The following is a 144,179-nucleotide window of genomic DNA, read 5'->3' on the forward strand; positions in this document are numbered from 1 at the left end:
GTCCAATTCACATTTCCCACCCTGACATGCCAATGATGTACAGTATATAAACTCTGGATTGCTGATGCTATGTATTGGCCATTGAGAGGTTTTGAAGCTACTGGTCTGCCATATTGGCACTCTTCAGAAAAGCAGTCCTCCGTAGGAATAAATGTAATTCTACAGTATTTCATTTAAATGTTTAAAGAACCAAATTCCAAGTATTTTTTTGTAGCGGGGAAAGTAGCAGAAGGTGGAAAGTTTTAAGTTCCTCGGCGTACACATCACAGGCAACAACGCCTCTAACCTCAGGAGGCTTAAGAAATTTGGCTTGTCACCTAAAACCCTGACAAACTTTTACAGATGCACAATCGAGAGCATCCTGTCGGGCTGTATCACCGCCTGGTAGGGCAACTGCACTGCCCACAATCGCAAGGCTCTCCAGAGGGTAGTGTGGTCTGCATTACGCATCACCGGGGGCAAACTACATGCCCTCCAGGACACCTACAGCACCCGATGTCACAGGAAGGCTAAAAATATCATCAAGGACAACAACCACCAGAGCCACTGCCTGTTCACCCCGCTATCATCCAGAAGGCAAAGTCAGTACAGGTGCATCAAAGCTGGGACCGAGAGACTGAAAAACAAGGCCATCAGACTGTTAAACAGCCATCACTAACATAGAGTGGCTGCTGCCAACATACAGTCTCTCTGGCCACTTTAATACATTGAATAAATTGATTTACTTAAAGGTATCACTAGTCACTTTAAATAACGCCACTTTAATAATGTCTACATATCCTACATTACTCATCTCATATGTATAAACTGTATTCTATACCATATACCACATCTTGCCTATGCCGCACGGCCATCGCTCATCCATATATTTATACGTACATATCCTTATTCATCCCTTTGTGTGTATAAGGTAGTCTTTGTGAATTTGTTAGATTACTTGTTAGATATTACTGCACTGTCGGAACTAGAAGCACAAGCATTTCGCTACACTTGCATTAACATATGCTAACAATGTGTATGTAACCAATAGAATTGGATTTGATTTGATATTGCCTGTCTCCAGTTATGTTGGTTTAAATTAATGCTGTGCCAGACGGATTACCAGGACGTGTACTCAAAGCATGCGTGGACCAACTGGCAAGTGTCTTCACTGACATTTTCAACCTCTCCCTGACTGAGTCTGTAATATCTACATGTTTCAGCAGACCACCATACTCCCATGTGCAGAAGAATGCCAAGGTAACCTGCCTAAATGACTACCGCCCCGTAGGACTCTCATCTGTAGCCATGTAGTGCTTTGAAAGGCTGGTCATGGCTCATATAACACCATCATCCCAGGAAACCCTAGAACCACTCCAATTTGCATACCGCCCCAACAGATCCACAGATGACACAATCTCAATTGCACTCCACACTGCCCTTTCCCACCTGGACAAAAGGAACAACTATGCGAGAATACTGACTACAGCTCAGCGTTCAACACCATAGTGCCCACAAAGCTCATCACTAAGCTAAGTACTCTGGGACTAAACAACTCGCTCTGCAACTGAATCCTGGACTTCCTGACAAACCCCCCCAGGTGGTAAGGGCAGGCAACAACCCATCCGCCACGCTGATCCTCAACACGGGGGCCCCTCAGGGAGGTGTGCTTAGTCCCCTCCTGTACTCCCTTTTCACTCACGACTGCGTGGCCAAGAACGACTCTAACACCATCATTAAGTTTGCTGACGACACAATAGTGGAAGGACTGATCACCAACAACGATGAGCCAGCCTATAGGGAGGAGGTCAGAGACCTGACAGTGTGGTGCCAGGACAACAACCTCTTCCTCAATGTGAGCAAGACAAAGGAGCTGATCGTGAACTACAGGAAAAGGAGGGCCAAACACGCCCCCATTCACATTGATGGGGCTGTAGTGGAGTGGGTCAAGAGCTTCAAGTTCCTTGGTGTCCACATCAACAAACTATCATGGTCCAAACACACCAAGATGGTTGTGAAGAGGGCACGACAACGCCAATTCCCCCTCAGGAGACTGAAAGGATTTAGCATGGGTCCCCAAATCCTCAAAGTTCTACAGATGCACCATCGAGGGCATCCTAACCAGTTTATCATCGGCTGGTATTGTCACACCCTGATCTGTTTCACCTGTCTTTGTGCAGTGTATTTATACCTGCGATCTCTGTTTGTCGGTTGCCAGTTCGTTTTGTTTGGCAAGCCTACCAACATTTTTCCGCTTGCTCCTGTCTGTTTCTAGTTCCTGTTTTCCCGGTTTTGACCATTCTTCCTGCCCTGACCCTGAGCCTTCCTGCCATTCTGTACCTTGTCACACCACACTGGATTATTGACCTCTGCCTGCCCTGACCCTGAAACTGCCTGCAGTTCTGTACCTTTTGGACTCTGATCTGGATTACTTACCTCTGCCTGCCCCTGACCTCTCGGTTTGCCTGCCCCCAGTTCTAGTAATAAACTTTTGTTACTTCGACACTGTCTGCATCTGGGTCTTCCCTGAAACGTGAAAAGTATGGCAACTGCTCGGCATCTGACCGCAAGGCACTACAGAGGGTAGTGCGTATGGCCCAGCAGTACATCACTGGGACCAAGCTTCCTGCCATCCAAGACCTCTATACTAGGCGGTGTCAGAAGAAGGCCCAAAAAATTGTCAGACTCCAGCCACCCAAGTCATAGACTGTTCTCTCTGCTACTGGGACCGGAGTGCCAAGTCTAGGTCCAAAATACTCCTTAACAGCTTCTATCCCCAAGGCATAAGACTGCTGAACAATTAATCAAATGGCTACCACGACTATTTGCATTGACACCCCCCCCTATTTTTCTATTGCTGCTACTTGCTGTTTATTATCTAAACATAGTCACTTTTCCCCTACCTACATGTACAGTGCCTTTGGAAGGTATTCAGACCTATTGACTTTTTCCACATTTTGTTACGTTACAGTCTTATTCTAAAATTGTTTTTAAAAATCCTCTACAATCTACACACAATACCCCATAATGTCAAAGCAAAAACAGGTTTTTATTCATTTTTGCTAATTTATACCAATAAAAAAACAGAAATACCTTATTTACATAAGTATTCAGACCCTTTGCTATGAGACTCAAAATTGAGGTAAGCTGCATCCTGTTTCCATTGATCATTCTTGAGATGTTTCTACAATTTGATTGGAGTCCACCTGCGGTGAATTCAATTGATTGGACATGATTTAGAAAGGCACACACATGTCTATATAAGGTTCCACAGTTGGAAGTGCATGTCAGTGCCAAAACCAAGCCATGAGGTCAAAGGAATTGTCTGTAGAGCTCTGAGACAGGATTGAGTCGAGGCACAGATCTGGGGAAGGGTACCAAAAAAGTATGCAGCGTTGAAGGTCCCCAAGGACACAGTGGCCTCTATCATTCTTAGATGGAAGAAGTTTGGAACCACCAAGACTCTTCCTAGAGCTGGCCGCCCGGCTAAACTGAGCAATTGTGGGAGAAGGGCCTTAGTCAGGGAGGTGACCAAGAACCCGATGGTTACTTTGAGAAAGCTCTAGTGTTCCTCTGTGGAGATGGGAGAACCTTCCAGAAGGACAACTATCTCTGCAGTACTTCACCAATCAGGCCTTTATGGTAGAGTGGCCAGACGGAAGCCAGTCCTCAGTAAAAGGCACATGACAGCCCACTTGGAGTTTGCCAAAAGGCACCTATAGTCTCTCAGACGATGAGAAACAAGATTCTCTGGTCTGACAAAACCAAGATTGAACTCTTTGTCCTGAATGCCAAGCGTCACATCTGGAGAAAATCTGGCACCATCCCTACGGTGAAGCATGGTGGTGGCAGCATCATGCTGTGGGGATTTATTTCAGCTTCATCCTTGATGAAAACCTGCTCAAGACCTCAGACTGGGGCGAAGGTTCGCCTTCCAACAGGACAACGACCCTAAACACACAGCCAAGACAAAGCAGGAGTGGCTTCGGGACAAGTCTCTGAATGTCCTTGAGTGGCCCAGCCAGAGCCTGGACTTGAACCCGATCGAACATCTCTGGAGAGACCTGAAATTGCTGTCCAGCAATTCTACCCATCCAACCTGACAGAGCTTGAGGGGATTTGCAGAGAAGAATGGGAGAAACTCTCCAAATACAGGTGTGCCAAGCTTTAAGCGTCATACCCAAGACGTCCGAGACTGTAATCGCTGCCAAAGGTGCTTCAACAAAGTACTGAGTAAAGGGTCTGAGTACTTATGTAAATATGATATTTCCATTATTTTTTTAAAAATAAATCAGCCCAAATTTCTAAACCTGTTTCTGGTTTGTCATTATGGGGTATTGTGTGTAGATTGATGAGGGGAAAAAACGATTTATTAAATGTTAGATTAAGGTTGTAACCTAACAAAAACAATTAAATAGTCAAGAATGATCAATGGAAACAGGATGCACCGGAGCTCAGTTTCAAGTCTCATAGCAAAGGGTCTGAATACTGTAAAGAAGTAAAAAAATAAATAAATCTAAAAACCTGTTTTCGCTTTGGGATATTATGGGGTATTATGTGTAGATTGCTGAGTTTTTAAATGTTTTTTTAATCAATTTTAGAATAAGACTGTAACGTAACCAAATGTGGATAAAGTCAAATGTATACACTAGATGACTGACTGACTGGGGGAGCTGTTTTGAAGCCATCACGACTGTCTTGGAACTCCCCCATCAGTGTAAAAAATATTTAGGAAACTATAGCTATATTTATGAAATATATGTTTGTTTTTATTCTATTAGACACCTAAGTGCATGCTTTTAAATCATGAGCTAAAACTAAATATTAGAAAATACATAAACATTTTCCTTAAAGTATAATTTAGTACTTCTGTTACTATCCCCACTACAACAAAGAAATACTTAAATACATGTAATTTTGTCCTTGAAATACTGTAGAATCCAATTCATTCCTACTGGCTTCTTGGCCTGAGCAACAGGCAGTTTACTCTGGGCACGTCATTCAGGCGTGACCAGACGTAAATAAGAGCAAATTCTTATTTACAATGACGCTGGGCCAATTGTGTGCTTCCCTACGGGACTGCCAATCACGGCCAGTTGTGATACAGCCTCAGTCAGGGTGTCTGTAGTGACGCCACTAGACCGTGCGCCACTCCTCCTTTTTCGGTGAGCTGACTGAGTTGGGTGTAAGGTGTAATCACATTTTTACTTGTAATTATTTTGGCCACAAATGACAGGCAGAGTGAAATAGCAAGTTGTGGTTTCTTTAGTCCACTTGCCTGCACCTACGGGTGTGAAGCTATTTAGATAAGTGTATATTTCACTCTCCAGCCTGAGAAAGGCAGCAATACGCATTACAGCGTCTAGTGTGCCGGAAGCGGACAAGAAGAAGAAGAAGACACCCACACAGATAGAACAATGAGATTTAGTCATAAAAATATTTGACAACCATGTGCGTTACTTCCGGTTTCCGCATGGCTCCCGCCCCACTCACAGCCATCTTGGTTTTTTTTTCTGAACAAAAAAAAGGTGTGAGACAGAAAAACACTGACGGGGAGAAGCATATTAGACATTTTTGGAACTTGACGGAAAGACGGATGTAGTGATACAATACGATATGAAAGGAAGGGGAGCAGGCGAGGTGGAAGAAGACCAGCCGCACCCCGTATACAGCTAACGTTAGCTAGTAGCTAGCCAGCTAAGCTAACTGGCTAGTGGCTCACCAGTTCGGGACGGATTAAGTAGCTAGTCAGACAGCTAGCTAAGCTAGCTAGCTTCTGCTCAGCCCTACCGATAGCTAGCCTAGGAAATTGAGAACAAATCAAATTCGTCGTCGGATGTATGTGAGAAGGAAATCGATGACAATGCATCGTACGTCGATTTGAGACCACCCCCCCATTGAAGAGACCACCGCTAAGGTTACTAGCTACGGATATTGGAGATTTTTTTTTCTGTAGGTAGAGCGGGATCATAACAAGCCGTGGTAAGTGTTGCAATTTATTATCAACAATGATGGCTAGCTAACTAGCCGTCCATCTTGGCGCTAGTTAGCCAGTTTCCGATTCTGGCCTTAGCGCGTATTTAGCATCAGAATAGTTTTCATATCAATTGACTGGCCAGCTAGTTAGCTAACTGACATTGCTGGCAAGGCATAGCTAACTAGCTTACTAAACTAACGACGGTATGGTGTTTGCAGACATCCATTGATAGTTAATTAGCCAACATGCTAAACTCAGCTGACATTGACATGCCTGAGCCCCAAAAAATTATCCATCTATAATTATGACATAGTCCAATGTGGATAACTAGCTAGCTATCTCAATGACAACCACTATTTGAGCATAGACATACTTGTAAACGTGTAGTTAACAAAGTTAAAAGTGAGTGAGACCCATGCATGGCGAGGCAAGACCTAACTTTAGCCTAGGTCCTAGTTGAAAATATATCCCATCTTCAACCTAGGGCGAGACCAGGGTTCGAAACCCGTCTGTCACACAAGACTCATTACATGGCATGACGACATAGAAATAGAATGAATGACACACACTGGTTTTATTGTAGCCAAGCATTCCATGATCCAAGTCCTTTCTTCCAGAATTAGTTAGTCTTGCTACAAGGCTAGATCAGTCAGATCATGTTGGGGCGGCAGGTAGCCTAGTGGTTAGAGCATTGGGCCAGAAAGGTTGCTAGATCGAATCCCCAAGCTGACAAGGTAAACGTGTCATTCTGCCCCTTAATAAGGCAGTTAACCCACTGTTCGAATGCCGTCGTTGTAAATAAGAATTTGTTCTTTGGAACAAAGATTCCCTTAGTTGAATGCACAGGCCCCCACGTTAATTTACCCACAGTTCAGCTACTAGCTACCTACTTTACTATGATTCACATCACACTGTAAAAAGGGTGAATGCATACTGGAACAAAACGAGGAAAAATAGGGAATGGAAATTAGTGTAACGTTGGAGAATTGGATCAATTTCAAACCAACAATATAGGCCATCAATTCACATCAGCTGCAATAACTCCCTGGTGTTTATTGCTTGACAACACCTATCGGTGATATGCTGTCTAGCCACTGATGATATCGCAGTTAACTAGATCAAGATGAAGGTCTTCTGTGCTAACATGAGTCTCGATTTGAGTACCGATAGACTGTTATTGTGTAACAGCATATTGAATATTTGACCCTAAAGTCATGGGTTTGGTTCACTGGATTTCTATAAAGACCATGAAGTCCATATAATGTACAGACATGTTATGTCCTTTCCACCCCCCACCCCCTACACACACTCTTGCATGCTAACACAAACACTTGTCTTGCGCACACATTATTTTAAAGGGTTGATTTAAAGAGAGCATCTAAAGCCCAGTGGGGGCCCTAAGGCAATGTCTTGATGCATTCACTCCAGACTGAATCACTGGAGCTGGTTACGTTAGCTCTGCTAGTTCCTCTCCAGCGGTCACACTCAAAACCGACCTAGACTTAGGCATCCTTCCTTTCTTTATTCCTTGAAATAGGCTAATCACTGATCTTGCATGACATGACTGGAGAAATCATCACGATGGAAGGCCATGCTCGCACCTGTACAACCATGTGAGATCAGTGACTATTTCAAGGGAAGAAGGAGGATGCATTTGAAGAGTGTTTGAATAGGGACTTGGCTGTTTTTATCAGGATAGTTCACCACCAAAATCTACATTCGTCAGGTGGTTAGGCTGCATGTCATGATATTCCACACCATATGATGTAGCCTATTTGCAAACTATTAGATATCTGCAGGCCAGACATCAATCTTGAATTAATGGGAAATATAGGTGCCGGGTAAATCCACTTGAATTCAGTCACTTTTTGACAGCATCCCTTTGGTTTTAAACCAAACTTTCTATACATGTTTGCCTGTGGAAGACTTCAGAAAGTGTCTTTTTGGACCTGAATGCCAAAACATTCAGGAGATAAAGGTGCTCAAAGTTGACCCATTTTGCATACCCCACCATACCATGAGACATCCATGTCTTCATCACTGGAAAAGCTTACAAACATGGTTGTCAAACTATTTTATTTGTTTTAAAAATACACAGTACCAGTCAAAAGTATGGACACACATACTCAATGGTTTTTCTTTATTTTTTACTATTTTCTACATTGTAGAATAATAGTGAAGACATCAACACTATGAAATAACACACATGGAATCATGTAGTAACCAAAAAAGTGTTAAACAAATCAAAATATATTTTACATTCATCAAAGTAGCCACTCTTTGCCTTGATGAGAGCTTCCCACACTCTTGGCATTCTCTCAACCAGCTTCACCTGGAATGCTTTTCCAACAGTCTTGAATGAGTACCCACATATGCTGAGCACTTGTTGGCTGCTTTTCCTTCTCTCTGCGGTCCAACTCATCCCAAACCATCTCAATTGGGTTGAGGTCGGGTGATTGTGGAGGCCAGGTCATCTGATGCAGCACTCCATCACTCTCCTTCTTGGTCAAATAGCCCTTACACAGTCTGGAGCTGTGTTTCGGATCATTATCCTGTTAAAAAATCTAATTAAAGTCCCACTAAGCGCAAACCAGATAGGAATTCTACAGAATTCTAAAAAAATCACTGACAGTGTCACCAGCAAAGCACCATCACACCACCTCCATGCTTCACGGTGGGTTCACGGTGGGTAGAGGCTTAAATCAGCATGTTTGTGCAACAGTATCTTCTAAATCAAAGAGGAATAGGCGAAGCATGAATATGTTGGCTATATGAATAAAGATTTAATGTAGCCAATAGGGTCCCCTAGGAAACACAGAACATCACTTTGTTTCCTACCCTGTCACAATAACTCGTCCGTGGCATTTTCATTCGTTGTCATGTCAAACAACACAGTATTCAAATTGCCCACTATTATTTATATTCTAACTTTAGAATTATAATAAACGTTACATTTCCATGATTCCAAAAGTTCACCCAAGTGTTTTGATCTAAATCGCAATTGCAACATTTGGTTAAAAATAAGGCCTAGTATTTTTTGCCCGTATCGTGGCAGTGTTGAAATGATCTCAAATGATTGCAGGAAATGCAGAAATTGATGGAAATGCAGGCAATTATTTTAGGGTGAAGTTGAGTTGAACAGTATAAAACAATCAGAATGGAGAAAGACCCATTTGAAATAATTTTCAATATAAACTCAGCAAAAAAAAGAAACGTCCCATTTTCAGGATCCTGTCTTTCAAAGATAATTCGTAAAGATCTAAACTTCACAGATCTTCATTGTAAAGTGTTTAAACGCTGTTTCTCATGCTTGTTCAATGAACCATTAACAATTAATGAACATGCACCTGTGGAACCGTCGTTAAGACACGAACAGCTTACAGACGGTAGGCAATTAAGGTCATAGTTATGGAAACTTAAGACACCAAAGAGGCATTTCTACTGACTCTGAAAAACACAAAAAGAAAGATGCCCCGGGTCCCTACTCATCTGTGTGAATGTGCCTTAGGCATGCTGCAAGGTGCTGCAGATGTGGCCAGGGCAATAAATGCAATGTCCGAACTGTGAGACACCTAAGACAGCGCTACAGGGAGACAGGACGGGCAGCTTATCGTCCTTGCGGTGGCAGACCACATGTAACAACACCTGCACAGGATCGGTACATCCGAACATCACACCTGCGGGACAGGTACAGGATGGCAATAACATCTGCCCAAGTTACACCAGAAATGCACAAATCCCTCCATCATTGCTCAGACTGTCCGCGATAGGCTGAGAGAGGCTGGACTGAGAGCTTGTAGGCCTGTTGTAAGGCAGGTCCTCACCAGACATTACCGGCAACAGCGTCGCCTATGGGCACAAACCCACCGTCGCTGGACCAGACAGGACTGGCAAAAGTCTCACCAGGGGTGATGGTCAGATTCGCGTTTATCGTCGAAGGAATGAGCGTTACACCGAGGCCTGTACTCTGGAGCAGGATCGATTTTGGAAGTGGATGGTCCATCATGGTCTGGGGCAGTGTGTCACAGCATCATCGGACTGAGCTTGTTGTCATTGCAGGCAATCTCAACGCTGTGCGTTACAGGGAAGACATCCTCCTCCCTCATGTGGTACCCTTCCTGCAGGCTCATCCTGACATGACCCTCTAGCATGACAATGCCACCAGCCATACTGCTCGTTCTGTGTGTGATTTCCTGCAAGACAGGAATGTCAGTGTTCTGCCAAGGCCAGCAAAGAGCCTGGATCTCAGTCCCATTGAGCACGTCTGGGATCGGAGGGTGAGGGCTAGGGCCATTCCCCCCATGAAATGTCCGGGAACTTGCAGGTGCCTTGGTGGAAGAGTGGGGCAACATCTCACAGCAAGAACTGGCAAATCTGGTGCAGTCCATGAGGAGGAGATGCACTGCAGTACTTAATGCAGCTGGTGGCCACACCAGATACTGACTGTTACTTTTGATCTTGACCCCCCCCTTCAGGGACACATTATTTAATTTCTGTTAGTCACATGTTTGTGGAACCTGTTCAGTTTGTCGGTTGTTGAATCTTGTTATGTTCATACAAATATTTACACCTGTTACGTTTGCTGAAAATAAACGCATTTGACAGTGAGAGGACGTTTCTTTTTTTGCTGAGTTTGTGTTGTCACCCTAGGGTCACGCACTACTCATAAAGCAAATGTAGAACTTTTCTTAATCAAAAACATAAAATACCGTGAAAAATACCATGTGATATTTTGGCCTTATCACCCAGCCCTACTCGCTTCTCTATTCCCCTGCACTCTCTACCTCTTTTCTCCTACACTCTCTCTCTACCTCTTCCTCTGTTCACCTAGACTCTCTTCCTCTTTTCTCCTACACTCTCTCTCTACCTCTTCCTCTATTCACCTAGACTCTCTTCCTCTTTTCTCCTACACTCTCTCTACCTCTTCCTCTATTCACCTAGACTCTCTAACTCTTTTCTCCTAGACTCTCTCGCTCTACCTCTTCCTCTATTCCCCTACTCTCTCTCTACCTGTTCCTCTATTCCCCTACCCTTCTAATCTCTGTTCTGTCCCGCTCACTTTCTTTTCCCACCATTTCCACCTTTCTCTTCTTCTCCACACCCTTTCTCTCTCTGGATCCTCTACCTCTATCGCCCTTGTCCCGTCTCTCATTCCCACTGAATTATCTCCCTCTGTCCACCAGGCCCTGGCTATGCCCTCGAGTGTGCGGGCGGGCAATCTAAAGGACCCGGATGTGGCTGAGCTCTTCTACAGAGATGACCCCGAGAAGCTTTTCGCTGACCTCCGAGAGATCGGCCATGGCAGCTTCGGGGCCGTCTACTTTGTAAGGGAACCTTTTATTGGGGGGAGGGGAGAGTTTTGATTAAGAAAGTGTGTGTGTGTTTGCTCTCCTTGTCAACGTGTGTGACAAGGTGTTTTGAGAGTTTGTATGAGCCAGAACCTCTTGTTATTGTTTCCAGTATTTGAAGGTTTGAATGGAGTGTGTGTGTGTGCGTCACTGTCTTTCTCGATGCTGTGTCCGACAGGCCCGAGATGTGCGCAACAACGAGGTGGTGGCCATCAAGAAGATGTCCTACACTGGCAAGCAGTCCAACGAGGTGAGGGAACGCGCGTGCACACTTAAGTTGATGAATAGAAACAGATGTGTTAGTGCTTGGCTGGAACAAATGCCTGCACACTCAGGACCAGAGTCAGAACCCTTACATAGGCTATTCAAGAATGGCTTAGACTTGTCTCTAAACCATCGACTTTTAGTCTATTTTCCATGATTCCCTGTGGCCTGATGTTTGGTATTAACCCCTGCTCTCGCTTGTTCTCCTCAGAAATGGCAGGATATCATCAAGGAGGTGAAGTTCCTCCAGAAGCTCCGTCATCCCAACACCATCGAGTACAGAGGATGCTACCTCAGAGAACACACAGCATGGGTCAGTATTAGCAGTGTATGTGCCCCCAGTTACACTATTTGAGTGTCTACTAATAATCTGCCCCCCCCCCCTCCCTCCCTCAGCTGGTGATGGAGTACTGTTTAGGCTCCGCCTCCGATCTTCTCGAAGGTTAGTGCACCACGGAAACAACTGCAGGGATTGTTTTGAGTCATGTTTTTAAGGGCATTTAGCATGTTTTTGAAGCTCTGTGTATAACTGGACTCTCTGTACCTATCTTGCTCTTTCTTTTTCTCTCTCTCTCTTTCTCTCTCTCTCTCTGTAGTTCACAAGAAGCCACTACAGGAGGTGGAAATAGCTGCTATTACCCATGGTGCACTGCTGGGCTTGGCCTATCTTCACTCCCACAACATGATCCACAGGTAATATAATAAAAATATATGCCATTTAGCGGACTCTTTTATCCAAAGGGACTACTACTACAAACTACTACTACAGTCTCTCGGTCCATGCTACTGTGTTGTCCGTGTGCTGTCACTGTGCAGTGTCTTAGAGCAATTCTGTCCGTTCAATTCCAGTACTGTTTTCAATGCTGCGTCTTTCAGTCTAGTCTGTCGTCAACCCCCACCTGTGGACGTCGGGCCCTCATACCACCCTCATGGAGTTTGTTTCTGACCGTTTGAGCAGACACATGCACATTTGTGGCCTGCTGGAGGTCATTTTGCAGGGCTCTGGCAGTGCTCCTCCTTGCACAAAGGCGGAGGTAGCGATCCTGCTGCTGGGTTGTTGGCCTCCTCCACGTCTCCTGATGTACTGGCCTGTCTCCTGGTAGCGCCTCCATGCTCTGGACGCTACGCTGACAGACACAGCAAATCTTCTTGCCACAGCTCGCATTGATGTGCCATCCTGGATGAGCTGCACTACCTGAGTCACTTGTGTGGGTTGTAGACTCCGTCTCATGCTACCACTAGAGTGAAAGCACCGCCAGCATTCAAAAGTGACCAAAACATCAGCCAGGAAGCATAGGAACTGAGAAGTGGTCTGTGGTCACCACCTGCAGAACCACTCCTTTATTGGGGGTGTCTTGCTAATTGCCTATAATTTCCACCTTTTGTCTATTCCATTTGCACAACAGCATGTGAAATTTATTGTCAATCAGTGTTGCTTCCTAAGTGGACAGTTTGATTTCACAGAAGTGTGATTGACTTGGAGTTACATTGTGCTGTTTAAGTGTTCCCTTTATTTTTTTGAGCAGTGTATTTTAATATGATTGAAATGGGCCTATAGCTTACTGTTTTATATCTTTGTGCAGATGTCTCGGTTTTTATTTTAAAGCGTCTTTTTATACGTCGCTTGTTTGTGTCAATTGCAAAGACATGGGCAACTTTGTATTTGTGGGCAACTTTGTATTTGTGGTCAACTTTGTTCTGAAGTTTTCGCGGTCACATAGACCGTTAAGCCATGTGATTCTGTTTTAGCGGAGATCTGCTGTATAAAAAGGGATTCGGGAGGGCAAAAAAAGCATGTAATGACACAATTAGTGTTCTAGTGGTCCGGGGTAGGCGTTAGATTCCGAGCGTGTTTTCAAGTACGACGTTAATAACGATGGCTTGGCGATTTGAACGATTCTCCTACGAAGGTTCTAACGATGAACTTAGCCTTAAGATACTTTTGGGAAACCGGGCCCTATTCTCTTCTATACCATATATGCTATATAGGGTATGTCATGATCGCAAAGAGGTGTCTAGCCTTAAGGGTCTTTCATGGTTAATGGTCAAATCAGGGTTATATATGAATATTTTTTCGGGGGTGGAAATGATCATGGGTTAAGAAAACACTCCAGGCCACTCTTGAACGTCTACAATTGTATGGAAAGTATGCAGAACTTAAAATATATATATATATATCCATGGTAACTGCCCTTTTTCTGGCCCGCTAATTGATTTTGGCATACAAATCAGCTCCCCCAAAAATCTGTGCGGCCCTCCGTTGATTTTTGAAATTCTGCTGTGGCCCTCGAGCCAAAACGTTTGCCCACCCCTGGGTTAAATTAATACGTTCAACGTCGTTATCTCTGCGCTGTCAACGTTAACATTGTGTTACCGTTGTGTCAACATTGTTTTTGTCACATTGTCTCAACATTGTTTTTGTCATGTTGTGTTAACATTGTTTTTGTCACATTGTGTTAACATTGTTTTTGTCACATTGTGTTAACATTGTTTTTGTCACATTGTGTCAACATTGTTTTTGTCACATTGTGTCAACATTGTTTTGGTCATGTTGTGTTAACATTGCTCCTCTCCTCTCAGGGATGTGAAGGCAGGGAACATCCTCCTGACAGAGCCTGGCCAGGTGAAGCTGGGAGACTTTGGCTCTGCCTCCATTGTTGCCCCCGCCAACTCCTTTGTAGGAACCCCCTACTGGTGAGGAGCTAGAAATGCAAACTGGACTATTCAATTCCTTGAAGGCCAAAGTACTGCTGGTCCTCTCCCGTGAATCTACAAATCCTCCCCCACCCCCTGCCCTACACACCAGTGGCTGATTATAAAGGGATGGTTCACTCTTTTTCCAGGATGGCTCCGGAAGTGATCCTAGCGATGGACGAGGGTCAGTACGACGGCAAGGTGGACGTCTGGTCTCTGGGCATCACCTGTATAGAGCTGGGTAGGCATCGCACACCACATCAAGAGAGAGATTTCAGAAGTTAAAACTAACAATGTAGCATAATACAGGAAATATGTCGCCGTCTTAACCCCGCAGGCCCTCACTGTCTGAGTGGTCTGACCAAACCCCTAACCCCTGGGAGTTGGTAATAGTCTGTTGTCTGTTTGTTCCAGCATTGTTACTGGGATTTAAGAGACTCAGCGCTAAGCTGCTTTGGCTGCTAGCGAACACGTCCTCTCTCTCCCTTCTCTCTATCACTTGGTCACCTTCTCTCGATTGATCTCTCGCTCCTCTTCTTTTTGTACCCTTCTCTCTTTCTCTCTTCCTTGTCTCCCTTTAGCGGAGAGGAAGCCGCCTCTGTTCAATATGAATGCTATGAGTGCCTTATACCACATCGCGCAGAACGAGAGCCCCGTCCTAGCGTCCAATCACTGGTGAGCATCTTTCTCCCTCATGCAACACTCTCCACTCACTTATCCGTCTGTCATTCACCTAACCTCCCCCCCTCTCTCTTGCTTAACTCTTGAACTCCTTTTTTCATGATCTCGCCTGTACATCACTGTCTCTCAACGCTCTCTTTCGCTCACTCACCAGCTCTCTCTCTTTCTCTGTCTCCTCTCTGACTGAACTCTTCTCTCTCGCGCCGCAGGTCTGATTATTTCCGTAACTTTGTGGACTCCTGTCTACAGAAGATTCCACAGGACAGGCCTATCTCTGATGTGTTGCTCAATGTAAGAGTGCAACACACACACACACACCTCTTCCTCGTTCCTCCTCTCTTCCTCAATTTCTCTCTAACTCTTTTCACTCCCCCCCTCCTTTCTTCCCCCGTCTGTAGCACCGGTTTCTGTGTCGTGAGCGTCCCCTGACGGCGGTGATGGACCTGATAGCGAGGACCAAGGACGCAGTGCGGGAGCTGGACAACCTTCAGTACAGGAAGATGAAGAAGATCCTCTTCCACGAAGCGCACAACGGACCCACCCCAGAGGGAGGCGAGGAGGAGGAGGTAGGAGCTCCGCCCCATGTTAATAAGGCCCATAATGGACCTCCTCTGGTTGTAGGGTGGGGAGGTGGTGGTACGGGGCACACTTGTTAGGGCAGATCTGTGTCGTTCACTTACAGCGCCTTCAGAAAGTATTCATACCACTTGACTTATTCCACATTTTGTCGTTACAACCTGAATTCAAAATGGATTAAATATTTTTTTTTCTCCCCCCCCCATCTACCAACAATGCCCCATAATGACAAAGTGAAAACATGTTTTTAGAAATATATTCACACCTCTGAGTCGGTACATGTTAGAATCACCTTTGGCAGCGATTACAACTATGAGTCTTTCTGGGTAAGTCTCGAAGAGCTTTGCATACCTGGATTGTATACTTACTTGCACATTTATTATTTTAAAAAATTCTTCAAGCTCTGTGAAGTTGGTTGTTGAACATTGCTAGACAGCCATGTTCAAGTCTTGCCATAGAATTTCACGCCTATTTACGTCTACTAACTAGGCCACTCAGGAACATTCAATGTGGTCTTGGTACGCAACTCAAGTGTATGTTGGGCCTTGTGTTTTAGGTTATTGTCCTACTGGAAGGTGAATTTGTCTCCCAGTGTCTGTTGGAAAGCAGACTGAACAAGGTGTTCCTCTAGGATTTTGCCCGTGCTTAGCTCTATTCCGTTTCTTTGCATCCTAAAAAACTCCATCTTTGCCGATGACAAGCATACCCATAACACGATGCAGCCACCACCATGCTTGAAAATATGAAGTGGTACTCCGTGATGTGTTGTTTGATTTACCCCAAACATAACACTGTATGCAGGACATAAAGTTGGAATTTTTTTGCAATTTTACTTTAGTGCCTTATTGCAAACAGGATGTATGTCTTTGAATATTGTATTCTGTACAGGCTTCCTTCTTCTCACTCTGTCAATTAGGTTAGTATTGTGGAGTAACTACAATGTTGTTGATCCATCCTCAGTTTTCTCCTATCACAGCCATTAAACTCTGTAACTATTTTAAAGTCACCATTGGCCCCATGGTGAAATCCCTGAATGTTTTTTTCCCTCTCCGGCAACTGATCTAGGAAAGACGCTTGTATCTTTGTACTGGCTGGGTGTATTGATACACCATCCAAAGTGTAATTAATAGCTTCACCGTGCTCAGAGATATTCAATGTCTGCTTTTTTATTTTTACCCATCTACCAATAGGTTCCCTTCTTTGCAAAGTATTGGAAAACCTCCTTGGTATTGGTGGTTGAATCTGTGTTTGAAATTCACAGCTCGACTGAGGGACCTCAGTAATTGTATGTGTGTACAGAGATGAGGTAGTTATTCAAAAATAATGTTAATAATTATTATTGCACACAGTGTGAGTCCATGCAACTTATGACTTGTTAAGCACATTTGTTCTCCTGAATGTATTTAGGCTTGCCATGACAAAGGGGTTGAATACTTATTGACTCAAGATATTTCAGCTTTTCATTTTTAATTCATTTGTAAAAATGTCTGAACAATTCCACTTTGACATTACGGGGTATTGTGTGTAGGCCAGTGACACAATCTCAATGTAATCCATTTTTAAATGCAGGCTGTAACACAACAACATTTGGGAAAAGTCTAGGGGTGTGAATACTTTCTGAAGGCATTGTATCTCATGTTAACTTTCTGTCTCTGCCTGCCTGTCTGTCTGTGTAATAATGTCTCTCTCTTTTTCCCCCTCTCTCCTTCCCCCTCCCTCTCACCCAGGAGGTGGAGCAGTACCTGTTGCGCACGGGCACTGTGGGCAGCATGGAGAGTTCCCAGTCTGTGCCCAGTATGTCCATCTCCGCCAGCTCCCAGAGCTCCTCGGTCAACAGCCTGGCGGACGGCTCCGACGACAGCAACGAGATGGCCATGATGACCGAGGGAGAGCACACGGTCACCTCCAACTCCTCCATTATACACCGCCCTACTGTAAGTCTGAGAGAGTAGTGTGTGTGTGTGTGTGTAAATGCGGTGAGGAAAGTGGGGGTGGCAATGATGACTGAGGGAGAGAACACAGTCTCCATCATACATCGCCCTACTGTAAGTCTGAGAGGTGTGTGTGTGTCGTGCGTGTGTGCTAGAGAGAAAGAAGATGGTGGTGTGTGTATGTGGTAAGTATATCAGGTGTGTGCAATTTGTTTTTTTTGTGGACATTAATTAAACTTCCCTCTCCTCCTGAATTCTCTCTCCTTGTCCCCCTCCCCCAGGGTCAGGATAATATATATGATGACCCATACCAGCCAGAGATAGACCAGCAGCAGCCCTCGTCAACCGCCCGCCGCAGGGCCTACTACCGCAACCGGGACCACTTCGCCACCATCCGCACGGCCTCCCTGGTAAACACATCCCCAAACCCCTCTCTCTGACCCAACCACTAGCACAACCCCTAACCCCTCTCTCATACTACTATGAACGCTTTTATTGTTTTCTTACAATTACTTTGCCTGAGCCTGATTGAGTTTGCCTGCGATCCAATGGAACTGTCCCACAACTGAAAACCCCGCCCACCTGTCTCTCCAGGCAGGCTCAATCGAAAACTCACATGTCAGATACTATTGAGACACATTCCCTCTCTCTCTCCTCCCCTTTCTATCTCCCCACTCTCTCTTCCCTCTCTCTCTCCAGGTTACTCGTCAGATCCAGGAGCACGAGCAGGGCTCAGCGCTGAGGGAGCAGATGTCCGGCTATAAGAGGATGAGGAGGCAGCACCAGAAACAGTTGATGGGCCTGGAGAACAAGCTGAAGGCTGAGATGGATGAGCACCAGCTGAGACTAGACAAAGAGCTTGAGAACCAGAGGAACACCTTTGGAGGAGAGGGGGACAAACTGGGCAAGAAACACCAGGCCATACTGGAGAAGGAGGTGAGGGATGGCGGGACTGGAGGAAAGAAGGAGGGGTGGAGAACCAGAGTTTGAGGAGAGGGGGGTCAAACCGGGCAAGAAGTAGGGAAGTGGTACTGTGGAAAGATGAACAGAATTTATTATTTTTCTCCCTTCATCCCAATATTGTGTCTATCCAGGAAGGCCAAAGTTCCAAAAGCTGGGCCTAAAATAGTGTATAAGAGATCATACAAAATATTTTGCATGATGATAAACATTTTTGTTGGTCTAATGTGATTAATAAGGAGCATCCAGATGCTGCACTTGATGAATTTAGGAAATTGCTTCTTCCAATTATTGAAGAACATGGACCTGTTACGAAACTGCCTGCTAGAACTGTTAAGGCTCCATGGATTAATGAGGAATTGAACAACTGTAATGGTGAAGGAGATGGAGCAAAAGGAGTGGCTAATAAGTCTGGCTGTACATCTGACTTACTGCAAATTAAGAAACGATGACTAAACTCAACAAAGAAGAAGAAACTGTATTATGAAGCCAAGATCAATTATGGAAAGAATGATGGAAAAAAACTTGGAGTACTTTAAATGAAATTATGGGCCGAAAGACAAATTCAACTCCATCTTTTATCGAATTAGATGGCTTTTTCATCTCAAAACCTTTTGATGTTGCCAATTATTTTGCTTATAGAGAAGGGGACTCAACATGTACTGCACTGACACAAATGACTGATAATTGGTTGAAAGAAATTGATAATAAGATTGTGTGAGCTGTACTGTTACATTTCAGTGCAGCCTTTGAAATGATTGACCATAATATGTTTAAAAAACAGGGCAGCTCTCTAGGCCCTCTTTTCTTTTCTATTTTTACCAATTACCTGCCACTGGCATTAAACAAAGCATGTGTGTCCATGTATGCTGATGATTCAACCATATACGCATCAGCAACCACAGCTAATGAAGTCACTGAAACCCTTAACAGTTGCAGTCTGTTTTGGAATGGGTGGCCAGTAATAAACTGGTCCTGAACATCTCTAAAACTAAGAGCATTGTATTTTGTACAAATAATTTCTTAAGTGCTAGACCTCAGCTGAATCTGTTAATGAATGGTGTGGCTGTTGAATTACTTGGTGTTACCTTAGATTGTAAACTGTCATGGTCAAAACATATAGATTCAATGGTTGTAAAGACGGGGAGTGGTCTGTCCGTAATAAAGAGATGCTTTGCTTTTTTGATGACCACATTTCAAAAACAAGTCCAGCAGGCTCTAGTTTAGTCTAATCTTAATTATTATCCAGTCGTGTGGTCAAGTGCTGCAAGGAAAGAGCTAGTGCTGGCCCAGAACAGAGTGGAACATCTTGCTCTTCACTGTAATCAGAGGGCTGATATAAATTCTATGCATGCCAGTCTCTTGGCTAAGAGTTGAGGAGAGACTTACTGCATCACTTCTTCTTTTTATTAGAAATGTGTTGAAAATCCCAAATTGTTTGCATCGTCAACTTACACACACAGCTCTGGCCCCACCAGGGGTCTTTTCGCAGTCCCCAAATCCAGAACAAATTCAAGAAAGCGTACAGTATTATATAGAGAGCTATTATTGCATGGAACTACTTTCCATCTCATATTGCTCAAATGAACAGTAAACCTGGTTTAAAAAAACATCTCACGACACAACGCCTCTCCCCTATTTGACCTAGATAGTTTGTATATGTATTGAAATGTAAGCTACGCGTGTCTTTAAAAAAAAAAACATGCATTGTTGTAGCTATGTTTTTGTCTATTAATGTTCTGTATTATTTCATGTTTTGTGTGGACCCCAGGAAGAGTAGCTGCTGCTTTTGCAACAGCTAATGGGGATCCTAATCAAATACCTCTCTCTCCAGACCAAGGCAGCCCTAGCTGAGGAGAAGAAGTTCCAGCAGCATATCCTGAGCCAGCAGAAGAAAGAGCTGACCAGTCTACTGGAGTCTCAGAAACGCCAGTACCGCCAGCGCAAGGACCAGCTCAAAGAGGTACAACCTTATTCCAACCACACGACAACCTTGTTCCAACCACACGACAACCTTGTTCCAACCACACGACAACCTTGTTCCAACCACACGACAACCTTGTTCCAACCACACGACAACCTTATTCCCTTCCCCCTGTGTTGTTTTGATTGGCTTGTGTCACCCCCTAACCCAGGGTTCCTCAACTGGCAGCTCGCAGGCCAAATGCCCCCCAATTTTTCTAAGCAAAATATATAACAAATAATAAACGTTTTCTTGTTGCACATAAGACTGTAAAAACACCAGGAAATCAGCTCCACAAATCAGCTAAACATTTTTAGAAATCTATTCCCAAGTATTCCCATGCATAATAGAGAACCAAGTCATCTTATACAAATGTAAACAAGGTTTAAAATTATTATGTTTTCATCAAACAATGTATCTGTACTTGCGGTTTATTTGCAGTTTTCAAATTATTTGTAATTTTTGAAATTTTTATCACAGTGCAGCTGGCTCGTCTGCTCTTTCTCTTCACTAACGATGCAGGTGTGTGTTCAGTCTTCTGTCTGTTCCCCTAGCCTATTCATTGATGATAGGCCCTGCTTTACTGAAGTTTTTTTTTACTGCTATAAATTGCGAGATGCAGCTTTTGATTGCCGATAGATAGACCTAGTGCACGGTTCTGACTCCGTCTGTCTGGTGGCCGACCTGCCTATACTGTGCACCTCCCCTCTCTCTCCATCCCTTGCTAGCTTACTATGGGAGATGCAGGCAGCTCGAGATAATTTGATTGACAGTTAGTTCCTCTTCAGAAGCGGCATTCCTTTACAGACAAGTAAAATGCCCGTTCAGTGGCACTAAGAAACCTTCTCTGGAGAAAGTTTTGTCGGCATTTAAAAAGCCTGAGTGTACCCTTAGACACAAAAACATGCCCTAGCCGAGGCGTTTTCAATGGTAAATGACTGCGGTACATTTAACTTAATTGCCCGGCCCTAGTGTTCATACATACGTAATAGGACCATTACTCTGCATTGTGAAATTACGTGGAATTTTATGAGCAATTTGTCACATCCCTGCCTTCAACCCTTCCCCCTAATAAGTGGCTGGTGTCACTCTCTAACCCTTCCCCCTGTTGTTTTATACTGGGAACTGAAAGAGAACCAGTCGACCCCTAAGCGGGAGAAGCAGGAATGGCTGGTATCACCCTCTAACCCTTCCCCCTGTGTTTCTACTAGGAACTGAATGAGAACCAGTCGACCCCTAAGCGGGAGAAGCAGGAATGGCTGGTGCGTCAGAAGGAGTGTCTGCAGCAGCTGCAGGCGGAGGAGGAGGCGGGGCTGCTGAGGAGACAGAGGCAGTACTACGAGCTGCAGTGTCGCCAGTACAAGAGGAAGATGCTGCTGGCCCGACACAACCTGGAACAAGACCTGCTCAGAGAGGTATTGCAGACCTATTGTAGTACCTAATAGTATAGGTATATTACTGGGGGAGATTGACCTGCTCAGAGAGGTCTCGTCCACCAGCCGGCTCTCTGTCAAACCATCTGGTTTCACAGCGCCTCAGAACTGAACTTAAATCGAGTTGAATGGAAGCTTATGACCGGAGCGGTGAAAACAGCCACCGGTTTTAATTGGCAGATCTGTCCATCACCATCTAGCATAACCCTTAGAACCCCCTCCCCCCCTCCCGCTCCCCTCCCACACACACACACACCATTATCGACTTCAAGCAGAAGTTATTTAACATAGAAATTGTTTTTACATGTAAACTTTATATGCCTCAAATCAGAATCAATTCCCCAAAATATGGCTAATGTGATAGAACAATTATTTTGATTGGCAATTTTGCAATTTTTCAAAGTCACATCTAATACAACTGTTGCCTCGATTTAGAGCCACACGTCATAGTCGTGTGATTCGCAGAACATTTGAATTGATTAGCAATAGGTTTGGGCGTTATCCATATTTTCATATCGTTATACCATCCGGTATTACCGGCTTAGTACACAAGGATGCGCCAAAAAACACAAAGCCCATTTGGTGTGTATTACTAGAATGCTAACAAAATCAGTACGAGTAATAACACATTTCCATGGAATCTGCTTGCTAAATGTACTAATAAGCGCAAATGAAAATAAATGAATTGCAAAGACAGGCAATCCAGGTCGTAAATAAACTCAGCAAAAAAAAGAAACGTCCCTTTTTCAGGACCCTGTCTTTGAAAGATAATTCGTAAAAATCTAAACTTCACAGATCTTCATTGTAAAGGGTTTAAATATTGTTTCCCATGCTTGTTCAATGAACCATAAACAATTAATGAACATGCACCTGTGGAATGGTCGTTAAGACACTAACAGCTTACAGACGGTAGGCAATTAAGCTCACAGTTATGAAAACTTAGGACACTAAAGAGGCTGTTCTACTGACTCTGGAAAAACACAAAAAGAAAGATGCCCCGGGTCCCTACTCATCTGCGTGAAAGTGCCTTAGCCATGCTGGCATGAGGACTGCAGATGTGGCCAGGGCAATAAATTGCAATGTCCGTACTGTGAGACGCCTAAGACTGCGCTACAGGACGGACAGCTGATCGTCCTCGCAGTGGCAGACCACGTGTAACAACATCTGCACAGGATCGGTACATCCAAACATCACACCTGCGGGACAGGTACAGGATGGCAACAACAACTGCCAGAGTTACACCAGGAACACACAATCCCTCCATCAGTGCTCAGACTGTCTGCAATAGGCTGAGAGAGGCTGGACTGAGGGCTTGTAGGCCTGTTGTAAGGCAGGTCCTCACCAGACATCACCGGCAACAGCGTCGCTTATGGGCACAAACCCACCGTCGCTGGACCAGACAGGACTGGCAAAAAGGGCTCTTCACTGACGAGTTGCGCTTTTGTCTCACCAGAGGTAATGGTCGGATTCGTGTTTATTGTCGAAGGAATGAGCGTTACACCGAGACCTGTACTCCGGAGCGGGATCGATTTGGAGGTGGAGGGTCCGTCATGGTCTGGGGCGGTGTGTCACAGCATCATCGGACTGAGCTTGTTGTCATTGCAGGCAATCTCAACGCTGTGCGTTACAGGGAAGACATCCTCCTCCCTCATGTGGTACCCTTCCTGCAGGCTCATCCTGACAATGCCACCAGCCATACTGCTCGTTCTGTGCAGGATTTCCTGCAAGACAGGAATGTAAGTGTTCTGCCAAGGCCAGCAAAGAGCCCGGATCTCAATCCCATTGAGCACCTCTGGGACCTGTTGGATCAGAGGGTGAGGGCTAGAGCCATTCCCCCCCCCCAGAAATGTCCGGGAACTTGCAGGTGCCTTAGTGGAAGAGCAGGTGCCTTAGTGGAAGAGTGGGTTAACATCTCACAGCAAGAACTGGCAAATCTGGTGCAGTCCATGAGTAGGAGATGCACTGCAGTACTTAATGCAGCTGGTGGCCACACCAGATACTGACCCCCCCTTTGTTCAGGGACACATTATTCAATTTCTGTTAGTCACATGTCTGTTGTTGAATTTTATGTTCAAACACATATTTAGTTTGCTGAAAATAAATGCAGTTGACATTGATAGGACGTTTCTTTTTTTGATGAGCTACCGAATGTCATTTTTGGTGGGTTTGGACATTTACAAGCGAATGTGAAAAATAGGTTGGCCATGCATCGTTTTTGCAAAAAATACCTCGTTTTCATTGTTAGCTCATTTACTTGTATGGCTACCACTGACTATTAAGCTATTTTCTGCTGAATGTGTTGCACTAATGTATTTTCTTTGATGGAAAACTGTAGTTGAGTCTTCCTGATCACACATCACTGGCTGAACTGTTCTGGGGAACTACGGTATGCTTCATAATGTGACAGGTGGAATGAGAAAAGCAATCACTTAAGAAAAATATAAAGGCAACAACAAATGACTTTACTGAGTTATAGTTCATTTAAGGAAATCAGTCAATAGATTTATTAGGCCAGACTCTATGGCGGGCATATGCCCAGCCAATCGTATTGTGTTTTTCCCAGAAAGGGCTTTATTACAGACAAATACCCCTCAGTTTCATCAGCTGTCCGGGTGGCTGGTCTCAGACGAGCCCGGATGTAGAGGTCCTGGGCTGGCATGGTTACATATGGTCTGCTAAATTCTCTAAAACTTTATGGTAGAGAAATGAACATTAAATGCTCTGGTGGACATTCCTGCCAATTGCATGCTCCCTCAACTTGAGACATCTGTCGTGTTGTGACAACTTTTAGTGGCCTTTTATTGTCCCCAGTACAAGGTGTATCTGTGTAATGATCATGGCAGAGGAGTAATACTCACTAGCAGGGATGTAAACACGTTTCTGCCCAAAATTGTAGAGAAATAAGCATGTTGTGTTTATGGGACCAACACGTTGCGTTCATGTTTTCTTTAGTATAGCTATAAACCATCCTGTGGCTATTTCCAAATAGCCCATATACCGCCCAAGGCTAATTAGCATGTAAATTCAGGGCCAGCAATTCAAGGAAATTGACCCTAACTTGTAGGGGTGGATAGGAATTGGGCGAGGGTTAACCTCATCTCTGGGCCCCGTGCCCAATCCTGACACAATAGTTTGTTTTCCTCAATCTACACACACTACCTTGTAGTGACAAAGTAAGAAATGTTTGCTAGAAACAAGTATTCTGACCCTTTACTCAGTACTTGAAACCACTTTTGGCAGTGATTACAAGCTTGGCACACCTGTATTGGGGAGTTTCTCCCATTCTCTGAAGATCCTCAAGCTCTGTCATGTTGGATGGGGAGCTTCGCAGCACAGCTTTACCATTATAGTAGTTTTATTTTAGAATAAGGCTAGAAAATAAAATGTGGAAGAAGTCTGAATACTTTCTGAAGGCAACATTTTCAATAACAGTATTTTCACCTGTTGGAAACTAGTGCAAAACAAAGTACCACACAGAACAGATCTACTGCTTTCAATGAGCATGACATTTAACATTGCATTTCTATGTGAAATTGATCAGGCACCCACGAAGTTACATAAACATTTATAAACTGAAGTAAACTATATACAGTTAACAATGGTGTGAGTGGTTGTGTGCATAGCTGTGGTGTTGAAAGGTGCAAAAGCACAAATCGGCCACAAGAAAAATCTAAGTGTGTCGCTACGGCTCATGGAACGCGTCACTGCACACGTAGAAAACACCTCTGGGAAGCTCTGCGCTCTCATCTGGAATCCCTACAATTGATGGCCTATTGGAAACCACTAGAGATGGACATGCCACACATGCTCACCAGCCAAGTTATTCCCAAAGATAACGTTGATAACCTCAATAGGTAACGAAGGACGCACCCCTACAACAACCTCACCTTTCACCAGTTAAGAATCCAACAAATTCTTGCACTGGAACTGACAGTTCAAACCTATACCCCCTAATTAAAAGACTATTCCCCCGAACAGTCTCAGCAGAGAAGGGTAACACAAACAACTCAGAGGCACCTGTCTCAAGATCTTCACTGGCACTAGGTCGTTACTTCCTGACATTGACACAAAACCCTACGTAATGAAAGGCAAATAATCTGGGTCAATATGGACTTTCACATGCCCCTGGGCATGAGAGAGGGACAAGAGTGAACTGATGTGGGACAGGCGCTGCTAACACCGTAGGGTAGGTTTAACAAGCACTGAATTTGCCCTGAGCACAATCACATTTATTTATAAAGCCCTTCTTACAATCAGCTGATGTCACAAAGTGCTGTACAGAAACCTAGCCTAAAACCCCAAACAGCAAGTAATGTAGGTGTAGAAGCACGGTGGCTAGGAAAAACTCCCTAGAAAGGCCGGAACCTAGGAAGAACCAGGCTATGCGGGGTGGCCAGTCCTCTGACTGTGCTGGGTGGAGATTATAACAGAACATGGCCAAGATGTTCTAATGTTCATAGATGACTAGCAAGGTCAAATAATAAGAATGTGGTTGTAGAGGGTGCAACAGGTCAGCACCTCAGGAGTAAATGTCAGTTGGCTTTTCATAGCCGCTCTCGCTGTCTCCAGAGAGTCGAAAACAGCAGGTCTGGGACAAGGTAGCACGTCCGGTGAAGAGGTCAGGGTTCCATAGCCGCAGGCAGAACAGTTGAAACTGGAGCAGCAGTATGTCCAGGTGGACAGCAAGGAGTCATCAGGCCAGGTAGTCCTGAGGCATGGTCCTAGGGCTCAGGTCCTCTGAGAGACAGAAAGAGAATTAGAGAACATACTTAAATTCACACAGGACACTGGAAAAGACAGGAGAAATACTCCAGACTGACCCTAGACCCCCGACAAACTATTGCAGCATAAATACTGGAGGCTGAACAGGACATTCGTTTTTCCAATGACCAGAACCCTGACAGTAGTGACACTCTTGACAGAAGTCAGCTTTACCACAGGAGCCAGGCTCAACCCTAGTTGAATGAAACTCTGCCCGTGAACCAGAGTTTCTCGGTGGGCGAGGCCCAAATCTCTCCGAACACCCCCACTCACTCCGAATACGGGGCTCTGCAAAGACACATGAGTCAAAATGTACTCGTCCACCAAAACTGCAGCTTCAGAGACAGTCTTCACTTTTCACGGTCAGCCACACCAAGAGCTGCATATGCTTCCTGCGCTTTACCGGTCAACACACACTGCAACATTGAAGTGGGGTCAGAATCAGGCCAACTCCTAGCATCAGCAACATGCTCAAACAATGTCTCAGGGTCCTTCTCATTCAATTTTGGCAACTAAGTTTCCAACAATATCAAATGAGTCCGGGGCACAACCGAGGGAGGAGCGACCCCTAGGTAAATCTGGGTTTCCTTCCCTAACCAACTCTAGCCGCTCTTGTTGCAGCTTGATTTTAGCACGCTCCAAATCCTGTTTAAATTCCAATTCCATTTCATGCTTAACACAAGCATTGTCACGATCATGCTCCAGTTGTAACAGAAGCAGTTCTTTCTGTTGTTCAAAAGACCTACTAGGGCTCAGACGGAGCGGCCATTGTAGCAAAACGGGGAAACGGCGAGTCCTCGGCAGAGGCTGCCCAGTGGTAACTTCTAGTATATATCAACCTAACAGAATTTTAGACGTTTATCACAAATTTCAACCTGGTAGTGATAAGCGATCTTCAACAGTTCTTCAGTACATAATTCTAACAGTTAATCTGATGCACAGCGAATGAACTCATCTACATAAGACGCCATAGTCACAATACAAAAAATAATCTAGCTCTTCCCCTCTGCTGAGCACACCAGACCACAAGAGAAACGCCAATCACACTGGGCACCACAGGAGAGAGATGAGACAGTTGAAGTCAGAAGTTTACATACACTTAGGTTGGAGTCAATAAAACTCGTTTTTCAAACACTCCATAAATTTATTGTTAACAAACTATAGTTTTGGCAAGTCAGTTAGGACATCTACTTCGTGCATGACAAGTAATTTTTCCAACAATTGTTTAGAGATTATTTCACTATCACAATTCCAGTGGGTCAGAAGTTTACATACCCTAAGTTGACTGCCTTTAAACAGCTTTGAAAATTCCAGAAAATGTCATGGCTTGATAAGCTTCTGATAGGTTGATTGACATTTGAGTCAATTGGGGTGTACCTGTGGATGTATTGCAAAGCCTACCTTCAAACTCAGTGCCTCTGCTTGACATCATGGGAAAATCAAAAGAAATCAGCCAAGACTTCAGAAAAAACATTGTAGACCTTCACAAGTCTGGTTCATCCTTGGGAGCAATTTCCAAACACCTGAAGGTACCACGTTCATCTGTACAAACAATAGTACGCAAGTATAAATAGGGGACCACGCAGCCGTCATACTGCTCAGGAACGAGACGCGTTCTGTCTCCTAGAGATGAACGTACTTTGGTGCGAAAAGTGCAAATCAATCCCAGAACAGCAAAGGATCTTGTGAAGATGCTGGAGGAAACAGGTACAAAAGTATCTATATCCACAGTAAAACGAGTCCTATATCGACGTAACCTGAAAGGCCGCTCGGCAAGGAAGAAGCCACTTCTCCAAAACCGCCATAAAAAAGCCAGACTATGGTTTGCAACTGCACATGGGGACAAAGATTGTACTTTTTGGAGAAATGTCCTCTGGTCTGATGAAACAAAAATAGAACTGTCTGGCCATAATGACCATTGTTATGTTTGGAGGAAAGGGGGGGAGGGGACTTGCAAGCCAAAGAACACCATCCCAACCGTGAAGCACGGGGGTGGAAGCATGTTGTGGGGGTGCTTTGCTGCAGGAGGGACTGGTGCACTTCACAAAATAGATGGCTTCTTGAGGGAGGAAAATTGTAGATATTACAGCAACATCAAGAAAATCAGTCAGGAAGTTAAACTTCTCACGAGTCACAAACCCGGATCCGGGATCCCCCCCCATCAAAAAAGCTGACTAGCATAGCCTAGCGCCACAAGGATATCATATAATATAATTTTCATGAAATCACAAGTCCAATACAGCAAATGAAAGATAAACATCTTGTGAATCCAGCCACCATTTCTGATTTTTTTAAATGTTTTACAGCGAAAACACTATGTATTTCTATTAGCTAACCACAATAGCAAAAGACTCAACCGCATATTTTCACAATTTTTCTACCGCATAGGTAGCTATCACAAAACCGACCAAATAGAGATATAATTAGTCACTAACCAAGAAACAACTTCATCAGATGACAGTCTTATAACATGTTATACAATAAATCTATGTTTTGTTCGAAAAATGTGCATATTTCAGGTATAAATCATAGTTTTACATTGCAGCTACAATCACAAATAGCACCGAAGCAGCAAGAATTACAGAGAGCAACGTGAAATACCTAAATACTCATCATAAAACATTTATGAAAAATACATGGTGTACAGCAAATGAAAGATAAACATCTTGTGAATCCAGCCAATATTTCCGATTTTTTAAGTGTTTTACAGTGAAAACACAATATAGCATTATATTAGCTTACCACAATACCAAAACACACAACCGCATTTATCAGCAGCAAAAGGTAGCGATCGCAAAAAAACAGCAAAAGATATAAAATTATTCACTAACCTTGACAAACTTCATCAGATGACAGTCCTATAACATCAGGTTATACAATACACTTATGTTTTGTTCGAAAATGTGCATATTTAGAGCTGAAATCCGTGGTTATACATTGTGAAAACGTAGCAACTTTTTCCCAGAATCTCCGGATATATTTCTGACACTCACCTAATCTGACCAAATAACTCATCATAAACTTTACTAAAAAAGACGTTGTACAGCAAATGAAAGATACACTAGTTCTTAATGCAACCGCTGTGTTAGATTTCTAAAAATAACTTTAGTACGACATACAGCTTACGTTATAGCGAGACAGCGCCCGCAATGAGGGAGGAAAATAGGAATAAACATTTTCCACAGAAATACGAAATATCATAAATGGTTCCTACTTTTGCTGAGCTTCCATCAGAATCTTGTACAAGGAGTCCTTTGTCCAGAATAAATCGTTGTTTGGTTTTAGAATGTCCTCTTCGCCTGTCGAATTAGCAACCTTAGCTAGCCAAGTGGCGCAAAGATGTTAATCTTCACCAAACGCAGAGAACGGAAAACGCCAAAACTCCCGATAAACGTTCAATAATCTGATAAAACTATATTGAAAAAACATACTTTACGATGATATTATCACATGTATCAAATAAAATCAAAGCCGGAGATATTAGCCGTCTATACCGAAAGCTTTTCAGAAGCCAATGCAGATGTCCTTCCCGCGCCTTGCTAGACAAAAGGAAATTGTCATTCCAAGAGCTCTTGTTCGACCTCAGATCAAGCTAGACACCCCATTCCACCTCCCACTGCCTGTTGACATCTAGTGGAAGGCGTATGAAGTGCATGTATATCCATAGATTTCAAGCAAATGAATAGGAAGGCCCTGGAACAGAGCCTCGATTTCAGATTTTTCACTTCCTGTCAGGAAGTTTGCTGCAAAATGAGTTCTGTTTTACTCACAGATATAATTCAAACGGTTTTAGAAACTTGAGTGTTTTCTATCCAATAGTAATAATAATATGCATATTGTACGAGCAAGAATAGAGTACGAGGCAGTTTAATTTGGGCACGATTTTCTACAAAGTGAAAATAGCGCCCCCCTATTGACAAAAGGTTAAAGCTTGGTCGAAAATGAGTCTTCCAAATGGACAATGACCCCAAGCATACTTCCAAAGTTGTGGCAAATTAGCTTAAGGCCAACATTGTCAAGGTATTGGAGTGGCCATCACAAAGCCCTGACCTCAACTCTATAGGGGGGGAGGCAAATGACACTACCCTACCCAGATCTCCCACTGAGGTACACAGCAGATTGTACTCACCTCAGACTGATGTCCCAACAGCGAGTAGAGCAAGGGTTTCCAGCCTGGGCAGGGGCCTGGAAACTAACCAATGATACTATCCACTGCAGTGGCAAGTTAAAACAAAAGCAACCAGCACCAAACATTACAACTCAAAAGCTGTAACAAAAGATGCAAAAAAGAGTTCCAAGTTCTCGCAAACACAATACACATACCAATAAGCCCCAACGACACTAGTATTAAGCCCACTGGCATACTCTACCAGGCAACGCACTTGTTTGATGACGTCACCGGACAACCAAAATCACTGATGCGTATCTAAGGCACTATACTAAACACTTAAGAGTATGCCATGAATACCAACCAAAGCGCATTCCAATAAGCATTAACCCATCATAATGCAACAAAATACTATCTACCAAGATGTCTAGGAACCAACCTTATAATCCCGGACGAGCCCCCACGTGTCACAAACCGGCCCGAAGCCTGTAACAAAAAAGGAGATCAAAATATATATTTATTAACTGAAGTAACCTACATACAATTAACAATGGTGTGAGTGGTTGCGTGCATAGATGTGATAATGAGGGGTGTTGAAAGGTATCAAAACAGCCACAAAAATACCACTACCAAAATCCAACAGTGTGTCTGCATGGAGAGTCTCCTCCATGTATGGGGGAAAGGTGAATTTATCCCGGTACACACCCGGGCCCAGGTGTGTCCCATTCCGCTGACGACCCTCCCAGCTCCGCCCACCGACGACATCCTATTAAGGAAAACAAGAGCAAAGAGCGAATCCGGCAGACAGACTGGGAGGGTCGTTACACCATCTACTAATAGGTGCCCTTTGCGAGGCATTAGAAAACCTCTCTGGTCTTTGTGGTTGAATCTGTGTTTGAAATTCACTGCTCGACTGACGGACCTTACAGATATCTGTATGTGGGGGGTACAGAGATGAGGTAGTCATTTCAAAAATCATGTTAAACACTTATTGCGCACAGAGTGAGTCCATGTGACTTGTTAAGCACATTTTTTACCCCTGAGCTTGTTTAGGCTTGCCGTAACAAAGGGGTTAAATACTTATTGACTGAAGACATTCCACCCCCCCAATTCACCCTCTGAATGGCACACATACACAATCCATGTCTCAACTATCTCAAGGCAATTATCTACATACATACATACATACATACATACATACATACATACATACATACATACATACATCACACACAGTACCAGTCAAAAGTTTGGACACACCTACTCATTCCAGGGTTTTTCTTTATTTTTACTATTTTCTACATTGTAGAATAATGGTGAAGACATCAAAACTATGAAATAACACATCTGAAATCATGTAGTAGCAAAGTGTTAAACAAAATATAGTTTCTATTTGAGATTCTTCAAATAGCCACCCTTTACCTCGATGACAGCTTTGCACACTCTTGGCATTCTCTCAACCAGCTTCATGAGCTAGTCACCTGGATTGCATTTCAGTTAAAAGGTGTCCCTTGTTAAAAGTTTATTTGTGGAATTTCTTTCCTTAATACATTTGAGCCAATCCATTGTGTTGTGACAAGGTAGCGGTGGTATACAGGAGATAGCCCTATGAAGGTAAAAGACCAAGTCCATATTATGGCAAGAACAGCTCAAATAAGCAACGAGAAACGACAGTCCATTATTGCTTTAAGATATGAAGGTCAGTCAATACATAACATTTCAAGAACCTTGAAAGTTTCTTCAAGTGCATTCGCAAAAACCAACAAGCGCTATGATGAAACTGCCTCTCTTGAAGACCGCCACAGGAAGGGAAGACCCAGAGTTACCTCTGCTGCAGAAGACAAGTTCATTAGAGTTAACTGCACCTCAGATTGCAGCCCAAATAAATGCTTCACAGAGTTCAAGTAACGGACACATCTCAACATCAACTGTTCAGAGGAGACTGCAGCGATACACTATCCCATCTGGTTTGAGCTTAGTGGGACTATCATTTGTTTCTCAACAGGACAATGACCCAACACACCTCCAGGCTGTGTAAGGGCTATTTGACCAAGAAGGTGAGTGATGGAATGCTGCATCAGATGACCTCAACCCAATTGAGATGGTTTGGGATGAGTTGGACCGCAGAGTGAAGGAAAAGCAGCCAACAATTGCTCAACATATGTGTGAACTCTTTCAAGACTGTTGGAAAAGCATTCCAGGTGAAGCTGGTTGAGTGAATGCCAAGAGTGTGCAAAGCTGTCATCAAGGCGAAGGGTGGCTACTTTTGAAGAATCTCAAATATAAAATATAAAACACTTTTTTGGGGGGGGCACTACATGATTCCACATGTGTTCATAGTTTTGATGTCTTCACTATTATGCTACAATGTAAAAAATAAATAAAAAACCATTGGACACACCAACTCATTCAAACTTTTGATATATATACACACACAAGCTACTTAATTGTATTGTGATCACTTGGTTGACACGTTTCCTACCCTCTCTCACTCCCCCTCCATCTTTTTTCCTATACCTGTTTCTTTCCCTTTCCCCAACTCTCTCTGTGGCTCTCTCCCTTCTCCCCTCCCTCCAGGACCTAAACAAGAAGCAGACCCAGAGGGACCTGGAGTGTGCCATGCTGCTGAGGCACCACGAGTCCACCCAGGAGCTGGAGTTCCGTCAGCTGGGCGCGGTGCAGCGTACGCGGGCCGACCTGATCCGCACGCAGCACCAGACAGAGCTCACCAACCAGATGGAGTACAACAAGAGGAGGGAGCAGGAACTCCGGCAGAAACACACAGTGGAGGTCCGCCAGCAGCCCAAGAGCCTCAAGGTAAGGCTCCCTCTCTCCTTCCTTGCCCCTCTCTCGCCTTCCTTTCCTCCTTCCCTCACTCTCCTTTCTTCCCTCTCCCAGTCCAAGGAGCTCCAGATCAAGCGTCAGTTCCAGGACACGTGTAAGATCCAGACGCGTCAGTACAAGGCCCTGAGGAACCATCTGTTGGAGAGCACTCCCAAGGCCGACCACAAGGCGGTGCTCAAGAGGCTGAAGGAGGAGCAGACCAGGAAACTGGCCATCCTGGCCGAGCAGTACGACCACTCCATCAACGACATGCTGTCCACACAGGCTGTGAGTAAGGCAAGGACCCTACCGTGCACCTCTCATACACCTGACAACTACAACGACGTAATACTTCAAAACAACTACACACACGCAGAGAGACATAACCCACACAAAGACACGCACATACTGCAGATCACACCCACTACACATCAACTATACACCTACATAGAAGCCAGAAGAGGACTGGCCACCCCTCATAGCCTGGTTCTTCTCTAGGTTTCTTCCTAGGTTTTGGCCTTTCTAGGGAGTTTTTCCTAGCCACCGTGCTTCTACACCTGCATTGCTTGCTGTTTGGGGTTTTAGGCTGGGTTTCTGTACAGCACTAAATACATTTGATTTGATTTGACATATTAAACCAGCTACAACAAAAATGTATACCAACAAATTTCAGTTCAACAAACACCTACTACGTCCATGCTAAGCTCTAGAACTACTAAAATTACAAATTAGGACTACAAATCCCACATTTTAAGTGGTAGACATCCCCAAACCGTCCATTAGACCAGGGTGTGCTCTACTGACGTCCAGCCCCCCCCATTCCCCCTCTAGCTGCGATTGGACGAGACCCAGGAAGCAGAATACCAGGTGCTGCGGATGCAGCTGCAGCAGGAGTTGGAGCTGCTGAACGCTTACCAGAGCAAGATCAAGATCCACACAGACTCCCAGCACGAGAGAGAAGCCAAGGACCTGGAGCAAAGGGTGTCCATCCGCAGGGCCCTGCTGGAACAGAGGGTGAGAGCGACGCGGAGAGATGGAGCGGAGGGGTGTCTGAAGGGAGTGTGTGTGTGCAAGAGAATATGTACAGTATAGATGACACCAAAAAGGATAGGCCACTTAAAATATAATTTTTCTCTCCCCTCCTCCCTCTCTCTTAGATTGAGGAAGAGATGCTGTCTCTGCAGAACGAGCGTTCAGAGCGTATCCGTACTCTACTGGAGCGCCAGGCACGGGAAATCGAGGCATTTGACTCGGAGAGCATGCGTCTTGGCTTCAGCAACATGGCTCTGACGGGCATCCCCGCCGAGGCCTTCAACCAGGGCTACCCTAATCCCAGCCCCTCCTCTGGCCCCGGGGGCTGGCCCTCCCGCCCTGTTCCTCGCTCCGGGAGCCACTGGAGCCACGGCGTGCAGAACTCTGTGGCGCCCCCTTCGTGGCGTAGCCAGAACAGCTGCAGCGGTGGAGGAGGGTTCAGCCGTGCCGAGTCGATCACTTTGTCTCACGGCCTGGGGAGGGATAGTGAGATGAACATGAGTGGTAGAGGCCACTCCTCCAACTCCTCATCTTCCTCCTCTTCCTCGTCCTCCCACCATCATCACCATCACCAGCAGCAGCAGCAGCAGCAACACTACCTCCCCCAGCACTACCACCACCACCACCAGAGCACGCCGCACCTGTACCGAGAGAGCCGCGAGCGCGAGGACCGCGAGAGGGAGAGGGAGAGAGAGTGGGGGGGTGGGGGAGGAGGCCACCAACACCACCACCACGGGGGAGGAGTTCATCACCACCACCTCTCCCAACACGCCTCAGCCCAGTCCCTCGCTCTCCTGCCACCTCCGCCTCCCCCACCACCTATCTCCCTCTACTCCTCCTCGCCTTCCTCCTCCTCGTCTTCCCAGGGAGGGGGATACGGGGGTCTGGTTGCCAGGGGCCCCAGCCTGATGGCCCTGAGGAACAGCCCACAGCCCCTGAGGAGGACGGCCTCAGGGGGGCCCGGCGGGGCAGGGGGGGGCGAGGGGGTTCTGAGCCGGAGCACCTCGGTCACCTCACACATCTCCAACGGCTCCCACCTCTCCTACTCTTAAAGGGGAAGGGCAACGATAGGCTCCACCCCTCAGTCTTAATGGGGCGGGGTGAGAGAACAAACCAAGCCTGCCCTTCCTCTGAGGTTGCCTCTGAAACGATACCCTAACCCTCTCGTATGGGGAATAGGGTGTCGTTTGAGATATGCCATGCAGTGAGTAAGGGGGGGGGGGGTTTGAATGTCCCTGATTTCACTTCTACAAGAGTGTTTGTTCATGGAGGGGTGGTGCTAAAACAGGTTTACCACCACAAAGGGCGGAGCCAAAGCAGGTCCACCATTCCTATTGTTCAAGGTGATTTTTATTGTTGGATGAGGTCATCTCTCTCACAAATTCAGGAGAAGGGTTTAGATGAGGGAGGGGGCGGGGCTATTAACAGTAAGGTCAGACAGGGCTGGCCACCAGTAGGGGTCAGTTGAGCAGACTAGCTGCTTAGATTAGACAGACACCTTAGAGTACAACAATGTCTACACAGACGGGAGGGATACAAGTGGGAGGAAAGCGGTGTTTTTAAAGGGGAGTTTTAACAGCAATGGGTTTCTCTGCTGACATCAAACTGAGAGAAATTAATGGATGTGGAGATAAAATGGTTCGAAAGAGGGTGCTTTAAACTACAATGTAAACTATGTAAATAACGCAGAAACTAACACGCGAAGCATACTAGGTAATGATGGGTCGTATACTGTCCATTTGTGGTGGAGCAAGGAGCTGAACCACGAGAGGCAACTACAGAAACAGTTTTTTTTTTTTTTGGTAATAGGATTTTCAAATATATGACAGATGTAACACTGCCATCCGGTGGCTCGGCTGACCCAACACAACTCTGCCACTGCCGAGCAATAATTTCCCTGTGAACATGATGAAAGCGGGTGTGTGTACAGAGCTCAATGCTCGCTTAGTTTTTTCACGCTTGACCCATTCCTGGACACACAGCCTGGTAGGTGTGTGTAGAAGTACATGTGCATAAAGCAGTTATTACAATTCAATGCATGAAAGTGCTGTACAGAAAGCATTGTATTCATATATGTTTATAGAAATGCATATAAGTATATAATACCTGTCAGAAGTTTTGACAGTAAAATTGAAGATTGTTCACTGTCCAACACCTTTGTCCTACATTGTACTTAGTGTACATAAAAGCACTCAAACGCTGGTAGAGTAATAATAATGATCATTTTGCCATGTGAATAGAAATTGGAAAATAGTTTTGAGGGAAAATAGATATGGTTGCTATTATTATTATTACTACTAGAGCAGTTGTAATGTTTGTTGTACACACTAATTTTGTTTAAAAAAAGTTTTTTTTTTAAGTTTTAATTGCCAATTTTGACCACTAGGTGGGGAGTAAGAGCAATGTTACTGTTATGGAGCGCTATGGAAAGAATGCTATTGTTTTTATTATTTTTTAAAGAGGAGAAAAACTACTACCTTTTCCCCAAGCATTCCCTCTATGGTCTCAGGGTCGGAGTCTACTGGGCAGTGCATTACCACGAAAGGTCGTGGTGTTATAGAGCCAGTATTAAATGTGGACGGGCCGTTCATGTTTTTAGCTGTATGTGTGAATATATTGAATTCTAGACTAAAGTCAGCCTCTACTCCAGCACGTTTTGTGCCATATTGTACCTCTCTTCTTGTGGTTCATGTTGACACGGACTAGCCAAGCTTGTTGATTGTACACTACAGTACTCATCCTATACACTACTACACCCCACCAAAAATAATCAGAATTTGTTGGTTAAATTTTTTTGGTCTTTAAAAATATATACGTATATAACAGCCAAGAACAAGCAAGTGCATACATTTTAAATAGCTTGGTGTGAATATTTCATTGTGTCCTTCCGCCTTCCTTTCTGGAAGATATTTCTGGATAGAACAGGATTGGATTGAAGCGAAGTGTCGCCACTTTTATGCTTTCACCTTACCACTCATCAGTAGTCAAGTACGAGAAAGGAATGAGCTATTTTAAAGTATTCTAACCGAGCCCAGGATCTCATGTGTAGAGAATCATCTACCATTGGCTCCTAAACTCACACTGCCAAATCTGAACAGAACCAACATTACGACAAAATGGTGGGGTGGGAAACATTGGGTCTCCAGTGGTGCATTTCAATACTCTAACCTCTAAGTTACCTCAAGACACGTCTGGGGTGGTTTACTTCAGCTTACACGTTCACGACGGAACATGCTGGATTCATTTTCAGAGGCTGTGATTTTTAGACTAGGGCATGGAGACAGAGCTGACGGGACAGAGAATGTGTGATGTCGCTGCCCACATGTAGTGCTGATGTATGCTTAGAGGGGTGGGTCTCAATAGTCAAAAGTAGTTCCTTTTCCTTGTTTCATCCCCTTTACCGGCATATAGAAAACAGCACAGGTGAAAGGACTTTGGTGGATGTGTGTTGGAAATTGACTTGAACTTGTCCTTTCACATCATTCAAACGAAGGAGAGATGAGGGGACTCCTAAGACTATTGAGATACACCTCAGTTGGTGGGGCAGGGCAACGGTGATGATGGATGAGCGAGAATCTGATAGAAAGAGGAGGAATGGATTTGTGTGCTGGGATATAGAACTGTTGTACAGAGAGAGAGGCCAAGTTACGTTCAGGTTCAGTACAAAGTGGAACGGAGGTCTGCTACAGAATTTGTTGTACAGAAACACAAAAATAATTTTGAAAAATAAAAAAAGGAAAAAAGGACTTTTGATGCTGTCTTCATTTGTACGGACTTGGTTGGAATGTGTATCAGTTCAAAGGAACGCCCACAGACTATATTAGTTGGTGTAACTAACCATGAAAGATGTAAGGTAAAGATTACATGTTGTGTATCCTTTAAAAGGACATTGACTTGGGGAAAACCACTCCAGGGCCCATAGGGGTGCTGATCTAGAATCATGTCCTCCTTGTCCATGTAATTGTATTCATCATGATCTAAATGGCGTAACTGATCCTAGATCAGCACTCCTATGAGATATTTGAGAGTTGATAGTGGAGTTTGCAGGGATTGATGTTTGTACTCATTTATGTGCCTCTGCGTGCTAGGCTAATTACACTGAACAAAAATATAAATGCAAATGTAAAGTGTTGGTCCCATGTTTCATGAGCTGAAATAAAAGATCCCAGAAATGTTCCAGATGCACAAAAAATCTTATTTCTCTCATTTTATGCACAAATTTGTTTATATCCTTATTAGTGAGCATTTCTCCTTTGCCAAGATAATCCATCCACCCAGTGACGCTTCTAGCTGGTATGGCTCCCTGGGCAAACCCCCCCCTTCAGCCCTGCCCACCCGCCACAACAAAATAAAAAGCATTCTGCACTAACTGTCATTTTTATTCAAACGTTTGGAACACAAATAAATAATCATAGCATTTAAAACTATATAAATATAAAAATATATACAAAAAGAAGACTCATAAATATCAAAAAGAAGCAACAAAGACAAATAGCATCACTCGAGCATCAATACATTATCCACCCCCCAACACTGTCAATCAAGAGTCAAAACCAAACCAATTCACCTTAGTGGTGTGCAGACTGATTTTATATTATTCTTAATGATTTCGCACAAACCAGAAAAAAATTAAACAATATGTCTGAAACTAGATATTCACAGTATTATGAATGAATTGTGGTTTATTTAGTAGCATTTCGTAGTGTGACTGATTTGACTAATTGCATTAGTACTGTACAAAGTTAGAGGTGCGCTATTTGATAGATTCCCGCGCTCCCCCTACCCCTGGCTTTCAGTGGTGGGACGTGAAGTCATCCTACCCACGCCCCCTCCCTATCTCGTACTTCTGAGTGGGAGACCTGCCTGCCTAGCTCACAAACTAGAATCAGGGCGCCCTCTCCGACAAGGTTAATTGACCCACAGTCCCACACGATGACATATCATTGACGTGACGTGCAAATGAGCGATAGAAAACTGAGCGCGCAAATGTCATCATTCCAATTCTTTGGGTGCGGGCACTCCGTGCCACTGCCGGCAAGATGCCACATGGTAGTCATTTCCAGGTCCAGTGCTTCATCCTAGCCTTCTAGCATACCTGGCATGGCTAATGCCTGGGCCTGCCGGAAAGTGTACCGGCAGGAGTAGACGTGACAGAACCCCCCCCCCCCCCCCCCACGGATGATCCAGAATGTCCCCCTTGCCCGTCCTGGCCAGAATGTCCCCCTTGCCCGTCCTGGGCAGCTGCCCATGTCGCCTATACCTAAATCCGCCACTGCATCCACCTGACAAGTGTGGTATATGAAGAGTCTGATTAAACAGATTACACAAGTTCACCTTGTGCGGTGGACAATAAAAGGTCACTTTAAAACGTGCAGTTTTGCCACAACACAATGCCACAGATATCTCAAGTTTTGAGGGAGCATGCAATTGGCATGCTGACTGCAGGAATGTCCGCCAGAGCTGTTCATGTTAATTTCTCTACCATAAGCTGCCTCGAACGTCTTAAGGAATTTGGCAGGACGTCCAACAGGCCTCACAACCACGCCAGCCCAGGACCTCCACATCTGGCTACTTCACCTGCGGGATCATCTGAGGGTGGGCTATAATAAAGCACTTTTGTTGGGAAAAACAAATTCTGATTGGCTGGGCTTATGCCCATCCATGGCTGCACCCCTGCCCAGTCGTGAAATCCATAGATTAAGGCCTAATTTATTTAATTCAATTCACTGATTTCCTTATATGAACTGTAACTCAGTAAAATCTTTGAAATGTATGCATTTATATTTTTGTTCAGTGTATTTGTTAGCATTTCCTGCTAAATGTTTGTAGCTCACCGATAATGCTATGGCTACACAGGGGCTGTTCAGTCTGATGCCATTGTCTCACATTACAGTCCTTATTGTGCAGATAGTTACTCTTTTACTGGTATAATTAATTGTATGGTACGGTGACAGTTTCTTTCTCACATGGTAGTCATTTCCAGGTCCAGTGCTTTATCCTAGCCTTCTAGCATACCTGGCATGGCTAACGCTAGCTTCAGGTTCTACCTGGGCCTGCCGGATAGTGCACCGGCAGGAGTAGACACCCCCCCCCCGGATGATCCAGAATGTCCTCCACCGGAACCCAACACCGCTCCTCTGGGCCATACCCCTCCCAGTCCACCAGATACTGTAGCCGACCCCACCACATCGGGAGTCCAGCATAGGCCGGGTCGGGAGTCCGGCATAGGCCGAGCAATTTGAGCAATGGAGCGGAGGTGAAACGTCCCTTGAGTTGAAGGAAGGCCCCGTCGGCTGCTGGGCTCCACACCAACCTGCGGGGACCACCCTTGAGGAGAGATGTGAGAGGGGTGGCGACTGAGCTGAAGTTCCTGATGAAATGGCGGTAGAAGTTGGCAAATCGCAAAAACCTTTGGAACCCCTTTATGGTGGTTGGGACTGGCCATGACCTGACCGCATCTACCTTCTTGTCTTCCATCCTCACTCGCTGCGGGCTGATTTGGTAGCCTAAGGTGACAGCCTTCTGATGAAATTGGCACTTCTCAGGCTTGACGAACAGTTGCTTAGCCAGGAGGCGTTCCAGGACTGCTCGAACGTAAGTGATGTGATCCTCCAGGGTAGCCTAGCAGACCAGGATGTCACCACCTGGCGTCCGAGCATGTCCCTGAACACCTCGTTAACGAATGCCTGGAACACTGACTGAGCATTGACTAAACCAAAAGGCATCACCAAGTACTCGTAGTGACCAGACATCGTGCTGAACACAGTCTTCCATTCATCCCCCTCCCGGATGCGGATGATATTGTATGCACTCCGCAGGTCCAGTTTGGTAAAGAACCGGAGCTGTTCTTTGGCTGCCAGCACGAACGGGAGAGGGTAACGGTACATTGTGGTGATTTCATTGAGTCCTCTGTAATCTGTACATGGATGTAACCCTCCATCCTTCTTGGTCACGAAGAAGAAACCAGCCGAAGCAGGAGAAGTGGACGTGCGGGTGGAACCTTGTTGGAGAGCCTTTTGGATGTAATCCTCCATGGCCTGGGTCTTAGCCACCGACAGAGAGTAGATGCATCTGCGCGGAGGAGCAGACTTGGAGAATACCTCCCGCAGGCCCTGGTATACCTTCGGGATGTTGAGCTGAAGGGCAACCATAGGACTCTCAACTGACGTGGAACCACAGGGAACGGGGAAGCAGGTCCTCCGGCATTCAGGTGACCAGTCTGTGATTCTCATCCTTGACCATGAGATGGTGGGGTTATGGCGTTGAAGCCAAGGGAGGCCGAGGAACTGGTGCACAGGTGATGAAGGGGATGTTCTCCTGATGAATGGACTCCATGGTGAGGGTGAGTGGTTGGCTGATGTGTGATGGTTCCGGATCCTAATGGCCGACGATCGAGGGCTTGAACCGGGAAAGGAGAGGAGAGCGGATATGAGATGATGTTAAGAAAGGAGGCAAGTGTCTGGTCAAAAAAGTTCCCTGCGGCACCAGAATCCACTAACTCTGTAGACACAGTACATGAGGGACAGTCAACTAGTGTGATAGACACCAAAAAGAGCTTAGCAAAAAGTGAGGAAGATGGAATACTCACTCCTGCCCCAGGAGGAGGAAGATCACGTGACCGTCCCTCTGCTCTTGTGGATCCCGGATTGGGAAGTGCCGGACACCGCTGAAGCTGGTGCCCTCCTTGACCACAATACAGACAGAACCCCAACTGTCTCTGTCTGTGTCGCGGGGAGGCGTGTGACCTCTGGCTCTGATCCAGAGTGTTCACTGAGGGAGGGAGAGAAGCGATGATAGTACCGACGCTCCTGAAATAGGTTATCCAGACGGATGGCCGTCGCAATGAGTGCGTCCAAGGAGAGGTTGTCGCCTCGACAGGCCAGTTCCGTCTGGACCTCCTCACGCAGACCTCTTCTGAATAGCGTTCGAAGCGCTGGCTCATTCCATCCACTGGATGCTGCTACTGTCCGGAAGGTGAGTGCGTACTCGGCAACCGTCTGGTCTCCCTGCCGTAATTGAAGTAAGCACTCACACCCCACTCTGCCCTCTGGGGGATGATCGAAGATGCACTTGAACAGAGCCATGAAACCCTCATATGAATCTAGCTCCTCTCTCCTCTCTTCCAGATAGCCCAGGCCCATTCCAACGCCTGCCCAGTCAGCAGAGAAATAACCGTGGGAACCTTGGACCTCTCGTGGTGGGGGCTCCCATTTAGTGTGTAAAGTAGAGGGAGCACTGAAATAGGAAGCCACGGAATTTCAATGGGGTACTATCATATATATCCGGGAGGGACAAATGGACATGGCTGACCTGAACGGGTTGCTGAATGGGCTGTTGTGCTGTTGGGTCGACTGGTTGTAGAGTATTATCCGCTAGTTGACGACAACGCCTCCCGGGCATGTTCGAGACGTTGCACACTGTGAAGAGCCTCCTCCATAGCCGTCCTCAGTTGTGCCAGCTGGTTATGGTGTTGACGTAGAAGATATCCCTGCTCGCCGACCGTCTGGGAGATATTCTGTTCCCTGCTGCTTCCATTGTTGGAGTCAGTATTATGTAACGTATACGCTGGGAGTCGGAAAGCAAGTGCAGGTGGTGAGTTTAATAATAAACGGAACATCGAACAATATAACAAACACAAGTAGCGTATAGACATAAAACACAAACAATACTAACTGGGGAAAGAACCTAAGGGAGTGCCAGATATAGGGGAGGTAATAAGTGAAGCAATGGCGTCCAGGTGTGTCTGATGATGATGTGCAGGGCCACGTAATGATTGATCCCAGAACCAGTGGTTAGTAGAGCAGCGACATCGAACACTGGAGGGGAGGAGCGGGAGTAGACGTGACACATGGCTCACATCAACAGCATCATCCCGGATACCCTAGACCAACTCCAATTCGCATACCACCCCAACAGATCCACAGACGACGCCATTTCAATCGCACTCCACACTGCCCTTTCCCGCCTGAACAAAAGGAACACCTATGTGAGAATGCTGTTCATTGATTACAGCTCAGTGTTCAACACCATAGTGCCCACAAAGCTCATGACTAAGCTAAGGACCCTTCTACTAAACACCTCCCTCTGCAATTGGATCCTGGACTTCCTGACGGGCCAACCCGAGGTAGTAAGGCTAGGCAACAACGCGTCTGCGATGCTGATCCTCAACACTGGGGCCCCTCAGGGGTGCGTGCTTAGTCCCCTCCTGTACTCCCTGTTCACCCACGACTGCGTGGCCAAACACGACTCTAACACCATCATTAGGTTTGCTGACAACACAACAGTGGTAGGTCTGATTACCGCCTATAGGGACTAGGTCAGAGACCTGGCAGTGTTGTGCCAGGGCAACAACCTCTCCCTCAATGTGATCAAGACAAAGGAGCTGATCGTGGACCACAGGAAAAGGCGGGCCAGACAGGCCCCCATTAACATCGACGGGGCTGTAGTGGAGCGGGTCGAGAGTTTCACGTTCCTTGGTGTCCACATCACCAACGAACCATCACGGTCCAAACACACCAAGACAGTCGTGGAGAGGGAACGACAACACCTTTAACCCCTCAGGAGACTGAAAAGATTTGGCATGGGTACCCAAATCCTCAAAAAGTTATACAGATGCACCATCGAGAGCATCCTGACCGGTTGCATTACCACCTGTTATGGCAACTGCTCGGCATCTGACCGTAAGGCGCTACCGAGGGTAGTGCATACGGCCCAGTATACCACTGGGGCCAAGCTTCCTGCCATCCACAACCTATATCCTAAGCGGTGTCAGAGGAAAGCCCAAAAAATTGTCAAAGACTCCAGTCACTCAAGTCATAGACTGTTCTCTCTGCTACCGCATGGCAAGCGGTACTGGAGCGCCAAGTCTAGGACCAAAAACCTAGACTATTTTACACTGACAGTCCCCCGCCCAAGTTGTTTTTACACTGCTCATACTCGCTGTTTATCTATGCATAGTCACTTTACCTCGACTAACCTGTACCCCGACACGGTCCCGACATTTGTTATTTTATTGTTACTTAAAAAAAAAAAAAACGTTTAAATAAGAATTTGTTCTTAACTGACTTTACCCTTTAATTCAAGGGTGCAGGCACCTAGCACTATTGTTTGATTAGAGGTGTTTCTGTAGCACATGAGATGGAGTTTGCAAAAGAATTGGCCACTGGATTGGCGCAAATAATCATAATATCACTACTTTGTAGCTAGTTAACATTTAATAGAAAAGTGTTTTTTTCTTTCCATCTACCATAAGACTGTTAGGCCTATCATTATCATCGCAATATTTTTCCTGTTCCTTAACTGTTTGAAAGCTGGACGTTTTACTTCATATGATAAGGTATGTCTTACCTTGCTTCAAAGTAGCCTATAGCCAAAATTTTACAAAGACTTATTCATGCGTTCTCCTGTTCTATTTGTTTTCTTTAAACTTTCTTTCATTATCTAGCAGCCAAAGGCATTATCCTAATCATATTAGCAACCCATGATAGTTGTTGCATCTTTAAATCCTTCCTCTGTCTAACGGATATTTCCATCTCTGTCCATGAAACCGCTTACATTTTAGAACAATGTTTTCCTGCAAATTGCATTTTGGAACATTCACGGGTAGGTCTACTGCCGTGTGTACATTACTGCGCCTAAAATGTGAAGAAATTCTAGTTGATCCATTTTTAAGCTAAACATTCCGATCAGTTCCATCAACCCTATTAATTGATACGCCATATACACCCACTACACTACTTTGATACGTATCAGTGGGGATTAAGAAGTAAGTATATGCAATGCCCACTGAAAAATAGTGGGTATACAGCGTATACCCTCCACTACACTGGGAGTGTGTTTCGGTGGCAATAAAACCTATTTTTCCCTGACATCCTTTGGCTCTGTTCTTGCCGGACATCTTTGTGGTCCTTCACAAGTCCCTGAGTCAGTACATAGTGTTTAGTAGAGGTCATCCAGATCCGTTCAGTTTTTACAACTAGTACAATAATGATTTCATGATTTCACAATTGTACAGGCCACTGACAGATCAAATCATATTCTGGGCCAAGGTTGTACGGTCACACTTTGTAGAGATTTACAAGAATCTTTTAAGGCCCTGAAATAGCCAATAGTGATAATTGGCTTACTGATTTTGACTGAGAACATGGCCATTGCCAGCTGTTATTTGCAGTGCAAAGTGAGTTTGCAGTCATTTACCGTATGTACATGGATCATTCATACAGTAACAGCAAGTAGGACACTCATGCATGCATACGACGTGCATGTGCCCTCATAAGCCAAAAATAGCTTGATTTCTTGTCCCCTGTCCTTGATGATTGAGGTTAAACGGTATCTCAAATGGTACTCTATTCCTTATTTAGTACACTACTTTTGACCAAGCCCTATAGGGCTCTCATCAAATTTGGTGCACTATATAGGGGAATAGGGTGTCATTTGGGACGACGTTTTACAATTAAAGGGGAGGTGCCTAGTTGTGCGTCTCACCGGAAGTCTGACGTCGCACAGTATTATGTCAAAAATAAAAATCTACATTCGAGGAAGTCAGAAGGGTACTGTAGCTAAAGCTAGAAGAGTGGAATAAGACAAATATTGTCGTTTGTCGAAAATAACCTCTATCGAAAACCCCTGAAGACCACTGCAATGGCCGAGGAAAACATCTTCCTTTTCGTTCCGAATTTGATCGGTGAGTTTCTATTTACATGGATTGTTCCAATCCAATGAAAACTGTCTAAAATGTTTTGCTAGATTACGTTAGCAAATTAGCAGCTAGCTACAGTAGGTGTAATATATATGTATTACAGTTGATCTGGAAGTATGACGTTTTTTGGGCGCTAAAATAAGGTCAATTGTACGGCATAATGTTATCTGTCTGTTTGATTTGAGCCGGTTTTGCCATCATGAATCATGGCTATTACAGCGCATTCGGAAACTATTCAAAAAACCCTTGACCTTTTCCACATTTTATTACGTTACTGCCTTACTCTAAAATTGATTAAATTGTTGTTTTCCCTCATCAATCTACACACACTACCCCATAATGACAAAGCAAAAACAGTTTAGACATTTTGCTAATTTATTAAAATACTGAAATATCACATTTACATAAGTATTCAGACACTTTACTCAGTGCTTTGTTGAAGCACCTTTGGCAGCGATTACAGCCTCGAGTCTTCTTGGGTATGACGCTACAAGCTAGGCACACTTGTATTTCGGGAGTTTCTCCCCATTCTTCTCTGCAGATCCTCTCAAGCTTGGTCAGGTTGGATGGGGAGCGTCGCTGCACAGCTATTTTCAGGTCTCTCCAGAGATGCCCATGAACGATTGGGTTCATGTCTGGGCTCTGGCTGGGCCATTCAAAGGACATTCAGAGACTTCTTCCGAAGCCACTCTTGCGTTGTCTTGGCTGTGTGCTTAGGGTTGTTGTTCTGTTGGAAGGTGAACCTTCGCCCCATGAGGTCCTGAGCGCTCTGGAGCAGGTATTCATCAAGGATCTGCAATTGCTAAATTGTAATTACTTCGCCACTATTGGCCTATTTATTGCCTTACCTCCTTACTTCATTTGCACACACTGTATACATATTTCTCTATTGTGTTATTGACTGTACGTTTGTTTATCCCATGTGTAACTCTGTGTTGTTTTTGTTGCACTGCTTTGCTTTATCTCTTTTTCTCTGGACTTTGCTCCGTTAATCTTTCCCTCAATCCTGACTAGTCTCTCAGTCTCTGTTGCTGAAAAACATCCCCACATTATGATGCTGCCACCACCAGGTTTCCTCCAGATGTGATGCTTGGCGTTCAGGCCAAAGAGTTCAATCTTGGTTTCATCAGACCAGATAATCTTGTTTCTCATGGTCTGAGAGTCCTTTAGGCAAACTCCAAGCGGGCTGTCATGTACCTTTTAGTGAGGAGTGGCTTCTGTCTGGCCTGATTTGGTGGAGTGGTGCAGAGATGGTTGTCTTTCTGGAAGGTTCTCCCTTCCCCACAGAGGAACTCTGAAGCTCTGTCATTGACTATCATGTTCTTGGTCACCTCCCTGACCAAGGCCCTTCTCCCCCGTTTGCTCAGTTTGGCCGGGTGGCCAGCTCTAGGAAGAGTCTTGGTGGTTCCAAACTTCTTCCATTTAAGAATGATGGAGACCTTTAATGCTGCAGACATTTTTTTGGTACCCTTCCCCAGATCTGTGCCTCGACACAATACTCTCGGAGCTCTACGGACAATTCCTTTGACCTCATACCTTTGTTTTTGCTCTGACATGCATTGTGAGCTGTGGGACCTTATATAGACAGGTGTGTGCCTTTCCAAATCATGTCCAGTCAATTTAATTTACCACAGGTAGACTCCAATCAAGTTGTAGAAACATCTCAAGGATGATCAATGGAAACCGGATGCACCTGAGCTCAATTTCGAGTCTCGTAGCAAAAGGTCTGAATACTTATGTAAATAAGGTATTTCTGTTTTTTATTTGTAATAAATTTGCTAAAATTTCTAAACTTGTTTTCGATTTGTCATTTTGGGGTATTGTGTGTAGATTGATGTGGAATTTTAAAATAAGGCTGTAACGTAACAAAATAGGGAAAAATCAAGGGGTCTGAATACTTTCCAAATGCACTGTATATTCACAATACAAGTAGCTATAGAGAGATGGCTAGTAGTGTGAAGGAGCCAGTGCCAGCAACCTGTATCACCATCTAGCTATATATTGGAAGGAGTGTATTCGGTGCCAGTTCTGGGTTGGTTTAAATACTATTTGAATTAATTTCAAGTACTTTATCTGGGCTTGATCGAGGTTGACTGGAAAAATGGAACCAACAGTAGGAAAAGTAGATCCTTCACCCATCTGGCATGCCAGACAAAGGCAAAAAGTATTTTAAAGAGTTCAGATATTCTATTTAAAGGCTATAATTTAAACCCAAATCGGATGGGGGCCTCTACATATCTGTCCTCTACATATCTGGCTTCTGATGTGTGGCTTCTTAGGCACTATCTTAGGTTGGGAAAGTTCTCTGTAGAAATCCTTTAAGATTATGTAGCTCACTAGAATGCCTGGAGATTTTCTCTCAGAGAGGGCGAAGGTCTCTGTCTCAGAATGTGTTGTAACATTGGGCTTGCCAAATCCTGTTTTTTATCACCACCACCTCCCTTCACCCTCCTTCCCTCTTTCCTCCTCTCTCGTCCTCCCCTCTCCTCTGATCTTATCCTCTCTGTTAGGCTATGCCCGCATCGTGCTGGCTCTGCTTGCCTTCTACCTGATGCCATGCTGTCCCGTACCAGCTGTGTTCTTCTACCTGCTCAGTGCCCTCCTGGATGCCTTTGATGGGCACGCCGCCCGCGCCCTCAACCAAGGTACCACTATTACAGCTATTCATGTCATTTTTACCCTGTGGTAGATTCAACCCATGATAGATTTATTCAGACTCTCTGGTCTCAGAGTCGGAGCGATTGAGCGTTGTGCTGATATCAGAAAGACTTGAACAATGTTCTTATAAGGCTGCTTTCCACTAAAGATAAATCATGATTAGGTTGGGATGCGCTTCATGTTATCCATATTATTTGTTTGAATAAAAAAAATCCTAATTACAGAAAGTGGAAATGGGTCATCACAGGGAAGATGGATCGCGTGTCGAGCCTATTTGTGTGCACAAGCCGCTAATCCCTACCTAGGTCCATATAAAAAAAGTCACCATGACTTTTTGCAACAAACTTAGTATTAGGTGGGTACAATGACAGTTCCACGTTGGGTTGTAAAAGCGTCCATATTGTTCTGGATGTCGGCGAAGTACCGCTTTGCCCCCGTCGTTGTTTGTTGAGAAAATTGGCGACAAAACCCTTTTACCTGACAGTACTTCAGATCACGGCTTTGAAAATCAACAGATTTACCACTCCACTTATTCTGCTCTACGTATTGAACCCAGCAGTAAGTACCAATCATAGTCGATTCAACATCCATATGGAGTTTAGATTCAAGGTACTCCCATCAGCTTCTGTGAATCCTGTAGGTAGATGTCTTCTTCGGCCCTGGCTCTGACCGTCTTGTGGCCCTTCTCCAGTCAAGCCTGCTCGATCAGCATCTGGGAGTGGAAGGCAGCTCCGTTGACCCGGTGCGTCGTGGAGCGGGAGGACGTCTGGTCGTCTCTTAGCATGGCGTTCCTTAGGCGCGGTCAGGTTAAAGCTGAGCTGACCCTCCACGCGCTTGGTGTCCTCAAGGAGGAGCGGCTCGGTCTCCAGATCCATCTGCAAGAGCTTCAGATACTCATCCATCCAGTTACGCACCGCCGAGGCCTTCTTCCCGGCAAACACCGGACGCAGCATGTCCCCCATGTCCCAGCGGTACCTCCTTGTTGTCTATGAGGATCACCTCTAACACCGTGGAGATGACCAGGGCTACCCTCCCCACGGCCCGGCATACTGGTCAAAACCCCCCCCCCAGAGCAATGCTTAGCCTCTCCACATAGACGGGTCAGCCACATGCTCCATCATACCGGAGGAGTGGTCCTGGAGGACGGCAGTGGAGCTCAGCCCAGAGTAGTGGGTGCTGTTGATGCCCACGTCCGGTAGATCCTTGTCACTTGGGGCCCTCTTGTGCGGTTTGGATCACATCTCGCCCGGAGTATGACAGTTCCCGCCCCATTCCCACAGCTGTTCCAGTCTAAATCTGTGTCTGGCTTTCAGGCAATCCTGGAGAATAACAGCTCGGACGTTTCTCTCTCCTTTGCCGTTTCTCTTCTATTATAAAGTAGCGCCGTGGTCATGAACCGGAGCTCATTAGCTGCACAAATGTACAAATCGGAGGTTGAAAGGCCTTGTCTGATGCATCTGTTTTGTGTATTGGCTGAAAAAACTTGCTGTTTGCATCTGTAAGGTTTCGTAATACTGCTAATGAATAAGTCCAAAAGAAAGGAAAAGCTGCATACTTTATTCACCAACATTTCAACAGCTAAGCTGTCTCAATCAGGGTTTCATGTCACACACGGCAGGTCACAAGGAAGTTTCCATTGGACACTTGCAGGTGTCTGTAATCACGGCTATGGTAGCAGGTGATAGGCCTGTCGTTGATCCAAATATCAACAATGTATAAAAAAAAGACATGAATGGAAATCAACCGATCGGGCGAGTGGTTTAAACGTGCACGAAACAGGAGTACGAATGGGAGAAGCGAAGGTATGTCAGAATAGACCGAGCGGAAATGTGAAAGTGCACAGTCGGTCTATATGTGTCTTTAGTGACCAGTGGGAACCTCCAGTGGTCTGCAGCCGACAGACATAACGTTGGGCGGTATCTAGATTTTCATAACAGCCATATCGTTTCTGTACCATACCGAGGTTCACGGTATTACCAGAAGTGCACATAAGGGGCAGTATTGAAAACATTTAAAAAATCATCATAATAATAATTACACACAAAACAATTTAGGCAACAGGGACCTTGATTCAGGAGGGGGTTGAATGTCTCTGCTGTAGCCAAGATGATTGGTCTTGACATTTAGCCACTTAGCTAGAAAGTAAGCAAAACAAATGCATAGCTGGAGCCCTGAGCTGGATATAATTTATTTGACACATCTTAAATTTCTTATAGTTATACTTAACTTATAAGCAGTGGCGTAGCACGCAGCCCCCCCCCCCCCCCCATTTTTTGGGGTTTACGGTATTGAAAATCAGTCTGTGTTTTTGAAATTCCAGTATACAGTATTAAAGGTATATCACCCAAGCCTAGACAGACATATTGAGTACTGTATCGTGATGACTTTAGGAGTCTATCGATTGGGAGTGAAGAGATTTGTGTTCTCGCTGTCATTGGTAAAACACACTGCACGGCATCACATCTTCCATACACTGAGTCGTACAGTTTGCAAATGTCTCAGCTATCTGGAGCTTTGCCAGCCAGTGTTTGAAGTTCCTGCATAGTATTCTCTAATTCCTTTTCACATAATTTGCGAAAAAAAACATTTGGGTAATAAATTTGTATAAATCAATGTGCTGTACAAAAAGAACCTCTCCCTATCTCTCCCCTGTCCTGTAGGCACTAAGTTTGGTGCGATGCTGGACATGTTGACAGACCGCTGTGCCACCATGTGTCTCCTGGTCAACCTAGCTCTGCTTTACCCCTCCTACACCTTCCTCTTCCAGATCAGCATGAGCCTGGACATCGCCAGCCACTGGCTGCACCTGCACAGGTACATAACAAAAGAGCCTCGGAGAACCATGAACTGTACATTACATACGATTTACACAAATAGTAATGGATTCGGTGAATGTTTCGTGTCCATTGAGTGGGGGGGGGGGGGGGGGGGGTTGTCGCCGATTTCTTTGAGTTGTATTGGGGCTCCTCGCCCCATCCACAGCCAAGTGTGTGTAGTTTGTTGATCCATTAGATTTATCTAGGTCAATGTGGCTAACATGTTGGTTGCATCTCAATAATCCTCTCCTTCGACTGATTTGAAAGGAATGGACACGTGACAGCAGATTCCCAGTAGTAGGCACCCACAATATTGCTTTAGCGTGTGTTTTTTTCTAATTTGGATGAAGGAAAAGGCTGTTTTTAGACTACTGAGATGCACCCAGGGGCATCACATGCATATGTAATGGTGATGAAAATGGTGGTGTAATGTCCTTGTACTGAATTAAAGGTTAAACCTCTCTTTCTTTCTTTCTTTCTCTCTCGCTCATCTCTCTCTCATTATGTATCTCTCTCATTCGGGCTCTTTTGCTCTCACGCTCCCTCTCTCTCCATCTCGCTCCCCCGCTCTCTCCCTCCCCCGCTCTCTCTGTCTCTGTCTCTCCCTCCCCCGCTCTCTCTGTCTCTGTCTCTCGCTCTCTCTGTCTCTCGCTCTCTTGCTCTCTCTCTCTCTGCTCTGTCGCTCTGTCTCGCTCTCTCGCTCTCTCTCTCTCTCGCTCTTTCTCTCTCAGCTCAATGATGAAGGGATCCACCAGCCACAAGGCCATTGATCTATCTGGAAACCCCATTCTTCGCCTCTACTACACTTCCCGGGTAAGAAATAGTCACACACACACACACACACACACACACACACACACACACACACCAACATATTCATGCACACACACACACCAACATGGTCATACACACACACACACACACCAACTTGGTCATACACACACCAACATGGTCATACACACACCAACATGGTCATATATACATACACACACACACACACCAACATGGTCATACACACACCAACATGGTCATACACACACCAACATGGTCATATATATATACATACACACACACACACACACACACCAACATGGTCATACACACACACACACACACACACACACACACATGGTCATACACACACACACACACACCAACATGGTCATACACACACACACACACACACACACCAACATGGTCATACACACACACACACACCAACATGGTCATACACACACACACACACCAACATGGTCATACACACACACACACACACCAACATGGTCACACACACACACACCAACATGGTCACACACACACACACACCACCAAAAAAAAATCCTTTCGCACTTTACATTAACATTTTGGTCATTTAGGAGACGCTCTTATCCAGAGAGACTTACAGGAGCAATTAGGGTTAAGTGCCTTACTCAAGGGCATGTTGACAGATTTTTCACCTAGTCAGCTCGGGGATTCGAACCAGTTACTGGCCCAACGCTCTTAACTGTTAGCATGCGCCCATGCACACACAATTATTACATATATTCTCTATCTCCCTCTCTCTCACACACACACACACACACACACACCAACATGGTCATACACACACACACACATGGTCATACACACACACCAACATGGTCACACACACACCAACATGGTCACACACAGACACACACACACCAACATGCCAACAGGCTGATCTAACTGCTGTCTTCCATAGCCGGTGCTGTTTGTCATGTGTATGGGGAACGAGCTCTTCTTCTGCCTGCTCTACGTCTCCTACTACATTGAGGAACCCCATGGTGAGTCTCTTCACTCTACTCTCTTCCCCCCCCCCCACACCTTCTTTTCTTAGTTTCTCCCTTCATATCCCCATTCTCTTTTCTCTCCCTTTGCATATCTTCCAGTCTCCGTTCTCTCCCTCTCTTCAAATCTCTCTCAATCTCCCTCTGTAATATCCCTCCCTTCTTGCCTCTGTCTAAATACGTTGGCTCATATTCACTCACAGAGGCGTAGTTAATCCTCTGCTAAATAGCTGGTCTGTACACCAGGTCCTACGCATTAGGAAGGGGCAATGTGGGAACAATGGACTTCTTCTTTTCTCTTCTCCAGTGTGGCTGCAGTGGCTGCTTGGTGTCTGTGCCGTGGTGTGCGTGCTGAAGTCTGCCATCAGCGTTCTGCACCTGATCACCGCCTCCAGGAACATGGCTGCCATCGACGTGTCCGACCGCGAGATGGAGAGGAGCAAGGCCGAGTGAGAGAAGGAGAGGGGTGGGGGGGCGCTCTTAATCCCTTGGTACGTGTGTAGATCTGAGAGGATGGGTGTAACGATTTGGGAACCAATCCACCTTGTCCTCTGATAGGCTAGGTCCGGCTTTTTTCCCCTACGTTTTACACCGACCCGATCCTCTCGGATCTACTTGAATGCCTAGGGGCTAGAGGTCGAGTTAGGATAAGGCAAAGAAGAGGGGGAGAGAGAGGGAGGGTGTAGGAGGCTGTAGATGGGTGCTTCTCAATAGTCTAAAGTGTCTTCCTTTCCTCATGTCCTTTCCTTCCATCTGCGCTGATCTGAAAACGAGAGATTGGTGAAAATAGTATGGCGGATGCCTACTAGTCAATACTGCTTACCCATCCAGTTATTTCACATCAGACGAGAGAAAGGATTGGAGATGAGGAGAGGAAGCCACTAGACTATTGAGATGCACCATGTGTCCCAAAAATCTCAAATAACCCACTTTTCTTAGTCGCCGCTTGAGCACTGATAGGAAAGGACGTGAAATCATTGGGGGGGAAAAACGTTAGTGATATCGAAGGGAAGGAGACAAGAAAATGAAGCAAGGAAATTAGGATATTTGAGAGGATTGGGACACAGACAGAAAGCAGAGACAGAGTTGCTGTGTTTGTTGAATAGAGTTAAAGTGTGAGAACAAATATTATTGTGTGACGTAGCAAAGATGGAGGTTAAGCTTAGTCAGGGGACCTTTTTAAAAAACAATCTGATGATTGTTATTTATTTTAGTTAGAAGATTGTAACAACTTAAACCTTCTGTTATTAAGCCTACTTGTATAGTGTTATAAGCCTGACATAATAACTGGTGTCAAAACTTGAAAAAGTCAACAGTAATGCTATATTTTTGTATGCTAGCAAATCATTGCAGGCTTTAATATTGTCTAGCCTAACTAGCCAACATGAATCACTTTTCACCCGACCTTATTTAGTAGACTTCATAACCAAGGGTTTGAGCGATACGTGTTTATCTTGAAATACTCTTTTAAGTGGTAACGTCCAAGTCACTATTATTGCTGTTCCTATTAATATTTCAATTCCTATGGTTGTTTTTATTATTATCTGTCGCCGTCATCAGTAATGATTTGAAATAGTTGCACTAGAGATGTCGTTCACCATCAGTTCACTTGTTATCTTGACAATTGAGTCTTTACAGCTTTACTTTTGTTCCCATTATTATTATTTTTACTGTGGTAATCAAATCAAATCAAATTGTCTTTTTCACGTGGACCAAATACAACCGGTGTAGAGCTTACCGTGAAATGCTTACTTACGAGGTAGACATTGCCCCGGCCACAGATCTAGGATCAGATTACCCAACCACAACTCTTAACCTTGACCATCAGGAGGATAGCATATCTGACCCTGAACCAGTGCTTAGTTGCAACTTGTACCAACTGGTAATGGTAGGGGTGCAACTTTTTTGCAGACACGTATACACACACACACGCGCTTGCCACACACATACTCACACACTTGCTTACAGACATGCATTCATCTATATTGGGCACATTCCTGAGCTCAAGTGAAGACCACCTGAGTATTATGTTTTGAGTGTTATTATAAATATTATTCGACGAGCTTTTCTATCATCACTATGTGACCGTGTGTACTATATATATATATATACTGTGGCTGATCTGTTTTATTGTCAACCATTAGAAACTGTGTTTGGAGTGTGGCGACGTTGCTATCAGCCAGATGGCGTCAAAGATCTCTAGTTAATTTGAGTTCAACAAGACGTTTGGGAGAATGTGCTGTATACTTTGGATCATTGTGAAGGTGAGAGGGAGGAGCAAAAAAAAACCAAGCCATGTGAGATCTATGATGATATCTGAAACTGCATTGTGGGTGTCAGTGTAAGAAAGGTGTTTTAGGTTTTATTTCCATGCAGTGCCTCCGGCTTGCAGATATTGTGGAGAATGTCTTTGTCAACGGCAATAGATGAAAAGGTAATAAAAGACATCTTTGAACCTACCAGTTTGCTCTCCTATCTTCAGTCGTTATGTGCATGGCTTCTTGTACAGTGTCCTTTTTCAAAGGACCAATCCCAGTCTCTAGTTCCGCCCCAGAGACCGTAAAGTGCTGGAAATGCAGAGGAAACGGGGATGGCGAGCTTAAAGGCAGTGGGGCCGGACTCGAACCCATGCCGACTCTGGCACAAATGCAAATGAAATTCGGTACATAGGTCCCTCACAAGGAACTCATTTTCCTCAGGGATCCATAAGGTCCGTCAAGATGGATTTTCCGCCATTTTGGATTTTGTGAAAAACTCTTAAACGCTACTCTGGCACCAAATGACCAATCTGCACGAAACTTGATGTGTGGCATCTAACTAAGGTCTCTCTGTATTTTCCAGACTATTGACCAATAAACATTCACATGGATGTGGTCTGCCACATAAATATAAGCTTATAAATCAGTCAAGGATACTTGTTTTGTAACAAAGTTTGGTAGACATGCTGCAAACACTGTCGTGACTCCACATATGCAAGAACATTCATATTGTCCACAAGGTGGCGAAATAACAGGCACATGTTTATCTGTTTGACTCCGAGTGATGAAATTTGGAAGACATTCTCAGGTATATAAGTCTAGCTAACCCACGCAATATCTCAGATAACACTGGCCCAATTTTGAAAAAACTTGGGTGAATGGATGTCTTGCCATAGAGATCCGCCATTTACTAAATTAAGCATTGGCCCAAGGAGCCTATCGTAATCAACTGTACGTATGTTAGTCACACGGAAGAGGTGCCTCTAATGGTGCCTCTTCCGGTCAAAAACAATACATGACACATTTTTGGAAGTACATAGCGGCAGTATGTGACGATAGTTGCATGCATGGCAGGCATATCTGGTGAGTAACGAACATATTTTGACAGCTGGTGAATGGTAGCTTTCTGGGCAGAGAGAAGTTCTTGTCATATTCATAATCTCCTCTGCCCAGATACTGGTTCAGCCTTTGGCTAGTTAACTACACTGAACAAAAATACAAACGCAACATGTAAAGTGTTGGTTCCATGTTTCATGAGCTCAAGTAAAAAATCTCAAATTTTTAAAATGCACAAAAAGCTTATTTCTCTCAAATTTTGTGCACAAATTTGTTTACATCCATGTTAGTGAGCATTTCTTCTTTGCCAAGATAATCCATCCACCTGACAGGTGTGGCATATCAAGAAGCTTGGGTGTGGCAGGTAGCCTACTGGTTAGAGCATTGGGCCAGTAACCGAAAGAGCTTGCTGGATCGAATTCCCGAGTTGACAAGGTAAAAATCTGTCGTTCTGCCCCTGAACAAGACAGTTAACCCACTGTTCCCCGGTAGGCCGTCATTGTAAATAAGAATTTGTTCTTAACTGACTTGCACTGTTAAAAAAAAAAGCTGGTTAAACAGCATGATCATTACACAGGTGCACCTTGTGCTGGGGACAATAAAAGGCCACTTTAAAATGTGCAGTTTTTCACAAAACATAATGCCACAGATGTCTCAAGTTTTGAGGGAGCATGCAATTGACATGCTGACTGCAGGAATGTCCACCAGAGCTGTTGCCAGATAATTCAATGTTAATTTCTCTGTCATACAGTGCATTCAAAGTATTCAGACCCCTTGACTTTTTCCACATTTTGTTAAATTACAGCCTTATTCTACAATGGATAAAATAAAATAAACATCCTCCTCAATCTACACATAAAAGCCCTTAATGACAAAGTCAAAACAGGTTTAAAATATATATATATATATATATATATATATATATATATAAAAATAAACAAATTTACATAACTATTCAGACCCTTTGCTATGAGATCCGAAATTGAACTCAGGTGCATCCTTGAGATGTTTCTACAACTTGATTGAAGTCCACCTGTGGTAAATTCAATTGATTGGACATGATTTGGAAAGGCACATACCTGTCTATATAAAGTCCCACAGTTAAAAGTGCATGTCAGAGCAAAAACCAAGCCATGAGGTCGAATTAATTGTCTGTAGAGCTCCGAGACACAGGATTGAATAACTTTTTTGGTACCTCTTGTGAACGGTACCAAAAAAGTTATTCAGCATTTGTATTTATTATGGATCCAGCAAAATTTAAGGCAGTTTATAAATTTTTTAAATACACTCACAGATTTCACAACACACTGTGTGCACTCAGGCCCCTACTCCACCACTACCACATATCTACATTACTAAATCCATGTGTATGTATAGTGTGTATGTTATTGTGTGTGCGTATGCATGTGTCTGTGCCAATGTTTGTGTTGCTTCACAGTCCCCGCTGTTCCATAAGGTGTTTTTTTAATCTGTTTTTTTAAATCTAATTTTACTGCTTGCGTCAGTTACTTGATGTGGAATAGAGTTCCATGTAGTCATGGCTCTATGTAGTACTGTGTGCCTCCCATAGTCTGTTCTGGACTTGGGGACTGTGAAGAGACCTCTTGTGGGGTATGCATGGGTGTCCGAGCTGTGTGCCAGTAGTTTAGACAGACAGCTCGGTGCATTCAACATGTCAATACCTCTCATAAATGAAAGTAGTGATGAAGTCAATCTCTCCTCCACTTTCAGCCAGGAGAGATTGACATGCAAATTATTAATATAACCTCTCTGTGTACATCCAAGGGCCAGCCGTGCTGCCCTGTTCTGAACCAATTGCAATTTTCCTAAGTCCTTTTTGGTGGCACTTGACCACACGACTGAACATTAGTCAAGGTGTGACAAAACTATGGCCTGTAGGACCTGCCTTGTTGATAGTGTTGTTAAGAAGGCAAAGCATTGCTTTATTATAGACAGACTTCTCAACATCTTAGCTACTACTGCATCAATATGTTTTGACCATGACAGTTTACAATCTAGTGTTACTCCAAGCAGTTTAGTCATCTCAACTTGCTCAATTTCCACATGATTTATTGTTCCAAATACAATGTTTTTAGTTTTAGTAGTATTTAAGGCTAACGTATTCCTTGCCACCCACTCTGAAACTAACTGTAGCTCTTTGTTGAGTGTTGCAGTCATTTCAGTCGCTGTAGTATCTGACGTGTATAGTGTTGAGTCAACCACATACATAAAAACTCTGGCTTTACTCAAAGTCAAGATTCTCTGGTCTGATGAAACCAAGATTTAACTCTTTGGCCTGAATGCAAGCGTCACGTCTGGAGGAAACCTGGCACCATCCCTACGGTGAAGCATGGTGGTGGCAGCATCATGCTGTGGGTATCAGGTTTCAGGTAAGACCCAAGTGCAGACTGTGTTGAAGTAACAATGTTTATTGCAATAACAGGGGCAGACAGACGACAGGTCAAGGCAGGCAGGGGTCGATAATCCAGAATAGTGGGGCCAAGGTACAGGACGGCAGGCAGGTAGGTCCAGGGTCAGGTCAGGTAGAGGTCGGTTATCCAGAGTAGGGGAAAAGTCACAGGACGGCAGGCAGGCTCAGAGTCAGGACAGGCAAGGGTCAAAACCAAGAGGACGAGAAAAAGAGAGACGGGAAAAGCAGGAGATGAGACAAAACTATGGTTGACTTGAACAAACAAGACGAACTGGCACAGACAGACAGAAAACACAGGTATAAATACCCAGGGGAAGATGGACAACATCTGGAAGGGGTGGAGACAAGCACAAAGACAGGTGAAACAGATCAGGGCGTGACAGTGGGGATGGTTTTCAGCGACAGGGACTGGGAGACTAGTCAGGATCGAGGGAAAGATGAACGGAGCAAAGTACAGAGAGATCCTTGATGAAAACCTGCTCCAGAGCGCTCAGGACCTCAGACTGGGCCGAAGGTTCACCTTCCAACAGAACAACAACCCTAAGCAAACAACCAAGACAATGCGGGGGTGGCTTCAGGACAAGTCTCTGAATGTCCTTGAGTGGCCCAGCCAGAGCCACGACTTCAACCCAATCGAACATCTCTGCAGAGACCTGAAAATAGCTTTGCAGCGACGCTCCCCATTCAACCTGACAGAGTTTGAGAGAATCTGCAAAGAAGAATGGTAGAAACTCCCCAAATACAGGTGTGCCAAGCTTGTAGCGTCATACCCAAGAAGACTCGAGGCTGTAATTGCTGCCAATTGTGCTTCAACAAAGTACTGAGTAAAGGGTCTGAATACTTACGGAAATGTGATATTTCAGTTTTTAATACATTTGCAAACGTTTCTAAAAACCTATTTTTGCTTTGTTATTGTGTGTAGATTAATGAGGGGAACATTCAGCTGTAACGTAACAAAAAGTGGAAAAAGTCAAGGGGTCTGAATACTTTCCGAAAGCACTGTAAGCTGCCTCCAACGTCATTTTAGAGAATTTGGCAGTACATCCAACCGGCCTCACAACAGCAGACCACGTGGAACCACACCAGTCCAGGACCTCCACATCGGGCTTCTTCACCTGTGGGATCGTCTGATAGGGGATGGGTGTGGGGTGCTGAGGAGTATTTCTGTCTTTAATAAAGCCCTTTTGTGGGGAAAAACTCATTCTGATTGGCTGGGTCTGGCTCCCCAGTGGGTAGGCCTGGCTGCCAAGTGGGTGGGCCTATGCCCTCCAAGGCCCACCCACGGCTGCACCCCTGCCCAGTCATGTGAAATCCATACATTAGAACCTAATGCATTTACTCCAACACCATCATTAAGTTTGCCGTTGACAGAGCAGTGGTAGGCATGATCACCGACAATGACGAGACAGCCTATAGGGAGGAGGTCAGAGACCTGGCCGTGTGGTGCCAGGACAACAACCTCTCCCTCAACGTGATCAAGACAAAAGAGATGATTGTGGCCTACAGGAAAAAGAGGACCCGAGCACGCCTCCATTCTCATTGACGGGGCTGTAGTGGAGCAGGTTGAGCGCTTCAAGTTCCTTGGTGTCCACATCATCAACAAACTCACATGGTCCAAGCACACCAAGACAGTCGCGAAGAGGGCACAACAAAGCCTATTCCCCCTCAGGAGACTGAAAAAAATTGGCATGGGTCCTCAGATCCTCAAAAGGTTCTACAGCTGCACCATCAAGAGCATCCTGACTGGTTGCATCACTGCCTGGTATGGCAACTGCTCGGCCTCTGACCACAAGGCACTACAGAATGTAATGCGTACCGCCCAGTACATCACTGGGGCCAAGCTTCCTGCCAGCCAGGACCTCTATACCAGGGGGTGTCAGGGGGGGGGGGGGGGGGGGTCATGTGTTTGATATCATTCCATTCCCTCCATTTAATTCCAGCCATTATTATGAGCCGTCCTCCCCTCAGCAGCCTCCATTGGTATCCAGTTTAATGTATTGATCACTTCAACTAGGCTGGATGTGTCTATTCATAAAGTATTATCACAGGTTATACCAATAATTCCAGGAAATGCGTTATAATTGTATAATATAGTTTTATCATTTCATCTTTGGTCTCTGTCTAGACATGGCTTCCTGCAGCAGTCTGCTGTCTGAAGAGCCGCTCCAGTGCTCTATCTATCTGGACGTGTTCACTGAGCCAGTCCCCACTTCATGTGGACACAACTTCTGCAAGACCTGCATCGGAAAGTACTTGAATAGCAATTACGTGTGCCAGTGTCCACTGTGTAAAATTACTTTTGATAGGAGACCAGATCTGTGTCGATACTTTGATTTCTGAGATGGCCGCTCAGTTCAGGAAATCAGTTCAATGGAACGCTACCAGCAGCCCAGGCCAGCACCCTACTAAGTCTAGAGAAGTGGCCTGTGACGTCTGCACTGGGACGAAGCGCAAGGCACTACTTTCTTTCCTGGTGTGTCTAACCTCTTCCTGTGAGACTCACCTGCAGCCTCAGCCGCAGCCCTGAAGAGACACAAGCGGACCGACCCCGTGGAGAGGCTGGAAGACAGAACGTGTAAGAAGCATGACAGACTCCTGGAGATGTTCTGTAGGACTGACCAGGCGTGTGTGTATCAGTTCTGCACTGAGACACACTACAAGGCTCACCACACCGTCCCTCTAGGAAGAGTATGGAGACAGGAGGGCTCAGCTGGAAGCACAGGTGCAGCAGATGATTCAGGAGCGACAGCTGAAGGTTGAGGAGTACAAACACTCCGTAGAGCTCAGCAACAGAGACACAGAACTTGACATAGCAGACGGCGTGCAGGTGTTCACTGCTCTCGTGTGCTCCATTGCGAGAAGCCAGGCTAACTACATTTAGAATGTTAACGAGGAGAAGAAAAGTGCAGAGAGGTGGACGGGAGTGTGTATCGGAGAGCTGGAGCAGGAAATCACTGCGCTACAGAGGAGACGCACTGAGCTGGAGCAGCTCTCACACTGGGGACCACCTCCTACAGAACGTGTCATCCCTGCGCCACCCCACACTCACCCAGGTCCAGGACTTGTCTGAGATCAGTTTTCACAGTGCTCTGTGTGGAAGGGGTGTGAAGAGAGGAGTGAGGAGCTCTTTGTCTCAGCTGGAGGAAAAAGTAATGGGGGCTTTTTATGAGCTTGAGGAGAAATGTCTTAACCGAATGGGGAAGTTTCCTGATTTGATGCTGAAGAAGATGCAGTGTATGTGACTCTGGACCCTGATACAGCAAATCCCAGACTCTTCCTCTCTGAGGATGGCAAAACAAGTGAAAGATTAATTCACAACAAATAAACCTTTACCTTATGAACTACAATATGATCCAGAGGTGTCATCACAGGTTCAAATGTATGTCTTTTCTGGGGCCTGAAGTTCTCTTGATCTGGTGACCTGGTCAGGTAAAACTCCTATTCGTTGCCTATTCTGGAAAATAATTATTTTTAACTTTCATTTAGAACTGAAAATGAACCCGGTTTCAACGTCCGGAAAATAGTTATTTTTCAAAGTCCGGAAAGATACCTTTTCAACGTCCTGGAAAATATGTACACTGAAAAAAATATATAATCGCAACATGTAAAGTATTGGTCCCATGTTTCATGAGCTGAAATAAAATATCCCAGAAATGTTCCATATGCACAAAAGGCTTATTTCTCTCGAATTTTGTGTGAACATTTTTTTACATCCCTGTTTGTGCGTGTTTTCCCCTTTGCCAAGATAATCCATCCACCTGACAGGTGTGGCATATCAAGAATCTGGTTAAACAGCATGATCATTACACAGGTGCACCTTGTGCTGGGGACAATAAAAGGCTCTAAAATGTGAAGTTTTGTCACACAACATAATACCACAGATGTCTCAAATTTTGAGAGAGTGTGCAATTGGCATGCCGACTGCCACCAGAGCTGTTGCCAGAGAAATGTAATGTTAATTTCTCTACGATAAGCCGCCTCCAACGTTGTTTTAGAGAATTTGGCAGTACGTGCAATTTCACTGCACAGAGATACCGTGACGAGATCCTGAGACACATTGTCGTGCCATTAATTCACCGCCATCACCTCATGTTTCAGTATGATAATGCACGGCTCCATGTCTCAAGGATCTGTACACAATTCCTGGAATCTGAAGTCGTCCCAGTACTTTCATGGCCTGCATACTCACCAGACATATTAACAATTGAGCATGTTTGGGATGCTCTGAGTCGACGTGTATGACAGCGTGTTCTAATTCCAGCAACTTCGCACAGCAACCCCCAAGTGACGAAAAGCATTCCACAGGGATGTTGGTCCATGTTGACTCCAATGTTTCCCACAGTTGTGTCAAGTTGGCTGGATGTCCTTTGGATGGTGGACAATTCTTGCATTCTTGATGCACACTGGAAACTGTTGAGTGTGGAAAAACCTAGAAGCGTTGCAGGTTTTGACACAAACCGGTGCACCTGGCACCTACTACCATACCCTGTTCACCGTCTAAATGACACACATACACAATCCATGTCTCAAGGCTTAAATATCCTTCTATAACCTGTCTCCTCCCCTTCCTCTACACTAATTGAACTGGATTTAACAAGTGACATCTATAAGGGATCATAGCTTTCACCTAGATTCACCTGGTCAGTCTATGTCATGGAAAGAACATTGTTCATAATGTTTTGTACACTCAGTGTATTTATCACAGAACAACCAAGAAATGAAGAGTGACATCAAGGCTGTCATTTAGGGCTTTTATGTAGCTCTGCAATGATATTATTTAAAGACAGGACAGGAACATATCAGTCTTCAATGCACAAGTTGTTCTTTCTTGCTCAGTATTTTCAAGGACTGAGAAGAAAGGGGGCTACGAGTAGTACCAGGGTGCTAGCAGTGATGTAAGCACCCAGATGAAATACAATACATTCAATGAACTAAAAACAGAAGATGGTATCTTCCAGCTACTGTAGCTGCCTCCTAAACATCAATAGGCACTACTAGTAGCGCAACAAATGAAAATATAAACCAAAAGTTAAGTTCCTGGAGATAATAGCAATCTGATTCCCCCTCCTGTCTGAACTGGGCTTAGGCCACTGGCCATTAACCTAGATGTTCTGTTCTGCCTTGTGTACTGTTCCAGTAATTTGAAGTTTGATGGAATAACCATAGTAACTCTCCTACAACAGTCAAATTTGCAGCAGCATTATTTTACAACCAGAGATGCAGATATGAGTAAGAAGTCCAGTATCTCTGGAGCATTAGCCTACCTCACTTCTAGCCTTAACAATCTATCGAAAAAAAAATTGTTGTCATTTTGATGTATATTCCTATTACTATGAAGCTGTTGCACCTGAAACATGTATATTTACCTTTAAGATGCGTGTGATCTTGTTTTATTGCCTTAATACGTTTCTATTGATGTCACCCAGTTGGTTATTCTCAATATTATCTAACTATAAGGATGTTGTGATATGTAAGTTTGGAGTTGTGCAATCTTACGCAATTCTATTGCATTACTAGCTGTTGATAAAATAGGTATTTATGTCGGCCGAACTCGCGGGGGCAAGGAGACGGACGCACAGGTCTATTGAAAACAGCGCACGCCACGGAGGAGACGGGAACAGAGAGGAGGGTGCATAAGCTACACTAAATACTTTCCCTTTAAACAGGGGACACGGCGGCGGGGGATAGATAGAGAGGGGAGAGGAGAAGAGATTTAAAAAAATAAAAGGAAGAAAGACAGCGAGGGTGGGAGGGAGAGAGAAATAGAAAAAAAAAAGAAAGATGTCGTCCTCTCGTTTGAAAAGCCGAGGCGAAGCTTTGGATTGCGGCCGATCGGGAACTCTCTAGTTAGGGACACGATTTTACGCAACACCGAGGCTTTGGAATCCACCACCGCTTTGGCCTCTCGGAGCTATCGAAATAAATGACTCTTCGTCCACGTATTTACAAACAACTGCGGACTTATTATTATTACTTTTTATATATTTTTCGTTATTTGTAATAACCAAATTTTGCATGGATTTGAGAATAGGATTTCTTCTTAGGCTATAATATAAATATACAATGTAAATTGCATTGTAAATGCATCATTAAAAGCATGCATCAACCATTTTGTCGCATTTTAGTTATAATATCATGTTGCATCCTTTCGTCCCACACCATATAACAACATTTTAGTTGAACATTATCATTACTGTCATATCATATTGTCATATGTCTGACAGCCTTTCAAAATTGATCATTCATCTTCAATAATAATTTATGCTATTGAATGCACCGCGATTTAAACTTTCACACAGAGATATTCACCTTTGATATCTGAAACTGCAGAGAGGAACTAGGTAGACCGCAGACATTATAGCAGGTGGAGTGATTCATCAGTTGGCCCCAGCCTATGGTTGGTTGGCCCCCAAGTCTCAGGCGGATATATATTTCTAGTTTTGACTCTTGGACTAAAAGTATCTGACATCATCCTGCTTCAAAATGGATTCTTCTTGGAGTAACTTTCTGTTTCAGGTAAGTTTGTGTGTGTGTGTGTGTGTGTCTGAGAAAGAAAGATATAAATTGTGTTTATTGTCTCACTCATCAGAGTGCTATGGATGCAGAAGTGAATGCACTTGGGATCCTGGGATCATACACATGCTTATTATGTTTGTGATGTCACATAAGTCTTAAGCTGACAATTTGCCAACTGTGCCCCTTACAGATTTGTTGTAGTATTGATTATGAGGGCAAGAGTGAGAGCTTGTGTGTGTTCAGATTGGGGTCAAAGGTGGCATGATCCCCCAATGATGTGTATTTCAAGCAACAGCAGCTAATTCCTGCTCTCATTTCCCCAGACTCCGCCCTCACAGACCCAGTCTGAGACAGCCCTCCGATCAGAGCTGCTTCCGGACATGACTGGCTCCGCCCAGAACCCCCCTACAGAGCACATAGCCCCGCCCCCATCCACAGTGGACACAGCCGCCCTGAATGAAGAGCCTTTACCTGGTGAGCATGCATGTTCTATATCCCAAAAGGCACCCTATTCCTTATATAGTACACTACTTTTGACCAGCAGCCATACGGCTCAGGTCAAAAGTAGCGCACTATGTATGGAATAGGGTGGCGGTTGCCATTTGAGATACAGCCAGGATCAGGTACAATTTACTCAATTGATCAATTCTACACAGTCTATAATGATAATATTAGGATAATAAAATATGCCATTTATAAGACACTTTTAACCAAAGCGACACACATACATTTTTGTATGCGTGGTCCCAGCGGATATCGAATCCTGGCATTGCAAGCGTCATGCTCTACTGACTGAGACATGGAGGACCACTATGTTTATTCAATATTATTCTAATTCAATAAACACATATGGAATCCACAACAAACTACTGGATAGGAGGGGAGTGAAGGGGCAGAGAGAGTTTTTCTTGTTGTCAAGAGTAAATACTGCTGCAGACTCAGCGGAAGCACCTTGATGTCCTCTCTTTACATATCAAAGCTGAAAACACGCACATACAATCTGATATCTCATCAGCCCCACCCTGAACCATGGGATTTCTTACCTCAGGAAATAATGTCCTTTTCACACTCCCTGTGTCTGTTGCATATGTTTGTGACAGACAGAGGGGGGTAGAGAGGGAGGTAGAGAGAGAGAGGGAGAGAGAGAGAAGGACTAAAGAGAGAGGTTGTGAGAGAGATGAAAAGACAAAGAAGAGAGAGAGAGAGAAAGAGAGAGAGAGGAGGACTAAAGAGAGAGGTTGTGAGAGAGATGAAAAGACAAAGAAATGTAATAAAAAAATAATGAGTGAATCGTCTACATCTGTGATGGTGAGAGCAGTGCAACAATGCTACATCACAGTTTCTGCCCAGCACGCACATAATGTTCTGAGAACCATACACTACCGTTCAAAAGTTTGGGGTCACTTAGAAATGTCCTTGTTTTTTAAATAAAAGTACATTTTTTACCCATTCAAATAACATAAAATTGACCAGAAATACAGTGTAGACATTGTTAATGTTGTAAATGACTATTGTAGCTGGAAACGGCAGATTTTTTAATGGATATCTATATAGGCATACAGAGGCCCATTATCAGCAACCATCACTCCTTTGTTCCAATGGCACGTTGTGTTAGCTAATCCAAGTTATCCATTATTTTAAAAGGCTAATTGATCATTAGAAAACCCATTTGCAATTATGTTAGCACAGCTGAAAACTGTTCTTCTGATTAAAGAAGCAATAAAACGGGTTTTCTTTGGACTAGTTGAGTATCTGGAGCATCAGCATTTGTGTGTTTGATTACAGGCTCAAAAATGTCCAGAAACAAAGAACTTTCTTCTGAAACTTGTCAGTCTATTCTTGTTCTGAGAAATGAAGGCTATTCCATGCAATAAATTGCCAAGAAACTGAAGATCTCGTACAACGCTGTGTACTACTCCCTTCACAGAACAACGCAAACTGTCTCTAACCAGAATAGAAAGAGGAGTGGGAGGCCCCGGCGCACAACTGAGCAAGAGGACAAGTACATTAGAGTGTCTAGTTTGAGAAACAGACACCTCACAAGTCCTCAACTGGCAGCTTCATTTAAGTAGTAGCCGCAAAACACCAGTCTCAACGTCAACAGTGAAGAGACGACTCCGGGATGCTGGCCTTCTAGGCAGAGTTGCAAAGAAAAAGCCATATCTCAGACTGACCAATACAAATAAAAGATTAAGATGGGCAAAAAAACACAGACACTGGACAGAGGAACTCTGCCTAGAAGGCCAGAATCCCATTCATTATTGGTTTTGGGTGTGTTATGCCAAGGCCAGAGTGACAACTAACAGGACGGTTGACCCCCAGGGCCAGGACTGAGCAGTCCAGCACCTAGGGATTGCCTAAATAGGTATCTCCCCTGACGTGGGCATGTTTTCAATACCGACTCCTTTTGTCATACTGTATTCCATATAAGGCATGCAGACCTTATGAAAGTTGCCCAGTATATACCTTTAATCTTGGATGGCAACAACAACTGCCTGAGTTACACCAGGAATGCACAATCCCTCCATCAGTGCTCAGACTGTCCGCAATAGGCTGAGAGAGGCTGCACTGAGGGCTTGTAGGCCTGTTGTAAGGCAGGTCCTCACCAGACATCACCGGCAACAACGTCGCCTATGGGCACAAACCCACCGTCGCTGGACCAGACAGGACTGGCAAAAAGTGCTCTTCACTGACGAGTCGCGGTTTTGTCTCACCAGGGGTGATGGTCGGATTCGCGTTTATCGTCGAAGGAATGAGCGTTACACAGAGGCCTGTACTCTGGAGCGGGATCGATTTGGAGGTGGAGGGTCCGTCATGGTCTGGGGCGGTGATTCACAGCATCATCAGAATGAGCTTGTTGTCATTGCAGGCAATCTCAACGCTGTGTGTTACAGAGAAGACAGCCTCCTCCCTCATGTGGTACCTTTCCTGCAGACAATGCCACCAGCCATACTGCTCGTTCTGTGCGTGATTTCCTGCAAGACAGGAATGTCAGTGTTCTGCCATGGCCAGCAAAGAGCCCGGATCTCAATCCCATTGAGCAGGTCTGAGACCTGTTTCATCGGAGGGTGAGGGCTAGGGCCATTCCCCCCAGAAATGTCCGGGAACTTGCAGGTGCTTTGGTGGAAAAGTGGGGTAACATCTCACAGCAAGAACGGGCAAATCTGGTGCAGTCCATGAGGAGGAGATGCACTGCAGTACTTAATGCAACACGTGGCCACACCAGATACTGACTGTTACTTTTGATTTTGATCCCCCTTTTTTCAGGAACACATTATTATTCAATTTCTGTTAGTCACATGTCTGTGGAACTTGTTCAGTTTATGTGTCAGTTGTTGAATCTTATGTTCATACAAATATTTACACGTTAAGTTTGCTGAAAATAAACGCAGTTGACAGTGAGAGGATGTTTCTTTTTTTGCTGAGTTTAGTACGTTCTATGGACGGTCTTAAACTGCAGTAATTTATGTCTAAGATTATATGAACATGACTGGGCATTCAATCATATTTGTATCCATGCATGATCATCAATATCTTTTACCAGGTCTTCCTCACATTGTTGTTTTACATGCTTTGTGTCATCGGGAAAAGCCTATTTTAACCCTTGTTACAGTTTGGAAATGAACTTTGGAGGTATGTCAGACTGCCTTAAAATAGTTTCAATCTTTGAAGTATCTGGCTTGTCCATTGTTTGCTGCACAGAGAGAATAAAGTGTATCGGCTAAAATTCACCTTGCTCTGTCACAGACTGGTCTTCCATGGCTGCCTGACCCTGCTGAGACCCATCACCATCTGGTCCTCCTAAAATGAGGCATGACAAAGAATTACCTTGGTGTACATTTATACATTTTATTATCCAAGAATAGAATCAGTGGTTCAATAGTTGAAATGACCATTATTCCCAGTTCCCAGACGGTAGCTTTAAGCTTAACATGTTGTTCTGTAGCTACTGTAGGTCTACCCAGCAACTCAAGATGGAAATTCCCTGATGTTGTGAATATACTGCAAAATTCACCTGAGCTCCGTAGACTGGTCTTTCCTGGCTGTCTGACCCTGCTTTGTGTGTTATGGGGCTCCTGAGTGGCGCCCCTGAGTGGCGCAGCTCTTGCATTTCAGTGCAAGAGGTGTCACTGCAGTCCCTGGTTCAAATCCAGGGTGCGTCACATCCGGCCGTGATTGGGAGTCCCATAGGGCGGCGCACAATTGGCCCAGTGTCCTCAGTGTTTGGCCGGAGTAGGCCGTCATTGTAAATAAGAATATGTTCTTAACTGACTTGCCTAGTTAAATACAAATAAAATTAAACTGTCGCCATCTGATCCTGCTAAGACATGATGATCATAGTGTTGTGTACTGAAGGTGCACCATGACAGTGAAGCCTGTAGAGCTGTTTATTACTGTGTCAGTTTTAAAAATAGGGAATTAGTTAGGGAAACTGACAAATCAATAACATTACATTGCTATACTGACTCTAATAAAAACTCACATTCCACAACAACAAAAAACATCAGAATTATCAGTCTTCAATTGTTTGGCCGCTGGTTTCATCGTTTGATTCAGGTCTAATGTGAATGAGGCATAAATAATACCTACTTTTGGCCAGCTCTCTCTTTGATGGTACATCAACTGGTGAAAGCTAGCTAAGTTAATTTACTTCTGTTGAAATGGGACAAAAAGGCTACAGAACATTTCCATACAAACAGCTGTTAGATATTAATAAATGCCACCTCATATCGCTATCTGACAGATAGCTACAGGCTAGAGGTGAACTGACTGTGGTAGCTACTAGCTAACTAATTCATTCACCTCAGTCAAGAGGGTATAACACATTAGCTAAAGTTACATATCAGTTACACTACTAGCTCAGCACTGGGAACACTTGTTTTTATCTTCTATTAAGTTAAACAGCAGTTACCTTTCCAGCTACATCAGTCAACTAAAGAGTAGCCAGTTTCTGCTTTGCTTGCTTTTACAACTCAGAGAGAGAGCTCAACACATACACACTGAGAGCAGCTGCCTCTGTTCAACTCTCCTGTGCTGGTTCAGCCATTTTTCAAAAGTGTTGCCTTCACACAGCCTATCCACCCGCTCTCTGGTGTCCGTGTGGTCCTAAATCCAGCTGTCTGAAACCTCCAAACAGCCTACCCGACCGTTCTAAGACGTCCGCATGGTCCTAAACATACCGACGCCGTTTTTGGTATCACAGTGCAATGATAAAACTAGGGGGGGACAAAAATGCCATTTCTCCCAGTGAAAGTTGTGCCCCTGACTTTAACAGAACGTTTACTAAAAGTTCAAACATAGTTACATTTAATTACAAATTTGGTAATGTTCTCCAACTGGTTTGACTTTGAGAATGTTCTCAAATAGTTCAGAGAAGGTTAAGAAACACATTCTTCTGTGGGAATTTCAGTACTTCAGCATAACGTTTGTTACAGGTTTCCTCATGGTTCTATTTGAAGTCATGTTCTCACATTGTCCCAAGAACGTTAAGAAACAACGTTCTTCTGTGGGAATTTCAGTACTTCAGCATAACGTTTGCTACAGGTTTCCTCATGGTTCTATTTAAAGTCATGTTCTCAAATTGTTTCGAGAATGTTAAGAAAACTTTCCATAAAAAAAACACAAGAAAACTTTAGTAACGTTCAGAGAACGTTCTAAGAATGTTATTTAAAAACATATACGTTCCGTTCTCAGAATAAACAAAACTCTTTCTATCCTCTTATCTTATTGAGTGTGTTGGCCGCACCAACTAATTGGCCACACCTGATCTTAATGAGTGCTTGTTTCCTTTGAAATGGGGTCTGTTTGAAAAGACAAAAATGTGAAAAAGATTGCCGTTCTAGTTCATCCTGGTGGCGCAGTGGACTAATTCTATAGATAGAGAACAGAAGATCATAGGTTTGAACCTCACTGACGTTGTGCCACAATCAAAAATAAATGTGTTTGCATGTTTAATGCCTAAGCAAATTTACTTCCATGTGTCCTATCTATGCTTGGATTTCAAAACAGTTAACCCAAACTAAGTTAGCAGTGTTATTAAAAGTTTTACAGAAACATGTTCTCAGAACGTTATTTAATTACCATCAAATTACCTATAATTTCCCTTCTCAGAACGTTAATAAAATCTTCCAGGAAAACTCTCAGGAAACCATAGTAAAATGTTCTGAGAACCTCCCTGCAATATAAAAATTTACGTTCACAGAACAGGCAAAATGTTCACTTCTGTTCTCAAAACATTTAGAAATCTTTGCGTTTTACCGGTCAGGGCTCAAGAAACTTATGGCTTCATTCCCAGAACCAATGGGAAATCAAAAACGTACATTCCCACAACTTCCAAGGAACCAAATGTGCTAGCTGGGTGGTCATTCACCAGATGCTTTCATCCTAAACAACTTACAGTATACAAATGTAGAGGGACCCAATAAGCTTACTTTTTCAGTATGTGGGGCCCATGTAGGAATCCAACCCACAAACTCTACCCGTAGTTCCCTTTCAGGAGTTATGTTCTCTCACACTTTTGTTTCCCCTCTTTCCCTTTCCCCTCTATCTTTCTCTCTCTCTTTATTTTCCATCTCTCCTTTAGAGAAGGCCGTCTCCAAGCCTGGCCGGCCGACACACATCTGCGCCACATGTAACAAGCAGTTTAAGAACAACTACAACCTCCGGCGCCATCAGTCGGTGCACACTGGCATCAAAATGAAGGACAGAGCAGCCAGAGAGAGGGAGGACGGGAGCAAGGGAGGAGGAGGGGGGCGGCAAACAATCCCTCTCTCCCTCCTCCACCTCTCTCTGCCCTCTCATCCTCCTCCCGCAGAATCCCTCCCCCATCCCTCCCCACATGGAAACCAGGAGGGCCAACCTGTTGCGGTGTCCATCGCCCCAGCGACCGTCACCATGGCTGCGCCCCAGGTGCTCCAAGCTGCAGTTGTGGTTGCCGGGACAATGGTACAGGTTGGTTGGTGCCTGTTTTCTCATAATTATTGAAGAATCATTTGCTGCTCCCTATGCCGTTCTCGCTCTCTCCTCGCCTACTTTATTGTGCAATGTAGCCTGAGTAGCTATACTTAACCAACAGCCAGCAATAGCCAACTGTCACTTTCTTCTCATCCAACGTAGAACCAGAACCAAGGGCCTCAACCCTACCCCAACCCTAGCCCCAACCAGGTGAGGAAGAACCATGCATGTGAGGCCTGTGGGAAGGCCTTCCGAGATGTGTACCACCTGAACCGCCACCGGCTTTCCCACTCGGACGAAAAGCCCTACCACTGCCCCATCTGCCAGCAGCGCTTCAAGAGGAAAGACCGCATGAGCTACCATGTACGCTCACACCAAGGAGGGGTGGAGAAACCTTACGTCTGCCCCCACTGCGCCAAGGGATTCTCACGGTGAGAAGGGGGATGACTGGGTGGTGGGGGGGGGGGGTTCAATTGTGAAACAAGTATACACACATGCACATACAGTACCAGTCAAAAGTTTGGACACACCTACTCATTCCAGGATTTTCTTTATTTTTTCTATTTTCTACATTGTAGAATAATAGTGAAGACATCAAAACTATGAAATAACACATATGGAATCATGTAGTCACTAAAAAAGTGTTAAACAATATATTTATATTTGAGATTCTTCAAAGTAGCCACCCTCTGCCTTGTTGACAGCTTTGCACACTTGGCATTCTCTCAACCGCTTCATGAGGTAGTCACCTGGAAAGCATTTCAATTAACAGGTGTGCCTCGTTAAAGGTTAATTTGAGCCAATCAGCTGTGTTGTGGTATACAGAAGATAGCCCTATTTGGTAAAAGACCAAGTCCATATTATGGCAGGAAACAACAGTCCATCATTACTTTAAGACAGGTCAATCAATCCGGAAAATTTCAAGAACTTTGAACATTTCTTCAAGTGCAGTCGCAAAAACCATCAAACGCTATGATAAACTGGCTCTCATAAGGACCGCCACAGGAAAGGAAGACCCAGAGTTACCTCTGCTGCAGAGAATGAGTTCATTAGAGTTACCAGCGTCAGAAATTGCAGCCCAAATAAATGCTTTACAGAGTTCAAGTAACAGACACATCTCAACATCAACTGTTCAGAGGAGACTGCGTGAATCAGGCTTTCATGGTCGAATTGCTGCAAAGAAAGAAACATTAGACCAGTGGAAATCTGTAATTTGGTCTGATGAGATTTTTGGTTCCAACCGCCGTGTCTTTGTGAGATGCAGAGTAGGTGAACGGATGATCTCCGCATGTGTGGTTCCCACCGTAAATCAAATCAAATGTATTTATATAGCCCTTCTTACATCAGCTGATATATCAAAGTGCTGTACAGAAACCCAGCCTAAAACCCAAAACAGCAAGCAATGCAGGTGTAGAAGCATGGTGGCTAGGAAAAACTTCCTAGAAAGGCCAAAACCTAGGAAGAAACCTAGAGAGGAACCAGGCTATGAGGGGTGGCCAGTCCTCTTCTGGCTGTGCCGGGTGGAGATTATAACAGAACATGGCCAAGATGTTAAAATGTTCATAAATGACCAGCATGGTCAAATAATAATAATCACAGTAGTTGTCGAGGGTGCAACAAGTCAGCACCTCAGGAGTAAATGTCAGTTGGCTTTTCACAGCCGATCATTGAGAGTATCTCTACCGCTCCTGCTGTCTCTAGAGAGTTGAAAACAGCAGGTCTGGGACAGGTAGCACGTCCGGTGAACAGGTCAGGGTTCCATAGCCGCAGGCAGAACAGTTGAAACTGGAGCAGCAGCACGGCCAGGTGGACTGGGGACAGCAAGGAGTCATCATGCCAGGTAGTCCTGAGGCATGGTCCTAGGGCTCAGGTCCTCCGAGAGAGAGAAAGAAAGAAAGAGAGAAAGAGAGAATTAGAGAGAGCATACTTAAATTCACACAGGACACCGGATAAGACAGGAGAAATACTCCAGATATAACAGACTGACCCTAGCCCCCCGACACATAAACTATTGCAGCATAAATACTGGAGGCTGAGACAGGAGGGGTCAGGAGACACTGTGGCCCCATATGATGATACCCCCGGACAGGGCCAAACAGGTAGGATATAACTCCACTCACTTTGCCAAAGCACAGCCCCCACATCACTAGAGGGATATCTTCAACCACCAACTTACCATCCTGAGACAAGGCCGAGTATAGCCCACGAAGATCTCCGCCACGGCACAACCCAAGGGGGGGCGCCAACCCAGACAGGAAGACCACGTCAGTGACTCAACCCACTCAAGTGACGCACCCCTCCTAGGGACGGCATGGAAGAGCACCAGTAAGCCAGTGACTCAGCCACTGTAATAGGGTTAGAGACAGAGAATCCCAGTGGAGAGAGGGGAACCGGCCAGGCAGAGACAGCAAGAGCGGTTCGTTGCTCCAGAGCCTTTCCATTCACCTTCACACTCCTGGGCCAGACTACACTCAATCATATGACCTACTGAAGAGATGAGTCTTCAGTAAAGACTTAAAGGTTGAGACCAAGTCTGCGTCTCTCACATGGGTAGGCAGACCGTTCCATAAAAATGGAGCTCTATAGGAGAAAGCCCTGCCTCCAGCTGTTTGCTTAGACATTCTAGGGACAATTAGGAGGCCTGCGTCTTGTGACCGTAGCGTACGTGTAGGTATGTACGGCAGGACCAAATCGGAAAGATAGGTAGGAGCAAGCCCATGTAATGCTTTGTAGGTTAGCAGTAAAACCTTGAAATCAGCCCTTGTCTTAACAGGAAGCCAGTGTAGGGAGGCTAGCACTGGAGTAATATGATCACATTTTTGGGTTCTAGTCAGGATTCTAGCAGCCGTATTTAGCACTAACTGAAGTTTATTTAGTGCCTTATCCGGGTAGCCGGAAAGTAGAGCATTGCAGTAGTCTAACCTAGAAGTAACAAAAGCATGGAATAATTTTTCTGTATCATTTTTGGACAGAAAGTTTCTGATTTTTGCAATATTATGTAGATGGAAAAAAGCTGTCCTTGAAACAGTCTTGATATGTTCGTCAAAAGAGAGACCAGGGTAAAGCATGGAGGAGGTGTGATGGTGTGGGGGTGCTTTGCTGGTGACACTGTCTGTGATTTATTTAGAATTCAAGGCACACTTAACCAGCATGGCTACCACAGCATTCTGCAGCGATACGCCATCCCATCTGGTTTGCGCTTAGTGGGACTATCATTTGTTTTTTAACAGAACCATGACCCAAAACACACCTCCAGGCTGTGTAAGGGCTATTTAACCAAGAAGGAGAGTGATGGAGTGCTGCATCAGATGATCTGGCCTCTACTATCACCTGACCTCAACCCAATTGAGATGGTTTGGGATGAGTTGGACTGCAGAATGAAGGAAAAGCACCCAACAAGTGCTCAGCATATGTGGGAACTCCTTCAAGACTGTTGGAAAAGCATTCCTGGTGAAGCTGGTTGAGAGAATACCAAGAGTGTGCAAAGCTGTCATTAAGGCAAAGGGTGGCTACTTTGTAGAATCTCATATAAAATATATTTAGATTTTTTGCTTACTACATGATTCCATATGTGTTATTTCATAGTTTTGATGTCTTCACTATTATTCTACAATGTAGAAAATAGTAAAAATAAAGAAAAACCCTTGAATGAGTAGGTGTGTCCAAACTTTTGACTGGTACTGTATATGTACATGCCCACATTTGTGAAATTAGTCTGGAGTTCTAATAGAATTCAGTTCTAACTGACGTCTGTAGTGTAAAGGTAGCTCTATCGACGAGAAATTACCGATAAGACACAGATAAGACACACGTGGGGTTTTAATCCTTTCTCCTGTCTGTTCCAGACCCGACCACCTCAACAGTCACGTCAGACAGGTGCACTCCACTGAGAGACCCTTCAAGTGCCCGGTAATCCTCTTCTTTCTAACTCACTTTAACTCTTTCACTCTCTCTTTTTCTACTCTCTGCATGTATTATTGACCCCCGCAATGAATCTGTCTCGGTCCATTTGTCATAGTTAATAAGTCACTTGCGATATCTCAGATGGGTCTTGCCATAAAGATCAGTCATTTACAAAATTACAATGATTGGCCAGATGGTGGCGCTATAACAAGCGATTAAAACTTTGAAAGGTCATGCCCCTCAACCTGTTTGACCTAAGGTCTTTACATTCGGTACATAGGTCCCGGCTCACAAGGAACACATTTTACTCAGGGACGCATAAGGTCCGTCATGATGGATTTTACGCTATTTTGGATTTTGTGAAAAACACTACTACTCTGGCACTGAATGACCGATCTGCACGAAACTGCATCATTCGTGGGGGACAACATTTTAACTCTTGCCTTGTTCTTTCTCCCTATTTTCAAACTTGTTTCCTGTCGTATGTCCCTTGCTTCTCTGTATACACTGTATGAATTTTTAGAGGCAATTTAATGACATTGACTTGCCTAGCTTCTAAAATATAATGGCGAAGAAAAATGTCAAAATGTCCAAGATTCAACAATGATTTGTGTGTGTGTGCGGGCGCGTGTGCTACACAGACCTGCACGTCTGCCTTCGCCACTCGGGACCGTCTCCGTGCCCACCTGATTCGACATGAGGAGAAGGTGCCGTGTCACATCTGTGGCAAGCTCCTCTCTGCCGCCTACATCACCGATCATATGAGGGTCCACAACCAATCACAGCACCACGCCTGCCACCTGTGCAACCGCAGTGAGTGGACTTCCATGTTCTTTTTTACATTTGTGAAAGGAGAGGAGAATACCTGTGTAACGGAGGTGGTTACACAGGTATCCCTCTCTCATTCCTCATCTCTCATATGTCCTTCTCTTTTGTTCCTCATCTTTTGTTCCTCGCCTTTTCTTATTTCTCAATGCTCTCCCTCCCTCTCTCTCCCGCTCTCTTCCTCCCTCTCCCTCTCGTCTCCCTCCAGGCTTCACCACCCTCACCTATCTGCGCGTCCACGCTCAGAAACACCACGGCCAGGAGTGGAAGGAGAGCGGCGGGACGCGGGGCATGTTCGGCGGGGCCGGTGCCGGCGGGGTGCTGCTGTGCCAACTGTGTGGGGTGCAGTGCAAGACACCCACCCAGCTCCAGGGCCACATGGGCACCCACGCCGTCACCCAGGTCCAGGGCGCCCCCAGCCCCAGCAGTAGCCCCGCGGGGACCGGTACCATGGCTGTAGCCGTGTCTCTGTCAGGCAGCTCAACCGTGGGCCTGCTGGTCACTGACTGCTCCAGCATCGCCACCCAGCCTCTCAGCTAGCAGCCAGGCCCATTGGAGAGAGGGAGGGGGAAGGGGGGGAGGGGATGGAGGTAAAGGGGTGCCGTGGAGACTGCAGTCAGGACAGCTTGAAAGAGGAGTGGATGTGGCTCCGGGGTGAAATTTCTCCTAAGTACAGATGTACTGTAGGATCAGTTTCCCCTCCCCCAATCCTAACCATTAATGGGGAAAATAAAATACTGGCCCCGGATCAGCATATAGGGGCATTCACCCCCCCAGGGCCCCATTTGTTTTTTTACCTTTATTTTACTAGGCAAGTCAGTTATGAACAAATTCTTATTTTACAATGACGGCCTACCCCGGCCAAACCCTAACCCAGGCAACACTGGGCCAATTGTGTGCCGCCCTATGGAACTCCCAATCACAGCTGGTTGTGATACAGCCTGGAATCGAACCAGGGTCAGTAGGACTGAGATGCAGTGTCTTAGACCGCTGCGCCACTTGGGAGCCCTTTGTATTCGATCCTATTTAAGATGTTGCTGTTGTTTACGCAACAGTCACTTTATCAACTGCCATTGGTGGACACGAGAGAGAAGAGGAAAGGAGAGATCGTGGAATCCCCTTTTTAAAAATTAAATTCTACTGAACGAAAGAGAACGTTTTCCGGTTCAATATGCCACTTTTCCATTCACATAGAACCCAAACTCCCATAACGATGTTTGGGATTTTACAAATGCATCACTATTTATTTTCCTTGGAAATATTGATTATACAGTATATGATCACACAGACGCAGTATGAGCTGTGGTCCTACATTGGCTTTTTAAGATGAACAGTATCCCAAGAAAGGACTGTTGCCTTTTCAACAGAAACATGTCATCACCATGTAACTTCACCCTATCACTTATAGACAGATAGCATCAAATGGGTATTTATTTGTCTGTATATTTGGCCACTGAATGCTCGTATTTCTTTGCTTCCTATGATCTTGTTGTTATTATTCTGGATGCTCTGATTTTTAATTCTCTCAAAGTTGAATTGGTCTGAAAAGTATTTGTACTTTTGTGACACGTTTTTGTGAGATTGCATTCTAGACTGTTCATCTGTTGATTTAGAATCTCCTCTGTTAATGTCACTGTATTAAAGCGGTAGTATGTATAACCTATATGCACTTTATCTGTGAACATGTACAGCATCTGATATCAGAGATGCAGTAGAATAGAAAAATATTATTTCTCTGTAGAAAAATGTAATTCTTATTTAACTTTTTTTTGTTTGTCTCTATATAGATGTAGTTATGATAACCTGAATAGAGATTCTATGAACCGTTGATCTATTGTCCATGGCATTGTTTACACCAGTGGTCTAACCCTCCCCCACCTTTTCTCCTGTCCTTTGCTATCCACCCCCCAACTCCTCCTACTCACTATTTCAAACAGCTGATTTCCAAGAAAGAAAGGGATCATTCGGAAGACATGGTTAGCAGATGATATAGAGAAGAGCGATGAAATATATCACACAGTAGCTGGTTTAATCTCTCTTGGCACTTTTCATTTTTATCATTAGGTATGATAGGGCTAGCTTGTTAGCAACTTAGCTAGCTGGCAACCCCGGCTAACGTTATTTAGCTAACGTTAGTGATGTAAAACTGACTTTCGTTGTGTAAAATCAAAAGAGAACTTCCTCGCGCTGCGAATTACGCTAGTTGGTTTTTCATGTCGTTTCGTCTACTGAAAGTGTTTTTGGTCAAAGCAAATATATAGGTCACGACAGTCTGCTAGCTAAATACCCGGCTGTCTATATGGGCCATGGAACAGCTGGTTAGCATTCGGGCTAATGCCAGCTAGCTAACGTTCTTCGAATCTGAATTTCATTGACCGACATCTCGAGTTGGAAGAACCGGGCGTTTGCTACTTTTTATTTGGCTACCTCTGCAACTGGTTAGCTATATAATAAGCTAGTGTAATTACTCCGCTAACTATATGCAAACACAGGTATGTGTACTTTTCGGTTTAGCTAGCTCGTTAGTTAACAACCAGACAAAGGTAGCTATCTGAGCCCGGGCAATAAACTCCTGTAGCGCGAGCTGGTAGCCAGGTAATGTAACATAGCATTGTTAGATAAGGGGAGACTTCTTACACATCGTAAAATTAGGCCACAAAACAGAAAGCACAAATGTATTAACAGTGGTAGGCATTGCTTTCCCCAGCCAGACTGATTGATTATGTGATCTCTGGTCAATTAGATAGCGTTTGTGTCGATATAGCTCAGGAATTTCTGGAGCCGACGGTGTTTTCGATCACATTGCTGACGTTATATCTTTGGTTTTCTGTCGTGACCTAACGTTACTAAAGCCAATAATGGTGATTCCACGACAATAGTCTAATAGCAAGCTAAATAACACTGCTCCTGTTATTATATAGCTAACAAGATAGCTGCTAACCATATAAGACATGGTTTACATTCTCTGTTGCATGTTCTACAAGCAAGGAACAGAGTCACAATCATGCCTGCATAGAATACTGAAGTCAAGCTCTCGGATCATGTATATGTAATGCATGCAACGCTCAAAGCGAGTACATTATTAGACATAGCTCCAAAACGAACCCTTCTGATAGGGGTTTGAAATAGAATGGCATTCCATGGTACAGGCCTGCAGCAGACAGTATGTGGTAACCTGTTCCCCGGATCTGAGTTGGGGCATAACAAGTATTTTTGCGTCAACACCTCAACTGGATCCACTTCCACGGGCCTCAGTGCAACACCGAGTCTAACTGGACCCACTGCCCCGGCGGGGACGCCTCGACACCCGACGTCTCTTGGGGGAAGCACCGGTGGCGGGGCCGCTGTACCACAGCCTCATAGTAGTCCTGCCAGTGAAGTGCCAAGCCCTGCTGAGATGGAGCCTGATCGACCTATCGGTTATGGCGCATTTGGTGTGGTCTGGTAAGTTGTGCCATTTCAAATGAGAATTAAGTCTGATTTCCATGTGAGTTTTTGCATGTCTTTTTTCCTTTCCAAAAAGTGTGTGTATCCCACAAGGGAATGAAATAGACATACTGTGTATGCGCATGCACGTGCCCTCCCCATTGGTGACCAGTGCTAACAGACCCCCCCATCTTGCTCCTGCAGGTCAGTGACAGACCCTCGTGACGGGCGTAAGGTAGCCCTGAAGAAGATGCCCAATGTCTTCCAGAACCTAGTCTCCTGTAAGAGGGTCTTCAGAGAGCTGAGGATGCTCTGCTTCTTCAAACACGACAACGTAAGAACAGTACATCTATACACAGGACTGCACAACACACACAGGTTGCGTCCTAAATGGCACCCTATTTCCTATACTCTGGAGTAAGGTGCCATTGCATCCATAATAGAGGCATAAGACACAGCGATGCGTCTCCCCACTGCTCATTGATATGTTTCCATACAGAGGCTAGCTCTACAAATAGCACTGTGAAGTTAGAGGACGAGAAGTGCCATATCAAATGTCGGCTGTGAACGCTAGATCACTTGCTGAGTGTTGACAAACGGTGGCGATTCAACGTGTACAATCATCAGAAAATGAACACGAAATGACGGCCAACGATAGGATGGCCACTCACTGCTTTTAACCGTTCGCCTGTCTGTTTTGTCTTTTAGAGCTCTAATCATTAAAACAACGAGAAGGGTGATGATGATGATGTGTGTTTACAGGTGTTGTCAGCGCTGGACATTCTGCAGCCTCCGCAGATCGACTGCTTCGAGGAAATGTATCCTTCACATGCACATTCACGTGCGCACACACACACACACTTGCACACATGACTGTTATGTGTCAGCCATTGTTCACTCGTGCACTTTCTCTGTCCCAGTTTCTCTGTCTATGTATTATCATGTCCTCCTCCTTTCAAAACAGTCTGAATCTACATAATACATTCTACATCAAGATTAACCTCAACCGAGATGATACCATTAGGGATAGTCTTGTGTTATGATAGATAGCTACATTTTTAACTTTACTATAGATAGAATGCTTAATAATCCATCTATGTGCTCCAGCCACACCCTATAGACGTCTGTTGTTTCCTTGACCACGGGCAATGCCTGACTGTAGCTACGTGATCACTGAGCTGATGCAGAGTGACCTCCACAAAGTCATCGTGTCTCCCCAGCCCCTCACCACCGACCACATCAAAGTGTTCCTCTACCAGATCCTCAGAGGTGAGTGGGACAGAGGGAGGAGTAGGGAAAGGCGCAGTGTTGAAAAGGAGTTGGAAGTCAAGGTTAAAGTTTGACTCCTGAGCCCAAAAACAACCCATTTGTGAGTTTTCCCCCCCCCTAGCCTTTCTTGGTTTGCAGGTTTAAAGGAGCCAGCTTGTTTCGTGTGATGGAGCCATATTGATGGATTCATGTTGTCATTGACTGCAAACACTGAAGGGGAATTGGCTAGGGGCTATATTTGGACCGTTATGAGTAACAGTGATTCTCCTTCTCTCAGGGCTGAAGTACCTGCATTCTGCTGGCATCCTGCACAGGGACATCAAACCTGGGAACCTGTTAGTCAACAGCAACTGCCTGCTCAAGGTAACTGTGTGTGTACACGTTTGTTTAGGCGTGTGTCCGCATGTATGAATGTGTGAATCTGTGTGTGAAAAAGCATGATGCCGGGCACAGAAAACAATTACTTGGTACAGATCAATATGGGCTGAAGAATATAATCTATACACCTTTTGACAAACCTACAAGTGTATTATGCTGTAATTACAGTGGTCAACCTACACTGGGTATACCAAACATTACAAACACCTTCCTAATATTGAGTTGCCCCCCCATACCTTTTGCCCTCAGAACAGCCTCAGTTCATCAGGGTATGGCCTCTACAAGGTGTTGAATGCATTCCACAGCGATGCTGGCCCTCGTTGACTCCAATGCTTCCCACAGTTGTCTAGTTGGCTGGATGTCCTTAGGATGGTTGACCATTCTTGACACACATGGGAAACTGTTAGGTGTGAAAACCCCAGCATCTTTGCATTTCTTGACACACTGAAACTGTTGCACCTGGCACCTACTACCATAACCTGTTCAAAGGCACTTAAATAGTTTGTCTTGCCCATTATTCAGCCTCTGAATGGCACACATACACAATCCGTGTCTCAAGGCTTAAAAATCTTCTTCTTCACTGATTTGAAGTGGATTTAACAAGTGACATCAAAGGTACTTTTCACCTGGTCAGTCTGTCATGGAAAGAGCAGGTGTTCTTAATGTTTTGTATACTCAGTGTATATTATTATCATGTAACTAAATTCCCCCTCTTCCACTCACCTCTCTCTCTCCTTCCCTCCCCCTCTCTCTCGCTCAGATCTGTGACTTTGGGCTGGCACGTGTGGAGGAGCCGGACCAGTCTCGTCACATGACCCAGGAGGTGGTGACTCAGTACTACCGGGCTCCTGAGGTGCTGATGGGCAGCCGCCATTATGGCTCTGCCATAGACGTCTGGTCGGTGGGCTGCATCTTCGCTGAACTACTGGGTCGACGCATCCTGTTCCAGGCCCAGAGCCCCATACAACAGGTAGAGAGGGTAGGGCTGTTGCGGGAACCATATTACTGCCACATCGGCGGTCACGAGTCATGAAGGCAGTCGAATTCCATGTGACCGTTTGGTCACGGGAGTTAGGCTTCTCCAAGCTCTGATGCTGTTGATGGTCATTAGTAGCCTACCAAACTTGCTAACTGCCTGGTACTCAGCACTCTATTGTCCCTCTAATCACTCTGACATCAATGCAAATGTAATCGAAAATCTAATCAAACACTTCATGAGAGCCCATGAGCTCCTGTTGCGCAACATTGATGGCCTCTAATAAAAATAAGATCCCATCCGCTTTCTATAGGCTAGGCCTACTATATTGTTTATTTCTCAACTTTCCTAATATTAAGCCAATTGCTTATCTTTGGCTGGCATGAAAATGAACCACGGGGAAAGTGTCCGCCATTTGCTATTTAAGTGCATAGATGACATGTATTTCCCCCCCTGCCCCTGTATCGATCCAAACAGTACCAATCAGACGTTTGCACTCACCTACTCATTCCAGGGTTTTTCTTATTTTTTAAACTATTTTCTACATTGTAGAATAATAAGACATGAAAACTATGACATAACACGTCATGTAGTAACCCAAAAAGTGTTAAACAAATCCAAAATATATTTTATATTCTTCAAAGTAGCCACTCTTTGCCTTGTTGACAGCTTTGCACACTTGGTATTCTCTCAACCAGCTTCATGAGGAATGCTTCTTATTGGTGTCCTTTCGTAGTGGTTTCTTTGCAGCAATTTGACCATGAAGGCCTGTTTCATGCAGTCTCCTCTGAACAGTTGTTGAGATGTGTCTGTTACTTGAACTCTGAAGCATTTATTTGGGCTGCAATTTCTGATGCTGGTAACTCCTAATGAAGTTATCCTCTGCCGCAGAGGTAACTCTGGGTCTTCCATTCCTGTGGCGGTCCTCATGAGAGCCAATTTCATCATAGCGCTTGATAATCATAGCGCTTGATAGTTTTTGCGACTGCACTTGAAGAAACTTTCAAAGTTCTTGACATTTTCTGGATTGACTTATCTTCATGTCTTAAAGTAATGACCACCTCATGAAGCTGGTTGAGAGAATGCCAAGAGTGTGCAAAGCTGTCAATGCCTAGGGTGGCTACTTTGAAGTATCTCATATATAAAATATATACACTGCTCAAAAAAATAAAGGGAACACTTAAACAACACAATGTAACTCCAAGTCAATCACACTTCTGTGAAATCAAACTGTCCACTTAGGAAGCAACACTGATTGACAATAAATGTCACATGCTGTTGTGCAAATGGAATAGACAAAAGGTGGAAATTATAGGCAATTAGCAAGACACCCCCAATAAAGGAGTGGTTCTGCAGGTGGTGACCACAGACCACTTCTCAGTTCCTATGCTTCCTGGCTGATGTTTTGGTCACTTTTGAATGCTGGCGGTGCTTTCACTCTAGTGGTAGCATGAGACGGAGTCTACAACCCACACAAGTGGCTCAGGTAGTGCAGTTCATCCAGGACGGCACATCAATGCGAGCTGTGGCAAAAAGGTTTGCTGTGTCTGTCAGCGTAGTGTCCAGAGCATGGAGGCGCTACCAGGAGACAGGCCAGTACATCAGGAGACGTGGAGGAGGCCGTAGGAGGGCAACAACCCAGCAGCAGGACCGCTACCTCCGCCTTTGTGCAAGGAGGTGCACTGCCAGAGCCCTGCAAAATGACCTCCAGCAGGCCACAAATGTGCATGTGTCAGCATATGGTCTCACAAGGGGTCTGAGGATCTCATCTCGGTACCTAATGGCAGTCAGGCTACCTCTGGCGAGCACATGGAGGGCTGTGCGGCCCCACAAAGAAATGCCACCCCACACCATGACTGACCCACCGCCAAACCGGTCATGCTGGAGGATGTTGCAGGCAGCAGAACGTTCTCCACGGCGTCTCCAGACTCTGTCACATGTGCTCATGTGCTCAGTGTGAACCTGCTTTCATCTGTGAAGAGCACAGGGCGCCAGTGGCGAATTTGCCAATCTTGGTGTTCTCTGGCAAATGCCAAACGTCCTGCACGGTGTTGGGCTGTAAGCACAACCCCCACCTGTGGACGTCGGGCCCTCATACCACCCTCATGGAGTCTGTTTCTGACGTTTGAGCAGACACATGCACATTTGTGGCCTGCTGGAGGTCATTTTGCAGGGCTCTGGCAGTGCACCTCCTTGCACAAAGGCGGAGGTAGCGGTCCTGCTGCTGGGTTGTTGCCCTCCTACGGCCTCCTCCACGTCTCCTGATGTACTGGCCTGTCTCCTGGTAGCGCCTCCATGCTCTGGACACTACGCTGACAGACACAGCAAACCTTTTTGCCACAGCTCGCATTGATGTGCCATCCTGGATGAGCTGCACTACCTGAGCCACTTGTGTGGGTTGTAGACTCCGTCTCATGCTACCACTAGAGTGAAAGCACCGCCAGCATTCAAAAGTGACCAAAACATCAGCCAGGAAGCATAGGAACTGAGAAGTGGTCTGTGGTCACCACCTGCAGAACCACTCCTTTATTGGGGGTGTCTTGCTAATTGCCTATAATTTCCACCTTTTGTCTATTCCATTTGCACAACAGCATGTGACATTTATTGTCAATCAGTGTTGCTTCCTAAGTGGACAGTTTGATTTCACAGAAGTGTGATTGACTTGGAGTTACATTGTGTTGTTTAAGTGTTCCCTTTATTTTTTTGAGCAGTGTATTTAAACAAATCTATCACTTTTTTGGTTCCTACATGATTCCATTTGTGTTATTTCATAGTTTTGATGTCTTCACTATTATTCTACGATGTAGAAAATAGTAAAAATAAAGAAACTCTTGAATGAGTAGGTGTCAACTTTTGACGGGTACTGTATATTATTTAATATATGTAAAGACAAGATTTAATAAAGAATAGTCTGATGGGTGACATATATTATCACTTGTGAATGATGCGACTTTTTCGAATCATAGTCGTACACCTCATGTAGCTTAGCCCATAGGCCTATATGTTTTGATAAGGTTTGTGTCACAACTAAAGTGTCTAAATAACTTCTTAAAATTAAGCACATTAATTAATTTTACAAGGGGTGTGGAGACTAACTGGCATACATAAAAGCATTACATGCATAATCACATTTGCGGTCACTTTTGAGAATGGTGTTTTCCCGCTATTGGAACATTCGCGCTTATAGCCTACTGCCGTGTGTGACGAAATAGCCTAATAGTTTATCAACATTTTAAGCTAAATGTTCTGATCTGTTGTCAGCCACATCGAGTAAAACATGATTATTTTTATGTATTTCTCGCACGAATAGAATAGTTTTGTACTATGGGGGTATAGCAGATTGGCATAGGCTAGTGCTTTTGTTGTTCGTTAGGGCTTCTCATCTTATTGGCTGACAAAGTAAATGTGGACAGTTCTTCCACTATCTTTAATATGCACTTCGGAATTGGATAAGGACGTGCGCAGTTGCGTCCCCGATGTGTCGGTCTTCACTTGTAGCCTGTGAGAAAGACCCGATCACGTGATGGAGAGCAATGTGAGTGATGCAATGTGAGGTGCATCGGTGCAAGCAGCACTCGGGGCACAACGGCCACTGGCCGCTAAAGGCATGGATTTTTTTAGGGTGTATTACGGCCAAACAAAGGGGATGCCGTCGTGAAATTTGAGGCATTATTAAGTGCTTGTCAAGTTGTGAATGAGAGACTGATGAAGTGTGTATAGCCTTCCTTTTTTCTAGCAACTTTTTTCAAATCATCATTATTTGCATCATGCAGCCTTGCAATGTATTAAAAATCGAAATATTTAGCCCAACGTTTGTAGAACTAAAGTTACATTTAATAACTCTAAATTAAACATATAGGAGTATATTGCTTTGTTAACCGCTCAACACAGAATAGTTTTAATGTGTGGGTACTCCCTCAAATCGTTTGGAGAAAATATCCTTTCTATTTTATTCAGCTTTGTTCAATTGTATTCTTCATAATATAAAATAATGCCACGGAATTCTAAGCAAATTTTGTCTGCTAAATGAACTAGTGTAGCCTACAGCCATTTGGCATAGCCAGATCAGGACCTAACATAAGGACAACTCAGAGTATTCTGTTCTTCTGAAATAGACAACATATCATGCTTCTTTAGACCTGTCTAAAATAAATAATTGATTTCTTGTGAAGGTGTAGGCTATATTACATGGATTTCTAAACCTTTTAAAATGTAGATGCTCCAAAGATCTGCATCAGTGGCTTGTGTGGAAGCCAGGAGATGCGAAATGTGTTTGTTAATTAACGGTCAATTACCGTGAGACCGACAGTTATTTGCTTGACAGTCACCGGCTGACTACATTTTGTGACCGCCACAGCCCTAGTAGAGGGGTGGGGGGCACAGAACCCTGGGAGGGAGGAAGGAGGGAAAGCCATCTAAAGGTGTAATCTGTCTTGGCAATTTTTAAAAACTTTTATCTAACAATTAATAATCAAGTAATGTATCGAAATTTTGGCACTTGTGGATGGTCGGTTTTTATTTATTTAGGTTTGTTGTCAAATTAAATCTTCTCTCTCTCCCACCCTCACTCACTATTCTCTCCCTCTACCCCTCAGTTGGATCTGATCACTGATTTGCTGGGTACCCCTCCTCTCTCTGCCATGGCATCTGCCTGTGAGGGGGCAAGAGCTCACATCCTGAGAGGACCTCACAAACCGGTACTACCCCCTCACTACTCACTAACTGATCTGACCTTTATTTTGTATTACTACTACTACTATGAGACAGATGTGGTCAAATATTCCCCTACTTGCACTTTACAAATGAAAACACCTTACTTCCAACTAGGGTTGTTACTGTGACCATATTATCACCACACCTGCGGTCACGAGTCATGACTGCAATCAAATTCCACGTGACTGTTTAGTCACGATAACTAGGCTTCTCCAAAACTGCTCTCTGCTGCCGCTGATGGTCATCAGTAGCCTACCGAACTTGCTAACTGCACTTATTGTTCTTCTAATCACTCTGACGTCAATGCAAATGCAATCAAAAATCAAATCGAACACTTCATGAGAGCCCATGAACATTTCTATAGGCTATGCAGTTGCGTGAGAAAATAGAGTTTTGAAGGCCTCTATTAAAACGACAAGGGAGGATCCCATCAGATTTCTGTAGGCTAAGCCTACTATTTATTTCTCAACTTTCCTAATATTAAGCACATTGCTTCACTTTACAACAGGAGTATGGCCTACCTGGCTGGTATGAAAATGAACTGTAGGAAAAGTGTCCTCCATTTGCTATTTGTGCATATGATGACATGTATTATTGATTTTTTTTCCCCCGCCTTTGTTCCGACGGGTGCATGATAGTCATAGTCACACACCATGTAGCTAAGTCCATAGGCCTATATGTTTTAAGGTTTGTATCACAACTAAAGTGGCCAAATAACTCCAAACCTAGCCTAGGCATAGGACCCCTGGAACACGGTTGGAGAGCCCATAGCCTACAGAGCCTAGTGAAACGTGTTTTTATACGCCCGGCCGTTGCGCAATCGCGTGTGTAAAGACTTTTGACTGGACATTATTTAAAAGAGGATTCCAGCTTACTTGTGATGCAATATTTCTTGTTCACTTCTTAAAATGACGCACATTAATCTGCTTTACAAGCGGTGTAGCCCACCTGGCATACATAGACGGCGTGTGAGTTAACTTAGGGGAAGATCATTTCCCCCATTTAAAAATGCACCTTTTATATTAAGAGCATTACATGCAAAATCGCATTTGCAGACTTATGTAAGAGAGCCTACTTACTATTCGTAATGTGATGAATAGATTGGATAGTCATAATTTAGGCTAACAATATAACTCAAATCAGTGTTAGCAAAAAATAATGTTCAATGCATGGCAAATCAATGCTTTAGCACCTATTTTTTTATTGTTTTATTTATTTCTCTATATAATTTTGTGAAATCAATTTACTTTCGGGAAAGCTTAGCTTCCCCTAGTCTTATGGACGCGTCACATATTCTTGCATAATAAAACGTAACGTCCATTTGCTATTCATTTGCAGGCAACAGATTACAAGTATTATATTTTTTTGTGGGCCATTCTAAATCAAAAGTAATTCCACACATACACTATATATATACAAAAGTATGTGGACACCCTTTCAAAATAGTGGATTCGGCTATTTCAGCCAGCTGTTGCTGACAGGTATATAAAATCAAGCACACGGCCATGCAATCTCAATAGATAAACATTGGTAATAGAATGGCCTTATTGAAGTGCTCAGTGACTTTCAACGTAGCACCGTCATAGCATGCCACCTTTCCAACAAGTCAGTTCGTAAAAATTCTGCCCTACTAGAGCTGCCCCAGTCAACTGTAAGTGCTGTTATTGTGAAGTGGAAACGTCTAGGAGCAACAACGGCTCAGCCGCAAAGTGGTTGGCCACAAGCTCACAGAACAGTCTGTCCTCGGTTGCAACACTCACTACCGAGTTCCAAACTGCCTCTGGAAGCAACGTCAGCACAATAACTGCTCTTCAGGAGCATCGTGAAATGGGTTTCCATGGCTGAGAAGCTGCACACAAGCCTAAGATCACCATGCGCAACGCCAAGCATCGGCTGGTGTGTTGTAAAGCTCACCGCATTGGACTCTGGGAGCAGTGGAAATGCGTACTCTGGAGTGATGAATCACGCTTCACCATCTGGCAGTCCGGCGGACTAATCTAGGTTTGGCGGATGCCAGGAGAACGGTACCTGCCCCAATGCAGAGTGCCAACTGTAAAGTTTGGTGGAGGAGGAATAATGGTCTAGGGGTGTTTTTCATGTTTCGGGCTATGTCCCTTAGTTCCAGTGAAGGGAAATCTTAACGCTACAGCATACAATGACATTCTAGACGATTCTGTGCTTCCAACTCTCTGGCAAAAGTTTGGGGAAGGCCCTTCCCTGTTTCAGCATGACAATGCCCCGTGCACAAAGTGAGGTCTATACAGAAATGGTTTGTCGAGATCAGTGTGGAAGAACTTCGAATTGGAACGCTGACTGCGATCCAGGCCTAATCGCCCAACATCCGTGCCCGACCTCACTAATGCTCTTGTGGCTGAATGGAAGCAAGTCCCTGCAGCAATGTTCCAACATCTAGTGGAAAGAATTCCCAGAAGAGTGGAGGCTGTTATAGCAGCAAAGGGGGGACCAAAACCCATGGTTTTGGAATTAGATTTTTGACGACCAGGTGTCCACATACTTTTGATCATGTAGTGTATATTAGTAGGCTATATGTAAAGACCAGATTTAAATGAAGAATAGTCTGATGGATCAGAATATTATGAAGTGCTTGTTACATTGTGAATGAGAGACTGATGAAGTATGTGCAGCCTGCGAAAGGAGCAGAGCTCATGCCTTTTCATCATTAGTCCCATCATGCAGCCTTAGGCTGTATGTTTAGATTTGTAATCTATTCAAAGTTTATCACAACAAAAGTTGCATAAATAACTCTAAATTAAACATATAGGAGCACCCGTTTCTTTAACGGCTCAACACAGAATAGCTGCATGTGTCACTCCCTCTGAAATTGTTTGGGGGGGGGGAAATATGCTTTCTATGATATTCAGCTATGTTCAATTGTATTCTTCATACTTTAAAATAATGCCACGGAATTCTAAGCAAATCTTGTCTGCTAAATGAGCTGGTCTAGCCCATAGCCAGACCAGGGCCTAACATAAGGACTACTCTATTAAATACATTTCTTGTACTTTTTGTACTTGGATTGTAGGCTGTGCGTGCAAGCCAGGAGATGCCGAACGTGTTTATGTTAATACCCCCCAAAAATATTTTGGAAGAAATAGAGAAACGTGCAAGGGTGCCAGAATATTACTGCTCATGGCCCAGTTTCCCAAAAGCATCTTGAAAGACTAAGTTCATTGGTGAACTTAGCCTTAGGATGCTTTTGGGAAACCGAGCCCAGATATGATCTATACCCTACCCACAATCCTTACCTAAAACTAGGTGCAGCAGTTCATGAAGTAAAATCTACCCCCCCCTTCCCCCTCAGCCGTCACTCTCTGTGTTATACATGCTGTCTGACGGGGCGACCCACGAGGCCGTGCACCTGTTGTGTCGTATGCTGGTGTTTGATCCGGTGAGTACAGACAGAAGTCTATAGAGAACTGTCACTCTAAAGGCTTCCTCTTTTTAATAGGGACATTTAAGCAAGAGCTGGAAAATGTAGTTAGCTACAGTAAGGGAGAAAATACAAGATTAGAGGGGGACCAACTTTCTATGTGTGTGCGACTCAGGCCAAACGGATCTCGGGCAGCGACGCCCTCTCCCACCCCTACCTGGACGAGGGCCGTCTGCGCTACCACACGTGCATGTGCCAGTGCTGCTACTCGGTGCCCAGCGGGCGTGTGTACACGCGGGACTTTGAACCGCCCGCCGACCGCAACTTCAGCCACAGCTACGATAACAGCCTGCTCTCTGTCTGGCAGGGCAAAGGTAGGAGCTATCTGGTGCTCTTCCCTCTACTCCTCTTTCTCGTAAGTTCTCCTCTGTCTTTTTTCCAACCCGGCTTGTTATTGAAATTGATGGCCTGTTGCGATCTCGTTCTCGCAATCTCTCCTCTCTCTCTCGCTCTATCAGAGCTCATCCATCACTTCATATCAGAGCACCAGCAGGGGAAACGAGTGCCGCTGTGCATCAACCCCCAGAGTGCCGCCTTCAAGACCTTCATCAGGTGAGGAACACCAAGGGAAGGATGGACCAACACAACTAACATACATGCAGCTTAAAATACTGTTTTGCCATGTACTATCTACATCTCTCTTTGTTTATCTTTCTCTGTCTCTCTCAGGTCTACTGCGTGGCATTCCTCCAAAGTCTCCAGGAAGGAGGAGAGATGAAGGGGAGTGTCGTTCATGTACAAGAGGAATCGTGGGAAATTCAGTTTGATAAAAAGAACAAGACTTGCTTTGGTCCATATAATAGAGATAGGCTTGGGTTTCTTTGGATGAAGGGGAGGTGTGAATGAAACCGTACGCCAGCCTCTCCGAGAGAAGAACAGTGTCTGTCAGGGGAAATGCTCACTTACTAAAGACTACATTTCCCTTCAATGAAAACTACATTTCCCTTCAATGAAAACTACAGTTCAACTATGAAAACTACTATTGACACTGGTGAAGACTTGACGACACCAACGCTATAGGCATTTCTGAAAACTAAAATGTGCTGCTGAATTTAAAAAAAGGAATAAAGAAAGAGCGAAGAGTGGCAGAAGAGGAAAATTATTGGAAACATTTATTACTAGAAGAGTTGTAGTTGGTTGTGTTGTGCTCCAATGTGGTTGATGGCGGAGAGACAAAGGAATAGCTGTTTTACTATTTATGTTGAATAATTGTTTTGCTCTGTTAAGTCATTCCAGCCGCGTGCAATATGATGAAAAGCAATGTGCTCCTGGCGATACCGTACTCTCTTACCTGTGCGCTCAGTGACTTAGGCATGTTAATGTCACATTGATGACCCTACCTTTTATCATTGATTCTATTGATTTGGTTTGATAGTTTCCCTGTACCCATTCTCAATATCTTCGGTAAACTGGTCTTAGATCTGCGCTACAATGCAACCTCTGGCCTTGAGCGTCACTCCGTGCTACTTGTGAGTCTTCCCTCCCAATCTGCCCTTGTCCATAAGACCAAACCATTTCCAAGACAACAAATTGACCGGGTTCTTTGATTGGGTGGGGCCACAGCAGGGGAGGAGCTTCTGGAACTCGAGGTAGATGGAGCCTCGCCCATGTTTTTAAAATCATTATTTTATATTTTAATTTATCGTTTGATTTAGCTCCTTTGAGTGGCAGTTTGAGCTTGAGCACATGTCGTGCCCATGTACTGAGTAGTCAGCCATTTGGTGTGTGTGTGCTCACGTGTGTAGAGTTTAAGGGAATGTGCAGTTTTCTACTTCAATGATCTCATTACCTCAAACAGTTGGCGTCAAAAAGGGAACCCAGAGAGAGTCTACTGGGTAAAGTGTACATAGACCCAACTCCACTACTACGTACTGTAACGTGATGTCATTCCTTTGTACTAAATCACTGTCCCTAACCTCTCTCTGTCACTCCCCTCCTTTCTCCCTCTTGGAGAGAGAGAGGGATGGAGGATGAGGGACAGATGGCAGGAAGAACAGCTTGTTGAAATGTATTGGTGAAATGCTGCTGTGTTTTGGTTTTCCTTTATTGGTTGTTGGTTTATTTCCAGTTGAGTTCACGGCTCAGGTGTTCCATTGCAAATACTGTGGACCCGACCACACAAATACACACAGATATTATTCACCAATAACATTGTGCCTCAATTTTTTTTTACCCACAAAGAGGAACCGCAAAGCTCTGTGCGCTGAAGCTCTGACTGGAGCTAGTACTAACTAAAATGAGGCTCCTGAAGACGCTGTACTGTGCTTGTTGGCATTGCTGTCATGGCAGTGGTCAGGCCCTTGTCCCGCCACTTGATGGTGCTATTGGCAGTGTAGGCTAGGGGGTGATGGGGATTGCCAAAATGTTTCACTTAAACCTGCATGTGTGTATTTATGATTAAAAAAAAAAAAAGGAAGAGGATTTGGATACAGTGCAATGGGAGTTGTCGCCATGGACAAACCTTCCTTGTGGTGATGTTAATTAGATTTTAGGAAATATTATTTGTTTTAATGTGTTTTTATTTAGTACTGTTTTGTGATGTGATTCATTTAAAAAAGTTTTTTGGGGTTTCACAAGTTGGCTATTGTCTTTAGTAGAGAGCCCAAGCAGGCTGGGTTTTAGAAGAGATCTCTCTCTCTCCCTCACACCCTCCTTTCTTCTCTCTATCCCCCTCACACTGTCCTCTCGTCTCTGTTTGCCTTTATAGCAGGGTCATATTCACTAGGCACCAAAAATAAAAGACTAAAACTGTGAGGGACTACTTGAACTTGTCCAATAAGAAACTTGATGCAAAATGTTTTCCTACAGTGTGCATTAAGGAATATGACCCAGCTATGCTTGAGGTAGAAGCCAATAAGGACATCTTCCTCATTGGAGGAGCTTCCTCTGGCAGTTAAATAGTTTAAAGCAGCTTTTCATCATCTCCTTCTTCCCTTTATTGGCACTGACAGGAGAAGACGGGTTAAAGCAATGTAGTAGAGAGAAGCTCAGTTGGGGAGTTGCTTTCACATGTCCAGTTCTCTTCAGGCCAGATCTAGGATCTGTCCCAAATGGCACCCCATTCCCTTTCTAGTGCACTACTTTTGAGGGTCAAAAGTAGTGCACTATATAGGGAATAGGGTGCCGTTTGAGACATACACCCTACTGAAGGAAAGGAAGCAAGTCTATCCTTCGTTTGTGCCATCAATTGGCACGGGAGAGAGACTACACCTGGGAATGTAGATGTTAGAAAAGCGGGAGAAAAAACTGATACTTGTGTTTTTGATTGTTCTTAATATGAAACTGATGTTTTGAAGAAAGAAAAAAAAATTGTCATGATATTTTAGGAAACGTCTTTGACTTGTGTTCCCAATAAATACTTGAATTTCTTAAGAAAACAACTAGAGTATAGTAGTGGATGAATAAATGGATAGTCACTGGATAATATTCCTGTATGGTGTCTGTCTGCTTATCAATGGGGAGGGGGCTCAAAGGGCAACGTTACAGTGTACTGTGTCAGGTTGTTGACTTAAGGGCTGCTGTCTCAAATTACTAGGTATTTTTTTGCCTAGTGTTTTATTTTTTGAGGGTTGTATTTTTCTCGCGTTCAGAAAGGTTGGTTGTAATGTTCATTCTCTATGGCAATTTTTCAACTGGTTCAATTTCAACGTGTCTGATATTAACTGCCTATTATGTCTATTGCATTATAGCCCTAATATATGATACTGAGATATAATCAGTTTATACATATGACAAGTGTGTATTATCCTTCAGTAAAGTGTTACCCAATTTATCACACATTATTGTACAGCTTATCAGTTTGAGGTTGACCCAACTGCAGAGGTTGTGCAAATTTAGATTGCTTCTGTATTTTCTATCCATGTGCTAAACATAATTTCCAAGATCAGACATGTTTAGGGAGATGTAGGCCTATAGACCTATTTAAGCACTGTAGGCTGGTTTGTTTAACGGACCCCACTGTTTGTGGAACTTTTACAGTCTTATCTGATTGAGCATAGCTACTTTCATAGTCAAGTTAATAATTCAACCCATGGTTTGACAACTTGCAGTTTGATGTCTTATAAAACTAAAGGACTTTTTCCTAGCCAGCTTGATCTGAAAATGACACAGGCTATTATTAGTCCGTTGCCCTTGAAAAGCTAAATTCTTTATCCAGGGACAGCTGTGGTCTATCACAACACGGCTAGTCCTAGGAGTCATAGCCAATGAGGCGACCTCATCCGCCAATTACACTTGGATATTAGCCTACCATACCCGGGAGCAAGGGGGAGGAGATAGAGGTGGTAGCGAACGGGCTATGTAGCCGGTTTAATGGCAACACTTTAGCCACAGCGTAACTGTATCATGCATACACTAGGATTTTTTTCCCTAGACTGTTTGCTGAAATTAGTTGTACGACAGGTCCTAAAATAATCTGCAGCGAAGACTTCACAGTGAATGTATCGAATATTATCCGCCAGGCAATAGGGTCGGTCGATATGGCATAACGGTTCAGATATCAGTAGCCTAGTACTGCGGCCAAAGGCGAGAAGAGCAGTGCCCTCGCAATATAAATCAAAACACTCGAGCGAACCATCGACTTCAAAAGCATTTCGCCTCTCGGAAATAAAATTGCTGAAGCAGCGATCCGACAGCAGCACGTCGGGCGGGAGTCATATTCTGATTCGGACCAAGACAAGAGACCATACGCCAGAAGCGGGGAGGACACACATCAATTTGTCTTGCTTGACGCACGTTCTCATTTCTTGAAGATATCCCGAATACGGAATAAGACAAAACACAAAGAGAATGTGGAACAATTCTCGATTTGAAGTCTACCACCGGGACCAAACACATTGATTTCCCCTTGATCCGACCGACCGGGCCGCAGAACGGGACGCCGCAACAACCAAATGTAAATTTAGCCTATCCATCTCTTGTTTTACTCTCCCTTTTAGTACCCCCAACACCCAACTCTTCTTCATTCTCACCAACCCTGCTCCGAGGTTAAACAAGAAACACCATGTCTGTAATAAATGTTGTGCCTGTGTGTGTCGCAACGGTCACGTTTTAGCCTATACAGGCCTGAATAATCTGTCATCCATCGCATGTTGGTAAGCAAGCAAGCATGCATTGTCTGTAAAAAACTGAACCCAGGCTAGACAATTTATCCCTTGCGTGTGTGTGTGTTGTTAATAGACAACCCGCGTGCCACGCAACCTGTTACAAGCTTCAATCACTCTTGTGCATGAAACGACTGTAGGTAAAAATGTATCGAATGCAAATCTAGCGAGCTCGCAGTCACACTCATAGTTAAATTGATTTGTCCGGTTTATAGTCTACACTGGCCTACAGTAGCTAGCAAGCAAACATGACAAAGGTTAGCCTATGCAGATTTGGAGCCGTGCCAAGACCGGCACAAGTCTCCCATTTTCAAAACAATATGTTGCTTATTGTTGTTGAGTTTACTCGTATTTAGTGCAAAACAGACTTGTCCCGATATTTTTTTTAATAGAGGACCGTGTTACCTAGGCTACTTACGCGCATTGCGTATTTTGACAATTAAGTCTGAGACACGTTTTTGCACGGGCCTGCCAGCTAGGTTTTGACGCAAACGAGCCTGTGTTTTCTGCCAAATTAGCGATATAGCAACGTCAAGATATGCTTGGGGTTATGGAGGGGGCCAGTGGTTTTATTCCCCCCCTCCATGTAAATTGCTGGTAGTCTACTGTCAGAAGGTGCAGCCTATGCACTGCTGTGCAGAACAAAAGAACACAGCTAGCCAAGATAAATCTGAAAGTATTTATATTATGCCCAGATAGGCCTTTATCAAAACCGCATGCAAGTGCACCCATTTGTGTTGGTTATGGGATGAACCTGTTGTGTTGTGATTGTGCATCACCTTCCCCTATTGTCCAACAGCCTAGGATGGAACAATAGGCCCCGCCCCAACATCCTCTTCCACCCAACCCCTCATATCCCTCATATCCCATCTGTACTGTAGGTACTCCCCATTGTCAACTGTCCTTCCATCTCCTCTCTCTCTCTCTCTCTCTCTCTCTCTCTCTCTCTCTCTCTCTCTCTCTCTCTCTCTCTCTCTCTCTCTCTCTCTCTCTCTAATTCCCTCTCTCCCAGCTGTAATCTGTCTAAATCTCCTGCTTTTCTAATCCCTTTCTAAATCTATTTTGGTTTCAGCCACCTTTTTTCTTCTCCACCTATTCACCCCGTCTCTCTCCAGTCCCTCTGTGACTACATGCATTTATCTAGAGAGCGATGACAGTGGAAAACCTAAATTAATTCATTCCCCCCAATGGAGTCAGCGTATAGCTGGTACAGCCAGCCGACACATGACGCCTACAGTGTAGTCAATGGATTTGTCAGCATTTGTGAGATTAGAGTGTAGTGTAGGGCTGTCTACACACAAGGTAATTTAAGTACGATTTTCATAATGTTTTAAAGGCTGCATGATGACGCTGAATAAATGTGACATTCATAGGAACACTACGCTGACAGTTTTTATATGTGCATATGTAACGATGTTAATCGTACTATCCTTGCATCGTGTTTAGTTCATAGAAATCATCCCAGCCAGTGGTCCCAGTTGACCGTTATTTATTATATGTGATTAAACAGGAAACGGCACATTACTTGTGCAGGGCTTAATGATGTTGATGGCTGCCGATGGTCAAATCTGTAGCATGAAAACAACTGTGTTAGCAATGAACTTATGTGATTTATTACATCGGTGCATGCTGGCTAACGCACTTATATACAGGCAATCATATACCAAAGCACATCCCAAAAAGCCCCTCAATCCCTAACAGGTACCATATACCCACACATGTATAAATCAGGAATGTACACATTGTAAAATAGAATACGGTATTCAGAACGTGACCTACCCCTTGCATCACATTTTCATACTAGGGAGACCTGACATTCACGATCTCCCCCTATCTGCAAGCAGGGCCAATAACAACACGCCTTATTGTCATCGGAATTGAACCAACCAATAAGAGTGCTTGAACATTAAATACACATTTCTTTAGAGGCAAGTGGGAAAGACCAACCCTGTTACACATACCTGATTTCTTGTACATTTACTGCACTCTTAATCGAGGTGTGTGAAACGGATTTGATTGATTGTCTCTTTTTTTTCTCCCTCTGTTCCTCATGCCCCCCATCATCTCTCTGTCTGTTTGTTCTCGCTCTCTCTCTCTCTCTCTCTGTGTGGACCCAGAAGCCACCCAGGCCTCTGCTGGTTATGAGCAGGGGGTTGGGAGGGAGGTGTGGGGAGTTAACAAACATACCACCCACGGCTGTATCGTAGCCCTCTCTTTCTTTCCTTATGTATCTGTTTCATTAACATTGACCGTAACCACTAGCAAGTCCATTTCCATTCCCAAAATATCCCCAGAACTAGCCTACTAAAAACAAATGCAGCATTTGACCACATACTGCATTAGCATAACATAGCATAACATTACTACTAGCATAACAGTATTATTAGCATAACATTACTAACATTTGTGTTCTATTGACAATACTTACACGCTGCCACGCATTTTAATGATATACCTTCCACCATCTAGCAGCAAGTGATAGTTGGAAACTCTGCTACAATAGCTTTGAAAGTACCCTGCATAGATCAGTCATTCAACCTTTCCCACTTGTCAAGTGGTTTGAGGGCAGTAGTGAGGCACCTGTTGACACACACACACACACACACACTCTGGGACCATGCTGAGGATCCTGGCTGCCGGCTCCATCTTCTTCCCGGGCCTGTTCCTGCTGTCTAAGAGATGCCTGAAACAGGCCCCAGGCCTGGGCTTGAGCGAGGGAGACGCCGCCATCGTGTCTGCCAGGTACACACACACACACTTACAAGTCAGATACATGAGTCAATGTGAGGACTATGCCTACCTATCGTACCTTTTATCTTATGCTATTCTGCTTTGCTGGACATTTTAATACTATTCTGAGTTGTGGGTATAAATATGTCAATTGAAACCCCACTCTCTCTGACCTCTCTCTCCCCACTAGGCTGGTGTCATCCATCCAAGCCATCATGGCTTCCTCAGCTGGCTACATCATCGCATCCTCCTGTGAGGACATCATCGAGGATCAGTAAGTACAAAATAATGATAATGCATTAGTAGTTGCTGTAAAGTTGTGTTCCAGGTGTGTGTGTGAGCACATGCCTCTTTGCCCTTCCAGTCACTTAAGTGCCCTTTGTTTTGGGTATACAGTTTTTGTCATTGTTGTTTTGAACCCACTGCCCGCATGTCATTGTTAAATATATGTAATTTAATTAGCCATTAAGATGTGGCCATCTATTGCCTTTATGTAACTAAACAATCAGTCATAATTGCTCAACGAGTCATTAACCGCAGTTTACGAATGTTTTTTTAGTGTTTATTTTTAGCACTTGCCCCCCCCCCAAAAAAAAGTCTGCACGGCCCTGTGTGTGTCTGTGTATCAGAGGTGTGACGTCTAAAATATTTGGGTCCTTAACTACACAGCAAATTGTCCAGTGTTAAATCAACACTAGCTAGGTTTCCATCCAAATTGGCGACAGATTTTCATGCGAATATTCTCAAATCTGCATAAAGAAAATCTGCATATTTTCGCACCAATAGTGTGTTTCCACCAAATGGACTGGTTGCAGATGAAAGTCAATGTGTGATGACGTAGTGCACACACAATGTGATTTTTCACTTAAGTTTTCATGTACCAAATAAGTCTAAAGTGCAATGTTTTTCCCTCGTATTTTAAACTCTATGTATAGTTTTGTCACAAAAAAGACTGGTCTTGGCACGTGCGCTCTAGCCAACAGCTTGCAGATACAGTGGTATGGCTATACAGTGGTAGGCTGGTCTACATGATGAAATGTATTATTTTATTTGTCAGACGGCCTCATGTCACCAGAATAAGACCCTCGATATTTATTGGGACGGAGCATCAAGATAACCATGTACTTTCACCAACCTGTGAAGTTAATTATCACTTATTTAATCTGAAGCTTAAAAACTGCATGGTTTCCCGAGTCATAGTGGGAGGACCACACACCATATCATCGCGTGACTCCCAAGTTTACTTTAATATGATGGTTATTATATAAATATTTGTGCGTAAAGCCGTTTCCACCACCATTTCTCACATAATTATTTTTACCAACACAAAAAGATCACACGATGTACAACGAACACATTCTGTCTGCATTTATAAAATTCTACCTAAACTACCTATTTCCATCAGCATATTCCAATTTTTTTTATACGGTATGACTTTACTCGCATAAACCTGTGGATGGAAACGTGGTTACTGACAGTGTTAAATTTAACACTGGACTAGTGTCTATACGGGTCTACACTTTTCAGTGTTAAATTGACACACTGCTTAGTGCTGACGCTGTTACACTTTGTCAGTGTTAGGGAATTAACACTTTTAGTGTTATGCAATAACACCCCCTATAGTATTTTTAACCATTACGCAAGAGGTCCGAATCTCTTGACAAGGTCGCTCGTGTTGGATTAAGGACATAACAAGTCTTTTAATGCCACATGCTCTTATGTAAGCATTTACAAAGACTTCAGGACTGGTAGCAGACATGCTCAAACTTTAACATAACCGTAGACCAGTTAAACTGGTACAACACTTCCACTTACGGGTGGCCAAAAGCAACAAATTGAAAGCCGCTCCCCCACTTAGCCACTCCTCCAATATAATTTCCCAGTGTGCCTTGCCTTTTCGAGTGAGTTGTAGAGTTACACCCATGACTGTATTTGTTGGTGACAGAGATATGGTGGTTGAATTCGTTAATTTTCAGTCCTGTGGACTTCACCAAATGAGTTCCTACTGTAGACAAATGTTATCATTAAAATTAAGCTCTTTAGGACAATACATTACATATATCATAAGGCCTTAGTTTGATAGCCAAGTTTTACCCTACCACAGTGGCGTTAGAAACCTCCTGGTTTACAGGCCACATCAGGCCTGTAAGTCACATTCTGCTGGCTTGCAAAGTGATATGATTTCTATTGGAATTCAGCCAGTTAGGACATCCAACAGTTGGACATTTTTATTCACCTGCAGCTGCATTCAGAATGACTGTTAGGGTTAGTGACATTGTGAGGAGACTACCTAAATCAGGGGTTCCCAAACCTTTTGGTCCGTGACCCCATTTTGATATTAAAAATGTTTCACAACCCCACCATGTAAAAAAGTGACGTAATCAGCGACCAATGTTAACTTCTTTAATTGGCACTATGACAGTCTGTCAAACATTGTTTTAGATTGATTTGTAATAATGTTTCAATCTGAAGTAGGGTTTAAAATGCATCCGAAAGGATTTGGGAAGTTCAGGATTTAGTATGATGTGTATGATTTTCTGTGTAGAAAAGAACCATCATTGATCATGTTATTTTTTTCCCACCAGTCTGATTTACTGCCTGGTCCTGTCCACTCTATTCTGAGGGAAACAGAAGACACGTGTGTTTCTGAAAGTCTTATGTTTTCAGGGGTCATAATATTTTGTAGCTTCAACCATTTAAAAGTTAGAGCAACATTTCTAGGAATAAAACGGAAACTTACAGCCGCATCCCCCCCCCAGAGTTTCTTTCGCGACCTAACCAGTTTAAACTGGAACAACCATTTTGGTAAATTGTGCAATAAATCTAACTGATTGGATCAGTTTAGAAGAATGTATGTTATTTGTCTTTGTGTAGCATAAGATTTAATCAGTCAATGTACATGCAAAAAAAAATATTAAAAACAATCCTAAAAAGGTTTATCTGCAGTAGAGCATGCTGGGAAATCTGATAATGATGGGTGTGGATTGATGCGAATGTTTTACTGTCCTGTGTAAAACTGACACTCTCACACTCAACACTGGTTATAAACCCCCACATTGGAGAGATTTTAAACCACTGAGTGTTAATTTCACTCCACAATCAACACTAGAAATGTGACATTGAAAAATCAACATGTTAACTCTGGCCAATTTACTGTGTATGTTTAACTTTCGATCCAAATAAAGTATTCGTGTGTGTGTGTGTGTGTGTGTGTGCGCATGTAATAATCTGTCATTCTCTCCCTGCTCACCTTGTCCCTGTTAACCGAATTAGTATTTCAACCCAATTAACCTCTATTTGTCCCAAAGCCAGCAGCACTATTTTAGTATCTGTAATGCAGTCACTCAGAAGCTAGAAACCTAGACTGCAGCATGCTGCTATGGAACTGTAGGAGTAGCTACTCAAACATGTCTCCACTGGTTATACAACTGCAACTTTGTTAACAGTGGACTACAGCAAAACTATATGAAATGCACACTGAAAGTGTCATGTTTTTGGTTAGAGGAGGAAGGTTTGTTTTTGGTTGAAGGAAGAGGAGGATTGGAGGAGAGGAAAAGGAGAGTAAGAAAGGAAGATTCTTTAGACTAGTGAGATGCTGTGATTCTCTGAGTCAGAAACTGTTGTCCTAAGAACTCACAATGTGACACAGCTGCTCTTCTTAACCCCCTCCCACCCTCCCTCCTCTTCCCAACCCACTCCCTCCCTCCTCTTCCCCCTCATCTCTCCATCAATTAGGAGGAGGAGGAGGAGGGAGATACTGCCAGTCACCGACTCCCTCCCTCCGCCCTCATTTGCCAATCAAAGTCGGGAGGTGCGAGTGCCGGCTCATTTGACTACCAAATCACGAACCCATCCAAATCACGCACGTGCCCAGAGCAGTGCATCCTGGCCAGTCACTTAACCCCCTGATGTCTAGGCTGGAGCCTCACTGAAATAGGCAATAGTGTATTTACATGGTAGTCACATAGGCAGCTACAGTGTACACGTAGGTACACATTGTTGCATAGAAAATTAAACTGTTGCACCTTCTCTTTCTTTCGCTCTCTCCTTTCTCACTTTCTCTGTCTCTCTCCCCCCTTGCGCCCCACCTTTCCAGACACTGGCTTACCAGTACCTACATCCTGTTTGCGGTGCCCTACTTTGCGTACGACATCTACGCCATGTTCCTGTGCTACTGGCACAAGCTGCAGGTCAAAGGGCACGAGGAGGAGGGCGGCAGGCCTAAGCCAATGGGCTCGGCAGTGGCCAGCTACCTGCGCAGGGAGTTCCTCATGGTGCTGCACCACGTCGTCATGGTGACCATCTGCTTCCCCGTCTCCGTGGTAACTATCGCTGTAACTAGGGTGGCGGACTATTTTTTAGCGGACTATTTTGTTAGTCTACCGTGGCATGGTGTGTCTTGTCTAAAGGGGGAAAAAATAACTAATGGTAAATTATACATATGTACACACACTAACCCTTTAAGTCTTGATAGAAAGAGATGAACCGTTGGTGATTTGGTTTCTGATCGCTAAAATTGTCCCTAACCGGCAGCCATCTGCAGACTGGACTCTCTCTTGCTCCAATCCCCATCTGCCTCCCGTTGCTACTGGCAGCGGCATGGGCAGCCAATGTTTAACATCCCTTCTATGGACATGTGTTTTTAAGGGGAGATGAGGTGTGCGTGTTTTGAGTTTTCTTTCAATGGTCTGTCTATAAACTTTATCAGCCATATCATGGCCCTCTATCTCACTCTTCCCCTCTTCCCCCCCCCCCACTCCCCTCTTTCTCGCTCTCTTTATGTTAGTTCTGGAGGCAGGGAAAGGGGGATTACTTCCAGGGTGTCATGTTCATGGCTGAACTCAGCACTCCGTCCGTCTGCCTGGGGAAAATCCTCATCCAGGTAATACTCACTCACTCCTCTACCTCTCCCCCTCTCTTTTAACACCTGTTCTTTCGCTCTTTCTCTTTCTCTTGCTCTCTTTCTCTCTTTCTCTCCTTCCCTTGCTCTTTCTATCTCTTTCTTCCAGCTTTCTCTCTCTGCACCTCTTCTTCCTCGGTCTCTTACTCTCCTTGCAGCAGTCTAAGAACCTTAGAAGTCTCTGATTTTGAAGTGCTCACTTACTAGCTTTCATGTTAACATTCTTGTCTCCTGTGATTTTGGGTTAACATTTACCCAAGCTCTTTCTCTGCCCTTCCCCCTGCTCTTGTTTTCCCCCTCCCTTGTTCCTGCCCTCTCTCTTTCTATCTCTCTTTGTCCCCCTCAGTACAAGAAGCAGCACACTCTTCTTCATAAAGTGAATGGCGCTCTCATGCTGGTCACTTTCTTCATCTGTCGAGTTCTGCTCTTCCCCTACCTCTACTACGCCTACAGCAGGTAACATACTGAACTGTCTGCCTGTCTCTGTCTCAAATCAAACTTTATTCGTTCACATGCGCAGAATACAACATATCTTTGATAAGATGGCGCCGAAAGAGGATGGCTGACGTTTTACATGCTCCTAACCAAACTGCTATTTTGTATGTTTTTCTTTTGCGTTTAACTTATTTTTTACATAATGTTGCTGCTACCGTCTCTTATGACTGAAAATAACTTCTGGATATCAGAACAGCGATTACTCACCTCGAACTGGAAGAAACGTTTTCCTTTAACTAGTCCGACGAGAAGGATATGCTGCTTTTTCAGAAACAGGCCCAAATCCCTGTCATTTGCGTGAAGACGGAGTAAAAGGGGGCGCAGGTCGGGCTGCCTTCTGAGAATTCGTAGGTTGAGCGAGTCAACTCCCACTGGCATCCGTTCTATTGGCTAACGTGCAATAAAATTGATGACCTACGATTTAAGATTATCCTTCCAATGGGACATTAAACTGTAATATCTTATGTTTCACCGAGTCGTGGCTGAACGACGACGCGGATAATATAGAACAGGTGGGATTTACCATGCACCGGCAGAACAGAGAAGCTACATCTGGTTAGACGAGGGCTGGGGTGTGTGTCTATTTGTCAATAACAGCTGTTGCGCAATGTCTAATATTAAAGAGTACTTTATGATAAGCTGTAGACCACACTATCTACCAAGAGAGTTCTCATCTATATTATTCGTAGCTGTCTATTTACCACCACAGACCGATGCTGGCACTAAGACCGCACTCAACCAACTCTATAAGGCCATAAGCAAACAAGAAAATGCTCATCCAGAAGCGGCGCTCCTAGTGGCCGGGGACTTTAATGCAGGCAAACTTTTTATCCGTTTTACCAAATTTTTACTACCATGTCACATGTGCAACCAGAGGGGGAAAAAACTCTAGACCAACTTTACTCCACACACAGAGATGCATACAAAGTTCTCCCCCGCTCTCCATTTGGCAAATCTGACCATAATTCTATCCTCCTGCTTACAAGCAAAAACTAAAGCCGGAAGTACCAATGACTCGCTCAATATGGAAGTGGTCAGATGACGCAGACGCTACGCTACAGGACTGTTTTGCTAGCACATATTGGAATATGTTCCCGGGATTCATCCAATGGCATTGAGGAGTATACCACCTCAGTCATCGGCTTCATCAATAAGTCCATCGACGACGTCGCCCCAACAGTGACCGTACATACATATCCCAACCAGAAGCCATGGATTACAGGCAACATCCACATCGAGCTAAAGGCTAGAGCTGCCGCTTTCAAGGAGTGGGACACTAATCGAGACACTTATAAGAAATCCCTCTATGCCCTCAGACGAACCATCAAACAAGCAAAGCGTCAATACAGGATTAAGATTGAATCCTACTACACCGGCTCTGACGCTCGTCGGATGTGGCAGGGCTTGCAAACTATTACGGACTACAAAGGGAAACCCAGAGGTGAGCTGCCCAGTGAACGAGCCTACCAGACGAGCTAAATGCCTTTTATGCTCGCCTCGAGGCAAGCAACACTGAAGCATGCACGAGAGCACCAGCTGTTCTGGATAACCGTGTCATCACGCTCTCGGTAGCCATTGTGAGGAAAAACATTTTAAATGGGTCAACATTCACAAAGTTGCGGGGCCAGACGGATTACCAGGACGTTTACTCAAAGCATGCGTGGACCAACTGGCAAATGTCTTCTGACAACCTCTCCCTGACCGAGTCTGTAATACCTACATGTTTCAAGCACACCACCATAGTCCCTGTGCTCAAGGAAGCAAAGGTAACCTGCGTAAATGATTACAGCCCCGTAGCACTCACGTCGGTAGCCATGAAGTGCTTTGAAAGGCTGGTCATGGCTCACGTCAACAGCATCCTCCCAGATACCCTAGACCAGGGGTGGGCAACTCCAGGCCTCGGGGGCCTGATTGGTGTCACACTTTTTCTCCATCCCTAGCAAACACAGCTGATTAATCAAATTGCATTCTAAACTGAAGATCGTGATTAGAGTCAGGTGTGCTAGCTGGAGCTGGGGCAAAACTGTGACACCAATCAGGCCCTCGAGGACTGGAATTGCCCACCCCTGCCCTAGACCCACTCCAATTCGCATACCGCCCCAACAGATCCACAGATGACGCAATCTCAATCGCACTCCACACTGCCCTTTCCCACCTGGAGAAAAGGAACACCTGTGAGAATGCTGTTCATTGACTACAGCTCAGCGTTCAAAACCATAGTGCACACGAAGCTCATCACTAAGCCTGGGACTAAGGACCCTGGGACTAAACACCTCCCTCTGCATCTGGATCCTGGACTGTGTACTTAGTCCCCTCCTGTACTCCCTGTTCACGCACGACTGCGTGGCCAAACACGACTCCAACACCATTTAAGTTTGCTTAACAATGCTGACGACACAACGTGGCCTGATTTGACGACAACGATGAGACAGCCTATAGGGAGGAGGTCAGAGAACTGGCAGTGTGGTGCCATGGCAACAACCTCTCCCTCAATGTGAGCAAGACAAAGGAGCTGATTGTGGACTACAGGAAAAGGCGGGCCGAACAGGCCCCCATTCAAAACGACGAGACTGTAGTGGAGCAGGTTGAGAGCTTCAAGTTCCTTGGTGACCACATCACCAACAAACTATCATGGTCCAAACACACCAAGACAGTTGTGAAGAGGGCACGACAAAACCTTTTCCCCCTCAGGAGACTGAAGAGATTTGGCATGGGTCCCCAGATCCTCAAAGTTCTACAGCTGTACCATCCTGACCGGTTACATCACCGTCTGGTACGGCAACTGCTCAACATCTGACCGTAAGGCGCTACAGAGGATAGTGCGTATGGCCCAGTACATCACTGGGGCCAAGCTTCCTGCCATCCAGGACCTTTATTTATTTATTTTATTTTTATTTATTTTACCGTTATTTTACCAGGTAAGTTGACTGAGAACACGTTCTCATTTGCAGCAACGACCTGGGGAATAGTTACAGGGGAGAGGAGGGGGATGAATGAGCCAATTGTAAACTGGGGATTATTAGGTGACCGTGATGGTTGAGGGCCAGATTGGGAATTTAGCCAGGACACCGGGGTTAACACCCCTACTCTTACAATAAGTGCCATGGGATCTTTAATGACCTCAGAGAGTCAGGACACCCGTTTAACGTCCCATCCGAAAGACGGCACCCTACACAGAGCAGTGTCCCCAATCACTGCCCTGGGGCATTGGGATCTTTGTTTAGACCAGAGGAAAGAGTGCCTCCTACTGGCCCTCCAACACCACTTCCAGCAGCACCTGGTCTCCCATCCAGGGACTGACCAGGACCAACCCTGCTTAGCTTCAGAAGCAAGCCAGCAGTGGTATGCAGGGTGGTATATACCAGGGGGAGTCAGAGGAAAGCCCATAAAATTGTCAGACTCCAGTCACCCAGAGACTGTTTTCTCTGCTACCGCACGGCAAGCGGTACCGGAGCGCCAAGTCTAGGACCAAAAGGCTCCTTAACAGCTTTTACCCCCAAGCCATAAGGTTGCTGAATAATTAATCAAATGCCCACAGGACTATTTACATTGACACCCCCTCCATTAGCTTTGTATACTGCTGCTACTCGCTGTTTATCATCTATGCATAGTCACTTCACCCCTACCTACATCTACAAATTATCTCAACTAACCTGTACCCCCGCACATTGACTCGGTACCGGTACCCCCTGTAATAGCCTCGTTATTGTTTTATTTTATACTTTAGTTTATTTGGTAAATATCTTCTTAACACTTCTTGAACTGTACTATTGGTTAAGGGCTTGTAAGTAAGCATTTCACAGTAAGGTCTACACTTGTTGTATTCGGCGCATGTGACAAAGTTTGATTTGGTTTTAGCTGTCTTTTTCTGTCTGAGTGCTTGTCTGTTCCCAACTGTAAAAACATGTGTTTTTGGAACATGAGTCGTTATGTTTCACAGTGCTTTTAACATAGTGTTTTCAACTTACATATTTGACACACTTTGACATACGGAGTGTACAAAACATTAGGAACACCTTCCTAATATCAAGTTGCTCCCCCCTGTTCTGAGGACAAAGGTTTTTCTGGTCCTTGTTGACTCCATTGCTTCCCACAGTTGTCAAGTGGGCTGGATGTCTTTTGGGTGGTGGACCATTCTTGATACACACGAACTGTTGTATGAAAAACCCAGCAGCATTGCAGTTCTTGACACACTCAAACCGGTGCACCTAATACGATACCCCGTTCAAAGGCAATAAAAAAAAAATCTTGCCCATTAACCCTCTGAATGGCACACATACACGATCCATGTCTCAATTGTCTGAAGGTTTAAAAATCCTTCTTTAACCTGTCTCCTCCCCTTCATCTACAGTAAGTGAAGTAGATTTAACAAGTGACATCAATAAGAGATCACAGCTTTCCCCTGGTCAGTCTGTCATGGAGGTGTTCCTAATATTTTGTACACTCAGTGTACAGGACTACATTGTGTATGTTTATTGATGTGTCCTAACCTGGGATTTGCACTAACAACCTCACGGCACCTCATGGTTCACGGCATCCCGATCTTTGTGCTACGTCATTACGTCGGTGTCAACTGATTTCACCTGTATTTCTACACTTTGGACATCAAAGTGAATCTCAGCTTTGTTTAAAATACACTCAAGAAAACTAATATTTATCCTAGTTATTCAGGAGTAACATTTAAACAGAATATTATGCCACACCAACATTAGACAACTACACAAAAAAAACTCAAATTACTGAAATAAGTCAATGCAATCAATGATGAGAGAATAGTCAGATTAAATGATAACTAAAATAGCAGTGCAGATGGCACTCTTAAGTGCAGAGATGTACTTTATTATAGGTTATTAATGTGTAGGGAAGTGCTACAGACTGTGGTGCAGCAGATAAGTCAGTGTACCTCAAATCCAGAGGTTGAGTTCAAATCCTAGGTGGGGTCATATTTTAGCTAAACAGCGTACTACCCCTTAATTTAAAACCACTAGAGCTGTCCCCAACTAAAGAAAATCTTAGTCGACCAAGAGTTGTCTGTTCTTTCAACCAATCCTTTGGTGTAAATTTTAAAACGTGTGTTCTTCCAAATGTAGACGCATTCTGTGTTTTAATCAAATCAACTATATTCACTGAGCTTGTCTGATGCTTTAAGCACACTGTTTGATTAAATAATTATTAAATGACTAGAGGGAGTCCGACCAGCAATTGAATTGATTTGTGCCAAGCTCAGACTTGCTGCACTGTGTTAAAAAAAGACAGTGACTGTGTGACTAGCAACCATTGTCTCTCTCTCCTCCACTGCTGCAGTGACCACCACAGTGTTTGTTTATCGCGCTGTCCGTGTTGCTGAAGCTGCAACACAGTTACAGCCATTTCTGACTGAAAAGTTCTGTTACAGAAATCCCTCATCCGTTTAGGAGAAACATTCCCTATTACCTCAAAACCTTGGTCTTGTTACGTGACCAATAGTGCCTGACCTATAGCATACCATAATCACATCAATAAATTGGTTATAACAAACTCTGAACAAGTAATAGCAAAATAGATGCAGAGGATCTGACAAACTCGAAAGGGGGATATGTTTAGGCTACTGGTTGCTCAGGCGGTAAAGGGGAAGTCAGATGTGTGGAATAAATGTGACTAGTTGTGGAAAATACTGGAGATTAAGAAAAATAAGGTAAGGAGCCAGCGCTGCATAAATATTATGTTTGCTAAACAGGTGTTCAATTATATTGTAATCTTTCTGACTGTCTGGAGCAATGTAAAGAACACTAAATAAATTATAAGCGTACCAGAGACTACATTTTTTTTTTTGTTACAGCGAAGACTAAAAACAGTCGCGTTCATTTGTAAATGGAATGGTTTATTGTTTAACTAATTATTCAAGGCTTGCTTTATTTTATTTGAAAACTAAAATGCTGGGTTGCATTTCACATCATGAGTGTCTCATATGCTGTCTGACATAAACAAATAAATTATTGATTGATACAGTAGGCTACATAAGTATTGAGGCCTAAGTTAGGCCTAAGTAAGTTCCGGTGTTAAGACTAAACAGGATGCGCTCTTAGGCCTACAGCTCAATGGTGGTTATACAAGGCTGCTATACTAAGCATACTAATAATCATGACAAAGCAAAGATTAAAAGGAGCTGAATTTGTGAAATTATTGTGAGGCTTGGTGCTCACGGAATCAGTAGGCTATTAAACAAACAGGCAACAGAAGTAGGATCTGTCTTATTTCTGTATATATATATATATATATATATATATATATATATTGTGGATTTATAAGGCACATTTAACAGTTAGGCTATTGATTATAGACTTAAGTTGGGGTTTCCTCTCCTCACTTTTCTTAGACAATTAAGCCAAGGTCTGTTTTCTCGTCTTCTAACTCTGCTACTGCTTCCACCGCATTGTTCTCAACACCAATATGTTGGTTAACTTAGCTATTATGCACATAGCAACATGGTCTAGGAAAAGGCACCAATTCAACAGCGCACTGTGTTTTAGAACCGCGGACAGCGACCACTATCCAACGCGGGAGAAAGTGCAATCATTTTTATTAGTGTTGCACCATTGTTCTTATGTAATATAACCACATACAATTTCAGTTGTACATGTCAGAGTGATGGACTCGAAGGCCTCCACAATGGATGAGTCCACTCAGACAGGCGCGTGTCAGACGGGTGTCTTGTACACCATGAGATATACAGTTGAAGTCAGAGCAACAGTCCTGAATCTTCTCCATTTGTAGACAATTTGTCTTACCGTGGATTGATGAACGCCGAGGTATTTAGCAATGCTTTTGTAACCTTTTCCAGCTTCGTGCATCTCTATAATGCGTCTTCTAAGGTCCTGTGAAAGTTGCTGGGATCGTGGCATGGTTCACACTAACCAATCTTTCTGGGGAAGAACAGATTTGTCAGTAACCTGGCTTTGTGTGCCTTCATTTAAAGGGCAGGGCTCCTGTGCAACCCACAATTCCAAACTCATCTCCTTAATTGAAACACCTGACTCCAAATATCTTTTGGAGAAGTCGTTAAGAGGTTCACTTACTTTTTCCAGCCTGCACTGTGAATGATTACTCAATGTCTTCAATAAAAATGTGAAAAGTACAACTGTTTGTGTTATTAGTTTAGTCAGATTGTGTTTGTATATTATTGTGACTTAGATGAAGATCAGACCGCATTTTATGAGCAATCAATGCAGGAATCCAGGTAATTCCAAAGGGTTCACAAACTTTTTCTTACAACTGTATGTATATTTTTTGCTACTAAGGAGGCTGTTGGTCTACCGAGATCTATCAACCAAACAATAGACCAGTCGACTAAATGGGGTCAGCCCTAAAAAAAACACCATACCATTTCATTACTTCACTTATAATGGTTGGTGATGATTTGTGACAATCTGGGACCATCACGCGATGTCCTGACGACTGTTAAAAACAACAAATGCCTTGCAAGCGTCTTAGCATGGTCCCAAAACGACTTGAATTTCACGATCTTATGTGAAGTTAATGTGACAACCTGTAAAGCAACGTGATAACATGAATCTACACGTTACAACGTGAGTACATGTGAAAACATGATCTCGTGGGAAAAATGTGACCCATGGGGTCTGCAAATATGAAACCACACGTGACATGTCAGCACGTGTGACATCATGATCTCGTGAAGTGTTCCAAAAACATGATTTCACATGTGAAATTTACATGTGAATTGTTCTAAAAACATGTTTTCCCATGTGAAATGTTGTCATGTGTAGTTTGATGTTATCACGTGTTGCTTCACATGTTATCACATTAACTTGTGTTTCACAATGTGAAATGCATGTATTTTTTCCATAAGGGAAGCATTCTTCCTTGATTATTTGTATCAAATCAGATTGTTCAGTTTAAAGTCATTAGCCATAAACCAACATCCTTAAAGATAGGGGTGGCAGGTAGCCTAGTGGTTAGAGCGTTGGACTAGTAACCGAAAGCTTGCAAGATCAAATCCCCGAGCTGACATGGTAAAAATCTGTCGTTCTGCACCTTAACAAGGCAGTTAACCCTAGGCCGTCATTGAAAATAAGAATTTGTTCTTAACTGACTTGCCTAGTTAAATAAAGGTTAAAAAAAATAATTGCTAGCTTGAAACAAGGTGTCTTGTTTTAGAACTTGTTCAAATGAACAAGTTTGCAATAATTACATTTAAAAATCTGGGTAAGCTTGTTAGCTTGAAACATTTTAAGTGAACATTAACCCTCATTCCTCCCCTCCTTCTGTTGCAGGTATGCCTCCATCCCCCTCTACACAGTGCCCTTTGGGGCTCCCTGGCAGTACAACGTGGGGGCCTTCTGTCTCATGGCTCCACAGATCTACTGGTTCACCCTCATCTGCAGGGGCGCCTTCCGCCTCTTCACCGGGGCCTCGCGCTCCCGGCCCCCGGCTGCACTCAACAAGCCAGATGGGGGCTGCTGCCCCAGCCAGGGAGCCCCTTTACCTTCCCCAGCCAACGGCTACAGTCCCGTCCCCCATCAGGCAGACAGAGAGACCGACACGCACTGAGAAAGAGGGAGGCAGAGATGGAGAGGAAGAGAGATCACTGTGGGGACGGGGTCAGCCAGACCAGGCCGGGGGAGAGAAGACCGAGGTCTATCAAGGGAATCTATTGTACTGTATTGCAATGACACTGTAACCTAGGAGAGAGGGAGAGAGAGATTGTTTCTCATCCTCTACCACTCTCTCCCTCCCTCCATTGTCCCTTTAGAGTTACACGGACCTCTGGAGGAAGAGAGCAACAGATTGAAAGAGGAGAGGGTACAGAAAGAAATGAATAAGGGAGCGAGATGGAAGCATAGACAGGAGAAAGACTTGTGAAAGGGCAAGTATTTAAATATTACGTGTCTGTACACACTGATTTCAAACAATGGGGGGGAAATGAATGGATTGAAAAGCAAAAGGATGAGAGAACACATTGAAGAGCTAGAGTGATGCAGAGAAGAATACAGGCGGTTTAAGCAAGAGTGATAATCTTATTTGACTGAGTTAAAGGAATAGATAAAAAGTATTCTTCTCTTGAAAGAGATTCAACTGCTGTTCTAGATTAGGGAAGGATGCAAAATGAATATCAATGTATAGAAATATGTAGTAAATTATTATTTGGTGACCAGTTGATTTTGGTGACTGCAAAAAGGGGGACAAAGACAATACCAGAATTTCAACTTGTGATCCTGGTACTGTATTATTTGTCCACCAAGATGATCCACTCTGGATCGATTTGAGTGGGTCTTGTCTTTGAAAATGACAGATGGACACGCAACAGCGCCTCTGGTATCGCTTCGTTCAGCCTTCTCTCCCCTCTGAAGTTGTCTTTCTCCTGTTCTCCTCCTCCCCTTTCTCCTGTTAGAAAACTAATGAGGGTGAAGGGGGTTTATAATAGTAGATGAGTAAATGTCATTTTAGGTTTTTATATTGCTCTCATTCAAAGCATTTATTTATTCATGTTGATAGTTTTTCTATTTATGTATTGTGATTTCATCTTGTACTCACTCCCCACTTCAATCAAAAGAGGAGAGGAAGAGAGAGAGAGAGATTGAATGTTGGAGAGATTCATAGAGGGGGAGAGAAGGGGGGAGTAGTAGACTCAAATGGGACAATGATGCAGCTACGCTGTCCCAGTCTGCCTTCCAGCGTTACTCAACTTGGGTGGCTGTCTTCAATACACGACTGGGTGGGTCTGTGCAGCTTACCAGATCTTTGCAATGCCTGGAGAGGTGTTTAATGTCTCAGAATGCCCCCCCCCCCCCATCAACATGATATAATGATCAGAAACACTGCTATCATCACCATGGTTCTGTGATGTTAGGGAAGGCTGTTGTGGAATAAGGTCTCCTGCCGGCTAAACAAGGTAACCACATTTTAGAATCTAGATATGTTCTCCAGGCGTTCTCCAGTCTGCTGATGTAAGGGATTCCTAGATGATCTGAAGCAGTATTATGAAGGATTTAGAGAAAGTAAGTTGTTGTGTGTTCAACGGTATGGGTGGAATTCGAAGTAGATTGCACTGGCAACTGTGGTACTCTCTTTTATGCATTGAGGGGTTTGGTGCGATAGGACCGAAGAAGAAACACATTGACGATGCACTGAGAGAAGGGACTGAAGGTTGGATGGGGGGGTGTGTGTGCAAATACAGGTTCCAAGTTCTCATTTTTCACCACTATTTTGTTTTACTTGGGATTTTGATTCTGTTTTGGTGCCGTTTACTCATGTTGACACAGTGTGCAATGGCACCAATGTAGCTATCTACTGTATCTAAGGTTGTTTGATAAATGCCATTTGGGACGAAGCCTAAGTCAAGAGGGTTGAAATGTGGTCCTTGAAGCTCAAATCCCAAGGTGAACGGACCTTGAACACTTGACCACTGCCTTGGGTTGTGACTTGGGAGTTGGTTGACATTGGGACTCTACTAGCCTGGTCCCAGATCTCTCTACCGGTACATGGAAGAAAAGTGAACAGATAGAGGGACTACTGTATAATACGCTGGACTATACTTATCGCATCAGGCTGTTTTCTGCTGTGTAGCTGCATGATAGGAATGAGAGAATGGCTTTTTGACCATTGGCCGATATTAACCTGGGAACACTGTAACACTTAACTTAGTTACTATTTACAATGGTCAGTTATGGTACTGTTTATAATGGCTTATTGAGGACTTATTCATCTCCGCACCCAGAACCAAATCAGTTACTCGATTTTTAAAATTTTGAAATGTTTTATGATGGATATTTTTTTAAATTTTCATTCATGCTTTATAACTGATTTAAAGGCACTGATTTTAAAGGTACATTGGCAAATTGTATGATCAACATTATTTTCCATGCCAAAAAGTAGACCTAAGCGTCCGGCAAGGGGTATAAAACTGTGGAGTTGATCATACAAAGCAAATGTCATTCCTCAAATGAATTATGTTCACAAATGTCAGTTGTAACAAAGATTAGGGTCAAAGTTCAGCCTTACAGCGCGATTGAGATGTAAAGGCAGTGTTCCTCGTCTGACTGAAAGAGGTCGCTGAAACTGCCACTGAGTATCATTTGCACTCGATTGCAAAGTTTAGTTCCAGAAGATACGCTTTGAGTGAGTAAGATAGGTGTTGGAGTTAAAAGACAAGATGGTGATGATTTAAACCAAAACCTGTATCTTCTTCTAGTGTCTACTGTTGCAACTAACCCCCTCTAGTCTATTATAAATGATGCCTTCATGTTAAACCCTATGAGCAAAAAAACGTATTTTCACCAATTTTGCTCACTGGGAAGTGTTAACTCCCAAAAGAAAACAACATCATTCATTTTACCAGTGTACATGTCCTCTGTCATGGAAAGTATTACAAAAACAAATCTTCCATATTGTTTATTTTATTAATTTATTTTAATGTGTCTCTGTTATTTATTGAATGGGTTTGAATGTACATACGAATACATGTATAAATGATATATATCCTGTACGTATGGGTTTGTTGACTGCTGCCTGACTAACTGTGGGCTCTACTGTGTAAACTCCTGTCTATCTGAAATGGCAACCTGTTCCCTACATAGTGCACTACTTTTGACCAGAGCCTTGTTAAAGTAGTACACTACGGTATGTAGGGAACACTGGGGTGCCGTTTTGGACACACAACTGTTCTGTTGGCTGACATATATACTCTGCTCTCCTCTTCTGCTCTGACTACCAACATGACATCCGGATTCTACCATTCTAGCACCACTGCACTGCTTTTGAAAATAAGCACCAGTCTCATCGTGGTGAAGAACTTTGAGTGAAGTTTTGCTTTACATGCAACAGATTGACCAATAAAATCCTCCCCATTGTTTGTGCATAAAGGAGATTCCTGGAGTCCATTTATTTCATTCAAGAATCACTATACTTTGAACAATGATATCAATTTAAATGGTATTCATTGATCAATTCTCTCAAGACTGCGGTTGGGTGTACTTCCTACTGTCCATGGCCCACATTCATAGAGTAAGTGCTGATCTAGGATCAGGTTCCCCCCTGTCCATGGAATTGTATTCATTATGATCTCAAAAGCTAAACTGATCAGAGATCAGCACTTTCTCTGGGACACTTTATGAATATGTACCCAGGGCTCTGCAATTCTGTTTCTCAAGGGTCAAAGTAGGACTACTGCTGGTTGTTAAATACTGCCAATACTGTCTGAAATGCATGTCATGTCTGTACCTATATTTAGAAAATAATGATTTCATTTTTATTATAGCTCAATTTGAGGGTAGGCTAGTCTGAAACTTGAGTGGGATTCTATAAATGGAAAATATTCTAGGCTACTGTATTATTTTTTTTCATATATTGTATTTTAGTTGAACATAGACTAATTCCTGTTAGCAGATAGAAATATAACATATTAGTATGTGGAGAATTGTGTACAGTGCCAATAGAAAGTCTACACCCCCTTGAACTTCTTTCTCATTTTGCTGTCTTAAAATCCAATCTAAAAAGCAATTCAATTAGATTTTGTTCTACAATTCTACACAATCTACTCCAGATATTCAAAGTGACAGAAAGTTTTCGAACATTTTCCAAATTCAGAAAAAATAACTCCATCCCCCTGAGTTAATACTTGGTGTAAGCACCTTTGGCAGCCATTACAGCTGTGAATCATTTTCATTAAGATTTTACCAACTTTGCACCACTCTTAGGGCATTATATATCCATATTTTTGGTCAAATTTGCTCAAGCTCAGTACATTTGGTTGGGCATCATTGATGGACAGCTTTATTTAAACCTCTCTCATTTCTTAAGCAGGACTGAGACTAGACCACTCAGGAACACTTAACACCTCTTGGAAAGCAATTCTGGTATGTATTTGGCATTACATTTTGTGATATTGTCTCGCTGAAAAATAAACCTCTATTCCAGGTTTAGGTTTTCAGAAGACTGAGGCAGTTTTCCTCTAACCTTTTACCTGGCCGTTGCTCCTTTCATATTTATTTTGATCCTGACAAACTCCCCAGTCCCTGCCGATGACAAGCATACCCATAACATGATACTGCCAACACAATACTTGGCTTCTTATATAAATAGTCTGGAAGCTGCTGAAAAGGCCAGATATTTAAACAAACTGGATTAAGTGGGCCTTGAAATGTGTCCCTTTGCTATGGGAGATGCCGACTGGACAAATGATCTGAGTCACCATTATCTCACACATACGGTATTCCAATGATTTATATATGCACTAGATGACAGACAGGGGCCCTGTTTTGACGCCACCGCGCCTCCATCTTTGCACTCCCCCACTGTTGTAAATCAAATATTTTGGAAGCTATCGAAATTGATTTACTAATGTCTACATTAGCTTTTGCAACGTGTATTTTCTTACATTCCAATGCATACTTTTAAATTATATTATGTGAGCTAAATCTTTTTATTCTTCCTTAAAGTATAATTTTTGGAAGTTTTAAATTTTACTGTCCCCACTACAACAAAAAATACTTAAATACATGTAATTATGTCCTTGAACCATTAAACATGAAATACTGTATAATTCCATTCATTCCTATGGAGGACTGCTTTTCTGAGGAGTGCCAATATGGCCAATCAATGGCTTCAAAGCATCTAATTGGCTAAAACATAGCATTACACGGAACCCAAACCGGCTGCGCGCGTGCGCTATCGTGCATTCATTTATTTTGCCCCCCCACACCAAACGCGATCACGACACGCAGGTTAAAATATCGAAACAAACTCTGAACCAATGACATTAATTTGGGGACAGGTCGAAAAGCATTAAACATGTATGGCAATTTAGCTAGTTAGCTTGCACTTGCTAGCTAACGTTAATTTGTCCTATTTAGCTAGCTTGCTGTTGCTAGCTAATTTGTCCTGGGATATAAACATTGACTTATTATTTTACCTAAAATGCACAAGGACCTCTACGACAATTAATCCACACATAAAACGGCCAACCGAATTGTTTCTAGTCATCTCTCCTCCTTCCGGGCTTTTTCATCTTTGAATTTATATGGTGATCGCATCTAAACTTTCATTGTATTACCACGACAACCAGCAACAAAGTTTGTCTTTCAGTCACCCACGTGGGTATAACCAATGAGGAGATGGCACGTGGGTACCTGCTTCTATAAACCAATGAGGAGATGGGAGAGGCAGGACTTTCAGCTCGATCTGCGTCAGAAATAGGAATGACTTCTATTTTAGCCCTTGGCGTCGCAGACGCTCGTTGGCGCGCATGAGCAGTGTGGGTGCAATAATTGAATAACATGAATTTCTACATTTATTTTGCGGCGCTCGCGCACGCGACGTGTCCGGTCTGGTCAGCATGTTAGCAATCCAGGGTTTATATACATTATTGGTATCATCACACAATTATAAAGTTGCCATGGCACCCTAGTAGCAGCCTAAGCAAAGACCTCCTGTAAATGTGTTGCTACATATTTAGATATTTTTTAGGTGTTTTCAATAATTGTTTTTTATGCAGCTCTTTTGTTTTGATAACATTGAGATTTTATTGGATTTTTTTTATTTAACTAGGCAAGTCAGTTCTTATTTACAATGACGGCCTACATTGGCCAAATCCTAACCCGGATGCTGCCCTATGGGACTTCCAATCACGGTCGGTTGTGATACAGCCTGGAATCAAATCAAGGATTGTAGTGACGCCTCAAGCACTGAGGTGCAGTGCCTTACGCTTCGAACACACCGACTGTGCCATTGCGTTTTGGTACACCAGAAGTACATTCATTTCCAATGGAATGCTGCGTTTGCTTTGCAGCATTGCGTTGGAGAGGCAGTTGCAGGCCGTTCTGTGTGGTGCAGATGCATCAAATTGTACGGTAAACTTGACAGAAAGTAGCAAATTGTGAATGTTGAATTTTGTTGCAAACATATCCAGTAAAAACTGTAATTACATTATAAAAACATTTTGATTGCACCATTTCTTTACATATGTTATTCATTTATTTGCCAAGGTGCATACATATTATTTATTCGATGACATCTAAAAATGTATTGTGAGAGCCTACAATATAATTCCCCTCCAAAATGCATAGTTTTGGAGTAAGATGCAATAATAAATAGTCAAGATAGTAGAGAGTAGGCTCTTCCAACAATGATACCAACGTTGAGGAAGGTGGTATTGATCGCGTTGTTAGGCTGGGACCAACCCCGCGGAAAGCACATGTCTGTGTGGGTCCAGAGATGGTTGAAGTCCCGAAAGCATGCAGGTGAGTTCCACCGTCTCATTCAAGAGCTTCGACAATTTCGAGAGGAATTTAGAAGTTACCTTCGTCTGGACCGAAGCAATCACCTGCTCCAGATGGTTGGAGCCAGGATCGCCCGGATGGATACCAACTACCGGGAGTCCATTAGCCCAATTGAACGCCTGGCGATTGTCTCCTGTAAGCTAAATTCTAGTGGATTTTTAAACCCTTTGATACCGTAATTGATTGATATTAGATACCTAGCTAGCTAAAGGGCTCTCTAGTTAATAGACCCTATGTGACATGAGATGTACTTTTATATAATGTTCATTTGGACTATAACTTTTCCCAAAGTTGGTTTAAAATCCTTATTCGGAGCAAGGTTAGTTTTTGAATGCGCCTTTGGGATTCTGGCAGCCCGGTGGAGAATGTATCGGAGAGTGCTTGGTCTCAGCCACTCAAATGTCGATGCCTGCGTGAAGTTCTCCACAACGACCTGCAGAGGTCATTCCAGGAGCCGCTCCGAATGGAGAAGGGGACGCCAAATGGTCACCTAACTGATGTCACCAGGGAGGGGCCAACAACGCCCCCAGACAGGCACTCCAGGTGAGAGAAGCTGACCACCTACTTCTCATCGCCAGCAGGTGAAGTCCCATGGCAGCATCCCGTGGAGTGGAACGGCTCTTTTAAGAGGCCCCTAACAACAAGGTTATTTTAAGAACCATCCACCATTGTACATAAAATTGTATTTTTGCCCCCAGATTATTTTATGTCTCCTTGTCGTTCTTCATTTGGAAGTTATATTTAAGTGAAATTTGGGAGCAAAGACCACACCTTAACCCTTCCCTCTCCCATTAACATCAGGTGAGCAGGACCTCTAATTAGGTTATACGACATACAGTTAGTATGATAACAATGGGAAAAGGTAACCTAGGGTCCAACCGCATGCGACCGTCTGCAAAAGATACCTGCATCAGTATAGTTGCCTAGCTGTGCAAAATGTTATTCAGCATTGATGCAATGACACAGTCGGTGTGCTGTGTTCGAAGCGACTGATGACGTGAAAGAAACCGAGCGATGGTAGCCTACCACAGGGTTATGCCGCGTTCGTGTACCCATCGGAACTTGGAAACTCGGATATTCAGGCTTGTTAACCGTTTGAAGTTATACACGTACCGCGTTCACCAGTCGGACATTCTACGTTTCCTTGTTCCGACTGGCACTTGAACGCAGCATTTGTTATAAAAAACATGTGTCACTACTGCGTCAATAGGTTCCTAGAGCAAAGGAACTAGATAGTACGAAACCCATTGTAGTATCAAGCGTATCTAGTACATTTATGAATATCTACATAACAGCAGTCGTCCAGTAAATCACGTTACTCGTAATCGTTCTTCCGGGATTGCTTCCGCATGGTTTCCACTAGATAGCCCAGCCACAAAGTTAAAATGGTCTATATCGTAAAAATTCATGAAAACAAAAAGTACTTTTTGGTCTTAATTTGAGGTTCGTGTTGGGCATGAGGTTGGCAGTGTGGTTAAGGTTAGGTTAAAATCACATTTTAAAGAAGAGAAATTGTAGAAATAGGCGGGGTTCATGACTTTGTGTTTGTGGTAACTAGTGACGACTCTTCTGCATAGCCTAGCCAGGCACGCCCACCAACCCACACAAAAGCGTAATAAAAGCTGTTAAAAAACAGTCGCATTGACCATCTGACTACAGACGTTTGCCAAGCTAGGAGAAGTGAAGAATTTGCTCAGTTAGTCAACAAAGGTAAGAAACTCGCATAGCTACTCTAGATTAGTTAGTAGCCATACTCCCGAGTGTCGCAGCGGTCAAAGGCACTGTATCTCAGTGCTAGAGGTGTTACTACAGACCCAGGTTCGATCCTGGGCTGTATCATAACCGGCCGTGATTGTGAGGCCCATAGGGTCGCGGGGTTAGGGTTTGGCCGGGGTAGGCCGTCATTGTAAATAAGAATTTGTTCTTAACTGACTTGCCTAGTTAAATAAATAAAGTTATGCTCTAGTAGTGGATAAGTAACCTTCTACAACGTGTGTTTGTGAAACAGATTATTCAGATTGCTCTTTCAATTTAAAAAATAACATTTACACCTCAACTTGGTCCAATGCATTAGGCTTACATTCTGAACTTTTGGAATCTGCTCTCAAGACATTTCAAAAGTTGCTAATAAAACGGCTAGAACAGAACTTTTCTTCCAAATGAAAATGCGTCATCCTTCCTTGGAGTTGACTGGTCACCGCAATTTAAGGGATACACAGTAACCGGTTTCCCAACAATATCTTAAGGCTACAGTCACCCTCCCGCTAAACAGCAGAGATTAACGTTATGCTCTTTGACTCATTCTGGAACATTTTATTTCCCACTGTGGTGTTCAATGTAGGACAAGCTAACTCTTCTACCGTTTGGAAGTTGAATGTCAGGCTTAGATTTTACCCAAGTTGAAAAGGGAGATTTATTTTGGAGACACATGCACACTTACATCTGCATTTCTGCCTCTGATAATGCTCTGTGTTCTAATGTAAAACATGTTGCTGTGGAGACAACACACTTCACATGCCAGATGAGTGTAAGACCATAAGCATGACTGGCCATTGCAATTTGAAATTAGGACAGAATGTATGTGTCCACTGCTGCTTAAAGCACTTGACCTTTTGTTGTGTACCATATGTGCTTTTGGTGTCATGGATGGCATTGTTTCTGTGAGATGGTGTGGGTGACGATGGTTACTGTACCTTCACACCTAGTACAGTACACAGCGCACACCTTATAACTACATGAGCTCAATGTACACGCTATATATATAGTACATGAGGTGTGTGTACTGTCCCTCTTGCTTGATAGTTCTTGAGTGGGTGGAGGCACTGGAATGTACAGTGAAATGGCAATAGTTTGGGCGTGCCAGTTTGAAAGGTGTGTGTCTGTATGACTGATTTGTCATGTGTTTGACACAGATGTGTGTACATGGTGGGAGTGTCCATAGTTTTGTCTTGTATAAAGAGACCTGTACTTACTTTTGTTCTGTCAAGCCCCTCTGTGTAACTATTACCAGGTCCAGCCAGTTTGCGTCAGTTGCTCAGTAGTGTTATTGTCAGGTGTATTTGCTCTCACAATTCAGGAGCGCTCCCACAAATGTATGAGCATGTCGGATATAGGACACTGTCCAATGGGAATATTTTTCTCTTGAGTTATAGCATACACTCTAGTAATAAAGAATAAGTCCCTAAATGCAGACAGTGGTGGAAAAAGTACCCAATTGTCATACTTGAGTAAAAATAAAGATACCTTCATAGAAAATTATTCAAGTAAAAGTGAAAATCACCCAGTAAAATACTACTTGAGTAAAAGTTTAAAAGTACTTGGTTTAAAATATACTTAAGTATCAAAAGTAAATGTAATTGCTCAAATATACTTAAGTAAAAGTATAAATCATTTCAAATTCCATATTAAGCAAACCAGACGGCACCATTTTATTTAAATGTTAGTTTTTGGATAGCCATGGGCACACTCGAACATCATTTACAAACGAAGCATGTGTCTAGTGAATCCGTCAGAACAGAGGCAGTAGGGATGACCAGGGATGTTCTCTTGATAAGTGTGTGAATTGGACAATTTTCCTGGCATGTTAAGCATTCAAAAATTGTCAGGGCAAAATGTATGGTGTAAGAAGTCCATTATTTTCTTTAGGAATGTAGTGAAGTAAAAGTATTATAAAAATGTATACCCCCCCCCCACACACACACACACACACACACACATCTGATAACCCCCAAAAAACAACTTGTATTTTTACTTCAGTACTTAGACAGTTATTACACCACTTAGCACAGGTAACAGTAAGCCTTGTCCTGAACTGAAAGACACTTTTCTTACACGTGTTTCAAAATACAAAATGGCAGAGCGAGAAGCTGCTTGAGAGGAGAGCTAGATAATGTCCTAATGGGGGATCATCTTTCACCTGGTCAGCACCTTCAGATCAGAACCACTGAAAGAAAAGAGGCAACAAGGGGAGAAACATTTAGACATTTTGGACATTTAACAGACTCATATAGAGGGACTTGCAGTCAGTGCATTCCACTTACGGTAAGAAGGCTACAGTCAGGGGAGGAGGGGGATGAGATTGAGATCCACACAATGAGTCAGGAGGTCAGTGGGTGTGTTAGACATTGCAGCTGACTTTAAAGGCGGGTAGAGACGGACTGATCTACAAATCACCTTGCATCATAAATAACTACGCAATATTATTTGTAGGTCAGTCTGTCACAATTGACCTATGATACATCATGGTTTTGATGCTCTCGAACATGGCCAGTGTCACCTTTAGGCAGTAGGGCAGGCTACTTCAGGGGTCTGTTCTGGAGGACATAACATTACTGCACTTTTCAGATAATCATATATTTGTTCTGTATCTTGTCTATCTGTCAGAATAGGAAATTGTGTCAGCTCTATTCATTATATTTTGGTACGTTTCACATCACTGAATAGACCCCTGTTAACTCTTTCCACTCCGGCCGTTCCAGATGACATTCAAGAATGGCGGGAGCAGAGGCGGGATGGACTTTATGGGGCTGGTGGATGCGTCAATCATCCGTATTCCGCCCCACCACTACATCCATGTCCTTGACCAAAACACCAATATTGCCCGTGTGGAGATAGGACCACTCACCTACATCAGACAGGACAATGAGAGGTGAGGAGTGTGTTTGTGTGTGTGTGTTTATCTGATAAGGTCTGCATGTAGTTTCCTAATTACTAGTGTGATTGGTTGTTTTCAGTTTCTTCTAAGCCTCCTGATGCCAAACAAGCCGTTTCTCTCTGTGGTTACAGCATCACACACTATTTGACAGCACACTTCGAACGTTACCAAATATCAAGTTTTTAATGGCACCTTTTAGGTGTTTCTTTACAGGTTTAGGTTAGTCAACATATGCCTTGTACAAACACGTTTACACTCCGTTCTGGACGACTGTGTGATCACGCTCTCCGTAGCCGATGAAAGACCTTTAAACAGGTCAACATTCACAAGGCCGCAGGGCCAGGCGGATTACCAGGATGTGTACTCTGAGCAGGCGCTGACCAACTGGCAAATGTCTTCACTGACATTTTCAACCTGTCTCTAACTGAGTGTGTAATACACACATGTTTCAAGCAGACCACCATAGTCCCTGTGCCCAAGAACACTAAGGTAACCTGCCTAAATGACTACCGACTCGTAGTACTCACTTCTGTAGTCGTGAAGTGCTTTGAAAGGCTGGTCATGGCTCACATCAACACCATTATCCCAGAAACCCAAGACCCACTCCAATTTGCATACCGCCCCAACAGATCCACAGATGATGCAATCTTTATTGCACTCCACACTGCCCTTTCACACTTGGACAAAAGGAACATCTATGTTCATTGACTACAGCTCAGCGTTCAACATTATAGTACCCTCAAAGCTCATCACTAAGCTATGGACCCTGGGACTAAACACCTCCCTCTGTAACTGGATCCTGGACTTCCTGACGTGCCGCCCCCCAGGTGGTAAGGGCAGGTAACAACACATCTGCCACGCTGATCCTCAACACGGGGGCCTCTCCTTTACTCCCTGTTCACTCATGACTGCATGGCCAGGCACAACTCTATCACCATCATTAAGTTTGCCGATGGTAGGTAGGCCTGTTCACCGACAACGATGAGACAGCCTAGAGGGAGGAGATCAGAGACCTGGCCATGTAGTGCCAGGATAACAACCTCTCCCTCAATGTGATCAAGACAAAGGAGATGATTGTGGACTACAGGAAAAGGAGGACCGAGCACGCCCCCATTCTCATCTGGGGCTGTAGTGGAGCAGGTTGAGAGCTTCAAATTCCTTGGTGTCCACATCACCAACAAACTGTCATGGTCAAAACACACTAAGAGTCATGAAAAGGGCACGACAGCCTATTCCCCCTTAGGAGACTGAAAAGATTTGGCATCTGTCATCAAATCCCTAAGTTCTACAGCTGTACCATCAAGAGCATTCTGACTGATTGCATCACTACCTGGTATAGCAACTGCTTGGCCTCTGACCGCAAGGCACTACAGAGGATAGTGCGTACCGCCCAGTACATCACTGGGGCCAAGCTTCCTGCCATCCAGGACCTCTATACCAGGGGGTGTCAGAGGAAGGCCCTAAACATTGTCAAAGACTCCAGCCCCCCTAGTCATAGACTGTTCTCTCTGCTACCACACGGCAAGCGGTACCGGAGCGCCAAGTCTAGGTCCAAGAGGCTTCTAAACAGCTTCTACCCCCCCAAGACATAAGACTCCTGAACAGCTAATCAAATGGCTTCCCAGACTATTTGCATCCCCCCCTTTTCCGCTGCTGCTACTCTGTTTATTATCTATACATAGTCACTTTAACTCTACCTACATGTACATATTACCTCAATACCGGTGCCCCCGCACATTGACTCTGTACCGGTACCCCCTGTATATAGCCTCGCTACTGTTATTTTACTGTTTAATTATTTGTAATTCTTTTACATATCTATTTTTTACTTAACACCTATTTTTCTTAAAACATTGTTGGTTAAGGGCTGTAAGTAAGCATTTCACTGTATGGTCTACACCTGTTGTATTCGGGCGCATGTAACAAATACAATTTGATGTACAGTATCGGTGTAGATTAGTGTGTCAGTCATTAGGTGACTGTATTGTCCCCTCCTTCCCAGAGTGCTGTTCTCCCCCACGCGAATGACCATGGTCCCTCCTCGCCACTACTGCGTGGTGCTCAACCCCGTCGCTCGCGACGACAACGGACAGGTGCTCTTCGACCAATCGGGACAAGCCAAGCTTCGCCATGCTGACCTGGAGATCCGGCTCACCCAGGACCCTTTCCCCCTCTACCCCGGCGAGGAGATCCAGCAGGTACTGTCTGTCTGTTAGACGTCAGCGCTAAAGCCTAGGTGTTAGCAGTGCAGGGTGCTAATGCAAGTCTTCAGGTGTCCGAGCAGAGGTTGCTCAGCACACAAGTGTGGTTCACTGAAACCCCTCCATATGATCACATTTAGCTAAAGCTTAGGCATTCACTTGGATAGATAATATAACTGTCTGGGACCTGGGTGCTAGCCCTGTTCTCCTGCTTGCCACAACTGTGTTAGCCTGCAGAGTTAAAGCCTAGGCATTAGAAGTTTGGAGAGTTAAAGCAATTTTATTTTTTATTTTTTATCTCTATCCCCACCCACTCCCAGAACGTGACAGCACTGCAGATCGTCTACCCAGACACTGCTCTGCGCCTGCAGGCTTTGCTGGACTTTGAGGACGTGGGAGGAGAGAAGAGGGTTGCCGGAGATGAGTGGCTGTTTGAAGGGCCAGGTGAGTTCTCTGGGTTCAACTCCTAACACATCAATTACAACTTTCCTTGGGTCCTTACACACGTTCATATTGATATTGATAAATGCATATTTTTGTTGACCAAATCAGAGCATCGTTTTAATGAGATGGCTAGTGCTCTTTCAATTTGTTTCTCATTTGACTGGCTGAAGTCAAATCCAATTTTATTCATCACGTGCACAGTTTACAGCAGGTATAAAAGGTGCAGTGAAATACTTTATTGCAAGCTCCCTCGACAGTGCAGTACAAATGTCAAGTAAAAAATAACAAGTAGTATGCAAGAAACGTAGTACATTCCAAACAGTATGTAGTACCCGATTCCAAACACAGCCTGGTTGTAAGAGGTGTGTGACTGGTTGCAGGGAAGTCAGACGCAGGAGAGCAGAACTGGGAAATATCCGGAGCAGTTTAATATGCAAGACCAACGGCATCCAGAACAACAAAATATGGGTACAAAGAACCCGTCGCGAACCAGTCAAAGTGCACAATCACTGAACAACAAACAATTCCACACACAGACATGGGGGGAACAGAGGGTTATATACATGACAAGTAATGAGGGAATGTAAACCAGGTGTGTGGGAAAACAAGACAAAACAAATGGAAAATGAAAGGTGGATCGGCGATGGCTAGAAGACCGGTGACGTCGACCGCCGAACGCCACCCGAACAAGGAGAGGAACCGACTTCGGCGGAAGTCGTGACAATACCCCCTCTTGACGCGCGCCGACACCGGCCTCGGGGACGACCCGGAGGGCGAGGTGCAGGGCGATCCGGACGGAGACGGTGGAAATCCCGCAGCATTGAAGGGTCCAACATGTCCTCCACCGGAACCCAGCATCTATCCTCCGGACCGTACCCCTCCCACTCCACGAGGTACTGAAGGCCCCTCGCCCGACGCCTCGAATCCAGTATGGAGCGAACGGTGTATGCTGGGGCCCCCTCGATGTCCAGAGGGGGCGGAGGAACCTCCCGCACCTCAGACTCCTGGAGCGGACCAGCCACCACCGGCCTGAGAGACACGTGGAATGAGGGGTAATACGGTAATCGGGGGGGATCTGTAACCTGTAACACACCTCGTTCAGTCTCCTCAGGACTTTAAAAGGCCCCACAAACCACGGACCCAGCTTTCGGCAGGGCAGGCGGAGGGCAGGTTTCGGGTCGAGAGCCAGACCCGGTCCCCAGTGCAAACACCGGGGCCTCACTGCGGTGGCGGTCTGCGCTGGCTTTCTGGCGCAGCACGGTGCGCTGAAGGTGAACATGGGCGGCATCTCATGTCTCCTCCGCGTGCCAGAACCAGTCGTCCACCACAGGAGCCTCGGTCTGACTCTGATGCCAAGGAGCCAGAACCGGCTGATTACCCCAGTACGCACTGGAAGGGAGAGAGGTTAGTGGAGGAGTGGCAAAGCGCGTTCTGGGCCATCTCTGCCCAGGGCATGAACGCCGCCCACTCCCCCGGCCGGTCCTGGCAATAAGACCTCAGAAACCTACCCACATCCTGGTTAACTCTCTCTACCTGCCCGTTACTCTCGGGGTGAAAACCCGAGGTAAGGCTGATCGAGACCCCCAGACGTTCCATGAACGCCCTCCAGACGCCCGAAGTGAACTGGGGACCCCGATCAGACACTATATCCACAGGCACCCCGTCGTGCTGGAAGACGTGTGTAAACAAGGCCTCCGAGGGCTGTAGGGAGACCGGGCAGAGGGAGGAGACGGCAGGACTTGGAAAAACGGTCCACAACGACCAGGATCGTGGTGTTCACCTGTGAGGGAGGAAGATCGGTAAGGAAATCGACCGACAGGTGCGACCAAGGCCGTTGTGGAACGGGTAAGGGGTGTAGCTTACCTCTGGGCAGGTGCCTAGGAGCCTTACATTGGGCGCACACCGAGCAGGAGGAAACATAAACCCTCATGTCCTTAGCCAAAGTGGGCCACCAGTACTTCCCACACAGATAGCGCACCGTTCGACCGATGCCTGGATGACCAGAGGAGGGTGACGTGTGGGCCCAATAGATCAGCCGGTCACGGACAGAAGACGGAACGTACAGACGCCCAGAGGGACACTGTAAGGGAGTGGGCTCTGCACCTAATGCCTGCTCAATGTCCGCGTCCAGCTCCCACACTACCGGCGCCACCAGGCAGGAGGCCGGGAGTATGGGGATGGGATCCATGGGCCGCTCCTCAGTGTCCTACAGCCGGGACAGTGCGTCTGCCTTCACATTCTGGGAACCTGGTATGTAAGAAAGGGTGAAAAACATGGCCCACCTTGCCTGGCGAGGGTTCAGTCTCCTCGCTGGCCGGATGTACTCCAGATTGCGGTGGTCAGTCCAGATGAGAAAAGGATGTTTAGCCCCCTCAAGCCAATGTCTCCACGCCTTCAAAGCTTTGACAACAGCCAACAGCTCCCGGTCCCCCACGTCATAGTTTCGCTCCGCCGGGCTGAGCTTCCTCGAGAAGAAGGAACCGGGGCGGAGCTTCGGTGGTGTACCAGAGCGCTGAGAGAGCACGGCTCCTTTCCCAGCCTCGGACGCGTCCACCTCCACTATGAACGCCAAAGAGGGATCCGGATGGGCCAGCACGGGAGCCGAGGTAAACAGAGCCCTCAGGTGACCAAAAGCCCTGTCCGCCTCAGCCGACCATTGCAAACGTACCGGGCCCCCCTTCAGCAGTGAGGTAATGGGAGCCGCTACCTGACCAAAACCCCGGATAAACCTCCGGTAGTAATGGGCAAACCCTAGAAACCGCTGCACCTCCTTTACCGTGGTGGGAGTCGGCCAATTACGCACGGCTGAAATGCGGTCACTCTCCATCTCCACCCCTGAGGTGGAAATGCGGTACCCTAGGAAGGAGACGGACTGCTGGAAGAACAGGCATTTCTCAAACTTGACGTACAGGTCATGCTCCAACAGTCGACCAAGCACCCTGCGCACCAGGGACACATGCTCGGCGTGTGCAGCGGAGTATATCAGAATGTCATCAATATCCACCACTACACCCTGCCCATGCAGGTCCCTGAAAATCTCGTCTACAAAGGCTTGGAAGACTGATGGAGTATTCATCAACCCGTACGGCATGACGAGGTACTCATAATGCCCTAAAGTAGTACTGAACGCCGTCTTCCACTCGTCTCCCTCCTGGATACGCACCAGGTTGTAAGCGCTCCTGAGATCTAGTTTGATGAAGAAGTGCGCCCCGTGCATTGACTCAATCGCTGTGGCTATGAGAGGTAGCGGGTAACTGTACCTCACAGTGACCTGGTTTAGGCCTCGATAGTCAATACACGGGCGCAGACCTCCTTTTTCTTCCCAAAAAAGAAACTCGAGGAGGACCGAATGAACCCCTGATGCAGGGATTCGGAGACATATGTTTCGAAGACTGCCCGGAAGCGGAGGGTGAAATCCTCAATGGTCCAGCGCCGCATCTCCTTCTCCCCACACGGCGTTGGCCCACTCCAGGGCTTTCCCCGAGAGGCACAAGACGAGGGCGGAAACCCTCTCACGGCCCGAAGGAGCCGGGTGGACCGTTGCCAGGTAAAGATCCAGCTGCAACAGGAAACCCTGGCAGCGTGCAGCCGTCCCATTGTACTCCTGGGGAAGGACGAGACGAATCCCACTGGGACCGGGTGCGGGGGGGGGGCGAGTAGTGGAGGTGCTAGAGGAACTCCCTGTCTCTCCCAGCGGTCCATGGTTTGGAAGACTCAGTCCATGGCGGCGCCGAGATGGTGGAGCATCGCCTCGTGCTCCGGGTCGCCCTCCTCGACCCCTATACCAGGGGCACCTGCTTCTGCTGACTCCATATTCAGGTGTGGAATTCTGTAAGAGGTGCGTGACTGGTTGCAGGGAAGTCAGACGCAGGATAGCAGAACTGGGAAATAACCGGAGCAGTTTAATATGCAAGACCAACGGCATCCAGAACAACAAAATATGGGTTCAAAGAACCCGTCGCAAACCAGTCAGAAGTGCACAATCACGTAACAACAAACAATTGCACACACAGACATGGGGGGAACAGAGGGTTATATACAAGACAAGTAATGAGGGAATGTAAACCAGGTGTGGGAAAACAAGACAAAACAAATGGAAAATGAAAGGTGGATCGGCGATGGCTAGAAGACCGGTGACGTCGAACGCCGCCCGAACAAGGAGAGGAACCGACTTCGGCGGAAGTCGTGACACTGGTTGCCTAATAATGCTTCTTTAACCCCTGACCCCTAACCCCCCCCCCATAGGGACGTACATCCCCAGGAAGGAGGTGGCGGTGCTGGAAACCATCAAGGCCACAGTGATCAGAGAGAACCAGGCCATTCGCCTCCGAGCGCGCAAGGAGGGAGTGGACAGGAGCGGAGTCCGCAGGGTCACTGGTGAGACACTTGTACTGTATTTTATATATTTTTTGTACATATAATGTATGTACACAAGTAGCAGATGTTGTATCGCTATCATACACAGACGTGCGCACACACCTACCTAGCTGAGTGATTCCCTGTGTGTCCAGGTGAGGAGTGGCAGGTGAGAAAGGTGGGGGCGTATCTACCAGGGGCTCATGAGGAGGTCCTCGACATCGTCAACGCTTTCATCCTCACTGACAAGGTAACACCTCTCTCCTCTCTCGCCCTCACTTTATCCAGAACTCCCCACCTCCCTCCTTCTCTCTTACACTACCTTTCCCTCCCCTCCCTCCTTCACTCTCTCCCTCTTTTTACCAAGCACTCCTCCTCTCTCGTCACCATTTACTTCCCCACCCACCCTCCTTCTTTCTCTCCCTCTCTTTGACATATCACTCACCTTCCTTCTCTCTCCTATATCTCTTTGTATTAATGCCAGAATGTGGGGCTCAAACGGGTGGGGCAGTCCTGAATGATGGGTCGCCACTGAGCATGCAATAATGTAGCCTAAATCAAGAGTAGGCCTATTGTTTTGCTTGCAGATAGCCCACTCCAAAAACCCGCCCGCGGAGGTTGTGAAATATGAATATGACACTCGCATGCTTTTGAAGATAGGATTGGTATTATTTTATATCGGTATCATGATGACGATAAGATCCTATGTCTTCTTCCTAACGAGGTGGAGTGAGGTTAGGAAAGGGCTGAAATGTGGATAAAAAATTATTGTTACAGCAGTTCCACACATCCCTGTGGGAAAAATGTTATTTGTATTTTATTCTGTTATATTCTTACTATAAAATATGTCTGACTGGATAGGTTTGTCTTGTCTGTTTTAATAAACAAAACAACGGACTATTGATTTGAATGGCACAGCCATGGCCGCACTGACCCGTAACATAGGCCTAATTAAACTCCATATGCTCTTCTATTCTTTTGAAAATACATTTTATTAGTCTTATGATGTTTCTTAGGACCTGCCTAAACTAATTTGTTGTTTTTTTCACTCTCAGAAAGCACTGCATGTGCGAGCAATACGGCCATTCCGTGACGCCGGGGGGCGGGACCGGCGCACTGGGGAAGAGTGGCTCGTTACCATGGCGGAGCGGGAGGCACACATCCCGTCTGTTGCCGAGGAAGTGGTGGGAGTGGTCAACGTGACCACGCTGAGCAGCCGTCAGTACTGTGTGATCCTGGACCCGGTGGGACCAGACGGTAAACCACAGCTGGGTCAGAAGAGGGTGGCCAAGGTGAGACTGAAAGAGAGCTCTGTGTTTCACTCCTTTGTTTGGTCAATTGTTTGTTGAGTCACTCATTGGTGTTTTACACACTGGTGAGGAAGTTCGGTGACTTCTGTTTGTTCATTCATTCGCCTTTGTAGCTTTTAGTCACTTCCCCAATGAGCTCTAATTTAACACTGCTCTCTCTCCTCTCTCAGGGTGAGCGTTCGTTCTTCCTGCAGCCCGGGGAGCACTTAGAGGAGGGCATCCAGGACGTCTATATTCTCTCTGAGGAGGAGGGCCTGGTGCTGAGGGCCGTAGAGGCCTTCAACGATACACAGGAGGTGAGGTGAGGGAAGGGTGGAAGAATTTAAATGCAGATGGGAGGGGAAACAAATGGACCTTAGTCAAATACAACGACAATCCTAAACAGGACTGTCTGGTTTGGCTGGTACACAATCCATTCAATGTACATTCGGTCCTTTCACACTGTCTCACTCTTTCTCTCTCACTTTCCCTCCCTCTCCTTATCTCTCTGTCCCTTCTCTCTCTCCCTCCTCTCCTCTCTGCTAGCAGGAGGAAGAGGAGGATGAGGGGGAGGAGGAGAGGGCCAAGCTCTCTCGGAGGGGTGGAGTCCAACGTCGCCCCGGTGACCGCTGGATGCTACGGGGACCAATCGAGTACGTCCCCCCGGTGGCCGTGGAGGTGATGCTACGGCGACAGGCCATCCCATTGGACGAGAATGAAGGGATCTATGTCCGAGACATCAAAACAGGAAAGGTGAGTTTTTACCCAGCAGAATGTTTGAAGACAGGGGCTACGTCCCAAATGGCAACTTGACCGTTAAGTTTAGGCAATCATTTTGCCAGATAAGGTTTGGGATAGGGTTAAACTGAACATGACAGTACGTTTTTCACATTAATTCAGACTGGTTAAGGTTTGAAATGTGCCTAGCACTGGGATTGAACCGACCATTTTCAGAGCCGTTGCTCACAGTTTAACTAGATGGTAATATGCGCTCACATTGCCCCTAGTGGACAGTATCCCTCCATGTCTTGGGGACCAGGGGCCTCATTTATAAACTGTGTGTACATACATAATACACCCCGACATGTGCGTGCTCATATTTTCACAAAAGTTGGCATTTTATATTTTAAAAATCTTGATGTGAGACTGTGCTCACCTCCCCGCAAACTTTAGACCATGCATATGCACATCTGCTAGTGGTTGAAATATTGTATTGCAAGTGAGTAGGCTATTTTGTGCAAATGTGGGATATGATGAAAATTAAAAGCAGGAAAGCACAAACAAGAATTCAGCCATATGCCGTTAGTGAGAAGAGCAAAAATCATCCGATTTTTTAATTTTTTTAATCTAAAATAATTAAGACCTAGAAATCATTTTATTTTATCTTCATAACCATTGCAGAATAAATTACTCATATTTTCTGGCTGTGCTATGTTCATATTCCCGATGTAGCCATACAACAAATTACCGTGCGCATCTCTCACTTAATTGGACCTAGTAAATTAGATATAGCCTATATGTTTATCAAGTTTTGCAATCCCATAGGCACCACGGTTTATAATATAGAGTCAAATTGAACAGGTAAACCGCTTATATTTTGAAGTAGGCCTACTGTATGCTTCTGTAATTGCATTTTTGTTTTAGTAGCCAGGCGTAGACAACGTTTCAGAATTTGCGGACAGTCCATGTTTTAGGTTGGGGAAAAGTCGATGCGAAACATTGTTGAATTCAAACGTTCTGCTGACAGGTCCACATCAATTTTGACACCGTCCTTTGCCAGATACAGTGTAAATTACGCAGGTTGACATTTTGTAATGAGTCTGGCCCTGGAAGCAGAACTGAGTAGTTTCCGCTAGATGGGTCAGCTGCATAATCAAAATTGACTATTGTTCAAATTCATTAAAACAAAAATGTACTTTTTGGTCTTAAATTTAAGATATTGGGGTTAGCAGTGTGGTTAAGGTTAGAGTTAGGATTAAAATCAGATTTTATGACTGGCTTTGCCAGCTAGTGACCATTCTGCAGGGCTGCTTCCAGTCCAACTCAAAAAATGCCAACCTACAGTTGTAGTTGAAGTTTACATACACTTAGGTTGGAGTCATTAAAACTTGTTTTTCAACCACTCCAAAAATTTCTTGTTAACAAACTATAGTTTTGGCAAGTCGGTTAGGACATCTACTTTGTGCATGACACAAGTCATTTTTCCAACAATTGTTTACAGACAGATTATTTCACTTATAATTCACTGTATCACAATTCCAGTGGGTCAGAAGTTTACATACACTAAGTTGATTGTGCCTTTAAACAACTTGAAAAGTTCCAGAAAATTGTCATGGCTTTAGAAGCTTCTGATCGGCTATTTCAAGGCCTACCTTCAAACTCAGTGCCTCTGCTTGACATCGTGGGAAAATCAAACGAAATCAGCCAAGACCTCAGAGAAAAAAATGAAGACCTCCACAAGTCTGGTTCATCCTTGGGAGCAATTTACAAACGCTTGAAGGTACCACGTTCATCTGTACAAACAATAGTACGCAAGTATAAACACCATGGGACCACGCAGCTGTCATACCGCTCAGGAAGAAGATGCGTTCTCTCTCCTAGAGATGAACATACTTTGGTGTGAAAAGTGCAAATCAATCCCAGAACAACAGCAAAAGACCCTGTGAAGATGCTGGAGGAAACCGGTAGAAAAGTATCTATATCCACACGGTTTGCAACTGCACATGCGGACCAAGATACAAGATACTTTTTGGAGAAATGTCTTCTGGACTGATGAAACAAAAATAGAACTGTTTGCCCTTAAGGACCATCGTTATGTTTGGAGGAAAAAGGGGGATGCTTGCGAGCCAAAGAACACCATCCCAACCGTGAAGCACGGGGGTGGCAGCATCATGTTGTGGGGGTGCTTTGCTGCAGGAGGGACTGGTGCACTTCACAAAGCCCTGACCTCAATCCTATAGAAAATGTGGGCAGAACTGAAAAAGCGTGTGCGAGCAAGGAAGCCTACAAACCTGACTCCGTTACACCAGCTCTGTCAGGAGGATTTGGCCAAAATTCACCCAACTTATTTTGGGAAGCTTGTGGATGGCTTCCCAAAACGTTTGACCCAAGTTAAACTATTTAAAGGCAATGCTACCAAATACTAATTGAGTGTATATAAACTTCTGACCCACTGGGAATGTGATGAAAGAAATGAAATAAATCATTCCTTCTACTATTATTCTGACATTTCACATTCTTAAAATAAAGTGGTGATCTTAACTGAGCTAAGACAGGGAATTTTTACTAGGATTAAATGTCAGGAATTGTGAAACTCAGTTTAAATGTATTTGGCTAAGGTGTATGTACATTTCCGACTTCAACCGTATATAAATTACTGCAAAATATTAACTTTCTGCCAACACAGTAAATATACCGGTAACTTATGTAAAATATTTGACAGTATGCCTATGGATAGGCTATTGCTGTGCTATATGAGCACGGTATCGTTTCCTATTAATCTCAGAGCCTATACCATGGCAGGACCTAGAAACAATCATTTATTGGTCATCAAGTCTTTTGCGTTTAGCGTACTTTTAAATTGTATCGCATATACAATCAATCTTGCTGAATGCACAGACAGTCACTCGCCATAGGCAGCATGCATGTTTAATTTGAAAAAGTCTGCAAAATATCAAAACATTCTGCCCACACCGCTACAGAAATGTGATCCTAGTTGCCATTGCTCTTTTAGAAACTGCCATGGCTTAATTCCAATTTATATTGTAAATAACGGGCGTTATTTTCAACATTAAAGGTTGAACGGAGGGCGTTATCCAGGCTGAGTTTTAATGCTTGTTCACGCACGCAGAGTTTTACGACCGGTCTGATTTTATAACGAGAAACATGCATATTTATAGTATGGTGTACGCCAAGTACAACATTTTTGTAATTTAATAAAATACAAATATTTGTATTTTTTATTTGTTTTCAGAAATGGCACACGTAGAAATTGTGTGACATTTTTAAGCAACGATTATAAATGAGGCCCCTGGACAAAAGTCTAATACTGCAGTGGATCTGGTGTGACCTGGCTGATTCTCTATAGTGCTTGGGCACCTGACTGTCAAACTCATTTTTTTAAATTTTTTTTTACCATTTCCTGCAATTCCACACTGTTTCTGCAAAAGGGGAATCCATATGAACAGAATACAACTATTTATTCGGTTCTGCCACAAGAAATTATATTGAACTCGAGTACTCAAATTATTTGAGATTATTTTTAAACAAGGCCAGGAAAAAAAAGTGTGCATATATCTATATGCCAACAGTGCGCAACAATGGCTAATTTATCATAACATTACAGATAACCAATCCTAATGGCTAAATTGCCCCATATACAGTATTCAGTCAAAAAAAAACAAATTTGAAACATCCATTTTAAGATTAATTTATTGAAACCGTAATATATCAACTGGTTATATTATATTTTGGAACACAATCTTCAAAAGGAAGTAGCCTCAGCAGTTGCGCTTGCTTGTAGAAGCCTGTGGTTGTTCAATGGCATAGCCTTTTTTTTTGTTAATTTAGCAGACAAAGATGCTCTTATTTCCCGAGCCCTTATCACAGTCAAGACACACCTATTTTATAGTCGTTTAACAGAATAAAATAGAACAACGCCACCGCATACAATCTCATTCTAGATGATTCTGGGCTTCCAACTCTGTGGCAACAGTTTGGGGAAGGCCCTTTCCTGTTTCAGCATGACAATGCCCCGTGCACAAAGCGAGGTCCATACATAAATGGTTTGTCGAGATCGGTGTGGAAGAACTTGACTGACCTCAAATCCACCGAACACCTTTGGGATAAATAGGAACGCCGACTGCGAGCCAGGCCTAATCGCCCAACATCAGTGCCTGACCTCAATAATGCTCGTGGCTGAATGGAAGCAAGTCCCCGCAGCAATGTTTCAACATCTAGTGGAAAGCCTTCCCAGAAGAGTGGAGGCTGTTATAACAGCAAACGGGGGACCAACTCCATATTAATGCCCATGATTTTGCAATGAGATGTTCAACTAGCAGGTGTCCACAGACTTTTGGTCATGTAGTGTATTTGATGCAATGAGGGTAGAAATTGTTTATTTGGACGATTATTCCATACAAAGCAAAGCAGAACTGTTTCATCGAGCTACAAAAATCCTGTGCTTTTTTCCATTTTGAGCGTACAGACAGCTTGGCCGCATAACTGCGAAGCGGCTGCGGTCCGCTCGCATATGGGGCTCAGTCAGGGCTGTTACTTTTGTAACTGAATGAAAACAACATTTTAACTGATTTTAATGTTGGGAAAATATATGATGCAAATGCAGAATGGTGTTAAATGCCTCTAAACAGCTTGGAGAAATTATTTCAGATTTAATCATGTAATATTAGGCTTACTGATTATTTCTCAGTATCTTCTTGTAAACTGCTCATTTGCGAGCCACCGGACATGCAGTTTTCTGCAAAGGTGCAATCTTTTTTCAGCTGGTGGAAGGTTACTTTGAGTCAGTGGGAGAATCTCAATTGCATACGGCTTGCGTCCTCTCTCCTTCTCGAAACCCATTGGATGAGAAAGCCAGCAAAGCCTAATCAGACATGCCTGTGCTCACCATGGTTCTTACAGGCAACATGAACTGGTGCACACCTCTCAAATGATATGTAACAACACTGACTGAGTGCATCGGACATGAAACGATGATACATTTGTAACGGCACAACGAAATGGATACGCCATTTTATTTTGCAGGTACCTTTTTTCATTTTAAACACCAGTGGTGCAACTAGTGCTTTCTAATGGCACTGAACCAAAACTTTCCAGTGGGCAAAACATTCATCTTGAGGTGACGTGGAGCGTGTGCAAAATGCAATCTGTTAAAGGTGCAATATGTAGAAATCGCTCCATTGGTTGCTAAAATTCTAATAGGTCTCCTAATTTTTGTTTGGCAAAACAAGCATTATTATCTAAACCACTGTGAAATATCTTTTCAGTAACCAAAAATATTTGGTTTTTGAAAAATATTTTTGAAGCTGTTTTACAAAACCGAAAGTCAAAGATGCAAAAATTAACAGGAAGCGTAGAAATAGCACACAGAACAGATTTACGCTTCTTAGACTTGCTTTCAGTGAGAATGACCGATCTATCTATAACTCCCACTTTTGCTGGGTCGCCCAAAAAGTTACATATTGCAGCTTTAATTATTATATAAAACAGACATGTATTTTAATATAGACTAGCTAAAAAACATGACTAATCATTGAAAATGACATGGATACTTTTCTGGTATAAAAGTGGGATTGCACCTGCTCCATTGCTCAGGTGCCTATGATATAGTGCACGATTTACCAGGGCCCACAGGACTCTGGTCAAAAGTAGTGCACCATGTACTGTAGGGGGGCCATTTGGGACATACGCTAAAACACCTGATTCAAATGATCCAGGGAATCCATTCACCTGTTATTTAACAACCTTAAATCCCCACCCACCTCTCACCCTCCCTCTCCCCCATTGGCTACCTGGCTCTAGGTCCGTGCTGTGATTGGCCACACTTACATGCTGACGCAGGACGAGGAGCTGTGGGCGAAGAATCTGCCTCAGAATGTTGAGACCCTCCTGACCTCCACAAAGGAACCCCTGGCTGACCGCTCTGACCGCAGAAAGGAAGTGGAGATGAAGGCCCGGGACAAGACCGAGGTGGTGTCCTACAGGGTTCCCCACAACGCTGCTGTGCAGGTCTACGACTACAGGGAGAAAAGGGCCAGGTAAATATGGCTGACAGGCAGACGGACGTGGAGGGACAATGACACTGGCCCTGTCCAGAAACAACCCATAAAACTAGCCTTTCCAAATGGCACCCTATTCCCTATATAGTGCACTCTTTTCACCAGAGCAACATTGGGCCCCTAGTGTAAACTTTTCCCTTTCGCCCTCCCTCTCTCTTCCCATCCCCTCCTCCCCTCTCTCAGGGTGGTGTTAGGGCCAGAGATGGTAATGCTGGGTCCTGATGAGCAGTTCACCGTGCTTTCCCTGTCGGGGGACAAGCCCAAGAGGACCAATGTCATCAAGGCCGTGTGTCTGCTGCTGGGGCCGGACTTCTTCACTGACATCATCACCATAGAGACGGCCGACCACGCACGCCTGCAGCTGCAGCTCAGCTACAACTGGTAGGGTTTGTGGGTGGGGGGAGGGAGGGAGGGAGGGGCGTATGTGTGTGTGCTTGAGAATCCTCTGCGATTTGGTCTGTTTCTCTGTCTCCCTAGTCTAGTCTGTAGGCCAGCTGATGTATTTCATATCGCTCTCTCTCTCTCTCTCTCTCTCTCTCTCTCTCTCTCTGTCTCTCTCTCTCTCTCTCTCAGGCACTTTGACCTGAAGTCTCCTGCGGACCCGTCCCAGGCTGCGGCTCTGTTCTCGGTGCCAGACTTTGTGGGGGATGCCTGTAAAGCCATCGCCTCCCGCGTCAGAGGAGCCGTCGCCTCCGTGCAGTTTGACGACTTTCACAAGGTCCTTCCCACACCTCAGTCATCTAAATCTGCACTGTTCTGCCTTTTCAACGCACTTTTTAATTCTACATGGCCTCCTGCCCTTAGCGTTTGTAGTTTAGGTAGGCCTATGGAAAACGTAAGCCAATTGATTCAAAGACAACAATAACACCCCGTGCTTTAACCTCTTCTTTAACCCCCTCCACTCTACAGAACTCCAACCGGATCATCTGCTCCTCTGTGTTTGGCTTTGATGACAAGCTGGCAGTGCGTCCAAGCCTGTGCTTCCACCAGAACAGTCTGGTCATCAGCAGTGTGGACATCCAGTCAGTGGAGCCGGTGGACCAGAGGACCAGAGACTCCCTGCAGAAGAGTGTCCAGCTGGCCATCGAGATCACTACCAACTCCCAGGAGGCTGCCGCACGGTAGGACACAAGACGCACGCACACACACGGGGGGGGGGGGGGATTTCCCCCTCTGAAGCCATCGAAGTTCAAGGCCGACCGTGGTACTGCAGGAATTGTTAGCATAAAACAGGATCCCCCCATTATAGTGAATGGAAAAATGTCTATCTTTGTATACAAAATTTGAAGACAATCATGACTTCTAATACACTAGATATATTTACTTGAACTAATTTATTTTAAAATCTCATTATAGAAGTTATAAGAATAATTTGTTTGCTAATGGCAGCCTGCAATACACCTGTCTACCTTCAACTGTAGTTATTTAACGAAAGTTGGCACCACTGAGCTAGCCTGCAACTCACTTCTTGGAGTAGCTCAAGCTGCACATGTTATGTCTCCATGAGACGCCATCTTAAGACTTCATTTGGCTTCAATGCGCCTTCACACAGGAATGAATGGTGTCACGTGATCGATGGCTTTGTCCATATGTCATTGACAAACACGCACGTGCACACACACTTACAGGAGCAATTAGTGTTAAGTGCCTTGCTTAAGGGCACATTGACAGATTTTTCACCTAGTTCGGCTAAGGGATTCGAACTAGTGACCTTTTGATTACTGGCCAACCCACTCAATTTCTAGGCTACCTGCCAGCAGACAGACACACACTGTTCATTTTCAGATTGGGTTGTTTTTGCAAGCGTTAACTTCTCTCTCCCCTCCCTCCCTGCAGCCATGAGGCAGAGCGTCTCGAGCAGGAGGCACGTGGTCGTCTGGAGAGGCAGAGGATCACAGACCAGGCGGAGGCAGAGAAGACCAGGAAAGGGCTGTTGGAGCTGGAGGCCCTCAGGTGACCATTAATGCTGTGCCGCTAACACTAACGAATGTTAGCATCGCTTATGGGAAATGTAATGGCAGGGGGATAGCATTAGCATAACGCTAACACATGTTAGCATCGCTGATGGGAAAATGTTATGGCAAGAGGCTAGCGTTAGCGTCATGCTGTTCTTAGTAGTGTGACTGTGAAGTTGTACCGAATAAGATTTTAGATCAGAGATCCTAACATAATGCTATTGTGAGTTGTGTGAATGCGGAGGTTAGATATGTGGCGCTGGGGTGAAGAAGTTTCCCCAAGGTACAGCTCTAGGATCAGTTTTCCCAACCTTAACCAGCTAACAGTGTGTCGTTGTGTGTTGCAGTGCGGCGGTGGAGAGTACAGGGGCAGCCAAGGCAGAGGCCCAGGCCAGAGCAGAGGCAGCCCGTATCCAGGGAGAGGCAGCAGTCAATGAGGCTAAACTGAAGGCTGAAGCCCAGAGGATTGAGGCTGTACGTATCCTCTTGCTGTGTGTTCTACATTGTGTAATTCTGAAACAACCAGTAGTTCACCTGTAATTGCTGACCTGTGTGTGTGTGGGTCTGTTTTGTTTGATAAATGTTTGAAGGTGTTCTACATTGTGTAATGCTGAAAGGTTCACATACTACGTGTAGCTGACCTGTAATTGTGTGTGTGCAGGAGGGCGAGCTGAACCGTCTGTCCAAGGCGAGGGAGCAAGAGCTAAACTATAAGTCAGAGATGGATCGTTTGGAAGTGGAGAAACAGCAGAAGCTGGCTGAGATAGAGAGCAACCGCTTTAAACAGCTGGTGGACAGTATCGGCGCCGACACCCTGCAGGAGATGGCCAGAGCCGGCCCCGAGCTACAGGTACATAACTCCTGACATACCATAACACCTTCATATTTGTGCTACACAATACATTTTGTCTGAACAAAAATGGCTTCTGGAGAATCCTTAAGCTCTTGCTCTGGTCAGAATCGTTCTGTAATGTTTTACGTTACTGTAACGTTTCACAGAGCAGGTCTGTCTTTCTCCCACACAATCTCAATTTAAATAAATGAGCTATATTAGCGTGACAAGACATTATCAGGATGTATAAGATACCGTTTAAGATATTGGAACTGGAACACGGGATCTTATTCAATCAGTTATAACGGAAAGGAACAATTATCATAGTAAATGTATCATCTCTCTCGCTTTCTGTCCTTCCCTACCCTCCCCCAGGTCAAGCTGCTCCAGTCTCTGGGTTTGAAGTCCACCCTGATCACAGACGGCTCTTCTCCCATCAACCTCTTCAGCACAGCCAACGGCCTTCTGGGAGCTCTATCTAAGAGCCCGGGCCAGTGAGAGGAGGAAGAGAATATGAAGAGGAGGAGAATGTCCAGTCTGAAAACATCCCCTACAGATGTAGGATTTCTGATTGTTTATCCATTTTGTCTGATGTAGTAACTGACAATTTAAGGATATGATATGGATGACGTGTGTGTGTGTGTACACATAGCTGTGTGTCTGACTAAAGACGTCCAAGTGAACATTCCCTTGGTTTACATGCTTGTTTTTTTACCCATCTGTTTGGTGTCGTTGATGCCCTATAAAGTGCTGTCCAACTCATGTGTTGCATATCTCTACTAACCGGAATGCTGGATAGTAAGGAATCTTTCCTTGTCTGAGTTTTGCAAATTTCTTTCATTCATTTTTTGGTCCATTTTATCAAAGAAATTAAAGCATGAGTTTTCCCCAAAACATTAATGAGTGCCAATTCTTCCGTTTGTATCCATGTTCTTTCTGTACACACATCACACAATGGATAATGTGTCTCAATCTATTTGAATAAATCATATTTTTGCAATTACCACCATGCATCGAACTCTTCATCTACAGCTTATGTGTTTAGCTTATTCAGTAGTAACTAATAAAAACACCATTAAGCTACATGCTTTGGCCTGACTTATTTATTACAGAGCTCGAAAAATCTATTGACTCAAATTGTATCATATCATTAATTGAAATGACCATTGGACAACATTACAAATCTTACTGATTGCACCTTTAATCAATGATTTGATACTGATTACGTTTTTATTAGAAGACCACTGGATATTTTAGCACAGATTTTTTCCCCCTCAACTTGATAGCCTATTTTCGACAATCCCAATGCATATATGACCACGTAGAACAAAATGTGGTTTAGCTAAAGATAACGTTAGCTGGTAACGTGATCAAATGTTTTGTTTGTCCAAAGAGCAAACAGACCCACTATAACTTGGCCTACACTCCCGAGTGGCGAGTCGGTCTAAGGCACTGCATCACAGTGTTAGAGGCGTCACTACAGACC

General features: G+C 44.5%; 6 protein-coding genes, 1 long non-coding RNA gene and 1 pseudogene across 11 annotated transcripts in view; 7 read left to right on the forward strand and 1 right to left on the reverse strand.

Moving 5' to 3' along the window:
* Positions 1-5,424: 5,424 nt before the first annotated feature.
* On the forward strand, positions 5,425-38,276 carry LOC139542882 (serine/threonine-protein kinase TAO2-like). Of its 2 annotated transcripts, none has more exons than XM_071348867.1 (20): positions 5,425-5,961; positions 11,140-11,280; positions 11,483-11,554; positions 11,780-11,881; positions 11,965-12,010; positions 12,165-12,261; positions 14,149-14,262; positions 14,412-14,503; positions 14,844-14,937; positions 15,153-15,234; positions 15,342-15,509; positions 17,247-17,453; positions 17,732-17,860; positions 18,150-18,386; positions 20,245-20,373; positions 21,585-21,788; positions 33,253-33,492; positions 33,574-33,795; positions 34,330-34,512; positions 34,656-38,276. In XM_071348867.1, the coding sequence occupies exons 2-20, from the start codon at positions 11,149-11,151 to the stop codon at positions 35,580-35,582; spliced, it is 3,477 nt and encodes a 1,158-aa protein (XP_071204968.1). In that variant the 5' UTR covers positions 5,425-5,961; positions 11,140-11,148; the 3' UTR covers positions 35,583-38,276. The 2 variants fall into 2 exon arrangements, with proteins under 2 accessions (XP_071204968.1, XP_071205057.1); XM_071348956.1 differs by having other exon boundaries at positions 33,574-33,786.
* Positions 38,277-46,014: 7,738 nt separating this feature from the next.
* Positions 46,015-55,969, forward strand: cdipt (CDP-diacylglycerol--inositol 3-phosphatidyltransferase (phosphatidylinositol synthase)). Of its 3 annotated transcripts, none has more exons than XM_071411523.1 (7): positions 46,029-46,213; positions 47,863-47,952; positions 48,739-48,873; positions 51,547-51,700; positions 52,434-52,515; positions 53,426-53,507; positions 53,818-55,969. In XM_071411523.1, the coding sequence occupies exons 1-7, from the start codon at positions 46,171-46,173 to the stop codon at positions 53,961-53,963; spliced, it is 732 nt and encodes a 243-aa protein (XP_071267624.1). In that variant the 5' UTR covers positions 46,029-46,170; the 3' UTR covers positions 53,964-55,969. The 3 variants fall into 3 exon arrangements, with proteins under 3 accessions (XP_071267642.1, XP_071267624.1, XP_071267634.1); XM_071411533.1 differs by having other exon boundaries at positions 46,037-46,213; positions 47,867-47,952; XM_071411541.1 differs by lacking the exon at positions 47,863-47,952 and having other exon boundaries at positions 46,015-46,213.
* Positions 55,970-61,255: 5,286 nt separating this feature from the next.
* On the forward strand, positions 61,256-63,141 carry LOC139581627 (E3 ubiquitin/ISG15 ligase TRIM25-like; annotated as a pseudogene).
* A 1,571-nt stretch (positions 63,142-64,712) lies between these two features.
* Positions 64,713-79,281, forward strand: LOC139581613 (myc-associated zinc finger protein-like). The gene is made up of 7 exons (XM_071411567.1): positions 64,713-65,771; positions 66,095-66,245; positions 72,355-72,722; positions 72,888-73,156; positions 76,571-76,634; positions 77,270-77,441; positions 77,662-79,281. Exons 1-7 carry the CDS (start codon positions 65,739-65,741, stop codon positions 77,991-77,993), a joined length of 1,389 nt encoding a protein of 462 aa, XP_071267668.1. The 5' UTR covers positions 64,713-65,738; the 3' UTR covers positions 77,994-79,281.
* Positions 79,282-79,377: 96 nt separating this feature from the next.
* On the forward strand, positions 79,378-95,443 carry LOC139581604 (serine/threonine-protein kinase NLK2-like). Its single transcript, XM_071411555.1, has 11 exons — positions 79,378-80,897; positions 81,084-81,213; positions 81,642-81,697; positions 82,042-82,148; positions 82,426-82,511; positions 83,287-83,496; positions 88,098-88,199; positions 91,538-91,624; positions 91,782-91,980; positions 92,125-92,218; positions 92,336-95,443. Exons 1-11 carry the CDS (start codon positions 80,584-80,586, stop codon positions 92,382-92,384), a joined length of 1,434 nt encoding a protein of 477 aa, XP_071267656.1. The 5' UTR covers positions 79,378-80,583; the 3' UTR covers positions 92,385-95,443.
* A 453-nt stretch (positions 95,444-95,896) lies between these two features.
* On the forward strand, positions 95,897-116,751 carry LOC139581620 (ceramide synthase-like). Its single transcript, XM_071411578.1, has 7 exons — positions 95,897-96,560; positions 98,886-99,510; positions 99,689-99,772; positions 103,595-103,820; positions 104,285-104,380; positions 104,745-104,854; positions 113,164-116,751. The coding sequence occupies exons 2-7, from the start codon at positions 99,386-99,388 to the stop codon at positions 113,438-113,440; spliced, it is 918 nt and encodes a 305-aa protein (XP_071267679.1). The 5' UTR covers positions 95,897-96,560; positions 98,886-99,385; the 3' UTR covers positions 113,441-116,751.
* Positions 116,752-121,741: 4,990 nt separating this feature from the next.
* mvp (major vault protein) lies at positions 121,742-143,776 on the forward strand. Of its 2 annotated transcripts, none has more exons than XM_071411634.1 (17): positions 121,742-121,875; positions 124,644-124,813; positions 126,822-127,017; positions 127,341-127,464; positions 131,710-131,841; positions 131,976-132,070; positions 132,876-133,112; positions 133,301-133,426; positions 133,656-133,862; positions 139,650-139,885; positions 140,090-140,287; positions 140,480-140,624; positions 140,816-141,027; positions 141,743-141,859; positions 142,209-142,335; positions 142,523-142,711; positions 143,069-143,776. In XM_071411634.1, exons 2-17 carry the CDS (start codon positions 124,644-124,646, stop codon positions 143,189-143,191), a joined length of 2,634 nt encoding a protein of 877 aa, XP_071267735.1. In that variant the 5' UTR covers positions 121,742-121,875; the 3' UTR covers positions 143,192-143,776. The 2 variants fall into 2 exon arrangements, with proteins under 2 accessions (XP_071267735.1, XP_071267744.1); XM_071411643.1 differs by having other exon boundaries at positions 133,659-133,862.
* LOC139581687 (uncharacterized) overlaps positions 123,574-144,179 on the reverse strand; it is a 44,709-nt gene continuing 24,103 nt past the window's right edge. Inside the window, exon 3 of the long non-coding RNA XR_011676271.1 lies at positions 123,574-124,108. This is a non-coding gene — a long non-coding RNA (uncharacterized lncRNA). The remainder of the gene's footprint in view (positions 124,109-144,179) is intronic.

The sequence above is a fragment of the Salvelinus alpinus genome, chromosome 1 (genome assembly GCF_045679555.1).
Source record: "Salvelinus alpinus chromosome 1, SLU_Salpinus.1, whole genome shotgun sequence".
Classification (NCBI taxonomy): domain Eukaryota; kingdom Metazoa; phylum Chordata; class Actinopteri; order Salmoniformes; family Salmonidae; genus Salvelinus; species Salvelinus alpinus.

Coding starts and splice junctions, on each gene's coding strand:
- LOC139542882 (XM_071348867.1), top strand. CDS start 11,149: ATGCCCTCGAGTGTGCGGGCGGGCAATCTAAAGGACCCGGATGTGGCT. Junction 14,938..15,152: donor GTCCTAGCGTCCAATCACTG/GTGAGCATCTTT, acceptor CTCGCGCCGCAG/GTCTGATTATTTCCGTAACT. Junction 15,235..15,341: donor TCTCTGATGTGTTGCTCAAT/GTAAGAGTGCAA, acceptor CCCCGTCTGTAG/CACCGGTTTCTGTGTCGTGA.
- cdipt (XM_071411523.1), top strand. CDS start 46,171: ATGGCCGAGGAAAACATCTTCCTTTTCGTTCCGAATTTGATCG. Junction 46,214..47,862: donor TTTCGTTCCGAATTTGATCG/GTGAGTTTCTAT, acceptor AATTTACCACAG/GTAGACTCCAATCAAGTTGT. Junction 53,508..53,817: donor CTACATTGAGGAACCCCATG/GTGAGTCTCTTC, acceptor TCTCTTCTCCAG/TGTGGCTGCAGTGGCTGCTT.
- LOC139581613 (XM_071411567.1), top strand. CDS start 65,739: ATGGATTCTTCTTGGAGTAACTTTCTGTTTCAG. Junction 72,723..72,887: donor TTGCCGGGACAATGGTACAG/GTTGGTTGGTGC, acceptor CATCCAACGTAG/AACCAGAACCAAGGGCCTCA. Junction 77,442..77,661: donor CTGCCACCTGTGCAACCGCA/GTGAGTGGACTT, acceptor GTCTCCCTCCAG/GCTTCACCACCCTCACCTAT.
- LOC139581604 (XM_071411555.1), top strand. CDS start 80,584: ATGGCATTCCATGGTACAGGCCTGCAGCAGACAGTATGTGGTAACCTG. Junction 82,512..83,286: donor ACAGCAACTGCCTGCTCAAG/GTAACTGTGTGT, acceptor TCTCTCGCTCAG/ATCTGTGACTTTGGGCTGGC. Junction 91,625..91,781: donor GTATGCTGGTGTTTGATCCG/GTGAGTACAGAC, acceptor TGTGCGACTCAG/GCCAAACGGATCTCGGGCAG.
- LOC139581620 (XM_071411578.1), top strand. CDS start 99,386: ATGCTGAGGATCCTGGCTGCCGGCTCCATCTTCTTCCCGGGCCTGTTC. Junction 99,511..99,688: donor GCCGCCATCGTGTCTGCCAG/GTACACACACAC, acceptor TCTCCCCACTAG/GCTGGTGTCATCCATCCAAG. Junction 99,773..103,594: donor GAGGACATCATCGAGGATCA/GTAAGTACAAAA, acceptor CCACCTTTCCAG/ACACTGGCTTACCAGTACCT.
- mvp (XM_071411634.1), top strand. CDS start 124,644: ATGACATTCAAGAATGGCGGGAGCAGAGGCGGGATGGACTTTATGGGG. Junction 140,288..140,479: donor CTGCAGCTCAGCTACAACTG/GTAGGGTTTGTG, acceptor TCTCTCTCTCAG/GCACTTTGACCTGAAGTCTC. Junction 140,625..140,815: donor AGTTTGACGACTTTCACAAG/GTCCTTCCCACA, acceptor TCCACTCTACAG/AACTCCAACCGGATCATCTG.